This window comes from Mangifera indica, unplaced genomic scaffold, assembly GCF_011075055.1.
Source record: "Mangifera indica cultivar Alphonso unplaced genomic scaffold, CATAS_Mindica_2.1 Un_0008, whole genome shotgun sequence".
NCBI lineage: Eukaryota > Viridiplantae > Streptophyta > Magnoliopsida > Sapindales > Anacardiaceae > Mangifera > Mangifera indica.
Window position 1 is genome coordinate 74,586 of NW_025401100.1, and position 124,675 is coordinate 199,260.

The 124,675-nt window shown below is 33.4% G+C and overlaps 7 protein-coding genes, 2 long non-coding RNA genes and 1 pseudogene across 9 annotated transcripts; 7 read left to right on the forward strand and 3 right to left on the reverse strand.

The window, feature by feature from the left end:
• Positions 1-10,130: 10,130 nt before the first annotated feature.
• On the reverse strand, positions 10,131-14,744 carry LOC123205546 (uncharacterized methyltransferase At1g78140, chloroplastic-like). The gene is made up of 8 exons (XM_044622527.1): positions 14,229-14,744; positions 14,041-14,144; positions 13,815-13,955; positions 13,427-13,508; positions 11,364-11,557; positions 11,168-11,279; positions 10,849-10,956; positions 10,131-10,537 (listed from the first exon to the last, which is right to left on the reverse strand). Exons 1-8 carry the CDS (start codon positions 14,394-14,396, stop codon positions 10,397-10,399), a joined length of 1,050 nt encoding a protein of 349 aa, XP_044478462.1. The 5' UTR covers positions 14,397-14,744; the 3' UTR covers positions 10,131-10,396.
• Positions 14,745-20,982: 6,238 nt separating this feature from the next.
• LOC123205503 lies at positions 20,983-24,174 on the forward strand. The gene is made up of 5 exons (XM_044622468.1): positions 20,983-21,433; positions 21,511-21,584; positions 22,511-22,646; positions 22,773-23,054; positions 23,622-24,174. Exons 1-5 carry the CDS (start codon positions 21,308-21,310, stop codon positions 23,877-23,879), a joined length of 876 nt encoding a protein of 291 aa, XP_044478403.1. The 5' UTR covers positions 20,983-21,307; the 3' UTR covers positions 23,880-24,174.
• Positions 24,175-26,305: 2,131 nt separating this feature from the next.
• On the forward strand, positions 26,306-37,118 carry LOC123205513. Its single transcript, XM_044622480.1, has 5 exons — positions 26,306-28,317; positions 28,435-28,597; positions 33,388-33,551; positions 35,514-35,769; positions 36,651-37,118. Exons 1-5 carry the CDS (start codon positions 26,711-26,713, stop codon positions 36,753-36,755), a joined length of 2,295 nt encoding a protein of 764 aa, XP_044478415.1. The 5' UTR covers positions 26,306-26,710; the 3' UTR covers positions 36,756-37,118.
• Positions 37,119-45,030: 7,912 nt separating this feature from the next.
• On the forward strand, positions 45,031-46,660 carry LOC123205538 (MDIS1-interacting receptor like kinase 2-like). Its single transcript, XM_044622514.1, has 2 exons — positions 45,031-45,673; positions 45,741-46,660. The coding sequence occupies exons 1-2, from the start codon at positions 45,031-45,033 to the stop codon at positions 46,658-46,660; spliced, it is 1,563 nt and encodes a 520-aa protein (XP_044478449.1).
• An 11,610-nt stretch (positions 46,661-58,270) lies between these two features.
• On the reverse strand, positions 58,271-61,554 carry LOC123205549 (MDIS1-interacting receptor like kinase 2-like). Its single transcript, XM_044622530.1, has 2 exons — positions 58,768-61,554; positions 58,271-58,679 (listed from the first exon to the last, which is right to left on the reverse strand). Exons 1-2 carry the CDS (start codon positions 61,547-61,549, stop codon positions 58,384-58,386), a joined length of 3,078 nt encoding a protein of 1,025 aa, XP_044478465.1. The 5' UTR covers positions 61,550-61,554; the 3' UTR covers positions 58,271-58,383.
• Positions 61,555-66,079: 4,525 nt separating this feature from the next.
• On the forward strand, positions 66,080-66,605 carry LOC123205568. The gene is made up of 2 exons (XR_006499864.1): positions 66,080-66,168; positions 66,254-66,605. It is a non-coding gene; the product is annotated as an uncharacterized LOC123205568 (long non-coding RNA).
• A 16,553-nt stretch (positions 66,606-83,158) lies between these two features.
• On the forward strand, positions 83,159-83,953 carry LOC123205573. The gene is made up of 2 exons (XR_006499865.1): positions 83,159-83,439; positions 83,525-83,953. It is a non-coding gene; the product is annotated as an uncharacterized LOC123205573 (long non-coding RNA).
• Positions 83,954-85,059: 1,106 nt separating this feature from the next.
• LOC123205556 lies at positions 85,060-88,372 on the reverse strand (annotated as a pseudogene).
• A 28,656-nt stretch (positions 88,373-117,028) lies between these two features.
• On the forward strand, positions 117,029-117,745 carry LOC123205557 (serine/arginine-rich splicing factor SC35-like). The gene is made up of 3 exons (XM_044622548.1): positions 117,029-117,174; positions 117,472-117,649; positions 117,737-117,745. The coding sequence occupies exons 1-3, from the start codon at positions 117,029-117,031 to the stop codon at positions 117,743-117,745; spliced, it is 333 nt and encodes a 110-aa protein (XP_044478483.1).
• Positions 117,746-119,665: 1,920 nt separating this feature from the next.
• On the forward strand, positions 119,666-120,613 carry LOC123205558 (MDIS1-interacting receptor like kinase 2-like). The gene is made up of 2 exons (XM_044622549.1): positions 119,666-119,860; positions 120,134-120,613. The coding sequence occupies exons 1-2, from the start codon at positions 119,666-119,668 to the stop codon at positions 120,611-120,613; spliced, it is 675 nt and encodes a 224-aa protein (XP_044478484.1).
• Positions 120,614-124,675: the final 4,062 nt, after the last annotated feature.

The following is a 124,675-nucleotide window of genomic DNA, read 5'->3' on the forward strand; positions in this document are numbered from 1 at the left end:
AATTATATACACAAATAATAAATATAAATTTATTTATAAATAATAATATATTAATATACATTTAGATAATTTTGAATTACAAATTAATTAATATTTAATCACACAATTACATATTATTATTTATATACAAATTTGTATCTATTATTTATATACATAATGCCACTTATACTCTACCCATTTCATGTCATTTTTTTCAATAAAAACTATACATACATAGTTTAGGTATAAATAATATATTTTTATGTGATTAGATGATATTAAATTAAAAATAAAATAATATTTAATCACATGATAATATAATATCTATGTATTTAAATTATATAAAAAAAAAACATATATATATATATCATCATTTTTTTTTTTTAAATGGTTAATGCCTTCGGCCGAACCCCATCAAATTTTGCTAACCTATCTTCAGTAGAGTTAATTCAAAAGATTAACGAATCTTTAATTTATCTCTTGGGTGAGATTTCCCTCTTAATTTATTGTATGATTTTATTTAAGCCACCCATGTGCCCAACGTCTCTGATGCTCCGTTATGCACAGACCATTTCGTTATGATTCTAAGACAATATCCTCTTTGTCCATTTCGCATTATCTTTTCTCCAACTCACGTACTCCATTCTTTATTGTCTACATTTTTGTTTGTATTGTATAAAAATATAGAAAAATTAAAAAAAAAAATATATTACACAAGCATCAAAGCCAGAAAATCAGATAATCATTAGATAATCAAGCCAACAAGTCTATTGCCTGGGTGAATGCCTAATTACAGTTGCGAAGTTTAGAAGTCAGTTGGAATAAAGTGCCCATTTATAAATATATGCCCACTTCATCTTTAATTACCATGACTATTACATTATGATAAATAGTAATATTATACTAATTCATTTTAAATACATAAATAGATACATATTTATATATTATCATATAATTAAATATTGTTTTATCTTTAACTCAAAATTATTGAATCATATAATGATACATATCAAATATATATTTATTTGTATACTTAAAATTGATACGTATAATTTCATTAAAATATTATAAGCACACCAGTCCTCCTAACTTATAAACTAATTATGTAAATACCTAAATACTGACAATGTCATAGTGGATATTGAATTGAATGTTAGAAAATAAAATTTTACAGGTGAATTTAGGAAGGGATTACTATGAGGGTTGATAGTAAAATAATTAAAAATTAATAAAATTATACGTATTTATTTTAAATATATAAATAGATATATAATCTATATATATTATTAAATATTAAATAATTTTAAATTAAAAATAAAATTATAATAAATAATATATATATTTATTTGTGTACTAAATGCCCGTTGCATTGCCCGAGAAATATTGGGAAGAGATGATTAGGGTATGGCAAATTGGAAGGAGAGGACATACTGGGAGGAAGTATGGTGACCTGTGAGTTTTTCTCATTTGGAATCATGGTGGCCCATGCCAGAAAATAATCTGGTTTTTAGCAATGATGGTATACATATTTTTTCTCCTCTCTATCCATCTACCTCTGACTGACTTGTCCCTCTCCTCACTCTTCTGCGATATGAGAGATACTCATTCACTTTTTCCGTCTTATTAAAGCTTTACTTCAATTTAGAGCCAATTCCCCTAAACGCATAAACATTATATATATATATATATATATATATATATACACATACAAAAAAATGGTGATTCAAAGTTATTGTTGATAGAAAGAGATTTGAGACAATACGTGTTATCTAACATGTTGAATCCTTTAATGGGAAGTTCTCCTTTCAATTAAACTGCCTTTAACAACTGCTTTAAACTAAAAATTAATGTTAATTCATTGTACTTTAACTTGTAATTTGGTGTAACTTTGTCTACGTAAGCAGTGATGTGAGGACAGTACAATCTGACGCAAGTGGGTCTATTTTGAAGACTCTAAAACCACAAATTATAGACTTCTGCTGCGCGCAATATTAGACCAAAAGCTTGGGATCCGGAGAGAAGAATGTGGTTACCTTTGCAAAAATAGGAGTGGTTTGCATCGAATTCAATCTTACATATGATGTTACAGTATCTATGGCTGTTATATTGATACAGTTTGAGCACATCCATTTATAACAAAAATAAAAGCAATATATTATATATGTAACTAGCCGCTGTTATTTATATATATAGGAAGGAGACCACAACATCACATGGATAACGCATTGAAGAGGTTGGCACCCTTGCTGTCTCTTTCATAGTGCGGTTAGGTAGCCCACTGGAGAAAAGTCCTTCGTTGGAAAGATCGATCGCCCAAAACCCACAAACACTGCAAAATATATTATAATATAGTTAAAGTAGGTCAAGTTGAACTACCTAGTTCTTTATAGACTCTCTTGATCTTTTCGATCTAGAAGCTTTGAATTCCTCCGCTGCTTCACAATTCTTCAACTGGTTTTGCTTTCACAATTTAACTACAATAACTTCCTTGTCTCTCCCTCTGTGTGTGTATATACACACACACATAAAAGAAGACGATGAGTGTATAGATAATTTTTGCCATTTAAACACATATAGTTGTTTATAGTGATTATGCGGGTTCTTATTCCTATGTGATAGAAATGACATATCACTTTCAAATTAAGTGAAAATTTAATTAGTTAGATTATGATTACATATCCATTATTGTACAAAGATCTAAAATTATCAGATTATGTAACTAGATATAATCATCACCCTGTTGACTAAAGAGATTGTGTCGTATTTAATGTAAGATAGTTGCATTGTTATATCAGCATATTAAGTACAAAGTGACTAAATCAGTTCAAAACATGTATCATATTAAATGTAAAATAGTAATGCTACCCCCAACCATATCCATTGTGTAATAATAATAATGACAATTTATGCATCTTCTTAATCGAATTTACAAAAAAAACTAGCGAAAATCTTTGAATACCATATGTCCCTAAATGATGATAATGCCCTATCCATTTTGTATAAAAAACCAAGAGAAAGGTTAGGCACAAACTCTTTCCATCTTTTTGACAATCTTTTATGATCATTTTCCAAACAAAACAAACATTTTTTAAATTCTCTCCAAACGTCCTTTAATGATTTATTTAAAAAAAAAAAAAACTATTTTTAATAATTCTGAATGGATATATTATAAATAAAAGAGTTATATTATTACAATGAACGTAAGTATAGTTCAAACAGTCATACCACTTAAAAGAAGTTTTATTTACACTATTATTTAATTGTTTTATATTTTTCACATATATATATACCCAGTGTCACAATCTCATCATATTCACATATAACATCTTTGAATGGTTACATCTTCATTTTGGTGTAAATTGGCACCTCAATAATATATATTTCATAAAATATTTGCTGTTTTCACCCACAATTTTACCTTAATGTGACCTGAACTAATACACTTACTAAAAAATATCAATTAACTCTAAGTAATTAACACCAAATAAAATATTATTTAACCTCTTATTTCATCTACTATAAAATATTAATTAACTCCTTGTCATTAGCAACTGATAAAACGTCATTTAACCCACTCAGTTTGTCTATTTATATATATCAATTATATCCTTGAATGTTTGCATCTAATAAAATATCATTTAACTCTTTGTACGTTAGCGTCAAAATCTATCATTTAATTCCCTTATTTTTTTAATTGGAAATTTTTAATTAACCCTTTTAGGTGAAATCATTTAACTCCCTTATTTTTTTATTGGAAAAGTTTAATTGACCCTTTTAGGGGATTATGCCTAGTAAAAATGTTATTTAACCCCTCGTTTCATCCGCTGGAATTATTATTGATCCTTAGACATAATTTTGCCTAGTAAAATCTCTTGTTACCTCCCTTGAAAATGCTTATTGGAAAATCACATGTTACTCCGTTTCATCAAAACCAAGTGTATAGGCATGATTTGCCCTACTATGTTAATCATGTCTACCTTATTCTTTTCTTTTTTTCCCATTTTATACAAAAAAAAAAAACAAAAAACAAAAAAAACTCTCACCCTTCCTAGTTCACTTTCTCATCAACAATATACAAATCTTCAGTAGAAAAAAACACAAATCATTCAGCAATGAAATTTCAAATACTCATGCCCGAACGAAAAAACTAAAAAAAAAGAAAAAGAAATGATAAACATGTTAACAAACACACAAAAAAAGAATCTCTAAAATAAAATAAATAAACACTTTATACTAGCCTTTACACCTATTTTCATAAAAAAAATCCTTGACAAAGAGTGAATTTGACCAGAAATTTTTTGCCTTCTAATGGATTCTCAGTTTGCTCATGGGTCAACTTCAATCAAAATTTATTTTAGAGATTAAAACAGGTTTATTCATATAACACTTATAAGTATGTTTCAAAGATATCTTGATCATTTTTAATATTTAAATTATTGACATTTGATTTAACCGTTGATAAACGCTCATCTCAATGACATTTGATTTAAGTGTTGATAATTGCTCATTTCAATGTCCATAAGATGTTCTTGAAGGATGCATGATAGCTTAATGACAAGAAAGTAAATTTAATGCCATGAATGCTCATGCATATAAGAGGCACGATTGTATATGAGTGAAAGTTATTGAATAATTGTAGTTTTAAAAGAAGGCAAAACATTATTTAAGTAAAATAAAATACTATCAACACTTGTGCATAAAAGATGCATGTTCATTCGTAACAGTTTAAATTGAAAATCTATATAAATGGTTTGAGTTTCAAGCAATAGAATTTTGCACACATTTTATATAATATTACAAACACAATATAGAGAGGTTAAGAGTCAATTTTAAGTCGTTTAGAGGATCATTGTTAGAAATTAGAGATTGAAGATTTTCTTGATGATAGAGTACAAGTTAATAGGATAAAAGTGTTTCAAAAATTGATGTTAAATGTATAAAGTATATGATGTGATCATGATTGACAATGTCCAAATATTAAGACATTTCTTGTTTAAGTTATGTAATATCCGTAAGTATATGTTGTTGATGGTAAGAAAAATGGCATAACACAATGCAATCATCATGTTAAAATTAAGAAAATTGAATTTGGTATATGAAACTAAATTAAAGCATGCAAAAGAATTTCTAGGATGATTTCAATGACCAAGGTATGTAGAGCAATGCATTAGAGCATAGAAATGATGACCAGAAACCTAGGAAATTAAATTGTATGCGCGATTGAACACCTTCATGGTGACAAATAATTGTTTAATTGTGAGGATGAAGTAGAATAATGAATTGTTCATAAGGGATGAATGCATAAGAGATGAAAGATAGTAAATAGATGAAATGGTGAACAATAGCTACAAAGATAGTAACTCTCGTTCATGCCCTAAAATGATGGACAATCATGCATGGACCATGAACTCTATTTCATGAAGTTGTTCCATAGGAAATAAAACGTTAGATTACTTATTTAGCCTTAAGCTATGTACACTAAGGCATATGAACGAATAGCAGCATTAATCTTTGTGAAATAAGACAATAGATTAGAAGAAGTAGCCTTAAGATGTATGAGGTGAGTTGCGCATTATAAGATAAGAACGTTAAGAGTTTAAGTTGTTGAGAAAGTCATAGACTATATGAAACGACTAAGAATGTGAATGACAAGTCACTAGTTGTATGATCTGTGACATAAGGTTAAGAAATAACATTTAATATAATATGATTTTTTACTTGAAAAGATTGAGTATATGTCAATGTTATTTGATCTTTCACATAAGAATAAGATATCGATAGCTATTATTGTGTGATCTGTGTCTTAAAGTTAAGTTAAGATATCACAATACTATGATATGTGTCATAAGGATACTATGCTATTGTTGTGTGATCTTTAACATATGATAGATAAATTGTGCTACTATTGTGTGATATTTGGCACAAGGTGTCATTATTTGTAATATTTGGCATGGGTTTATATGTCATTGTTATGTGATTTTTTACTTAAAAACTCAATATGAAAACATGACTATCACGTGATGATACCTATAAAATACTTCATGCACATGCTCGTATGGGGACTCTCATAATAAAGTGTCAATCTAACAGTTTATGTGTATTGATTGCATTAAAATGAGATTATGCTAGTTTATTCCTTATGTAAACAATGAGATGTTTTATTGACGTACCAGCAGTAGGGATTACATTCAAGTGATTTTAACAATCCATGCATATTGCATGTGTGGAAAGGGAGATTGTAAGAGTTTATTTCATCGTATAGTCAAGGTGTCTATGCATTTGTTGTCTTGTCTAGCTAGCAAAGTTAAGTAAATAAGGGGAAAAGCCTAAGATAAAGATAAGTAAGTCAAACTTTCACGAGAATTAAAGTAATGTGATGAAATAAAATATATTTTCATCTAGAGAAAAGATAAGAGTAGAGCCCTAATAATGTTAGTTGTGTGCATTGATATGCTAGATAGAATAAAAATGAATAATAAATTTTACAGATGAGTTGTGTGCATGTGACGGTATCCTATATGTCACATATTTATTGAGTGTTTAACACTCATTTATTTCTTATATTTGTTTTGTAGATAAGAGATCAATTGTGGGGTTGCAAAAAGAGGGAGAGTCAACCAAACTGGATGCACGAGGAGAGATTGATATAATCATGTGTTGTTTAATTATGTGTTTTTAAGTTCATTTTTTTATGCACATTTATAATATTCTAGTTTTTGACTTTATTATAATTTATAATTTGACACATTTTACACGTCCTTTAATAATAAATTTATTTATACTTATATATAATAATTGAGTTTATTTTCCGTTGTATTGGGATTTGTTATTAAATGTTTAAAAAAATATAAGTTAACATATTTTTTTAAAATTGTATTCTCTTCAAAAGGTAAGGTGTTACCATCCATCTCTATTTTAATGACTAAAAAGGTTTTAAAAAAAAAAATTAGAGAATATTTTGGGTATTCACCTCCTATAAAAAAGATATTTTAATTAACAATAAAATTATATGTATAAATAATAATATGTTATAATATAATCGGATCCTATTTTATTATTAATTTTCAATTTTTTAATCACATACTGATATATCATTATTTATACATAAAAATTATGTACATAATATAACTTTTTAATTAAAACAGTATACATGATCGTTGTTTTCCTTGTTTAAGCTTGAAATAATCAACATCCCACCAATGAATGCTTTGGTGCATAAATTGCTTTGAATGTGATCTATTATTTACGTTTACTAGAAACATTCAGATTTAGGTACAATGCTAGCCAGCTCCATGGATGCATATTACATATAAAGCTTATGGATGGCTTAGATTTCAATTCATCTGTGTTTGTTTTTAACTAATGAAGACTAATTGTGATTGGCAAATTATAAATTGGGAAAGAGTATTGACATGTGTACATATATTTTGTACACAATTTTGGTATATAAATTATGTGTAATTATATGATTGAATATTATTTTATCTTTAATTTAAAATCATTCAATCATATGATAACACATTATCTATGTATTCAAATTATGTAAAAAAAGCAATGCTATGTATACCCACTTTTGATGCACACATGAATGTGTCATCATGTGATTGAGTGTTGTTTTATCATTAATTCAAAATCATTCAGTTGCATTATGATACATCTATATGTGTACATATTTGTATACTTGAAATATATACACATAGTTTTATTAAAAGAAAAAGATATACGCATAGTTATGTTGTTTGGAAAGGTCAAAAGACTTATTCTCACCTAAGCTTTAGTGCAAACTTTTAAAAATTCAAATACCCATCAATCATCCAACTTTTATTAATATTCTCTGTCAGTTGTAAAGGTAAAATTGTCATTATACTATTAATGTTAAAAAAATAGAATTTTGTTCCATTTTCCTTAGATTTTAAAACTAACAATTTCACCATAGCTTTAACTTTTTAAGGTTTGAAAAGTGATTTTTTTCCCCTATTCCTAAGGTTTTTTTCTCTTTCCTCTTTGACCATCATCTTTGGCATCGCTGACTTCCCCTTCTTACTCTATCACCGTTGACGAAAGTCAAAGACCGATGAATGAACACAAGCGATTTAGGTATCTAAAACAACGAAGAACGAAGGTGATGAATCGAAGATGAGAAGATTCATCTTCGTCTTCATTGAATTGAATCCAAATGACGAGAATCAAGTTTGTTTTTTGTCTATTCGACTTCAGGAGAAGACGAATCACACAACAAAAGCTTTGTCTGGAGTTGATTCGATAGATTGTGCTGATGAATTTGATTAGGGATTCTTCGTCTTTGATTCGTCAATTTGAAGCGTTAGGGATTCTTTGTCTGTTATCGGTCTTCATCATCGACAACAACAAAAAATGGGTGAAATGAAGATGATCTCGACCAAAGTCTAATCACTAGAGAAGAAAGAGGGAAAAAATGTAAACCCTAAGGACAAAATATAACTTATCAAAATTAAAATTGAAAAAAAAGTAAATTTTTAAATTTAAAATAGGTGAATAAGATTAAATTTTATTTATTTATTTATTTTAATATTATTGATAAAATAATATTATAACTAATAAAAAATTTTTAACAAAAATTAAATAAAAAATGATTTTTAAACTTACTAAATAAAAATTTGAAAATAGGATAAACCTTGGGTGGGAACAGGTCTTTAGGCCCTTTGAAATGCGGTTGTTGCAGACATAAATGGGAGGCAGAAATATGTCTGCCTTAGCAGGTCTTACGTGACTTTCATTAACCCCACATGTTCCCCACTACTATTTTCCTTTTCGATAAAAACTTTATAATATACAAGATAAATTCTATTGAAACGTAAGTTAAAAAGTAGCCATTCAGATTTGTGAAGCTAATAATAAAAAAGTTGACTTTACACTTACTTCTTTTTCTGGGTACTTAATAATAATTAACAAAATCAATGCAAAATGGAACATATATTCTACATTGGAAATTGTTGTAGAATCCTATTATCTTATTATTACTATTCCCTTCCCTGTTCAAGTAGACAAAACTGTTTTTTTTTTGACAAAAATACCCATGATTAATATTTAATCAGTCTTATCAAATAATGTAGCATGATTAATCACCTTACCATAATTCATAATAAAATTAAAAATTGGTAGACGATCCCTCAACTCAACTACTCAATTTTTAATTAAAAAGATAAGGAAAATACTCGAATAACGGGGCTTTCAGTCACAGCAATGTGACGTATAATACGACGTCAGAGTGTCATAAGGAGCTTGGAAAGCTGGTGAGGGGGCGCCTGAAAGAAAAGAATAGTCAAGTCATGTGTATGGTGAGATGAAAGTCCACGTGGAACATGATTATAGTTGCCAATCCAATTCCATCTCCATCAATTAATTTCGTATAATTTTTTATGGGCCCAGCCCAATTCTTCGATCAAATTCACTTGAGCGATAAAAAAAGCCCAAGCCCACCTGGCAAAAACACATTCTGTCTAAGTTAACGAAACAAACAGTGCACTATTGTTGCCCAGGGGTTACAGATTCATTCCGTTAAAAAGTTTCAAGTAAATCTTTTTATTTAGAAGTAAAGGACCTTGTTCAGTACGCCAATTCCGTTAAAAAGATTCTGCCTTTCCAGATTATTGTTGCCCAGTGGTTACAGATTCATTCCCTTGATCAGCTTTGTATCTTCCCATGGGAAAACACATTCTTGATTGCCTTGTTTGTAATTGCCAGTTCCCTTGGAGGGCTGTTGGGAGGTGGGACTATCTATTTGTCTTCCAAATTCAGGGAGGATAATTCTTGCTCAAGCTCAGCATCAGCCATCCCTCTAGCTGCACTACTTCTGCTAGGTTTACCTGATGATTCCATCCACAGCACTCATCCACACATGGTTTGATCTTGGTCATCATGGGGTTGTGCATATCATGGAATGCTCCAGCAACAAGCAAGCACACTATCTCAACCATACCCTTCTTCCCTTTTTTTTTCCCCATAAGCTTAATGGGTATTTGTTTCCAACTAAGATTTATTTTTTCTCCTTGTCATATGAGAAAAGAACAAAAAGGAACCAAATTGAGTTGCCAGATATTTGGAATTTCATAAAATATATATATATTAGATATCTGAAACATCGCCAAGGCAAGTTTATCACCTAGCCTATATGACATCAGGAACAACAATACTTTTTCAATACTTGAATAGATCATCCTTACATGAAATGTAAATAGAGAGTAACAAAAGAAATTGCAGGCTCACAGGCATGTAATGAAATTCATAATTACAGATCTCCCCCATCATATTCCTATATACTGAATAAACATATCCATTTCAACAAGCAGCCACACATATATTTTGACTTTTCACTTTGCAGATCACTAGGGTTTTAGCCAACAGAAGGGAGATTTTTGCCATTGTGGGTACTAAAGGGTTACTTGGGTTTGCTAGCAGTAAACATCACAAAACGTCCATTTCTTATACATGTAAAACCAACCAGGCCACAAGCTTTGCAGAGATCTTCTAGTTCACGTTCAGCTAGGAAAAGATAGGTGCCTGATATTTGCATCATGCTCTGTAAGAGGAATTATACCCACCATTAGCTTAAGTGAAGACAACAGTTAACAGATATAATATCTATAAAAATTTAAGATTGGCTTTAAACATAGCTTATCAACTAAGCTTTACAATTTACACCCTTTGTTAACATTATTCTGAAGGGTGTAAACATGTTTAAGGCCCCATTTCAAACATTACTAAATCAGAAGATTAATGTTATAAAACTAGTCAGAATTATAGGACTTTTTTAAGACCATCCATTCCAATGGAAGATGTTGAACTAAATCCACAATTGGAGCTGTGTATATAAAAGCAGAGAAAGCATACCTGGCGATAAAGCCTTAAAAATGGAATGAAATTATAAGGTCCATCAAGTATGAATGTGGAGGCCACAAACACTCCCCCAGGTCGCAAAACACGACTTATTTCAGCTACCTACAAAGTATATCCACCAAATTATTAACACTTATCTGAGGTACTAGCCATACAGTGGAATCTCCATGCACAAAAAATAATTTCCCAAAATTCAAGACATGTATCAATACAAAAGGAAATTTCCGTTAAATTCACCAGAGTAATGTAGAAACAAGATGTATGGTAAGATAACAAGAAGTGTATTTCAAAGATTGAAAAAGAAAATACTAACAGCTGTTGATGGTGAAGGCCAACAGTGTATAGCAGCACCAGCATGCACTGCATCCACTGAACTACTTGCAAAAGGTAGTCTAGAGATATCAGCTCTAACCAGGACATAGTTCCTAAAAGAGAAAGAAATACACAATCAGTTGTAAGTTTAGATTCTCAAATTATACAAAAAAATGTTTTAGACATTAAGCTCATACTCTTCAGGAAAGCTCTCTTCCTTCTTGATGAAGTCATAACATTGCTGCAGCATGTTCTCTGAGTAGTCCAGGGCGACAACAAGAGAAAACAACCCACTCTTAGCAAAGAGTCGTGAGAACATCCCACTACCACAACTAGCATCAATGATATTTCCACCTAAAACAGGCTTTAGGTAATCTTTCATCAATTCAAACTGCAAGTAAGATCATATCATCTGGTTAGTAACTGTACCATTAGGAAGAATATGAAATGACAATGGCAAACTTTAACCTACAAAATCTACAAATTATTTCACATCAGCCATATGATGATAAACCGGCATTTCATTTTTATTAGTTAAACTGATCCAATCCATCATGTTTTTGGCAGTACGAAAACAAATTCTTTTTTTTTTTTTTTCAGTATCATCATCTGAAATAGAATACACTAAGATTTGACAAAGTGACTTTCTTTTCCTGTTTCCAGTTTAAGAATAATTATGGTTTCTAGTTTCTGCACTACAATGTGATAGGAACCTGGACCTTAGCAGCAACACAATTTCTAACAAATAAACTGACCAAAACTAAGCAACAAGAGCCACACTCAAATCTGGAAAATCACTGCTCTTATATATTCACAGAGAACTCAATCAGTATATACACAAGTCTCTAACAGTAAATAAGATCAAAACAACAAAAGAAAATAACATAAGGATAAGCCGATAATTTAAGGAGTCAGGGCCTCCCAATAAGCCAAAGACTGTCCAAACCATCATTACTCTCCTCCCTTCTTTTCTCCCTCTCTCAACCACCTATAATGCCCTTTCCATAACAAACTTCACTCCCCCACACCCAATAGGTCCATGTGGCATTCTTCCTGAACATTGGAATCTTCCAAAATCTCTCCTTCAACCATATTCACCTCCAGACCCATTCCTTTAGCCTTATGACCACGTCTTGTACACCTACAAAACCAGGGTTCTAACACTACTCCCACCTCAAGACACACCTTGTCTTCAAGGTAGAGGAAAGAAAATTGCATTTGGAGCACCGCGCATTTTCCCAAGCATTCTCACAAGTGGGTAACTCCTTCCATTTGACTAGCCAATCAATAATGCCATTAGCTTGACCCTCTCATCCAAGACACCTTCCGGTAGCAAAACCAGCTCCATATCTTTAAAAAGACAACTGGGATGGGGCTGACAAGGAACATTTGGACCAATCCTTCACTTAAGCTATGAAACATGGAAGACCAAAAGAACTTCAAGAGGAAGAGCAAGACAGTAAGCCACTTCTCCAATACGCTCAGTGATCTCAAAGGGCCCATAGAAGTGAGAACTTAACTTTTCACTAGGGCATTATGACAATGAGCAAATTCAAACTTGGAAAACCATATCTTAACATCCTATGTCCATGTACTTACACATTTGATTTTAAGCTTTAAGAAGATTGGCTTTAATCACAAAGAACTCAATCGGTATATACACAAGTCTCAAACAGTGAATAAGATTAAAAACAACAAAGGGAAATAACCAAAGGCTAAACCAGGTATTTGAGGAGTCAAGCCCTCCCAATCAGCCAAAGGTTGTCCAAACCTTCATTACTCTCCTCCCTCCTTTTATACCTCCCTTAACCGCCTATAATGCCCTTTCCATAACAAAATTCACCCCCACACCAAATAAGTCCATGTGACATTCTTCCTAATCATTGGAACTTCCAAAATCTCTCATTCAACCATATTCGTCTCCAGACCCACTCCTCTAGCGTTAGGACGATGTCACCTATTATACAACTTTAAAACGGGGGTTCCAACACAATGCCACTAGAAAGAATGAATTGGTTTAGTTCAAACGGAAAAACATGTTTTAGGTTATAAATTTTCAATATATGTTAGGCCTAAAAAGCTAAAATATAAAATAATGATCTAACGAGTTGCAACTTCTTAAACTTTTCATAAACGATGTTGTTGCTCCCATGAAATGAAAATGTAATTGAGATCATGAAGAGAATCGTTTTAGCAAAATCTTATAAAAGAACATGAATATTTCAGAAATATGCAATAGAGAAACAGTCTAATTATATACCTCCTTCTCTGGGCCTGGGAAACCACCCCATATAAAATTTTGACGCCAACCCCTCTCATAGAGAAATGATACTAAAGGAGTCCTGATCCAACAAATGTAAATATACATGGTAATAATTAGACTTCAATGCAAGATATACAATTAACCTCCATAATATGCATTGGATTATAATGACAAAAATGACATTAATGACAAAAGAGTAGAGATTTATCCATCTCAAAGAAACAAATAAAGCTAAAAACACACTCATGTTAAACAATAATCGATAGAGATTACACACTATTCTAAATCTCAATTACAACTGCCCATATATGTATAGTTATTGACACTGATCTTAATTCAAGAGTGTATTACTGCTACATAAAGTCATAAATAAGCACTGCGATACCTAAAAACTTCAGTTGATAAAGGCATGGATTCACCGTAATCTTTAGCACCACTAGCTGCTGTTAAATCAAAATATGCTTCCTTCCCACGGTAAGTCTTCTTACAAGTGTTACATTGCAAACTAGTGCTAGCTATAGATCCCCTGAAAGAAATCAACCCAATCAAACCAAGAACCCAAAAAAAAGGAGTATGTCCCTCTCTTTGTATGAAGAAATGAAATGACTTACACAGACAAAAACGAATCTCCAATCCAGGTCACGGGCTTATAACATATGGGGCAAGATAATATTGTCTTGTTTGGGCTAACATCGTTTTCGACAACAATTGTTTCCTAAACAAAGACAAATTATATTACTGAAATATACACATAGTATAATCTTCCAAGTCAAGTGACAGAAAACAAAGTTGCAGATACCGATGGTTTAGTTTCAACAAAGGTTGTTGAAGAAGCACGGACTTTTGCAACAAAACCGCGTTTAAAGCTGGGTAATGAACTGGTTTTGAAGAAACATCTCCTGGAAGTAACGACCGGTTGACTCGGAAGAAATACGGAGGAGAAGTTAATGGTAGTAACAGTCGCCATTGGGTATATCTATCTTGAATTTCTGGTTTATAGGGTGTAGAACGCTCATTTATAGGGTGTGGAACGCTCAATTTTGGCAACAGTGTTTATGAAAGCTGGAGTAGACGAAAATACAGAACGTGTCCAAACAGACCCCTGAAATTTAATGCTTGTGGTTTTGTCGGTTTGGTGGGCGTTGGGGCTCGGCATAAAGAACTCTTGTTTACTCTTTTGGATTAACAATTGGCTGAGATTCTAGATAGGGACGAGAAGTTAATGGTGGTAACAGTCGCCATTGGGTATGTCTATCGTGAATTTCTGGTTTATAGGGTGTGGAACGCTCAATTTTGGCAACAGTGTTTATGAAAGCTGGAGTAGACGAAAATACGGAGCGTGTCCAAACAGACCCCTGAAATTTAATGCTTGTGGTTTTGTCGGTTTGGTGGGCGTTGGGGCTCGGCATAAAGAACTCTTGTTTACTCTTTTGGATTAAGAATGGGCTGAGATTCTAGAAGATGCTCTCTGATTTTTTTAAATTTGGTCGTCATTAGCTAATCATTGTGGCTTCAAGAATTTATTTTTTCCTATGAGCGCCGATGCCTACTACCCCATTTAATCTTTTTATTCTGTTTGTAGGCGTCAATTCCTACACTATTTGACAAAAAATTTAAAAATAAAGAAAACCATTGAATTGGTTTCTAATATTAGATTCAACTCCACTATTGGATACGAAGTGTCATAACTATGGATAATTGTGGCCCTAAAGCATGACAACCCCAAACCAAAACCCACCCAACCCCAACCCCAACCCCAACCCAAACCCAACACCACCCCCCTCCTTTTTAAGGTTTAGTACAAATTTAAACTCATATCCATTAATTTTTTAAAATTCAAATACTTATTCATCTATTAAATTTTGTTATTACTATCAAAAATAAAATCGTCATATAGTTAAAAATATTTTTAAAAAACTAAAATTTTATCATGTTTCTCTCTTTAATTTAAAAATTTAACAATTTTCTCTCACCCAAAGTTTAAAAAATGACCATTTTCTCCTTATAGTTTCTTTCTCCTTCTCTTAAGCAACCATTCGTCATCTCCAATCATCGACTCTCTCTTTCTCAACTAGTTTTCGTCTCCAATGAAGATAACCTAAGAAGAAAGTGAGAGTGACTGGGAGGGCAAGAGCCGATAAGCAGAGACAACAAATAGTCACTAAAGATAAAAATTTGGAAATTGAAGCAAAATAGGGGTGAAATTGAATTTTTCTAATAAGTTGGGTGGGATAGTGGTTGTATATAAGAAAAATATGAGAGTTTGCAACCGTAGAATGAGGGGGGGAGTTCAATTTTTAAATATAGAAAATATAAGATTATGAGACAAAAACAAAAATTTCAAAATTTAAGAATAATCCCAAAATATGAGTTTAAATAAAATTTTTAAATAATAATTTTACTTTTGACAGTAATAACAAATTTTAACATACAAGTGGATATTTGAGTTTTTAAAAATTAACAGGTATGAGTTTGGTTTACTGTAAACTTAGGGTGGAAATTAGTCTTTTGGCCTAATTTTAAAACAAAAATGTCAAGAATATATGAATTTAACAAGAAAATTTAAAAAAGAAAAAAAAAAACCCAAGCACTAGCTTGCTTTATATAAGGGTTTACAAATAGATTTTATAGTTTGTATTCGTGCAAATCCAATAGATTGAATAGGTAAGATTAATTGTTTTAAAGCAATATTATGTATATATAATTTTGATCAATAATTTAAATATACAGATGATATATCATTACATAATTAAATATTATTTAATATTTTAATTAAAAATCATCTAAATATAAGATGATATATTATTTATATATTTCAAATATATTCTTATTATTTTATTGATTGTTTTATTGTAAGAATCTTAATCCTATTATCTTATCTATTTGGGTGGTGAATATTCTTGAACATTTTTGAAGCTCCCCAGCATATTTAACGAATGCTCTCTAGGTCCAAACCTAGTGATGGTCTCATCACACTGGCTGACAAAGCTATCTCGACCTTTTAAGCATGTAGACATAAGCCTGTGTAGTCATTTCCTCTCTGTTATCTACCATTTATCTCTAGTCACATAATTTTGCCCTTATGTAGACTCCATGATATAATCCAGCATACCTAGCTTTTGAATATTTAATTTAATATATTATTTAAGTATATAATTAAAATAAAAAATAAAAATTTATATAAAATAATTTTTTATTTATTTACTTAACAAGAATTCATTAACAAAAAGTAGATTCCAAATGAAAAATTAGTACTTGGGTGGAAATTAGTCATTTGCCCTAAATATTTAATTTAAAATTTTGGGCTTATGAGGGGTAATTTACCCAAATTGGGTAATTAAATTAAATATCAGAATTGACAAGTTTGAAATCCTTGCCGACAGGCCTTTGTTACGAAAAAACAATAATTTCTAGAATGAGATTGATGTTTAGCCAAAATTGAATAAATTTCCTTACCTTTTAGATGAGGGCCCGAGGAGCATACTGATAATCCTTGTCGCAATTATAATATATGGTTAAATATTCAATAATCATAAATTTTATTATTATAAAATTATATGTATATTTAATTTTTAATTATATAATTATATAATAATATATTATTATTTATATATATAAATTATACATATAATACTACTTATTTTACTATGCATGGAGGTAGGTAATTGTAGGTGAATAATGCGAAGTGTTGAGTTTAGGCCTGGCTCTAATTATGTTTGGTGTGATGATTGATCCCTCAATAGATGTGAGCCTATCAACACCCCCCCAATACCGCACATGCTTAGTATTTTATCACTTTTAAATCAATAATTTTATTCAAATCTATTTAAATTTAAATGAGAAATTGTCATATTATTTAATTGATTAGTGACCAGAAGAGCGATTAGTAGAGCCAATCTCTAAGAATAATCCAAATTAAATATAATCTCCTTTAAGGGAAAAAAACAAAAAGCCAAAAGACTTATTTCCATATAAAGTTTGTTGAATTCTTAAATTAGTATTTGTTAAATAATAAAATATCAAACTCTCACTTATGTGTTGTAAAAATTAATAAAATCAATTAATTTTATAGATAAAATCGTTATTTAATTAATAATATATTAAAAATAGTAAAATTTTATCTTATTTTTCTTCTTTAATTTAAAAAATTAATAATTTTTCTTAGGATTAAATTTTGAAAAATTATATTTTTTCCTTATTAGATTTTTATTTTTTTGGGAAAATTTCTTCGATGCTCTTTCACTTTGGTGACTAGACTCTCCCTTCTCTCTCATCTTCAGACCTCCCCCTTATCTAGCATCTTTGTCTTTGGATGAAAATATCGAAGGGAAGCTAACAACAGATTCAAGAGAGATTATATCCGAAGGGAAATTGTTGATGTCATGATTGGATTCTAATTATAGGAGAATGATGAGTTGAAAATGAAATCCTATGAGAAAAAATATAAATTTTTAAAATTTAATATAAAAAATTGTTAATTTTCTAAATTAAGAGAGAAAAATAATATAATTTTTTAAATTTTTTAATATTAATAATTAAATAATGATTTTAAAACTAATAAATTTTCTTAATTTTAAAAATACACAGATGAAAGTATGATACTTCGATACTTTTGTGGATACAAATTTAAAAATTTAATAACTCTTTTGACCAAAAAAATAAGGCCAAACGACTATTTCCCACCCAAGGTTTGATGTTTTCTCAAATGTCTCCTTTTAACTATGGAAATACCAAACACTCACCCATGACCGGTTAGATTTAACAAAACCCTAATGCCTGAAAATTTTATCTCTTTTTGCCCCCCTAAACTTTAAAAACTAAAATTTTTCCTCAGCCTAAGTTTTAAAAAATGGCAGTTTCACCCTAGGGTTTGGTTTTGAAATCTCTAGCGACCGTTCCGACTCCATTGCAGACGACCTCTCCCTCTTGAAGCAGCCTCTCCTTCCGGCGAATGCTTTCCTCCCATTTGCAGGCTAGATCGACTTCGTCTTCGCCTTGGGAAACGAAGAACTTCGTTAGGAAAGACGAAGTTCTTCGTCGGGGAAGACGAAGACGAAGAACTTCGTCGGGGAAGACGACGTTTTTCGTCTTCCTAGGCGAAGACGAAGCCGATCGAGCCTCCAAATCGGAGGAAAGCATTCGCCGGAAGGAGAGGCTGCTTCGGGAGGGAGAGGTCGTCGATAATGGAGCCGGAACTGTCGCTGGAGATTTCAAAACCAAACCCTAGGGTGAAACTGCCATTTTTTAAAACTTAGGCTGAGAAAAAATTTTAGTTTTTAAAGTTTAGAGGGGGCAAAATTAGATTCTATTTTAGTTTATTTTTAATATTATAGTGAAAATGCCGATTTTACCCTTACTACCATTAGAATTTTGTTAAATTTAATCAACCATGGGTGAGTGTTTGATATTTTCATAGTTAAAAAATGGAAACTTGAGAAAACATCAAACCTTGGGTGGGATATAGTCGTTTGGCCAAAAAATAAAGGAAAAGCCTAACAAGCCCACAGCCGTGCTGGGCGTAAAGGTAGACCTGTTAATATAATTAAAAAAAAACCTAGGAAATTGGAGGTTATAGCATAGCTTCTTTAAGGAATCTCCTAATTGGGATTGGGTATGTTCCAAGTTAGGTTACATTGGTGTGTGGGACACATCATTACTTTCTACCCATATACCCATCACAAGCATAAATTAATTTTGGATATTAATTAATTAATTGTTGTAACTTTATATTCTGTTAATCGGAATTTGATATGATTATTATTATTATTATTATTATTATTATGATATCAAAACTTTATAATTCAGTTATAATGATTTAGATTGTTCAATTTTATAAGCAAATATATTCATGTTCCTCTATTAGCACATAATGGCATATCAATCAAATTCAGATTTCAATTAGGCCAAAGGACTAATTCCCACCCACAATTTGCTGTCTTTTTAAATTTTTTATCTTTTAATTATGAAAATTACATTTACCTACTTATAAACGATTAAAGTTAACAAAACCCTATTCATTTAAAATTTTATCTCCTTAAAAACTAACCATTTTTCCTTAAATTAAGTTTTAAAAAATAACATTTTTCTATTTATAGACGATTTATTTTTTAATTCTTGACGATATTTTTGGCATTATTGCTGATAACCACTTTCTCCCAACACTTCCTCTTCCTTCTACAATGTCTCTCTTATCATCTCTCTTTCCTTCGATTGACTATTCAAATTGAAAAGATGAAACTTTTCATCTTTTCAAAAAAAGATGACTTTTTTTTTTTTGGAATGACTATTGTCTTTTCAAACAAAGACGATATTGACAACGATCTCGTCTTTATTTGGAAAGATAATTTATCTCTTTATATGAGCGATACATGACTGTCAGAGGGAGAAGATACGTTGAGGTAGATTATCAGAGGAACATGAACCATTAGAGAGAGAAATCATTGAAGATGGAACCGGAGGAAGCGATTGAATATTGAAGTTAAATCTTAGGGAGAAAAAGTGATTTTTTAAAATTTGATTTAGAGAAAAAATTGTTACATTTTAAGCTTAAAAAAAAGAGATAAATTTAATTTATTTTTAATATTATAAATAAAATGATAATTTTATTTTTAAAAATAACAAATATAATAATTTACAGATAGGTAAATGAGATTTTAGAAATTAAAAGATGATAATTCCAAAAAACAGCATTATTTGGGCGGGAACTAGCTCTTTGGCCGTTCAATTATCGCTTTTCAACATAAAAATATTATATTTTGAGAGAGCCGCAGTGACTGAGAATTTATGGGCATTTAAGTAATTTATGAATCCCCGCAATGTCGCCCTTTCTGCAACTTGGGAGACTATCTTGTCCAACGGATCTCTTTATCGTGACGCCAACATATTCACTCACACTTTGACGTAAATACCCTCAAAGAACATATGCTTTCTGACGTTTTTCTTTTCTTGCATTTGATTTTTTTGTTAAATTTAAAGCAAATTGAAAGGAGAATAAGCCATTTGAGTTAGGGAAAATATTGAACACACGTGATATATGCCCCACAAAATGATGTTGTTTCTAGAGAACTTGGCATCAAAGTCCTCAATCCACGTTGCTTTGATCACATGCTATGCATTACTTAGTATGGTCACCATCTCTTCCAAATAAAACGCTTATTATTTTGTTATAAATAATAAATATTTCAAAGCCTTCAAAGCAGGCAAATGTTTCGCAATTTTTTTATTCTCCTAATCCTATCCTATCCTTCCCTTAAATCACGACAGATTGATGAAACTTTTTTGAAAAAAAATTTTATCATCGTAGATTCTCCTTTCTTAATTATCAAAAAAATATGGATTTGAATTATCTCAACGCTTTTAGTTTGACTATTTAGAAGATGAAAGTAATCCACGTGGCAAATGATTAAAGCGTAATGTAAACATCAGGGACCTTTTAAGACCGGTTAATTGTTTCAAGATGACCGGCACGTGGCAGTTGAATGAATGAGTGAGGGCGGTACAAGATTCAAATTGTGTGAGTCGGAGTGGGACATCGACGGTTATATATCCACATTCAAATTTCCTTTTTTCTTTGCTTTCAAAGCAGAACAAAGAGTAGTAGCTTAGCTCCCTTCTCACTCATCATCACTCCCAAAAGCAAAATTTTAAAGAAAGAAAGTTCCAGATCAGGAGACGAGGACATCTTCGTCATTTCATTACATCCATCTTCTTTCCTTTCTTTCTCAGCTCACCTCATTTTAACCAAAACCACTCCACTCTGCTTTCCGCAAATCTTGCTGGAGAAGAACACCTTCTTTCTCACATCACAACTATTTATATTTTGCTAACTCTCACTTCCTGATTTGGATAAATTTTATTTTGTTTTCTGGTTGAGTGAAAATGGAGAGAGCTACTCCAGTGAGGAAGCCACACACATCCACGGCAGATCTGCTCGTTTGGTCCGAAACTTCTCCGGCTGATTCACCTACTAACGCCTCCGCCACGCGCCCATCCACTCGCGGCCAGGTGCGTGTAATTTTTTCGTGATTTAGGTAATTTGCATGATTGCTTGTTTGTTCTGATTGGTTTTCGTGCAATGCTAGCCATCGGATGGGATCAGCAAGGTGGTGTTTGGTGGTCAAGTGACGGATGAAGAAGCTGAAAGCTTAAACAAAAGGTGAGATCTGCTTCTCCTTAAAATATAAGTTTTTTTTTTTTTGGCAATAAATGTGTTTAGATAGTCCTGAAATTTGTTGGCTTCGGTTTGGTTTTATACAATAATAATTTCTTTTGTTTCGTCTGTCTTTTGTCTGTACTCTTCACGGTTTTCATTAATGTTTCGTGTGTTGTGTCTGCAACGGACTTGAGATTTTTACTTCGATTTGACTGACAATATCCAATCAAATTCTATGTTTCTTCTGCTCTTCAGGTTGATCTGTCCTATCATTTTCAATTACTCTCCCAATTTTGCTCGTTAATAGTATTACAAGATTTACTAAATCCGTTTTGCATCTTACTTGCAAGTAGAAATCAGATTGGTTGTGTTGGAATTTTTTTATATCCGAGTATAATCCCTTCGGTTTAATCCGTTGTATTTAGATCTAACATAGGGGATCTTGTGTTAGCTTCCACATCTATATCAATAGAATCTATATAAATTTTAGAAAAGTGTCAACTAATTAGAGTGTTTTTTTAGGAAACTAAGTAAATGAATACAAGAAATTTTGAATAGCGGTCTTCAAATTCTAAATGATGTTGTTTGGCCTCTTATCTGATTAAGTGCAATGCTGGCGACTGTTTCCCAATTACATGATCTTTTTTTAGCCATGACATACATGGCTTATTAAACATCAGATAAATTTATACTGTTTTAAGTTTCGAGATAAACAACTCAAAATTTCGGCTTCTAGTTGTTTCTCTGGCAGTTTAGCTAATCGTCATGTGTGGGTGTGCTTAGTGTGGCTATGTAATAGTAGAAAACATAAAAAACAAGGGAGATGTAGTAGGCTATTTGGTCAATGGGATAGAATGTTCAAAAACACATGTTATTATGGTTGTTTTATGTAAGACTTAAGAAACTATTGATGTTGTACTACTTTGCAGGAAACCTTGTTCAGGGTACAAAATGAAAGAGATGACTGGTAGTGGCATTTTTGCAGCTGGTGGAGAAGATGATTCATTAGAATCCGATAGTGCCAATCCAACTCCAAATAACAGAACAGGAATACGCATGTATCAGGTATCTATGAAGTTCTTGCAGATTTTAAAGTCATGCTTTTGTTTTCATATAATTAGAAATTTGGAACAAAATGATATACTATCTAGTAACTGAAAATTTTGATAAACTGACGTTTGGATTTACCAGCAAGCAATTGCTGGAATCAGTCATATCTCATTTGGTGAGGAAGATAGTGTTTCCCCGAAGAAGCCTACTACCATACCTGAGGTGGCTAAGCAGCGTGAGCTAAGTGGGACTCTAGAAAGTGAGGCAGAGGCAAAGTTGCAAAAGCAGATATCTGAATCTAAGTGCAAGGAGCTTAGTGGACATGATATCTTTGCACCCCCTCCAGAAATTTTACCACGGCCAGCTGTGCGCTCCTTGGCTTATAAGGAAAATTTTAACTTGGGGGAACCCGCTGCACAAAATGTACGAGCATCTGTTAGTGACTCTGACATGAGTGAATTGTGTGTATGCATAAAAAATTGCTTTATTTCTTACCTCCTCTCTTCTCTCTCTCTTAATGGACTTTTAAGCATTCAATTGGGAGATAGGTTGAATAGGCAATCATGCCCGCTAGAAGATTAGAATTAATTGAATACATGCTTCACTTTATTTTAAAGATAAAATGGTTCCTAAAGTTATGCCATATGTTTCCAATAATTTATCTCTATATATTGGTGTTCGTTTCAGATAGTTTGGATGCATGTATTGAGTGACTAAGAACATGTCTATGAGAATATTTATGATACTAGTTGCACAATGCTGGGACCAGGAAGTTGGGTTTTGATTTTGATTCAATTTTACCTGTGTGGATATGGCTTTTTCTATTTATTTGATAGTCATCTTAGTTTATAAATATGCATTTGTTTCTTGTGATTCTCATCTTTCTCTTCTGAATGTGTATCCTACTTGTTTTTTGCTTCATGTAAACTGAATTCACATACTTGACTTCACCTTAGCCTGGATCTAATTATATGTCTTGCTGGATGTTAGAGCAATGAAATGCCTAGTGAGGACTCTGGTATGAAGACGGCAAAGAAGATCTATGACAAGAAATTTGCTGAGCTTTCTGGAAACAACGTATTCAAGGGTGATGCTCCTCCGTCATCTACAGAGAAGCCATTAAGTGTGGCAAAACTGCGGGAGATGAGTGGCAGTGACATATTTGCTGATGGGAAGGTGGAGTCTCGAGACTATTTGGGCGGGGTACGCAAGCCTCCAGGTGGCGAGAGCAGCATTGCCTTGGTTTAACTTGTTAGGTCTAACTTGGTTATTTTTATACTTTGTGCCTGGTTTTTTGTTATTCCCAGTGGTGGTGGTGTGATTATATTATTTGACCTTTCCTAGCGGGTTTTGGGAATCTTGTTCTAGGTTTTAACATGTTGCCAGAGCTATGGACTGTCTGCCAATTTGGTTTGTTTGTCCATAATCTTGTGCTTTTTTCAGTGCTTGTTTTAGTCAAATTTGTGGTCCTTTCTCCAGGTTTAATTTTATTGTTTAGTACTACATTTGTTATCATTAAAATTATTTGTGATTTTAGTTCCAACTGTTTTAACCTGTTTCTTTAATCAACAATGTGCTTGCCTAACGTTCAATTTAAATTTATTGAGTATATTGTTCTTGTGCCCGACTTTAACCAGCACCCTTTTAAATCAAGAATAGCCTCTTTATGTTCCGACGTTAGTTGCAGTTATGCTAGCTGAATTGATTTTCATACAAGCTTTTCACATAAGTAATGTGTCATCTAGAAGCAACTGAAATTTCTTGGTTGCACTTACCCCAAAAAAAAAAAAAAAGAAAGAAATTTCCTGGTTGCTTCAAATCGGTTACAATGAAGAAGCGGTGAAATTTAGGCGGTGGTGAATTTGCGGAAAGTTAAAGACGGTCGGGTGGAATTTTGACTTTGAAAAAATTTATTTGATATTAAATAATTTTAAATTAAATAAAATAATATATATTATTTATACATCTAAATTATATAAAATATATATATAATATTACTCTCGCCTCTCATGATATCCTAGCTGTAAATAAGGAAATTATCTACACTTTTTGACCTTGTAATTCCAAGGCCAGCTTTTTCAATGAACAGTTCTGTAAATTATTGGTACATGCACCATCTTTTCAGAACTTGGTTTACATGTTATTTGACACGCAATTTTTTTTACCAAATAACCAGTATGTTGTCGACAACTTCACCCAATAGGTCACTCGTGGACAAAATTAAACTTTTCTTTTTAAAGTAATATCTCATAAATATATATATATATATATATATATATATATAATAAAATAATAAACATAAATTTATATAAAAATAATAATATATTACAATGTAATTAAATAATTTTAAATTAAAAATATAATAACATTAAATTATATGTGACATATTATTGTTTATACAAAAGTCTGTGTTTATTGTTTGTATAAATAATGTTATTTATAAATAAATTATACAAAATTATCTGTATAAATTAAAATGTTATTATTTGATTATATAATTTTAAAATAAGATAAAAAAATAATCAATCATATTACTTAATCACATAAATAAATTGTATAATATCTAATTAGATAATTTTATAATGAGATAAAAAATAATCCATCATATTATTTAATAACAAACTATCTCACCAATTTATATAAATAAATATATCTCTATATATTTTAATGTTAGGAATGAGAAATGAACCATAAAAAGTTAAGCATTATACCTTAAAGGTAACCCCTGAAGAGAGCCAAGTTAAGGGTGGATATGAATATGATTGAACTCGAATATCTTTTGACTCAAATTTGGTTCAAATAAAAAAATTATTCGGCTCAAGTTCATTAAGCCAAAATTAGGTTTGATTTAAATAAAAAATGATTTAGCTCGGTTTGGTTTGAGTTAGACTTAATTTTGTAACTCGAATCAATAGTTCACATTCATAGCTCAGTTTGATTTGAATTGATAGTTTAAATTTATGGCTCGAATTCATAGATTAAATTCATAATTTATGGATAAAATGATATTATTTTATCTAAATAATATTTAAAATTACTTATTTAAACTATAAATTTAAGCTAAACTGAGTTATAAATTTAAACTATAAATTTAAATTATAAATTTAAATTAATTCAATCTAAATTAAATTATACATTTAAACTACTAATTTGAATTATAAATTTGAATTAAATATTTTTTAATTTAAATTTGATTTAATTTAAAAATGATTTAAATATTTTAATATAAAATAAAAAAATTTAAACTAAATTGAACCAAATTGAATTAATTTTCAAAACTAAGTCGGTTGGAATCATATGTTGGCATAACCCGAGCGCTTATGGTTTACTTGCGTGACAAGAAACCGGGAGGCGACAAGTTTTTTCTTTCGAATTCATGAACGCGTAAGAAAGGAAGACCTAAAATAAATGAAATAAGATTTATTAATAATAACCTGAAGATTTCATCTCTACCATTGATTCTGATCCTGATTAGCCAAGATTATAACAGAACCCAATCAAAGATCAAAAGAGATCAACATCAATGGAGAAAATCAAGCAGTATTTGGCGTGGAAGAGGCTGGTAATTACTACTGTTTCAGAGATTTTGATAACTAACAAATCAGAAATAAAATTTAAGTCAATAAATAAGTAATAAAAAATTGGTTAAAATAAATAAATAAACGAGTTCTCCTACTCAGATCCTATGGGTCTAGCTCTCTCTGTCTCTCTTCCCTTCTCTATGAAGTAGCGCGGAGCGCCTTCGACTTCACTTTCATGGTGCACCGTACACACTCACTTTTTTATAACCGTCAATATCATTATCAAACAGAATCCCAATCCCTCTCTACCTTCTTACATACTCTTCTACGAAAAAAAAAAGACCCACAAGCCAAATCAAATGAGACTCGAATGCATCACATAAAAGTCTCTTCATTTCACTGCAACAAATTTCTTTCATGTTTTAAGCGCTTTTAATCGACAGTATTTGATGGGGGTTTTGGGTTTTTGATACTGGTTTGGGTTTGTTTTTCTTCAATATTAAGTCTTCTGAGCTTTTATATTTTGTGTCGTTAAAGAAGTAATTTCCTTTTTTAAGGATGTATAAAATCGGTGATCAGATAGAGAGAAACAGAGTTGTAGATAAAATGAAGAAAGATGAAGAGCTTGAAAAGATGTTGAGTGGGATTCATCACCATCAAGTTCCATATGTCAAAACTGGCCACAAACACCCGCCTCTTGTGAGTGGTTCGGGTTCACCTTTTAGTGGAGTGGTTCAGCTATCAACAGACCACCCTTCTGCTCCTGCAAGTTCTTTTTATCCCAATGGGTTTTATTTAGCTGAGGACAATTTTTCACCATTTTCAACAGTGAATTTTCCCTCTGATATTGCGGATGTTAACAAGTTTAAAACACCAAATGTCACAGATGATCATGTTAGTGGACTGTGGTTGGATTCTCACTCAAACGAGTCTTGTCGTTTTGGGAAGAATGTTGTGCCTGAGAGGTTGGATTATGATGAACTAGGTTTGTGTGAGAGTTTGTATAGAATGAGTGTTGGAAAGGAACAAAAGGATCATTGTATTATAATGAACAGACATGAGATGAACCCACAGGAGGTTAGCTTTGGTTTTGGTCATGGTTATGTGGGTCTACCTTATATGGTTGAAAAATATGGCATATCTGATGGCCTCAACAACACTGATTATCAAGGAGTTGATACCTCTCCTGGTGTTGTATCTAGGAGTTTAGATGATCAGATGAAGTCTGTGTCGATTGCTTTGGGTGGTAGACGTGGTGAGGGAGGGTTAAAGAATGGTATTTTTTTTCACAGTCAAGCTAATGACATGCCTCAGGCCCCATGTTATGGTATCATAAGGAATTGTGTATTCGAGCAGAGAAAGGAACAGGAAAGGAGCTGGAGTAATGGGGGTTTACAATCACAGAGTTTTATTGCGAGTAGGCCTTACATTAAGGATGCATTGTTTGGATCACAAAGACATGGATTGGATACAATGGGAGAGACTGGTTTCATGAATCAATTGATTTCCACTCCCTTGATGTATCACGATTTGGGTTTAGATTTGGAAACTCAGTTGTGTAATTGTTCATTGTTGAAAGAAAGGACTAGTGTGATGCCAAACAACAGGGATTCTGTGTCTCATGTGCCTTTAAATGAAGAAGGGGTGGTGGATGGTTTTGGTGTTGAAGACAGTTTCATCATACAAGGAAAAAGTCTTAATCATATTGTTAACAAAGCCCCCGGTTCTTTGGGTGGTCACAAGAAGAACACCCTCAATGAGGTTGCCACCAAAAATCCTCCAGAGAAAATCTCTAAACTTGAAAGTTGTGCTCAGAATGGAAGACTCTGTGAAAGTGGTCAGAATATAAGTAGTTATTTCCCATTGCATTTGCTACCAAGTTCCAGTTCGTTGGCTGAGTTCCGGGGTTATATATACTTAATGGCCAAGGATCAAAATGGTTGTCGGTTTTTGCAAAGGGTCTTTGATGAGGGAACTTACCAAGATGTGCAAACTATATTTAATGAGGTCATTGATCATGTTGTTGAACTTATGATGGAGCAGTTTGGCAATTACCTTGTGCAGAAGTTGTTAAATGTGTGTAATGAAGAGCATAGGACACAGATTGTGCTTATGGTTTCCAAAGAACCAGGGCAGCTTGTCAGAATTTGCTTGAACACATATGGGTAACTCATATATAAAGGACTTAGAAACAGTCTTGTTCATTTAGTCAATTATTATTTGAGTTAATTGTTCTTGAAAAATTTTTTTGTCAATGAATGACATTTTTGTTATTATTCCAGCACACGAGTGGTACAGAAGTTGATAGAAACGCTCAAAACGAGGCAGCAGGTTTCAGCAGTCAAGGCAGCACTGAGACCTGGTTTTCTTAATCTCATAAAGGATCTGAATGGAAATCATGTGTTGCAACGCTGCTTGCAATGCCTTAGCAATGAAGATAATGAGGTACAGTTTTTTCCTTCCATGGCTTTCCATTGTGAAATTTCAGTTTGGTTCTAAAAATCTAATGAACTTGTGGTTTATTTTATCATTCTTGAATTCCTGTGTGATCTTTTTTTTTTGGTTGAAATGAAGCTCTTTTCATCCTTCAGTTTTTCATTCTTATTAACAAATGAGGTGCCAAGTTTAAATTATTAGCTAAGTTATAGTGTTTCAAAGCGTGGCAATTCATATCTTCACTGTACTTTATGAATTTTGTTGTGATATTTTCGTGAAGGGTGGACATGTTCCTAAATCAATTTGTGACAATATGAATCTTATGCATTGCCTTGGTTCATGCATGTGTAACAACTTTAGACAGGAATTAGGGCATTAGTTGGGTAATAATTACTTAATATTGATTATGATAATAGTTAGTTAGTATTGATTATCTTAGATATTTGAATTTGAATAATTTATAGGATATAATTAAGATTTAAATTTGAAGGTGAAGATACTATTTGATTAGGATAGTAATTTTATAGGATAATAATTGATTTTGTTGAAATAAATGGGATTGGGGAGTTATGAAACATATATGGTATGTATGATATTGGATTAGAAAGTTATAAAACATGTATGATAGGTATGGATAGTATATATACAGGGGAGGTAGGATTGTAAAAGGAAGACAACTATATATTGATCATCAGTGACGAGAAGTGAGAAAAAAGATAAGAACTTGATTTGATAACCTCGAACTTGATAGTGGCTTAAAATGGTAAATTGGAATATTCTGACTACATCTCAAACCTACCAAAAGTCCAAAATGATAAATTGGGAAGTTATGATGAAAAATTGGTCGATTTCAATGAAATCTGGCTATCAAATTTTGATTGTTTGCCTAATTGTCATACCTTTATGGCAATGAAAGCAAAACAAGGATATAACGATAAAGAATATGTGAAAAGAGAAAAGGAAAACTGGGTCAGAATTACCCAACCCAGTTGAGAACCTAAATCTTTTAATTCAAACTCAAACCCAACTATCAATACTCAAGCTCAAACCCTAACACAATTTTAGTCAATCCACCCACATTTAATCTATCTAGACTGATCCATTTCAATTAAACTCAGTCCAATACCCAATCCACACAAATCCAATCCCACCCATATTAAATCAGTCTGACCCACAATTCAATAAATTAGCGCTAAACCAAAGGCTCGACTCAAAACTCAATTGGGTTATTCGAATACTTCACACCAAGTCTAACCTGTCATCTAAGGTTGGATTAGAGTGAGCTGAACTTGAGTTCAACTCACTTTAGTGGAGCTAGTTCGAGCGTGCCGAGTTTGTTTCAAAAGTGTTTAAGCTTGACTTGTTTGAAAAGAGTCGAGCTCGAGTTTGGGCTCGGATTGATACTAAAATAATGTCGTTTTGATGCGTATTAGTTAAAATGATGTTGTTTTAGTCGATTCGTATCGAATTTTATATGTTCGTGAGCTTTACAAGTCGAACACTTCTTAACCTTGAGTTCGAGATCATTTGAGCTAAGTTCATTTCAGGTTATTACGAATCGAGCTTGAACTCAAACTCAAACAAACTCGAATCCAATTCTACTACCATCCCAAGCCCAAATTAGTCTAACCTACTTCTCTAAAAGGTTTTGGATAAATAGAAAAAGAAGGAAAAAGGAAAAAAGAAAGGGCTTTCCAATTTTCACACCTGAAGTAAAATGTGATTTTCAAAGGGATAGATAGTGTTGAAATTAGATAATAATAATTAATTAATATTGATTATGATAATAATTAGAATAATACTGATTATGATGGTAAATGATATGATAATAATTGATATTACAATTTGAATATTTGATAAGATAATAATTTAAGTTTGAATTTAAAAATTAGGATATTATTTAATTAAGATAATATTTATGTAGGATATCATTGATTTAGATGAAATAAACGGGATTGGGGTTATAAAAACATGTATGATATGTATGAAATTAGATTGGGAAGTTATGAAACATGTGTGGTAAGTATGGGCAATATATATAAATGGGAGTTATGATTGTTGAAGGAAGCAAAATAATGTCCTTGAGTTTGGGGTACCTTTCAACTAATTGGGAGACTATGATCTTGGAAGGTGCTAACTCGTGTTGCTAACATTGTTTTATAATTGAGTATTTTGTTATGTTTTAGAGGTTCTTATCAAAGAATGATAATATTAGGATAATAATGAAATTAAATTTCAAATCCAGGATTATAATAATAATTAAAAATTTTAATAATATTTGAATAAAGAAAGATTATTATTGAATTAATTTCGGAAATTTAAAGATTTTAATAAAGTCTAAATTAAGATATGATTTTAGGAAAAAATAAAACTATGTATACCCATTTTTGATATACAATTTATGTACACATATGAGGTGTTATCATTTGATTGAATATTTCTTTATCATATGATGACATATGTTTTAAAATCACCTAATTACATGATGACACATCACTGTGTACATAAATTGTGTACAAAAAATGGGTACATATAACATTACTCTTTAGGAAATGAGAGAATAAAAAGTGCAACAACATAGGGGAAAAGGGAGGGAAATTTTGGTAAGAATATTTGAGGGAAACTTTTACCTTCAAGGAAGGCTCTCTCTAATTGTCTGGGGAGGACTAACACCTCTTTCTTGCAAGAATTATTTTCTTTTTTATCATTATTATTTACATTTATACATCAATATGTTATTAAGTTCAATTCATTGTTTTTCCTACTTGGTTGTTTTGTTTGTTCTATGAGATTGATTAGTTTGCACGGGTTACCATTAAATTGGTATTGGAGCACGTGAGATTTGCTTTAGCGAAAAGAGAATGAAAAGGAAAAGTATTGATCTAGAGAAGATTATGGTGATAGTGATAGATAAATTGGACACTATAAACACTAATTTGAATTGTTTGGCTAGAGGTTTGGAACAATGAAAGAGCACATGAAAGACTTAAATAGGTTGCCTTTTAACAACAATGACAAAGGAATGAGCTCCTTGAATTTTTCTCAGTAAATTACCAAAATAAAAAAAAAAAAACGATGACAAAGGAGGAACTTTGATGGAATTGGAGTTGCCACAATACACACAAATTGATAATGGTCGTAAACAAAAGATTGAAAAATTTCGGTGGTGAGACAACAAACTCTAGTGAAACCCATACCTAGCCAACGAAACTTGATCATGCACATCTTCGCCTTGAAGTGAATGAAAAAACAATATAAAAAGGGTGAAATGAAGAGCCGAAGAGGAGAACTGGATCATAGAGAATCAACTCAATCCAACCACTTAATCAACTCGAAAATCATGTCATTCCACAATAACAACCCAACCCGATTTGCTTTGGGTGCTAATCACCACTTAAGCCCACCCACTAATAATCTATCCAATCCACTAAACCACTTACACTCAAACCCCAACACAACTTATTACTTAGGTCTAACTAGTTGTCTTGACCTAAAACCTAATTTGATTAACTCAAATACAATTTATTGACCAAACAGAATCATTCACGAGTCAAGTCCAATCACAATCCACTTAATCAATTCCAAACCAAACCCATTTCAATTAAACATAAAACATTTTGAAGAATTGAATTCCTAATTTAAGTTTATGATAACAATAATAATAATAGATTATGATAATATTTGAATAAAGAAATGATTATGATTGAATTAGTTTTAGAAAATCAATGGTTTTAATAGAGTTTGAATTTGTATAGGCTTTTAGGATATAACAAAATAAAAGGGACAACACAAGGGAAAAAGGGAGGGTAAATTTGGTAAGAATATTTGATTGAGACTTTTATCTTGGGAGGAAGGGCACCTCTAATTGCCTGGGAAAGAACGACACCTTTTTGGTTAGAATTATTTTCTTAATTTATCACTACTATTCGCATTTATCAATGTTATATTGAGTTCAATTCATTGTTTTTATTACTCAGTTGTTTTGTTTGTTGTGTAGGATTGATTAATTTGCATGGGTGCTATCAACATGCTTATAATAGTCTAACTAATAGGCAAACTGTTTAACAGTGATTAGTCCACGTGTGTAAGGGGCTAGCAAAAATTCTGGCTTCATGTTGACCAGACACAAACAACTTCTTTACCTACAAATTAATGATTCTCCTAGTTTGGTAGATCTGTCCTGCCAATTCATAATCCTTCAGTGTAGCTTGGTACCTAGTTTATTGTGTCAGTTCTGATCATCGATTTGGCTCATGTGCCTGCATGCATAGTTTATACAATTTTTGCTTGGTACCTACATATACATGGATTCAGGACCAACAATTCACAGCCTCTAAATTCTTGGAGCTGGCCATGTTTGGTGCTCTGTAGCCAGATGGGACCCAGGGAGATAAAGTCCATTCAACTGTTAATAGTATAAGCACCAATAGGATTGATACAGATATAATTCCTATTGCTGGATTAGCCCATCCGTACAAATCCAACCTGAACCCTGTCGTATTTGTGACATCTCCAATTTAGTGATGGCAAGATGAACTTAAAATCAATTTAGTACGTTTAATTTTATCTTTACTTCGTGTCTTTTTTCTTGAGCATTGATTACTAAAATGTTCTATTTTCAAATGTCTGATTGTTTTTGATTAATGGCTTCTAAGCTTCTGATTGAAAAAGTGAAGATTTTAACTAGATGTATGCTTTTCATTGAAAGAATAGATAGTTTGCTGGACCTGCTATACTACTGTCTAGAGATTCTAAATTTTGATCTTTTTTCTTGTTTTTTCTGATAACTTTTCCTGCAGTTTATTTTTGATTCAGCTGCAAGGTTTTGTGTTGAAATTGCAACTCATCAGCATGGTTGCTGTGTGTTGCAAAGATGCATTGCTCATTCAATTGGTGAACTTCGTGATAAGTTGATAACTGAAATTTCCAATCATGGGCTTCTCCTTGCTCAAGATCCTTTCGGGTATGACCTAAAATGTGTTAATTCTTTTTGTTATTTTCTGACAGTCAAACTCATAACAGGACATGATAAAATATGTTATATTTATGAGTAATACTATGCATACTAATTTTAAGTTTGCAAATAGGTATACATTTATGTATGTATCGTGTAATTGAATATTACTTTATCTTTAATTTAAAATTATTTAATCATATGATAACATACATAAAATATATACCTATTTATATAGTCAAAGTAGATATATATAGTTTTATTGTATATATTCTAACATTACTTGTTCATTGATAAATAAAATTATCATAGCCTTCTATGTTTTGTTTGAGGCACCTCAACGTTTAATTAAAACCTCGCTTCTTTGGACAAGCTGTTCTTTATAAAATATAACTTAAGCTACCATATCATGTTGTTATAGAGGCAATTTTTTAATCATGCTAACAAGTTCAATAATATTTCGAAGATATAGATCCATCCATTTCAATGACAGAGCCCTTGGGAAAAATATTCTCTTTTTAAGTATATAAAGGATGCATTATGCTGGCTGGGTATCGGTCATTTGTTATTGTGGCAATTGAAAATATTGTTCCGTTTTACTTAAGTTTTGAACAATTACATATTTATTTCCATGAAATATCTCATTATTAATTTCTTTTTATCTGGCCTGTTGCGCTGGTTATTAGGTAGGGTAAGCTACTCAATCTGCATCTTATATTGATATGTTACCTGATTATCTATATGTTGAAAAGAAACTGAGTTGCTCACTTTATATACATACATACATATATATATATATAGTTGAAATCTACTTCTGGATTTTCAAAGTTGATGCACACATGATATCTAAATTCCATCATGAACATGCTGACAAGAGTGGTTGGTTAAAAACCCTTGATATTGGGAGATGAGATAAAGACAAACAGGACATAATACTTAGCTGTGATGCAAATACTTACACTTTCCTCTCAAAGAAAAATATATGAAAGCTATAGCTTTCATATATTTTAGCTTTCATATATTTTTCTTTGAGAGGAAAGTGTAAGTATTTGCATCACAGCTAAGTATTAGCTTTCATATATTTTTCTTTGAGAGGAAAGTGTAAGTATTTGCATCACAGCTAAGTATTATGTCCTGTTTGTCTTTATCTCATCTCCCAATATCAAGGGTTTTTAACCAACCACTCTTGTCAGCATGTTCATGATGGAATTTAGATATCATGTGTGCATCAACTTTGAAAATCCAGAAGTAGATTTCAACGCAACTTTATGAACCTTGATCAAAAGGAATCCAAGTTTCAGGATGTTGGCCATCCTTTCCATCTTCATTTTCCCTTCTCATATCTGGTCCTCTCCTCTGTTGACATGGCCATTGCTTATAAGTTTTGTTACACACCCTAAATTATCTTGATAAATTATTCTTGTCTCCCAACTTAGATGTCAATACTCCCATTTGTCAACCTTAAATCACTATGTTTCTCCGTCCATCAAACTAATGTTTACAGAAAGTGTTGCTTCCTTGGTTGCTCCGCATTTGGGTACAAGAGGACTGGTCAGTTAATGCCTTTCTATAATGTGTTCATACTCCAAAATATCAATTTAAATATACAATCATACGAAGTAAGACTATGTGCATAAATAATGAGTATTATTTTGTATACTAACAATGATGTATCACGATATGATTAAGTGTTATTTTTTCTCTAATTTAAAACCACCTAATCACATAGTGGTATGTTCTCGTTAGCACACAAATTAGTACTCATTGTTAGTGCATGTATTTATCCCAAAATAAATGTTTACCCTCATGTATCATTGGCTAATTTTATTGTTTTGTGGTTTTTTTTTTAATCATTCTTAACCTTGGACAGTAAGTTAATCCAAGAAGTGGTTGCTTTTAAAGTTACTTTGGTTCTGCACCATGGTTATATCTGATGCTATGACTCAGAAAACTTTTATCATTCTGTGGCAGAAATTATGTTGTTCAATATATTATAGAGCTGAAGATCCCTTCTGTCGCTGCCAACTTCCTTGCTCAGTTCAAAGGCCGCTATGTTCACCTATCAAAGCAAAAATTTAGCAGTCATGTTGTGGAAAAATGCCTCAAGCATTTTGGAGAGAGTCGATCACAAATTGTCCATGAATTGCTGTCTGTGCCTCATTTTGAACAGTTGCTGCAAGATCCATTTGCCAATTATGTCATTCAGTCTGCATTGACAGTTACCAAGGTTTGGAGCACTACATTCCTCTAGCAACTTCTTTGATGTCTTCCAAACTGTGGGAAAAGGACTATTTCTCACCCAAGTTTTAGTAGAATCTCAAAAATACATCCATGATAGTTCAAAAACCGAAATATCCACCCATAGACTAGTTTTTGCTAGAGGTCAGAATAAAATTATTATTTTACTATTAAATTTTAAACTCTAAAGAATTTATATCATTTCCCCTTTTTAGTTTAGAAAATTAACAATTTTTCTTATAATAAAACTTTGAAAAACTGTAATTTTTCCCCTAGCGTTTCAGTTTTTTAGGTAAGCCACCAATCCACTAGAATCTGATGGCTCAACGGCGATAGAGAAACGTCTAGAAGCATTGACGCTCTGAACAACGATGCGTCGACATTTTTGGACGACGATACGTCATCCAGAGGCATCAATCTGGACGATGATGTATCATCTAGAATCATCGATCTGGATGATGTATCATCGCCTAGAAGCATCCATTTGGACAACGATGCGTCGTCCAGAAGCGTTGATGCTTCTTCATCGTCGTTGAGCTATCGAATTTCGGTGGATCAGTGGCTCACTTGAAAAATTGAAACTCTAGGGGGAAAATTGTAGTTTTTCAAAGATTTATCATGGGTGAAATTGTTAATTTTCTAAATTAAGGGGGAAAAATTATATAAATTTTTAGGGTTTTAAAATTTGGAGTAAAATAATGATTTTACCTTTACCTATGATAGAAAATTCTAACAGAAGTTAGTCTATGGGTATTTGGGTTTTTGAATTGTCGCGGGTGTGATTTTGAGATTTGATTAAAACTTGGGTGGGACATAGTCCTTTGCCCCCAAACTTTTGATAGAACCTTACTCCTTAATTTTCATCTTCAGGGTCCCCTTCATGCTGCACTGCTTGAAGCTGCTCGACCCCACTCTTTCCTACGAACTAGTCCATATTGTAAGCGGATTTTCTCTCGAAATCTGTCAAAGAAGTGATGTAAATTCGTGTGTGGTGGCAAGTGTTGTTGCTCTCCCAAACTTACTAACCTGTTCACTATTCAGAAGTTTTACTATCTCTTGGGGCACCGGATGTAGAAGAGCCTTCAAAATTTGAAGCGGTTCCTCAAGAGAACCTTTGAAACTTAGTATCTACGGATGATCTCTCCATGATTTTGATGAAAGTAAACTGGAAGTTTTTGCTCCCGGTTGTTTATTTTGCTTATACAACTTATATGTACTGTTCTGTTGTCTTCTTGGTGTTGTTGTTTTCCTGTTGATCTGAACTGTTAATGTATAATGTTTCACCCTTTTTACTTCTAATCTGGGTAAATGCCATGCGGTAGTTTATTTCCTCTTCAATTCTGAGATGATTTTCTTTAAGAGATGACAAAGGACTCCTTTCAAAGAACATAAAAATGATATGGAAAGATTCTACTCTAACTGGGACCAATGTCCCAAAATTATGACTGCTCTCCACCCCTTATTGCTGTTCCATTCTCGTCAAGGTCTTTGATTGCGTATGGCAGAGGTATTTCTCCCGGAAAATACTCTAAGCAAGTGGATATGCTCTGCTATGACTTTTCCATTCCAGTTGGAACCATGCATGTCTTCTAATACAACCAAACAGTGAATGTAACATTTTTCTTCGGTCCATCTCTATAGTTGAGTTTGATAAATGATAAATGAGTTTACCATTTACTCCTGCTTCTGCGTTGACAGTCATTATCCGACGAATTTTCATGAAACAGTTTTCTTTACGTCGTTTCAATTTTGTTTTATTTGTCACCATTTTGATTACAAAAACTCTAACCGGCTTATTAAATATAATTTCAAAATCAATAAAACTGCACATAATTTTATATATAAAAAAGGATATGTTATTATATAATTGAATATTATTTTATTTTTTTAATTTTTATCTATTCAATTATACAATGATATATCATTATTTATGTATAAAATTATATATATAACACTTCTTTTTGAAAATTTATTTATAGGGAGTGATTGAACACTATAGTTTGTCAAATCTATAATATTTTGAACAACAAAATTTCTGCCGCGGAACCAAAACAACTTTAAAAGCAACCACTTCTTGGATTAAATTACTGTCAAAGGTTAAGAATGATAAAAAAAGTAGCGTGAAACAATAAAATTAGCCCATGATGCATAAGGGCAAACATTTATTTTGGGATAAATATATACACTAATAATGAGTATTAATTTGTGTGTTAACGAAGACATAATACTATGTGATTAGGTGATTTTAAATTAGAAAAAAAGTGAAACTTAATTATATCGTGATATATTATTATTAATATACAAAATAATACTTATTATTTATGCATATTATCTTACTTTGCAGGATTATATATTTAAATTGATATTATGGTGTATAAACACATTGAAACACAACAAATGCATTATAGAAAGGCATTAAGTGACCAGTCCTCTTGTACCCAAATGCGGAGCGACCAAGGAAGCAACACTCTCTGTAAACATTAGCTTGATGGATGGAGAAACCTAGTGATTTAAGGCTGACAAACGTGAGTTTTGACATCTAAGTTGGCAGATAAGAATAATTTATCACGATAATTTAGGGTGTGTAACAAAACTTATAAGCAATGGCCATGTCAACAGAGGAGAAGGCCAGATTTGAGATGGGAAAATGAACATGGAAAGGATGGCTACCATTCTAAAACTTGGGTTCCTTTTGATCAAGGTTCATGAAGTTGTGTTGAAATCTACTTCTGGATTTTCAAATTTGATGCACATATGATATCTAAATTCCATCATGAACATGCTGACAAGAGTGGTTAGTTAAAAACCCTTGATATTGGGAGATGAGATAAAGACAAACAGGACATAATACTCAGCTGTGATGCAAGTTCTTACGCTTTCCTCTCAAAGAAAAATATATGAAAGCTACTCTTGGAAAAGACTCACAGTATATATACGTATAAAAAGAAAGTGAGCAACTCAGTTTCTTTTCAACATATAGATAATCAGATAGCATATCAATATAAGATGCAGATTGAGTAGCTTACCCTACCTAATAACCAGCTCAACAGGCCAGATAAAAAGAAATTAATAATGAGATATTTCATGGAAATAAATATGTAATTGCTCAAAAATTAAGTAAAACGGAACAATATTTTCAATTGCCACAATAACAAATGACCAATACCCAGCCAGCATAGTGCATCCTTTAAATACGAAAAAAGAGAATATTTTTCCCGAGGGCTTTGTTAATGAAATCGATGTACCTGTATCTTAAAAATATTATAATATCTATAATAAAATTATACGTATATATTTTAAATATATAAATACGCATACTTTTGATATATATTATCGTGTGATTAAATAATTTTGAATTAAAAATAAAAAAATATTTAATTATATGACAACACACATAAATCATGAACCGTGGCCAGAACTAATATAACGCGATGCATTTGTTAGGGATATTAATTAAAATAACCTAATTTTTTCCATTGTATATATATGTAGTCATTTTTTCTTTTATTATACATATATAGCTTAAAATATAAAATATCTAAAATAGTTATAGGTTTTCTACTCACTTAGTCAAGACTCATTTAACCAAGTTATAAACTTACTTACTTAGTCAAGACATAAAACTCACCTACCACTCAGCCAAAACATAAAACCTGCAAAATAATACAATAAAATTTAATTATATTTAATTCATAAAAATTATTATGAATTTAAAAAAGAAATTTATGCACACTTGTTTGCTCGACCAACTTATCTGCCCAAACTATCCGATCATGATTGATCAGTCAACCTATTCGACTAATCTCAAATCCTAAAATTTCTTTTTTAAATGTAAAATTAAACTAAAAAATAATTATATTTATATAAAAAAAAGATAATTATATATATTTGTGTGTGTAATATACCAAAAAAGATATTAGCATTTTAATTAATATCCTCGTTTGCTAAGTTGGTAAGAAGACTCCAAACATGTAAATTGTAACTTGATTAGAGGCTTATACTGAATTAATAGAAAAATTCTTTTTAATTCATTATGTTTCTTTCACTTATTTTTTATATTTTTTTATTTGTTACTTTCTTTCCAAACAAGAACCATAAACCCTTAAATAAATTCGACGAATTGACATTTTATAAAATTTTTAGATTCCATTCACACATAAAAAGCAGATTTGATAGGATTGGTGATCTACATCACCCGCCCTCCTGTTCGTCTGCACAGATACATGAAAAAGGGAAATAAAACCATTAACAAATATCATCACCACACATCATGAGAAATAAATTTTCGCCAGTGGCCTGTCATTTCTGAAGCTTACTAGCATTGAAGTGAAGACTGGTGTGGAAGGGGAAATTAGACAAACTTGTTCACTCATTAATGGTTGAAGAAGATTAAAGAATCAAAGCAAACTTCATCCTTAAAATCTAATACTTGTTAGAATTGACTATCACTTGGTTAATAAGGTATTATGTTGACGTATATAGTCATGATGTCCAATTAGTAGAGGGACTCCGTTCCCCAATGATCGGGTTTTTTTTCAGCATTTTCTTAAGGAATGAGAATGTTAATAGGATCTGGATTAGTAATAAGAGTCCTAAAGAAGTTTTGACTTATGGATGATAATCCATATAAATATAAAAACTAAAGAAGTCTTCACTTCAATGCTAGTAACCATTAACAAATCTTAGAATTCAGGCTAGATTATAAAAACTAAAAATAGTAAAATATTAAATTTATTTATTAATATTATGTGACAATATATAAAATCAAATCAACATAATTGTTAAATAAGAGAATTTAATCAAATCAACATAGTCTTAAAAAACTAGTTTAGTTTTAATTAAATAGTAATTCATCAAAGATAATGTCAAGGTATTTATTAAAATAGTCATTTATTTTATCTTTTATATATATAAAATCATTTTTTTATTATATAAATATAACAATTTTTTAACTTGATTTTGTTTTTGAAATAAAAAAGATTATAAGATTTGAGGTTGATCGAATAGGTCAACCAGCCTGCCAACAGTTGATTGGTCAACCAATTTTTTAAAAATAAATTGATTAGTTATGTGTTTGACTAACTAACCATCTAACCAATTATCTATTCTTTCGGTGAAAAGCATACATCTAGTTAAAATCTTCACTTTTTCAATCAGAAGCTTAGAAGCCACTAATAAAAAACAATCAAACATTTTAAAGGAGAATATTTTAGAAATCAATGCTTATGGAAAAAGACATGAAGTAACGATAAAATTTAACTTCTTAAATTGATTTTAAGTTCATCTTGCCATCACTGGGTTGGAGTTGTCACAAATATGACAGGGTTCAGGTTGGATTTGTACGGATGGGCTAATCCAGCAATAGGAATTATATGTGTATAATATTCTTGGTGCTTATATTGTTAACAGTTGAACGGACTTTATCTCCCTGGATCCCCTGTGGCTACAGATCACCAAACATGGCCAACTCCAAGAATTTAGAGGCTGTGAATTGTTGGTCCTGAATCCATGCATGTGCATGTACCAAGCAAAAAATTGTATAAACTATGCATGCAGGCACTTGAGCCTAATGATGATCAGAATTTCCATAAAAGCTCCAACACCTACACCGACGGAGGATTATGAATTGGCAGGATAAATCTACCAAACTAGGAGAATCGTTAATTTTTACGTAAAGAAGTTTGTGACTGGTCAACTTGAAGCCAGAATTTTTGCTGGCCCCTTACTCACATGGACTAATCGTTGTTAATCAGTTTGCCTATTAGTTAAACTATCCTAAGCATGTTGATAGCAATCATGCAAACTAATCAATCCCACACAACAAGCAAAACAACCGCATTGGAAAAACAATGAATTAAACTTAACAAACTATTGATACGTGTGAATAACAATGATAAATTAAGAAAATAGTTCTAGCAATAAAGAGGTGTCAGTCCTTCCCAGGTAATTAGAGGTGCCCTTCCTCCCAAGGTAAAAGTTTCTATCAAATACTCTAACCAGATTTTCCCTCCTTTTTCCCCTCATGTTGTTGTCCCTTTTTTCTGTCATATCTTAAAATCCAATCTTAATTCAAATTCTATTAAATCATTGATCTTCTATAACTAATTCAATCATAATTCCTTTGTTATTCAAACATTATCATAATTTTTAATTAGGAATTCAATTCCAATAAAATGTTTTTGGTTTAATTGAAACGGGTATGGTTTGGAATTGATTAAGTGGATTGTGATTGGACTTGGCTGGTGAATGATTGAGTATGATGGATAAATTGTATTTAAGTTAACTCAACCAAGGTTTCGGATCAAGTCTAATGGTTGGGTCCAAGTAATAAGCTGTGTTGGGGTTTGAGTGTGAGTGGTTATGCAAATTGGCTTGCATTGTTATTGTGGAATGGAATGATTGATTAAGTGGGTTTTTTGACTGGATTATTTCTTCATTATCCGATCCTTCTCTTCGGTTTTTTGATCGGCTATGAAGTAGAATATTGAATGCAATCATTTTGTTTGTCAGTAATAACTACCATTAATTTATTATATTTGTTGTGTATGCCTCCAATAGAGTTGGACTCGAATCGAGGTCATTTGAGTTTGAGCTCAAGTTTGATTTGAATAAGTTTGAAACAAATCACCCTTATACGAATTCAATCGAGTTCGAGTTATTTACCAAATTTTTCAATTAAAAATTTTGATACAAAACAACGTTGTTTTAATCAATATGTATTAAAATGATATCGTTTTAATTACAAAAAATGAATCGAATCAAATTCAAATAAAATTCGAATTCAACTTTTACGAGCTCGAATTCAAATTCGAGTTCAGCTATATATCAACCGAACCGAATCCAGCCCCAGCTTCTTATAATAAAAATCATATGTATGTCAATCATTATGCTTGAATATACTGACACAATTCAAAACTATAGATATTGACAAAAAGAATATTTTTAGGCATAGGGATGAATATAGGGACAGATATAATATAAGGATTACAGGAAGAGAAGCCGCAATAGAAGTAAAGATAGATGTGATCGTGACAGATACAGTGAGAGAGAAAGAGATCATTGTCATCGACGCATGAGCTGCAGCTCTAGTCCTGATAATCGAAGGCACTCTGGGAGAGGCAGATATAATAAAGAGACATGCAGTTGAAGCCGATCTTATGGAAGGTATTGGATGTTTATATATATATATATATATATATATATATATATGTATGTATTTTCTCTTTTGAATTAATGGTGATTTTTCTAAAAATAAGATGGAAAGTTTTAAAACATTTATATTGAAATATACTTAAAAGATTCAAAATATATATATATATATATATATATATATATATTACATAGAGAGAGAGAGAGACACCCACACGGGGATATATATTCTCGTCATTGAATTGACTTTTGTAATTTCTTATTGTTTCGAAAATGTTTATATCTTGAAGTGCCTCCCCTACTCGGCATAGTCCTGATTCTAAGGGCCCTTTTCAACATTAGACTCAGAGAGGTGAAAGTCCTGTTGGACACAACCCAAAAGAACACTCCCCTGCTCTGAAAAGTGTGTCACCACATGGTCGGCGCTCTGTTTCTCCAAGTCCATCTCTGCAGAGAACCAATGCTCATGTGAGTCCCACATTGACATTTTTCAGTTCTAAATTGCATCATGAACTTTATGGCTGAAATGTTTATGTTGGTATTTTTACTTTGTAGGAAGCATGAAGCAGCATAAAATGTGATAGAAATTTCTTTTGCTTGATGGGTTGTGTGTATTTGCTAGTTGCAATGTGTTTTTCATTAGTATAATGCTCAATGCGTGATTTGATGGTAATTTATGCTAAACTGACATATCATGTAGAAGAAAAGTTTGAAGCTAGACACTTTATTAAAACTAGTGCCTTGTTTAATAGTTTTGACATAAGTTTCTGTGCTTTCATTTTGTACCTTGGATGCTAATTTTTTTCCGCTTGGTGATTTTTCACTGAACATGCATATGTTGATTATCATATGTTTCGGTTAGTAGGTTCGAATACTCTGATTGCAAGATGATAAACTTGCTGTTGGTCCTTTTAACTTAAAAGAGTACTGATGTCCAAACTTTCTTTGTTGATGCCCTGATTGGTAAGAATCATTAGAACTTATTAAAATAAGCTTTATAGAAGAGAGGATATTAACTTGTCCATTTTCTTTTTCACGCTTTCTGATTTTTGATAGGTTGGATGACTATTTCCCACCCAAGATTTGTTGAAAATTCAGTTCTCCCATCTATCAGTCAGTCTTACTATTTAATCTTAACCGTAAAAGGGTAGAAAAGTAGTATAAAAGATCAGAAAAAATCATGTATTGAGAAAACAACTTTTGCTCAAATAAGTTTGATCATCAGCCATAGAAGAATTAGAGTGGTAGATTGATTATCAATTCAAGCACCTATTGTCAAGTAGCTTTCTTCCAAGTCAGCGTGATCTAAGCTTCTTGCCCTCTTTAGTACGTCCTTAAACTAATCAACTCTTCCATTCCAACTTCCAAGTTCCAATTCCAAATTCCAGCACCCTTTGGAAGTGTTGGACTGCAATTTCCCAAATTAAATTCAATAAATTTCGCCTGTGAATGAGAAGAGAGGTCAGAGTCAGATTGAGACAAATAAAGGGATCTAGTCTGGTGGTGACTAGCATACGAACGTGAGAGGAGATTGAGTCAAGAAGAGAGGAGAGCGTGAGAGAGTTTGGTGAGTCTTATAATATAGGTAATGAAAAAGAAAAGAAAAAATTGTACTGAAAAAAAATCGAGGAGAATTATGCAAATGCAAGAATTCAAACTTAGTCCTAGCGTTTGCTGTATGTAGGAATTACGGAGTACCATCAAAACAATAAGCTTGTTGGGTAAAACATTATATTTATATATCATTAATCTATTTTTTTCCAATCTGATCGATCGGACAGGAAAAAACTGAACTGGGGCTCTAACCTGGTCAAGGTCAGGTAAAAAAACACTGCTATAACACAGATTTTGCATGGATGTGCTGCTATATTGGTTGGACTGTCCATGTTGTATTAATTTGAGTTAAAGAGGCTGTATAGTTCGTGTTTTTCATTCAGTGTTTAGTATAGAATCTTCTAAGTTTTTTTTTTCCTCCTGAAATCTAGCTGGTCATACTCATATTTGAGTACTTGATAAGGTATTGTATATTCTCCCCGCTGTAAAACTTATGTAGAACTTGATGAATCTTCACTTAAATGCTGCTAAACGAGCTTTAACAGACATGGGCAAATTAAGCTTTAAAAAACTACTTACCCTTCTCCTCCTTGTCCAGTTCTTGTGCGTTGTTGCTTCTGCCTCTTCTATTGAAGAGGCAAATGCTCTCCTAAAATGGAAAGCTAGCTTTGAAAATCAAACAAAATCTTGGTTAACTTTATGGACTCTGGTTTCTCCTAATGCCACCAACTCTAAGCCACTCACAACCCCATGTTCTTGGCTTGGAGTTTCATGCAATTTAGCTGGAAGTTTCATCAAAATAAACCTTACTAGTTTTGGTTTAAATGGTACGCTGTATGAGTTTTTAACCTCCTCTTTCCCTAATCTTAAATATGTTGATTTTGCAGTAAATTCACTCTCTAGTGTTATTCCATCTCAGATTGGTAACCTGTCAAAGCTCATTTATCTTGACCTATTCTTTAATCATTTCTTTGGAAAAATCTCACCTGAAATTGGTCTCCTAACAAATCTTCAGATCCTACACCTTGATGAAAACCAATTGAATGGCATAATTCTATTTGAAATTGGTCAGTGTCGATCTTTTAATGAGCTTGCCTTGTATAACAACAGTCTAGACGGTCAAATTCCTGCTTCTCGTGATAATCTGAACAACCTGGTTAGGTTATATCTCTACAATAATTCGCTTTCAGGTTCTATTCTTGTAGAAATGAGAAATCTAACTAATTTGATTAAACTTGGATACCAACTGTCTTATAGGCCTCATTCCTTCCAGTTTTGGAAATTTTACTAAGCTTATTGTGTTGCATGCCTTTGACAATCAACTTTCTAGTCCCATTCCTAAGGAATTAGGAAATTTGAAGTGTCTTGAACATTTAAGCCTTTATTCAAACAATCTTTTTGGTTTTATTCCAACATCATTGGGTAGCCTGACAAACCTCACTTACCTTCATCTCTATGGAAATCAGCTTTCTGGTCTTATTCCTGAAGAGCTTGGAAACTTAAAATCTCTCATAGATCAAGAGTTGAGTGTAAACCAATTAAATGGTTTGCTTCCTCCTTCGTTTGGCAATTTGATTAATTTAGAAATATTATATCTTCGCCAAAACCAACTTTCTAGATCTAGTCCTCAAGAAATGGGAAATCTCATGAAATTGTCAGTACTGCAACTAGACATAAACCAGTTTACTGGTCCTTTGCCCAACATTTGCCAAGGTGGTTCACTTGCATGCTTCAGTGCAAACAACAATAATCTCACAGGTAACATCCCTAAAGGCTTGAAAAACTGCACAAACTTGCTAAGACTCTGTCTTGAAGTCAATCAACTCATTGGAGATTTAGCAGTAGTGTTCGGTATCTGTCCAAAGCTGAGCTTCATAGACATTAACCATAACAAATTCCATGGTGAAATATCATCTAAATGCGGAAGTTGTCCAAATTTAAGTTCCTTACTCGTGGTGAGAAACAATATCACTGGAATCATACTACCAGAGATTGGAAATGCAACTCAGATACAATCACTTGATCTTTCTTCCAACAATTTAGTTAGGAGGATTCCAAAGACATTGGGGAAGTTGACTACTCTTATTAAGGTCAACTTTAGTGACAATCAACTTTCTGATGTCATACCTCCAGAAATTGGACTACTGACTAATCTTGAGTCTTGGACTTGTCCTTAAACAAAGTAAGCCAGGCAATATTGGAAAATCTAGGAAACTTAGTCAAGCCTGCGTTACCTGAATTTGAGCAACAACAAATTTAGCCAAGAAATTCCAATTCAGATCGAGAAGTTAATTCACTTATTTTAGTTAGATTTGAGTCATAATTCTCTCAGAGGAGAGATACCATCGCAAATGAGCCATTTGGAGAGCTTGAAGTAGCTAAATCTCTCCCACATTTCTCTTATGGGTTCCATTCTGAATAGTTTTGAGGAAATGAGGGGTCTGTTGTATGTTGATGTATCTTACAATCAGTTGAAGGGCTTTATTCCTGAAAGCAAAACATTTCAAGATGTTGCTATGTTACAACAAGGGATTGTGCGATAATGTTCAGGGATTCCCACCAAAAGACTTGTTTGAGGATAGGTCTAAAGACTTAAGATTAGTCAATGGGCCAATTTTTGGAGGTATGACATTGAAAAGTTGATTGTCACTGAAGTTGACCTTAATAAGAGTAGTCAACTTTCCCAATGTCTTTGGAATCTTCCCAACTAAATTGTTGGAAGAAAGATTAAGTGAATGTAGCTGAACTGTATTTCCAATCTCTGGTGGTATGCTTCCAGTGATATTGTTCCTCACCCCACAAGTAAGGAACTTAAATTTGGACAACTTCCCCATTTAGATGATATTTCACCATGAAATTTGTTATGACTTATGTTTATGAAGCTCAACTTTGGATAAATACCGAACTCTGCTGCTAAATCTCCAGTGAGTTGGTTGACTTGAAGACAGACTCTTAAAAAGCTTGTACAATTTTTCAAGATTTTGGGGATGTTACCTGTGAGATTATTGTTGTTTGCAGTGAAGTATGCAAGTGAACCACCTTGGCAAATGTTAGGCAGAGGACCAGTAAACTGGTTTGTGTCTAGTTGCAGTATTGACAATTTCATGAGATTTCCCATTTCTTGAGGAATGGATCCAAAAAGTTGGTTTTAACGAATCTATAATATTTCTAAATTAATCAAATTGCCAAATGAAGGGGGAAGCGAACCATTTAATTGGTTTACACTCAACTCTAGATCTGTGGGAGATTTCAAGTTTCCAAGCTCTTCAGGAATGGGACCAAAAAGCTAATTTCCATAAAGATGAAGGCAGGTGAGGTTCATGAGGCCACCCAATGATGTTGGAATAGAACCAGAAAGATTGTTCAAATAAAGGCTTAGATGTTCAAGACACCTTAAATTTCCTAATTCTTCAGCAATGGGACCAAAAAGTTGATTGTCAAGGGCATGCAACATAATAAGCTTTGTAAAATTTCCAAAACAAGAAGAAATTAGGCTTGTAAGACGGTTGGTATTCAAGTAAAGTTCGATTAAATTGGTTAGATTTCCAATTTCTATAGGAATAGAACCTGAAAGCGAATTATTGTGGAGATATAATCTAACCAGGCTGCTCAGATTACCAAGAGAAGTAGGAATTTGATAGTCTAGCCTATTGCTATACAAGGCAAGCTCATTAAGAGATCGGCACAGACTAATTTCAGATGGAATTGTGCCATTCAGTTGGTTTTCGTCAAGGTGCAGGATTTGAAGATTTGTTCGAAGACCAATCTCAGGTGGGATTTTTCCAGAGAAATGATTGAAGGATAGGTCAAGATAAATGAGCTTTGATAGGTTACGAATCTGAGATGAAATAACACTAGAGAGTGAATTTACTGTGACATCAACATATTTAAGATTAGGGAAAGAGAAGACTGAAAACTCACACAATGTATAATTTAAACCAAAACTGGTAAGGTTTATTTTGATGACACTTCCAGCTAAATTGCATGAAATTCTAGGCCAAGAACATGGGGTTGTGAGTGGCATTGGGAGAAATCAGGGTCCACGAAGTTAACTGAGATTTTGTTTGATTTTCAAAGCTAGCTTTCCATTTTAGGAGAGCATTTCCCTCTTCAGTAGAACAGGCAGAAGCAACAATTCACAAGAACTGGACAAGGAGGAGAAGGGTAAGTAGTTTTTTAAAACTTAATTTGCCCATGTCTGTTTCTTTTTTGATATTGTGCTGATAGTATACAAATTCCCTCTTATTTATGGCCAGCAAGTTAGTAGAGTCCGGCTAATTTGCCCATGTCTGTTTCTATCTTTCCTTAAGATAGAAAATTATACAGATATAATTCCTATTGCTATTTTATTCCTATTTCAAAATAAATGTTTACCCTTGTGCATCGTAGGCTAATTTTATTGCTTCATGATATTTTTTTAATCATTCTTAACCTTGGACAGTAATTTAATCCAAGAAGTGGTTGCTTTTAAAGTTATTTTGGTCTCTATACCATGGTTTTATCTGATTCTATGACTCAGAAAACTTTTATCATTCTGTAGCAGAAATTATGTTGTTCAATATATTGTAGAGCTGAAGGTCCCTTCTATCACTGCCAACTTACTTGCTCAGTTCAAAGGCCGCTATGTTCACCTATCAAAGCAAAAATTTAGCAGTCATGTTGTGGAAAAATGCCTCAAGCATTTTGGAGAGAGTCGATCACAAATTGTCCATGAATTGCTGTCTGTGCCTCATTTTTGTTAGTGACTTGAGGTTACTTGTGTCTTTTAATATAATCCAAGTCAGCATAATTATTTTGTTAGTTTATGTTTTGTTTAAAAATGGATGATGATCCATATTTTATGGAACTTTTTCTGATACAAGTATGGTTTGCCTTACTTCTTGGCATGTGAACTTGTACCTTGATGTATAAATGACTTTATTTTGGAAATGAAAACATGCTCTCTGTTATTTTCCTGGAAAATAACTTGCAAGTCTGCTTTACATCCTTTTTTCTTCTTCCGAAAATGTTAAATCTTTTGGTCCAGTCATTTGTTTCCAGATTCTGCAGGTTCTCCAACATGGTATCAGAGCTTATATGATCTTAGAGGAGTTGTGTCATTTCAAATCAAAAAAAACTCATCAGCAAAAATAAACAAGGCTTTCTTCAGTCAAGTAAATGGCTTCTTCCTCATCTTCCTTATCACCTCCTGTTTATAATGGTGAAAATTATCACATTTGGGCAGTTAAAATGAAAGCTTACTTAAGGGGTGTAGGTCTCTGGCAGTATGTAGAGGAGGAAAAAACACCACCTCCATTAGGGCCCAATCCTACTTTGAATCAAATAAGGATACATGAAGAAGAAGTTACTAAAGGTCCAAGAGCCCTATCCATCATCCATCAAGGAGTAACTGATGTTGTTTTCAGCAAGATTGTAGCTTGTGAGACTGCTAAAGAAGCTTGGGACAGACTTAAAGAAGATTCCCAGGGCAATGAAAGATCAAGGCAAATGTTTACTCTAAACTTAAGGAGAGAATTTGAAGTCTTAAAGATGAAGGAAGCAGAAACCATTACTGAATACACTGACCGAATCATGAAGGTAGTGAATCAGATTAGACTGATGGGTGAGAAATTATCAGACATGAGGATAGTAGAGAAAATCCTTGTGAGCATTCCTGAAAGGTATGAGGCAAAGATATCCTCATTAGAGGATTCAAAAGACTTTTCAGAATTGACTCTTTTAGAAGTAGTAAATGCTTTAAAAGCTCAAGATCAAAGGAGAGCATTGAGGCATGAAGATGCAACTGAAGGAGCTTTTAATGTGAAGCTTAATGAGAAGAAACCTGGCAGTAGCTTAAGCAAGAAAAATTATGTGGAAAAGAGAGAAAAATGGAAACAAGGAAGTGAAGGACAGAGAAATAGTGAGAAGAAGTGGAGATATCCTCCATGTCCATACTGCAAAAAGAAAGGCCATTCACAAAATCTTTGTTGGTTCAGACCCAATGTGAGGTGTAGAATCTGTAACCAGTTAGGCCATGTAGATAAAGTATGCAAGAACAAAGGAGGAAATCCAACTCACCAAGTTCAGCATGCTCAACAAGCTGAGAAACAAGAAGAACCAAGTGAAAATTTATTTGTTGCTACTTGTCTTGCAACTGACAGAATGCATACCACTTGGTTGATAGATAGTGGTTGCTCCAATCACATGACATATGAAGCTGAACTTCTTAGAAACATGGATGAAACTTACCTCTCCAAGGTGAAAATTGGCAATGGTGAACTTTTGGATGTCAAGGGAAAAGGAGTTGTATGCATAGAAACCCCATCAGGTACTAAAGTCATTAAAGATGTTCTTTTAGTTCCTGAAATTAATCATAATTTGTTAAGTGTGGGACAAATGTTGGAAAATGGCTATACTTTGCATTTTGAAAACAAGTCTTGCATTATTTTTGATCCATTAGGCTGTGAATTAATTACTGTTGACATGAAAGACAAGAATTTTGCCATAGATTGGAAACAAACTTGTGTCAGTGCATATCAACATGTTGAACTAAGTTCCAATTTGTGGCATAAAAGGCTTGGTCACTTTAATTATTCAACAATGAAGCAAATGCATTCTGAGAGTTTAGTGATGAATTTGCCTGCTATAAGTGATCATGATACAGTGTGCAAGGTGTGCCAACTAGGAAAACAGACCAAACTTTCATTTCCTATCAGCAAATCAAGAGCAAGTGATAAACTTCAGCTGGTTCATACTGATTTGTGTGGCCCCATGAGTGTCTCATCCTTGAATGGAAGCAGATTCTTCTTGCTTTTTATAGATGACTACTCTAGACTTTGCTGGATTTACTTCCTTAAGCAAAAGTTAGAAGTGTTAGACATATTCAAAAAATTTAAAGCTGAAACAGAGAAACAATCAGGCTGTAAGCTTAAAGTGATCAGATCAGATAATGGATCTGAATACACTTCAAAGGAGTTTGCTGCATTCTGTAATGCTGAAGGGATTATACACCAACTGACCACACCATATACTCCACAGCAAAATGGAGTTAGTGAAAGGAAAAATAGGTCTATAATGGAGATGTCCAGATGTTTAATGTTTGAAAAAAATTTGCCCAAAGTTTTCTGGGCTGAGGCAGCCAATACAGCAGTATATTTGCTTAATTTGCTGCCTACCAAAGCCTTGAGTTATGGGACTCCTTATGAAGCTTGGCATGGCTTTAAGCCTTCAGTAGATCATTTGAAAGTGTTTGAGAGTTGGTGTTATGTCTATGTGCCTAATGAGAGAAGAACCAAGTTGGATGAGAGGTCAGAATGTGGAATATTTGTAGGCTACAGCAGTGTATCAAAGGGGTACAGAATTTATAACCCCAAGACCAAGAAGATAATTATTAGTAGAAATGTCAAGGTTGATGAACAAAGAAGCTGGAATTGGGAGGAGAAAAAAGAAGGCAACCTTGGTTCAAATCTTGATCACAGAATCAATGTTTTGCCAGAAAATTACTCTCATTCCAGTGATGAAGAGGCTGTCCCTGCAACTAAAATTAGATCACTTGAAGACATCTATAATAGGTGTAATGTTGCTCATGTTGAACCAAAGTCCTATGAGGAAGCTACAAATTATGAAGGGTGGAACAAAGCCATGGAGAATGAAGTTGATATGATTAATAAAAATTCTACATGGAGCTTGGTTGAAAGACCTGAAGATCAAAAGATTATAGGTGTCAAGTGGATTTATAGAACCAAATTCAATCCTGATGGTTCTGTAAATAAACTCAAAGCTAGATTAGTAGTTAAAGGTTACTTGCAGCAACATGGGATAGACTTTACAGATACATTTGCTCCAGTAGCTAGATATGACACAATCAGATTTTTATTTGCTTTGGCTGCAAAATCAAGCTGGAAAGTGTACCATCTTGACATCAAGTCTGCTTTTTTAAATGGCATACTAGAAGAAGACATTTATGTAGAACAACCTGAAGGCTTCAAGGTTCCAGGAGAAGAAGAGAAAGTGTACAAACTTCATAAGGCTCTCTATGGCTTAAAACAGACACCAAAGGCATGGTACAGCAGGATTCACTCTTACTTGCTGAATCAAAACTTCTCTTGCAGCCAAAATGAGTGCACCCTTTATGTAAAAAAGGGTAAAAATGATTCAACTCTTGTTGTTTCCTTGTATGTTGATGACCTTTTGGTGACAGGAGGAGATGCAAAGTCAATTGCTGAATTTAAACAAAATATGCAAAGAGAGTTTGATATGTCAGATTTGGGGGAAATGAAATATTTTCTTGGTTTGGAAATAGATCAAACTTCCAGTGGCATATTCATCTCTCAAAAGAAATATGCTATGGATTTACTGAAAAAGTTTCAAATGGAAAATTGCAAATCAGTATCTACTCCTTTGGTTATGAACTGCAAGCTTAGGAGGAATGATGTTGAAGAAAAAGTAGAAGCTTTTCAATACAGAAGCCTTATTGGTAGTCTGCTGTATTTATCTTCAAGCAGACCTGACATCATGTTTCCAACTTCTCTGCTGTCCAGGTTCATGCAATCACCAAGCAAAAATCATTTGTGTGCTGCTAAAAGAATACTCAGGTACACAAAAGGAACTATGGAGTATGAGTTATGGTTTTCAAAACAAAATAGTGGCAAATTAATTGGTTACTCAGATAGTGATTGGGCAGGCAGCTTAGATGATTTTAAAAGCACATCAGGGTATTGTTTCTCTCTTGGTAGTGCAGTGTTCAGTTGGAACTCAAGGAAACAAGAGGTGGTTGCACAATCTTCTGCTGAAGCAGAATATGTTGCTGCTGCAAGTGCAGCAAACCAAGCCATATGGCTGCGAAAACTCCTATCTGATTTAAATCAAGTTGAACCTGAAAGTGTGACCATTTTTGTAGATAACAAGGCTGCAATTGCCATCACTAAAAATCCTGTTCATCATGGAAGAACTAAACACATCAATGTGAAGTTTCATGCCATCCGTGAAGCAGAGAAGATGGGAGAAATCAGTTTAGTGCACTGCAGCTCTACAGATCAGTTGGCAGACATCATGACAAAGGCAGTTGCTAAACCTCAATTTGAGTTCTTAAGAATGAGACTTGGAGTTGTCAAAAAAACCTCAAAGGAGGAGTGTTAGTGACTTGAGGTTACTTGTGTCTTTTAATATAATCCAAGTCAGCATAATTATTTTGTTAGTTTATGTTTTGTTTAAAAATGGATGATGATCCATATTTTATGGAACTTTTTCTGATACAAGTATGGTTTGCCTTACTTCTTGGCATGTGAACTTGTACCTTGATGTATAAATGACTTTATTTTGGAAATGAAAACATGCTCTCTGTTATTTTCCTGGAAAATAACTTGCAAGTCTGCTTTACATCCTTTTTTCTTCTTCCGAAAATGTTAAATCTTTTGGTCCAGTCATTTGTTTCCAGATTCTGCAGGTTCTCCAACAATTTTGAACAGTTGCTGCAAGATCCGTTTGCCAATTATGTCATTCTGACAGTTACCAAGGTTTGGAGCACAACATCCTTTTAGCAACTTCTCTGATGTCTTCCAAACTTTTGATAGAACCTTACTCCTTAATTTCTATCTTCAGGGTTCCCTTCATGCTGCACTGCTTGAAGCCGCTTGACCCCACTCTTTCTAACGAACTAGTCCATATTGTAAGCGGATTTTCTCTCGAAATCTGTCAAAAAAGTGATGTAAATTCCTGTGTGGTGGCAAGTGTTGTTGCTCTCCCAAACTTACTAACCTGTTCACTATTCAGAAGTTTTACTATTTCTTTGGGCACTGGATGTAGAATAGCCTTCAAAATTTGAAGCTGGTCCTCGAGAGAACCTTTGAAACTTAGTATCTACGGATGATCTCTCCATGATTTTGAAGAACGTAAACTGGAAGCTTTTGCTCCCGGTTGTTTATTTTGCTTATACAACTTTTATGTACTGTTCTGTTGTCTTCTTGGTGTTGTTGTTGTCCTGTTGATCTGAACTGTTAATGTATAATGTTTCACCCTTTTTACTTTTAATCTGGGTAAATGCCATGCGGTAGTTTATTTCCTCTTCAATTCTGAGATGATTTTCTTAAGAGATGACAAAGTACTCTTTCAAAGAATATAAAAATGATATGGAAAGATTATACTCTAACTAGGACCAATGTCCTAAAATTATGACTGCTCTCCACCACTTATTGCCGTTCCATTCTCGTCAAGGTCTTTGTTTGCGTTTAGCGGAGGTATTTTTCCTGGAAAATACTCTATGGAAGAGGCTTTGCTCTGCTATGACTTTTCCATACCAGTTACGGGCCCAAACATGTGATTGAACATTGGAAGAATGAGCTGGAAGTTGGAACCATGCATGTCTTCTATTACAACCAAACAGTGAATGTAATATTTTCTTCGGTCCATCTCTCTGGTTGAGTTTTATAGGGATGGATATCGATTTTGAAGATGACAAATGAGTTTATCATTTACTCCTGCTTCTGCGTTGACTGTCATTATCCGACGAATTTTCATGAAGCAGTTTTCTTTACGTTGTTTCAATTTTACTTTATTTGTTACCATTTTGATTATAAAAACTCCAACCGGCTTGTTAAATATAATTTCAAAATAAATATAACTACACATAATTTTATATACAAACAACAATGTATTATAATGTAATTAAATATTATTTTTTTATTTTTAATTATCCGATAATATGATGACACATCGTTATTTATGTTTAAAATTGTATATATAATATTAATCTTTGACAATTCATCTTGGGGATGTGATTGAAATTATATTTTGTCAAATTTGTTAAACATATTTCTATTTGATTTAATTATAATCAAATTTGATTTTTTATTAAGTCTGATTTTGATGTGTTATTTATTGTTTTCATTTCAAAGTATTATAATTATGGTTTAATTATTTATTATTTTCTCATTTTATAGAATTAAAATTTTAGTTTAGTTATTTATTATCTTTTTATTTCATGAAATTAGAATTTCAATTTAGAGTACATTATAATATTATATATTATATAATGTTTTGTAAATAATATTAATTCGGTTTCTAATCAATTCATAATTCTACGTAATCGTGGTTTCTACAAACTTTATGAATTGAATTCAATGCCATAGATAAATAATATAACTCCATGTTTATTTGTAAGCATTTATTACTTGAAGAAATATATAAAAACCTTACAAACTAGGCAACACTTACTGTGTGGAAGCAGTTGCTTTTACCTCACGTTTCCTCTACTTGATCCCAACCTTTTACAATACAATTTATGGGAAAAGGACTGTTTCCCACCCAAATTTTAGTTCAATTTCAAACCTATACCCATAAGAGATAAAAAAATTTAAACTCTCACCTATAACCAAATTTTTGCTAATTTTTTCTGTTAAAGAGAAGGGTAATATAGTCATTCTACTGTTTATATTAAAAGTTATAAAATTTATTACTTCTTCCAGGTTTTAAAAACTAACATTTCATTTTTATCTAAAGTTTTTAAACTTTAAAAAGTAATATTTTCACCCTCAAACCTAAGGTTTCTATATCTTTTAAAGCTCAACCACCACCTCATAACTTTCAAAAACAACAGTTTCACCCCACTCTTCAACTTCAACTTCATCTTTCGACGTCATCTCTGATGTCATCTTCAACCTCCTCTTTCTCTTGGTGTGACGAAGAGATATTCATCTCCTCATCATACGGTGCGACAAAGAGACAGACGAAGAGATCTCTCTTTGTTGCATAACCCATGTGACAAAGGGACCTCTCTTCGTTGCACAACCCATACGACGAAGGACGATGCTTTGTATCCTTCATCGCTCGTCAAGTCATCCAGACACGACGATAAAGGACGATGAAACATTGTCCTTTGTCTGTTCTTCCAAATCTAGACGACACTTCGTCATCCAGATTCGGGAGACAAAGGTTCATCCTTTGTCATCTTTTGTGGCTGGAGAAGGGATATCGGTGGAAAGAGTTGAAAGTCGATGGTGGCTGGACAAAGAAACAAACCCTAGGGTGAAATCTAAATTTTTTAAACTTTGAAAATGGGTTAAAGTGTTAGTTTTTAAAACCTAGAGGGGAAGTGATAAAAATTTTAAAGTTTTAAATTTTATGAGTAAAATGACGATTTTACCTCTGTCTCTAATTGAAAATTTGGACAACAGTTGGGCTTGAAGGATTTTGGCAAGAAAATTAGAATTTTTAGATCATGTTTACATCATATGTAACAATAGTAATATAAAATTTACATGTTGTTTCAAGAAATAAAACATAGAAACATGTAAACTATCTTGTATTTTGTAAGTTGATTTGAAGTTTGGAAGCTTGAATCACTAAAATAAGTGATCACTTGACTTGCACCCTTCAAGGAAGAAAAATGGTGCTTTTCCCGGCAAAAGAAGAAGAAGAAGAGAAAAATGTAATATTTTTTTAAATTTTTCTCTCTTTTATTAAACTAAAACTTGATATTTATCAAGTTAAAATATGTGTTCAATTTTCATTGGTTGATAATTAAAAGAAATTAGAATTTGAAACATGTTGAATAATTTGTATCCAAAATTATTCATTCTAACTTTCTAAACAATTTAAAAGGTGTAAAATGACAATTTTACCATTTTTCGAATCTTATTTGAAAAGTACAATTTTTATCCTCGGAAAGTGCTAGCCAACCATGGATAAATATTTTCAGCTTCATAACACTATTTTCTTTTTTGAAATATGGGTGTGATTTTCAAGGTTCATAGTGACGTAACCGTGAACCCCATATCAGACGATACGTTTCATTATATCATTGTATAACTCAAAACTGTCGTTAACCAATATACTTTGTTTTCCGTTACAAAACGAAGCTCCCATTGATCATGTGGTGTCATCTAGCAATGTCCTATGACCCCTACATCACAATAAAGTACAAGCTTCACATAATGTCAAATGAACCTTTCTTACTCACACTTACCATGTAGTCCAATCCTTCTGTCATTATATCCCGATTGAACTTGGATTCATGGAATGTCAAAATCTAATATTTAATCTTTTTGAATATCAAGTCATACATCATAACGTGTCACATCGAAACTCTCTTCATGTGGTCTTCTATTTACACTAGTCAGTGTCTTAGATTTTCATATTTCTCGATATTCGTATGAGAACTCGAGAGCAGTCAAACTGACGAATCCTTGTATGATCATCACTTGTCCTCTCGCTCAAGCAACATATGATCAAAGCGGCTTCTGAACGAGACATGATTAGCCTCGTGGTATACATCTTATGAACCATACATTTTGGAACGAAGCACAACTATGATATCTCAAGTCAAAAGATCTATACACTAGTATGATATACGATGTATCATTGACTACATATGAATGCCCATGTGATCATCGTTCAGCGGTCATGTTCGATAAATAATATAATATAATAACTTTTGATCAATTCTCTAACCATTAAATGGTTCCATTGTTTACCCATATGTATATCCATCATGTCTAATATCATCCATTAATATACTGTGGTGATATAACATATACCCACTATGCAATACTATTGCCCAAACAGATTGCCTATGTAGGGAACGATTTGATGACGTTTATTAAAACTTATTGGAACCTTTCACATGTCGTATGCATGTAGCTAATATGAATATAATATACAACTACAACATAAATAAAAAAGTGACGTAGAAAACATGTGAAGTATGACAAAACTCTTTTTTTATTAATAATGTATGTGCAAAATATACAACTCTTAAAACCAATTAAAGCGATTGGTTTTTAGGGCATATTCTAACAGGGCCATGGGTGAGAGTTTAGGTTTTTCATCTCCTGTGAGTGTGACTTCAAAATTGGGCTAAAATTTGGGTGGGAAATAGTCATTTTCCCTACAATTTATTTGTCCGGATTTAATAATGTAAAGGGCTCTATAACTTATCTAACATCTGGGAAATCATGTGCATGGATGGCCTAGATCGTGGATCGGCATGTAAGCAAGCAGTTGCTAGCTTTACAATGGTCATCACTTGTTCCTCAACTTCATGAGGAGGAAGTGGAAGTCGTTGGTCCAAAATATCTTTCACTAGCATGTTCTCACTTGTTAAATGGGACAATAGAGAAGAGATTATATCGCCTGGATGCTTTCCTTTAATCACTTCCATTGCTATCACTCCAAAGCTATACACATCACATTTTTCTGTAACTTCCATTGTATAAGCGAGCTCTAAAAAAAATACAGTCTAAATTGTCATTATACAAACATTATGTCATTTATTAAAATTAGGCACGCAATTTAGGATGAGCTATAATACCTGGTGCAATGTATCCATATGTGCCAGCAAGTTCGGTCCAATTGGATGAGTCTTTCTTCAACAGCTTAGCAGTGCCAAAATCTGAAACATGAGCCACATAGTCCTCGTCAAGCAAAATGTTGTTGCTTGATATGTCTCGATGAACAATCGGAATAGAGCAATTATGATGCATGTAAGACAGTGCATGAGCCACATCCTTGACGATATTCACCCTCTTGAACCAATTCAATTCTTTAGCGGTTTCTTCTTTGCTCAAGATTGTGGCCAAACTACCCCTTTCAAGATACTCATAAACTAAAAAAGAGTGTTGCCGGTTTGAACAAAAGCCGTACAACTTCACAATGTTTCGGTGTCGTATCTCTGTTAAAGCCTTGATCTCATTCAAAAACTCCTTTTGATGTGTTATTTCAACATTTGGTAACCGGTGGAGTTTTTTAACAGCTACTATGCTACCTGATGGCAACATGGCCTTATAAACTCTACTGTATCCTCCTTTCCCAATACAATACCTAACATCAAAAGCTTTGGTTGAATCCATGATTTCTTTGTACAAAATTCTTCCATCAATAATTGGCACTGAGAAAAGCTCGCCATCCTCCTCACTGCTTTGTTTAGCTGATTTGTTTTTCCTTCTTTTCTGAAAAATTAAGTAAACCCCGAGTGCAAGCAAAAGAACTCCCAAAAGAGGGAATATAATTGAAAACACCAATTTTTTGGCCTTTCCATTTCTATGTTTGCAAGTGACATGAGATGTGCATGGTGGGAATCCCTGAACATTACCGCACAATCCTTTGTTCCCTTGTAACATATCAGCATCTTGAAATGCCTTGCTCTCAGGAATAGGGCCCTTCAACTGATTATAGGATACGTCACCATACAACAGGCCCCTCATTTCCTCAAAACTGTTCGGAATGGAACCAGTAAGAGAATTGTGGGAGAGATTTAGTAGCTCCAGGCTCTGCAAACGGCTGATTTGCGATGGTATCTCTCCTCCAAGAGAATTATGACTCAAATCTAACTGAGACAAGTGAAATAACTTCTCAAACTGAATTGGAATTTCTTTGCTAAATTTGTTGTTGCTCAAATTCAGGTAGTGCAGCTTGAGCAAGTTTCCTAGATCTTTTGGTATTGCCTGGCTCAATTTGTTTGAGGACAAGTCCAAAGACTCAAGATTAACCAGTAGCCCAATTTCTTGAGGTATAACACTGGAAAGTTGATTGTCACTTAGGTTGACCTTAGTAAGAAAAGTCAACTTTCTCAAAGTCTTTGGAATCTCCCCAACTAAACTGTTGGAAGAAAGATCAAGTGATTGTAGTTGAGCTGCATTTCCAATCTCTGGTGGTATGGTTCCAGTGATATTATTCCTCGCCACAAGTAAAGAACTTAAATTTGGACAACTTCCCCATTTCGATGATATTTCACCATGGAATTTGTTATGGCTTATGTCTATGAAGTTCAACTTTGGATAGATACCGAACTCTGCTGCTAAATCTCCAGTGAGTTGGTTGAATTCAAGATTGACTCTTACCAAGCTTGTGCAATTTTTGAAGCTTTTGGGGATGCTTCCTGTGAGACTATTATTGTTTGCAGAGAAGTTTGTAAGTGAACCACCTTGACAAATGTTGGGCAGAGGACCAGTAAAATGGTTTGTGTCTAGTTGCAATACTGACAATTTCATGAGATTTCCCATTTCTTGAGGAATAGATCCAGAAAGTTGGTTTTGGCGAAGATATAATAGTTCTAAATTACTCAAATTGCCTAAAGAAGCAGAGAGTGAACCATTTAATTGGTTTACACTCAACTCTAGATCTGTGAGAGACTTCAAGTTTCCAAGCTCTTCAGGAATGGGACCAGAAAGCTGATTTTTATAGAGATGAAGTAAGGTGAGGTTTGTCAGCCTACCCAATGATGCTGGAATAGAACCAGAAAGATTGTTTATCTGAAGGCTTAAATCTTCGAGACATTTTAAGTTTCCTAATTCTTTAGGAATGGGACCAGAAAGTTGATTGTCAAAGGCATGCAACACAATAAGCTTCGTAAAATTTCCAAAACTGGAAGGAATGAGGCCTGTAAGACGGTTGGTATCCAAGTAAAGTTCCATCAAATTGGTTAAATTTCCCATTTCTGTAGGGATAGAACCTGAAAACGAATTATTATAGAGATATAAACTTACTAGGTTGGTCAAATTACCAAGAGAAGCAGGAATTTGACCTTTTAGACTGTTGCTATACAAGGCAAGCTCATTAAGAGATCGACACTGGCCAATTTCAGATGGAATTGTGCCATTCAGTTGGTTTTCATCAAGGTGCAGGATCTGAAGATTTGTTAGGAGACCAATTTCAGGTGGGATTTTTCCAGAGAAATGATTAAAGGATAGATCAAGATAAATGAGCTTTGACAAGTTACCAATCTGAGATGGAATAACACCAGAGAGTGAATTTACTGCAAGATCAACATATTTAAGATGAGGGAAAGAGGAGGCTGAAAACTCATACAACGTACCATTTAAACCGAAACTGGTAAGGTTTATTTTGATGACACTTCCAGCTAAATTGCATGAAATTCCAAGCCAAGAACATGGGGTTGTGAGTGGCTTAGAGTTGGCGACATTAGGAGAAAGCAGAGTCCAAGAAGTTAACCGAGATTGTGTTTGGTTTGTAAAGCTAGCTTTCCATTTTACGAGAGCATTTGCCTCTTCAGTAGAAGTGGTAGAAGCAACAACACACAAGAATTGGACAAGGAAGAGAGTGGTAAGTACTTTTTTAGAGCTTAATTTGCCCATGTCTGTTTCTTTTTTGATGTTGTGCTGTTAATACGCAAATTCCCTCCTATTTATGGCCGGCAACCCCGTAAAGTTTGGCGAACTCTCTATCCAATTTACACTGTGGAAATAATATTAAAGACAAATCATTTTGTCGGGAGACTTTGACCTTTGGCCAATACAACTAATTTCCTTCTGTGGGACCATATATGTGGAATTCTCTGCAGTAGTTTGAACATTTGCGTATTCGACACTGTTTTTAGAACTAGACTGAACCAATCAGTTTAATTAATTGAATTAAAAATTAGTTTTAAGTCTAGCTTGATTTGCATAAAAAACAGTTTATTTATTGATTGGATTAAAATTGATTAAATGATCAAAACCAACAGTAATAGGTTCGACTAAAATTTAAAGTTTTTTTTAAAAATTTAATTATTTTTAAATAATTTGATTATTTTTATTAGATTATATAAATTTTTAAAGGTTTGTAAAGAAAAATAAGTTTAAAAATAAAATTAAAAGAAGGAAAAAATATTTCATATCTATTAAAATATCTTTTATAAACAATAACTTAGAGAATTATTTTTTTGTATCATGAGATGAAGACCTTTTTTTAATTTTAATTATTTTATTGAAATAAAATAAATAATTGTACTCTTTAAAAATGATATGATCTAATCTTTATAAGTATAAATATCCTAATTTATTTTATTTTTTATAAATTTTAAATAAAATATATTTATTATAATTTGATATTAAATTAAATCGATGAGCTTAAATTGATGACATGAGGATGCCTGGTTGGGTTTATGGGTATTTGAAAAGAGGCTCAGCATATATTTTAAATCTCATTTCTGGCAGAACCTAACCGTTTAAGACCTAATTGCAAGAAAGTAAACCATGTTCAAATTATTTAAAACTAGGTGCGGCCAAGTGAATTGTAAAACAACAATACCCATATTAATTGAAAAAATAAATATAAATTTATGTATATTCTCATATAATTAAATATTATTTTATTATTTATTCAAAATCATTAAGTTATATAATAATATATATCAAATGTGAATATACATAATTTTATTGATAATAAAAATAACTTAATTTTGAGGAAAAAAAATCTCAACAGTTAGCTTCTTGATTAACCATTTGGAACTTTTGTAGCTTAAAATCATTACATATGCAAAAGCTGGTCTTTGATTGAAGATTCAATTCTAAAAACTGAAATAAAAACAGTAACTATACAGCCTCTTTAATACAAATTATTACAGCATAGACAGTCCAACCAAGATGGCACATTCATGCAACATCTTTATTATACTTACAATAAAAATAGGTATACATATTTTTTATATATAATTTATGTATACAGATAATGTGTTATCATGTGATTGAATGATTTTGAATTAAAAATAAAATAATACTAAATTAAATAATGATACATTATCTATATATATAAATTATATAAAATATATATATATATAATATTATTCTTATACTTATAGCAATGTTTTAATTATTGGACCTTGACTAGGTTAAAACCCTAGTTTAGTTTTTTCGGTCTGATCGATCAAGCTGGAAAAAAATAGATTATTAATATAGAAATATAATGTTTTACATGACAAGCTTATTGTTTTGATGGTACTCCGTAATCCCTACATACAGCAATTGCTAGGACTAAGTTTGAATTCTAGCATTTGCATAATTCTTCTCTATTTATTTTCAATACAATTTTTTCTGTTCTTTTTCATTACCTATATTATAAGACTCACCAAACTCACCAGTCACCACCAATTAAACAAACCGGATGTCTTCTCTTGAATCTCTCTCTCAGTGTTACCAGACTCAGTTACCACCATTTAACCAAATCTCACCTCTCCCCCTTCCATCTCAATCGACTTTCTCTCACTCTCTCCTCTCTTCTCGGCTCAATCTCCTCTCACGTTCGTATACTAGTCACCATCAGACTAGATCCCTTTATTTTTCTCAATCTGACTCCGACCTCTCTTCTCATTCGCAGGCGTAATTTATTGAATTTTATTTGGAAAATTGCAGTCCAACGTTTCCAAGGGTGTGGAATTTGGAATTGGAACTTGGAAGTTGTAATGGAAGACTTGATTAGTCTAAGGACGTACTAAAGGGGGCACGCAGACTTGGAAGAAAGCTACTTGACAATAGATGCTTGAATTGATAATCAATCTACCACTCAAATTCTTCTGTAGCTGATGATCAAACTTATTTGAGCAAAAATTGTTTTCTCAATACATGATTTTTTCTGTTCTTTTAAACTACCTTTCTACCCTTTTACTGTTAAGATTAAATAGTAAGACTGACAGATAGATGGGAGAACTGAATTTCCAACACATCTTGGGTGGGAAATAGTCATCCAACCTATCAAAAATCAGAAAGCGGGAAAAAGAAAATGGACAAGTTAATATCCTCTCTTCTATAAATCTTATTATAATAAGTTCTAATGATTCTTACCAATCAGGGCATCAACAAAGAAAGCACACCAAGCGGATAAAAATTAGCATACAAGGTACAAAATGAAAGCAAAGAAACTTATGTCAAAGCTAGTAAACAAGACACTAGTTTCAATAAACTGTGTCTAGCTTCAAACTTTTCTTCTACATGATATGTCAGTTTAGCATAAATTACCATAAAATCACGCATTGAGCATTACACTCATGAAAAACACTTTGCAAATATGCGTTCTTCCTTGTGGAAACAGATACAAACAACCCATCAAGCGAAAGAAATGTCTATCACATCGTAGGCTGCTTTATGCTTCCAACAAAGTGAAAATACCAACATAAACAGTTCAGCCACAAAGTTCATGGCGCAATTTAGAACTAAAAAATGTGGATATGGGACTCACAAGAGCAGTGAAGTTTGCAGTTTGTATAGTTTTTCAAGCCTTTGGGGATGTTACCTGTGAGATTATTGTTGTTTGCAGTGAAGTATGCAAGTGAACCACCTTGGCAAATGTTAGGCAGAGGACCAGTAAACTGGTTTGTGTCTAGTTCCAGCACTAACAATTTCATAAGATTTCCCATTTCTTGAGGAATGGATCCAAAAAGTTGGTTTTGACGAATATATAATATTTCTAAATTAATCAAATTGCCAAATGAAGGGGGAAGCGAACCATTTAATTGGTTTACACTTAACTCTAGACCTGTGAGAAATTTCATGTTTCCAAGCTCTTCAGGAATGGGACCAGAAAGTTGATTTCCATAGAGATGAAGGTCGGTGAGGTTCGCGAGGCCACCCAATGATGCTGGAATAAAACCAGAAAGATTGTTCGAATAAAGGCTTAGATGTTCAAGACACCTTAAATTTCCTAATTCTTCAGCAATGGGACCATAAAGTTGATTGTCAAGGGCATGCAACATAATAAGCTTTGTAAAATTTCCAAAATTGGAAGAAATTAGGCTTGTAAGACGGTTGGTATTCAAGTAAAGTTCGATTAAATTGGTTAGATTTCCCATTTCTATAGGAATAGAACCTGAAAGCGAATTATTGTGGAGATATAAACTGACCAGGTTGCTCAGATTACCAAGAGAAGCAGGAATTTGACAGTCTAGACTGTTGCTGTACAAGGCAAACTCATTAAGAGATTGACACTGACTAATTTCAGATGGAATTGAGTCATTCAGTTGGTTTTCGTCAAGGTGCAAGATCTGAAGATTTGTTCAAACACCAATCTCAGGTGGGATTTTTCTAAAGAAATGATTGAATGATAGATCAAGATAAATGAGCTTTGACAGGTTACCAATCTGAGATGGAATAACACTAGAGAGTGAATTTACTGCAAGATCAACATATTTAAGATTAGGGAAAGAGAAGACTAAAAACTCACACAACGTACCATTTAAACCAAAATTGGTAAGGTTTATTTTGATGACACTTCCAGCTAAATTGCATGAAATTCCAGGCCAAGAGCATGGGGTTGTGAGTGGCATAGAGTTGGTGGCATTGGGAGAAACCAGAGTCCACGAAGTTAACTCAGATTTTGTTTGATTTTCAAAGCTAGCTTTCCATTTTAGGAGAGCATTTCCCTCTTCAGTAGAAGAGGCGGAAGCAACAACACACAAGAACTGGACAAGTTAAGTACTTTTTTAAAACTTAATTTGCCCATGTCTGTTTCTATCTTTCCTGAAGATAGAAAATTGTACAGATATAATTCCCATTGCTATTTTATTCCTATTTCAAAATAAATGTTTACCCTTGTGCATCATAGGCTAATTTTATTGCTTCATGGTATTTTTTAATCATTCTTAACCTTGGACAGTAATTTAATCCAAGAAGTTGTTGCTTTTAAAGTTATTTTGGTCTCTATACCATGGTTTTATCTGATTCTATGACTCAGAAAACTTTTATCATTCTGCAGCAGAAATTATGTTGTTCAATATATTATAGAGCTGAAGATCCCTTCTGTCACTGCCAACTTACTTGCTCAGTTCAAAGGCCGCTATGTTCACCTATCAAAGCAAAAATTTAGCAGTCATGTTGTGGAAAAATGCCTCAAGCATTTTGGTGAGAGTCGATAACAAATTGTCCATGAATTGCTGTCTGTGCCTCATTTTGAATAGTTGCTGCAAGATTCCTTTGCCAATTATGTCATTCTGACAGTTACCAAGGTTTGAAGCACAACATCCTTTTAGCAACTTCTCTGATGTGTTCCAAACTTTTGATAGAACCTTGCTCCTTAATTTCTATCTTCAGGGTTCCCTTCATGCTGCACTGCTTGAAGCTGCTCGACCCCACTCTTTCTTACGAACTAGTCCATATTGTACGCGGATTTTCTCTCGAAATCTGTCAAAAAAGTGATAAAAATTCGTGCGTGGTGGCAAGTGTTGTTGCTCTCCCAAACTTACTAACCTGTTCACTATTCAGAAGTTTTACTATTTCTTGGGGGACTGGATGTAGAATAGCCTTCAAAATTTGAAGCTGGTCCTCAAGAGAACCTTTGAAACTTAGTATCTACGGATGATCTCTCCATGATTTTGAAGAACGTAAACTGGAAGTTTTTGCTCCTGGTTGTTTATTTTGCTTATACAACTTATATGTACTGTTCTGTTGTCTTCTTGGTGTTGTTGTTGTCCTGTTGATATGAACTGTTAATGTATAATGTTTCACCCTTTTTACATTTAATCTGGGTAAATGCCATGCGGTAGTTTATTTCCTCTTCGATTCTGAGAAGATTTTCTTAAGAGATGACAAAGGACTCGTTCAAAGAATATAAAAATGATATGGAAAGCTTATACTCTTACTGGGACCAATGTCCTAAAATTATGACAGCTCTCCACCACTTATTGCTGTTCCATTCTCGTCAAGGTCTTTGTTTTCGTTTGGCGGAGGTATTTTTCCTGGAAAATACTCTATGCAAGAGGCTATGCTCTGCTATGACTTTTCCATACCAGTTACGGGCCCAAACATGTGATTGAACATTGGAAGAATGAGCTGGAAGTTGGAACCATGCATGTCTTCTATTGCAACCAAACAGTGAATGTAATATTTTCTTCGGTCCATCTCTCTGGTTGAGTTTTATAGGGATGGATATCGATTTTGAAGATGACAAATGAGTTTATCATTTACTCCTGCTTCTGCGTTGACTGTCATTATCCGACGAATTTTCATGAAACAGTTTTCTTTACGTTGTTTCAATTTTACTTTATTTGTTACCATTTTGATTATAAAAACTCCAACCGGCTTGTTAAATATAATTTCAAAATAAATAAAACTACACATAATTTTATATATAAACAATAATGTATTATAATGTAATTAAGTATTATTTTTTTTAATTATCCAATTATATGATGACACATCGTTATTTATGTTTAAAGTTGTGTATATAACATTACTCTTTGACAATTCATCTTGGGGATGTGATTGAAACTATATTTTGTCAAATTTGTTAAACATATTGCTAATTTCCTCTACTTGATCCCAACCTTTTACAATACAATTTATGGGAAAAGAGTTGTTTCCCCCCCAAATTTTAGCTCAATTTCAAACCTATACCCATAAGAGATAAAAAATTAAACTCTCACCCATAACGAAATTTTTGCTAATTTTTTTTATTAAAGGAAAGGGTAATATAGTCATTCTACTGTTTATATTAAAAGTTATAAAATTTATTACTTCCCCCAGGTTTTAAAAACTAACATTTCATTTTTATCTAAAATTTTTAAACTTTGAAAAGTAATATTTTCACCCCCAAACCTAGGGTTTCTATATTTTTCAAAGCTTAGCCACTCTCCATAACTTTCAAAAACAGTAGTTTCACCCCCACTCTTCAACTTCATCTTTCGACGTCATCTCTGGTGTCATCTCTAGCCTCCTCATTCTCCTGGTGTGATGAAGAGTTATCCATCTCCTTGTCGCATGATGCGACAAAGAGATAGAGATCTCTTTGTCGCACCATCGTGCGATGAAGAGTTCTCTCTTCATTGCACAACCCATATGACGAAGGATGATGTTTTGTCGTCCTTCATCGCTCGTCAAGTCATCCAGACACGACGTTAAAGGACGATGAAATATTATCCTTTGTCTGTTCTTCCAGATCTAGACGACACTTCGTCATCCAGATCTGGGAGACGAAAGTTCATCCTTTGTCATCTTTTGTGGCTGGAGAAGGGATATCGGTGGAAAGAGTTGAAAGTCGGTGGTGGCTGGACAAAGAAACAAACCCTAGGGTAAAATCTAAATTTTTCAAACTTTGAGGATGGGTTAAAGTATTAGTTTTTAAAACCTAGAGGGGAAATGATAAAAATTTTGAAGTCTTAAATTTTATAAGTAAAATGACGATTTTACCTCTGTCTCTAACTAAAAATTTGGACGACAGTTGGGCCTGAAGGATTTTGGTAAGAAAATTAGAATTTTTAGATCATGTTCACATCATATGTAACAATGGTAATATAAAATTTATATATTGTTTCAAGAAATAAAACATAGAAACATGTAAACTACCTTGTACCTTGTAAGTTGATTTGAAGTTTGGAAGCTTGAATCACTAAAATAAGTGATCTCTTGACTTGTACCCTTCAAGGAAGAAAAACGGTGCTTTTCCTGGCAAAAGAAGAAGAAGAAGAGAAAAATGTAACATTTTTCTACATTTTTTCTTTTTTTTATTAAATTAAAACTTGATATTTATCAAGTTAAAATATGTGTTCAAGAGAAGTAGGAATTTGACCTTCTAGACTGTTGCTATACAAGGCAAACTCATTAAGAGATCGACACTGACCAATTTCAGATGGAATTGTGCCATTCAGTTGGTTTTCATCAAAGTGCAGGATTTGAAGATTTGTTAGGAGACCAATTTCATGTGGGATTTTTCCAGAGAAATGATTAAAGGATAAATCAAGATAAATCCTGAGATGGAATAACACCAGAGAGTGAATTTACTGCAAGATCAACATATTTAAGATGAGGGAAAGAGGAGGCTGAAAACTCATACAACGTACCATTTAAACCGAAACTGGTAAGGTTTATTTTGATGACACTTCCAGCTAAATTGCATGAAATTCCAAGCCAAGAGCATGGGGTTGTGAGTGGCTTAGAGTTGGCGGCATTAGGAGAAAGCAGAGTCCAAGAAGTTAATGGAGATTGTGTTTGGTTTGTAAAGCTAGCTTTCCATTTTACGAGAGCATTTGCCTCTTCAGTGGAAGTGGTAGAAGCAACAACACACAAGAATTGGACAAGGAAGAGAGTGGTAAGTACTTTTTTAGAGCTTAATTTGCCCATGTCTGTTTCTTTTTTGATGTTGTGCTGTTAACACGCAAATTCCCTCCTATTTATAGCCGGCAACCCCGTAAAGTTTGGCGAACTCTCTATCCAATTTACACTGTGGAATTAATATTAAAGACAAATCATTTTGTCGGAAGACTTTGACCTTTGGTCAATACAGCTAATTTCCTTCTATGGGACCATATATGTGGAATTCTCTGCAGTAGCTTGAACATTTGCGTATTTGACACTGTTTTTAGAACTAGACTGAACCAATCAGTTTAATTAATTGAATTAAAAATTAGTTTTAAGTCTAGCCTGATTTACATAAAAAACAGTTTATTTATTGATTGGATTAAAATTAATTAAAATTAGATAAAATGATCAAAACCAATAGAATTAGGTTCGACTAAAATTTAAAGTATTTTTTAAAAATTTAATTATTTTTGAATAATTTAATTATTTTTATTAGATTATATGAATTCCTAAAGGTTTGTAAAGAAAAATAAGTTAAAAAATAAAATTTGAAGGAAGAAAAAAATATTTCATATCTATTAAAATATCTTTTATAGACAATAATTTAGAATTTTTTTTTTTGTATTATGAGATGGAGATATTTTTTTTTATTTTAATTGTTTTATTGAAATAAAATAAATAATTATTACTCTTTAAAAATGATATGATCTAATTTTTATAGATATAAATACCTTAATATATTTTATTTTTTATAAATTTTAAATAAAATATATTTATTATAATTTGATAATAAATTAAATCGATGAGCTTAAATTGATGACAAAAGGATGCCTGGTTGGGTTTATGGGTTTTTGAAAAGAGGCTCGGCATATATTTTAAATCTCATTTCTGGCAGAACTTAACCGTTTAAGACCTAATTGCAAGAAAGTAAACCATGTTCAAATTATTTAAAACTAGGTGCGGCCAAGTGAATTGTAAAACAACAATACCCATTTTAACTGAAAAAATAAATACAAATTTATGTATATTCTCATATGATTAAATATTATTTTATTATTTATTTAAAATCATTAAGTTATCTAATAATATATATCAAATGTGGATATACATAATTTTATTGATAATAAAAATAACTTAATTTTGGGGAAAAAAAATCACAACTTGATTAACCATTTGGAACTTTTGTAGCTTAAAATCATTACATATGCATAAGCTGGTCTTTGATTGAAGATTCAATTCTAAAAACTGAAATAAAAACAGTAACTATACAGCCTCTTTAATACAAATTATTACAGCATAGACAGTCCAACCAAGATGGCACATTCATGCAACATCTTTATTATATTTACAATAAAAATAGGTATACACATTTTTTATATATAATTTATGTATACAGATAATGTGTTATCATGTGATTGAATGATTTTGAATTAAAAATAAAATAATACTAAATTAAATAATGATACATTATCTGTATACATAAATTATATATAAAAAAAAAAAAATATATATATATATATAATATTATTCTTATACTTATAGCAATGTTTTAATTATTGGACCTTGATGAGATTAAAACCCTAGTTTAGTTTTCTCGGTCTGATCGATCAAGCTGGAAAAAAATAGATTATTAATATAGAAATATAATGTTTTACATGACAAGCTTATTGTTTTGATGTTACTCCGTAATCCCTACATACAGCAATTGCTAGGACTAAGTTTGAATTCTAGCATTTGCATAATTCTTCTCTATTTATTTTCAATACAATTTTTTCTGTTCTTTTTCATTACCTATATTATAAGACTCACCAAACTCAGTCACCACCAATTAAACAAACCGGATCTCTTCTCTTGAATCTCTCTCTTAGTGTTACCAGACTCAGTTACCACCATTTAACCAAATCTCACCTCTCCCCCTTCCATCTCAATCGACTTTCTCTCACTCTCTCCTCTCTTCTCGGCTCAATCTCCTCTCACGTTCGTATACTAGTCACCATCAGACTAGATCCCTTTATTTTTCTCAATCTGACTCCGACCTCTCTTCTCATTCGCAGGCGTAATTTATTGAATTTTATTTGGAAAATTGCAGTCCAACGTTTCCAAGGGTGTGGAATTTGGAATTGGAACTTGGAAGTTGTAATGGAAGACTTGATTAGTCTAAGGACGTACTAAAGGGGGCACGCAGACTTGGAAGAAAGCTACTTGACAATAGATGCTTGAATTGATAATCAATCTACCACTCAAATTCTTCTGTAGCTGATGATCAAACTTATTTGGGCAAAAATTGTTTTCTCAATACATGATTTTTTCTGTTCTTTTAAACTACTTTTCTACCCTTTTACACTTAAGATTAAATAGTAAGACTGACTGATAGCTGGGAGAACTGAATTTTCAACAAATCTTGGGTGGGAAATAGTCATCCAACCTATCAAAAATCACAAAGCGTGAAAAAGAAAATGGACAAGTTAATATCCTCTCTTCTATAGAGCTTATTATAATTAAGTTCTAATGATTCTTACCAATCAGGGCATCAACAAAGAAAGCACACCAAGTGGGTAAAAATTAGCATACAAGGTACAAAATGAAAACACAGAAACTTATGTCAAAGCTATTAAACAAGGCACCAGTTTCAATAAAGTGTGTCTAGCTTCAAACTTTTCTTCTACATGATATGTCAGTTTAGCATAAATTACCATCAAATCACACATTGAGCATTACACTCATGAAAAGCACATTGCAAATATGCGTTCTTCCTTGTGGAAACAGATACAACCCATCAAGCGAAAGAAATATCTACCACATCCTAGGCTGCTTTATGCTTCCAACAAAGTAAAAATACCAACATAAACAGTCAGCCATAAAGTTCATGATGCAATTTAAAACTGAAAAATGTGGATATGGGACTCACAAGAGCATTGGTTCTCCGCGGAGATGGAATTGGAGAAACACAGCACCCACCATGTGGTGATGTTGAACAAGAGTGGTGCTACTAAAATAATAACTTTATCACTTTATAATTACAAACTTTATACAAAACCCACACACTTAATACACTTCACTCACACTTACTACACATACGGCACACTCTTTATTTTTGCACATCACAGCACTCACATGTAAGCAAACACTCACAGCGCTCACTTCTGAACTTTCTACACTCACTGCCTCTGAATTTCTTTTTCCTCTGTAGCATTCTCACTGCTTCTTCTTTTCACTCACAATTGGCTGGCCAACAATTCTATTTATACTTGTTGAATTCAGTTAGCAAAACTGACATTAACCTTTCTTTACTCTTCTAGAATGGCGGCAGACTTGCATTGCAAATTCTAGATAATTTGGAAGGTGGCAGCAACTTGCAACATGGAGGTGGTGCTTTGTGGAGAAACTTCTGGAAAGAAAGAGAGAGGCAGTGCTCTCTTTAACACTCCCCCTCACTGCCTACTCTCATGTATCATTGATCTTGAATGCGGTGATGTCGAGCTATCTACAATATTGAGATCTTTTGTTAATGTTGCATTCACATATTTGGGATTTGGTTTGCGTATCCTTGTAGACCTACTTGCTCCTCCTACTCTTTTAATTGACTCGATTCAAGTTATTCCATCATTCTAGGAGGTACTCAAGTCTATCGTGGACTTTCTGATTTTTCACAAGACTCAACTGTACCCTCTTGGCGTTCAACTATTGGTTGCTCTTCAATCCTTCCTTCTTTACTTGGCTGTTCATTGTCAAGCTTTTCATTTTCTTTAACCTTCCCTTGAAGCTTTTCTTAAATCTCTTTGGAGTCTGATAGTAAATCTACTTGTGGTGACCACCATGAGGATGTCTCATCAAACATCACATTCTTTGATATGTAACATCATCCCGTTGTTGGATCACAACACTTCCAAACTTTTCTCTGATTATCACAAACCACAAAAATGCAACTAATAGCCTTTTTATCAAACTTGCTTCATTGATGATCAGACACGAACACATAGCAAACACATCCAAATATTCTGAAATGGCATACCGTGGGCTTGAGAGTCCACAACTTCTCAAAGATGACTTAAAGTCAAGCCTTGCTTGTGGTAACTTATTAATCACATGTATTGTTGTCTTCATACATTCAGTTAGGTGGGATGTTCTTTGTATGCAACATGCTCTTACAAATCTTGGCCAAGTGGCGATTATTTCTTTCAGTAACTTCATTTTGCTGTAGCGTGCTTGGACAATAGAATTGTCTACGTATCCTACTCTCTTGTAAGTATTTTGTAAACTCATGTGATGTATATTCTCCCTTATTGTCTGTACGTTAACACTGTACCTTTTTTCCTATTTTCTTTTCAACCTTCTCTTTAAATTCCTTGAACTTGGAAAGAATCTTTACTTTTTCTTTCATAAAGTAAACCTAGACATACTTGGAGAAGTCATTGATGAAGTTTATCATGTATTTGAACCCACTGATAGATGCTTGTTTTACTGGTCCATATACATCTAAGTGGATCACTTCAAGAGGTGTCTTGCTCTTGTATGTTGACTCCTCATATGAGAGCTAACAAGTCTTTCTGTATTAGCACTTGACACATACTAAGTCTTCTTTTACCTCTAACTGTAAGAGCCCTTGAGCATACATTTTTTCATCATCACTTTTAATTTGTGGCAACTCACGTGTCCAAACCTTACATGCCATAAATTCGGTGTCTTACTTTTCCTTGTCTTGTCTACATATGTTGTTTGTGCTGACATCACATAGATAAAATCTAACTGATGTCCCTTTATGATTGGTTTACCTATGGGCTTCAAATTACGATACAACTTAACATCATTCAGGTCGAACATGACATAGTTATCCAAAGTTGAGTTGTGATACTGACAACAAGTTCTTCTTCATTCCATCCATATGGAAGACATCTGTAACTCAACCTGTTATGAGCCGAACCAAGATGTCATCACTGTCTAGCTTACATGTGTAATAGGCAATCTTGAGTTGTTCTCAATGACAACCATTCTCCTTCCTTTGTATTCATACATGCTTGAAAACTTGTCTTTATCCGCAGTCATATGATTCGAACAACCTGAGTCTACTATCCAATCAACATTATAATTGATTTCATCTCTCACGGAGATAAGGGCCATTGCATCATTATCCGACTCAGTGATACAGGAGGTTACAAGCTTTTTTGGATTTTTAGCTGCATAGGATGCTTGAAAATCTCATTCTTCTTCACTATGATTCTCCTTCAAGGTCGACGTTGTTACATTTCCTTATATTCTTTTATATCGGCAATCTCTGGCAAAATAACCTTTCTTGTCACAATTGTAGCATACATCGTCGCACCTCCGACTGTTCCTATCTTTGTTTAGATTTCTACCACAGTCCTGACGAGCTCCCCTTAGTTGAGAGCTTCTTTCATCTAGTTGTTTTTGTCGATATTCTTGACCTTTTATTCTTCTATTTTTGTACCCTATTTTTTTACTGAAAAGAGCACTCTTCTTTTCTTTTACTGAGACCTAAGACAATTGTTTATCTAAAGTTTCTTGATTTGTCAATATATTATCTAACTTTGCTAATAGTGGCTCCTTTGCCCATCCATGGGTGGTCGTAACTATTGCATTATATTTCCGCCTCAACCCATGAACAATAATTCTCCTCTTTCTTGTCTTTGTGATAGCATTCTAAGGGTCTTATTTGGAAAGTTCATCACAAAGAGTTTTAACTTTAGAGAAATATTCGTTTACTATCATGTCTTATTGAGAGATCGATAAGAGCTTATTTTCCAAGCATTGTAACTTTGCATAATTCGTCTTTACGAATATAGCGACTAGTGCGTCCCAAGCTTCCTTCGGTGTTTTCGCACTCTTGATGATTTGCAACCACTCATCTTCTAATGTTACGATAAGGATATATAGGGCTTTGCTGACTTTAATCTTTCACTCTATTAATTCTTTAGCATACGTGGGTGGTGTGGTGTCTCTAACACCTATTATATCCCATAAATCCTATCCCAATAGATAAAACTGAACATAGGTATTCCAATTATTATAATTGAAGTTATTGAGCTTCTTAATCTCACTGACTGAACTTGAAAAATCTACCATAATGGCTTGGTAATAATGCCCAACAATATACGAAGTTTGTTCCCTGACCAATTAACTTCACAATCCCAAACTAATCACTTGCAAAGTTTTGGCGTAACTTAACTATTAATTACGTACAGTCCTTGACTGCCTTTAAAGCTTCCACGATCGCGATCCCGCCGACTTTCAGAACCTCCACAATCTCAATCCCTAACCATCTACTCAGATACGACTTGTTAAACAAGAGTGGTGCTACTAAAATAATAACTTTATTACTTAGTAGTTACAAACTTTATACAAAACCCACACACTTAATACACTCACACTCACTACACAATCGACACACTCTTTATTTTTGCACCCCACTGCATTCACACATAAGCACAAACTCACATCAGTCGCTTCTTAACTTTCTACACTCACTGCCTCTCAATTTCTTTTTTCTCTGCAACACTCTCACTACTTCTTCTTTTCACGCGCAATTGGCCGGCCAACAAGTCTATTTATACTTGTTGAAATCGGTTAGCAAAACTGATATTAACCTTTCTTTACTCTTCTAAAATGGCGGCAAACTAGCATTGCAAATTCTGGATAATTTGGAAGGTGGCAGCAACTTGCAACATAGAGGCGATGCTTTGTAGAGAACTTCTGGAGAGAGAAAGAGAGAGGCGGTGCCCTCTTTAACAGGTGACACACTTTTCAGCGCAGGGGAGTGTTCTTTAGGGTTGTATCCAATAGGACTCTCGCTACTTTGAGTCTCATGTTGAAAAGGGGCCCTTTTACAATTAAGACTATGCCGATTAGGAGAGACACTTCAAGATATAAACATTTTCCAAATAATATGAAATTACAAAAGCCAATTCAATGATGAGAATAAATAAATAAATAAATAAATATATATATATATATATAATATTTCAATTTGATTTAAATATAAATGTTTTAAAATTATTGCATTAATTGTTTTCAATATCATTTAATTAAACCTTTTTTGTTTTTGGGTTCTTTAACAATACTTTAGATGTCAAATAACAATCGAATGTATAAATGCAGTAGGACACCATCTAATCACTTTGCCATGCAACTAAAGTGTCCTAAATTAAAAAGTAGCCTGCTTTTCAAAATAAGATCTAAAATGATAAACCCAAAATAATGAAAATCATGATAGATTTAGTGAATATAATTATAATGAAAATAATGTCGACAGTATCAACGAGACAAACAGTAACAACCACATGAAATGAGATTCAAAATCAATAGCTTATTAGGAAAAAAAAACTACCCTTTTGATTATTAGCTCTTCTCATGGTAATCTGATCCCTCAATTTTTCATTCGTGTTGACAAATGAGGTGCAAATTTAAATTATGGCCGAAGGACTTATTCCCACCCAAGTTTTGATGCACTCTCAAACTCCCAGCCTCAATTTTTCAAAAACCAAAATACCCACTCATTAACAATTAAAATTAATTAATTTTATTAATTTAATTATAAATTACTATTGTACCCTTATTAACATTTATCTATACGTACCCATGAAAAACAAAAATTTAATAAAAGAGTATATTATTAAAAAAAAATGATATTTTCCCCCTTGACCTAGGGTTCTATTACTCAAAAGGCAAAAGAATTATTTGCACCCAAGGTATAGTGAAATCTCAAACTCTTATTTTTCAACTGTCAAAAACCCAAACATCTACCCATGAGCTAAAATTTGTTAAAATTTTCGATTAAGGTTAAGAGTAAAATCGTTATTTAACAATAATTTAAAAAATAAAAGTTTATATCATTTTACCCCCTTTTTTTTGAAAAACTAACAATTTTTTTTCAAAAATTAAGTTTTGAAAAGTGACATTTCCCCCCAACCTAGGGTTTCAAATTTCGCAAACAAATTTTCGGTGAATGATGGCCAATCTCTCTCCCTCCTATTGTCATCTCTCCCTTCAGTTATTTTTCTCCGATTGATGACATTTGGATTCGACAAAATCCAGATGAAGAGTTGAAACCCTTTGTCTGGATGATCACAACGATCCAGACGAGTATATTATTCAGAAAATTACTATATTCCACCATTTCCTCTTACTTAAAATTTCATCTTTTGTTGCCCTCCAAACTTTAGAAACATCACAGTTGCACCCTTATATTCCACCATTTTCTCACTCCACCTTTGACGGCTTCTCCCTTCACTTTCGACCGACGAAGAAATCCAAGGTACAGTCAGTATTGTCGACTAAGAAAGTTGACGAAGAAAGGTGGCATTGTCGGCAATAATCAAGCAACAATCCGATGTTGATTTTTTTATTCGAAGAAATCCAAGGAATGATCCAATGTTCTTGTGCACAAATCAGAAACCTCGACCCTCTCCTTCCTCCTTCAACGTGACATTGTTGACCACCTAAGGAAGGGCAACGACGCCGTAAAAATGAGTGGGAGATCCAAATTTCTTGCTCGTTTTTTGGTCAAAAAAATCATGATAGAATCGTCAGAGATACCACTTAGGAGAAAAAGGGAGTGCTGACGAAGGTCTAGGGTGGGAAGAGAGCATTGCCGAAGACAAAGACGGTGACCTGAGAGGGAAGAAAAGAAAACCTATGATAAGGGGAAAAAATTATTTTTCAAAACTGGAAAAGTTAAACCTCAGGTGAAATTGTTAGTTTTTAAAACTTAGGGGAGGAAATGGGTTAAAATTATATTTGTTAATATTAATGATGAAATGACATTTTTGCCCTTTTATTTAATAGCTAAATGTAATAGAAGTTGGATGACGGATTGGGTATTTAAGTTTTTGAAAGGTTGAGGGTGGGAATTTAGGCATGCATCAAAACTTGGTTGGGAATAAGTCCTTTGGCCTTAAATTATTAGCTAAGTGATCGTGTTTCATAGCGTGGCAAGTCAAATCTTCACAGTACATTATGAATTTTGGTGTGATATTTTCATGAAGGGTGGACATGTTTCTAAATCAATTTTTGACAGAATGAATCTTATAACAACTTTATACAGGAAGAAGAGCATTAGTTGGGTAATAATATTAATTGAGTAATGCTATGTGCACAAATCATATACACAATTTTGTGCACAACTAATGACATGTTACTATGTAATTGAATAGTTTTAAATTAAAAATAAAATAATATCCAATCATATAGTGACATGTTATTAATTGTGTATAAAGTTTTATTTATAAGTAGTGCACATAGTATTATTCATATTAATTAATATTGATTATGATAATAATTAGTATAATATTGCTTATCTTAATAAAATAATTAGTATAATATTGCTTATCTTGATAAATAATAAAATAATACTTGATAATTGAATTTGAATAATTGATGGGATATGAGTAAGATTTGAATTTGAAGATTAATATATATTTACCTTTAGATAGTAATTATATAGGATAATAATTGATTAGATAAAATAAATTAATTGGAAAGTTACGAAACATGTATATATAAGTAGTACATAAAGGGCAGCTGGGATTGTAGAAGGAAGAAAGGAAAATACTGTCTTTGAGTTTAGAGTAGCTCATGGCTGATTGAAAGGCTAAGACCTTATGTGGAGTTAATAAGTCTTGTTATTAATATTGTTTTATATTAGAATATTTATTCTGTTTAGTGGTTCATATCAAAGTGGTATTAGAATTGTTGCGATTTTGAGGATGAGAGTAGAAGGTACTTGACTAATGAATACAGAAGCTCGGGCTATGGGAGCAAAAGGGATTTGACCTTGAACTGGGAGTGAATACAAACTAAATCACAATTGTTGATTCAAGTCATTGGCGGTAGGGCTAGTGCGTGAAGACAAATCTGATGATAAGACCGTGAGTGATGAAAAGTGAGAAAAGAAAGACTTGGTTCTATACTTTTGAACTTGATAGTGGATCGGAAGATTTCGACAACATCTCAAATCTAGCAAGAGTCCAAAATGATAAATTGGTAGGTTTTGATGGAAAATTGGTTGATTCCGATGAAATCTAATTCTCAAAACTCATTTTAAGAAATCAAAGATTTTAATAGAGTTTAAAATAGGATAGAATTTTAGGAAATGAGAGAATAAAAAGGGTAGAAGGGAGAGAAAATCTGAGGGAAGCTTCTAACTTGGAAGGAAGGGCACCTTTAATTGTCTAGGGAGGATTTGCACCTCTTTCTTGCTAAAATTATATTCTTTTTTATCATTATTATTTACATTTACACTCAATATTCTGGTATGTTTGATTCATTGTTTGGTTGTTGTGTGAGATTTATTAGTTTGCACGGATTACTATTAAATTGTTATCAAAGTATGTGAGATCTAGGTATAATTGAAAAAAGTATAGAGAGTAATAATATTGATTTGAAGAAGATTATGAGGATGGTTATAGATACGTTGAGACATCATAGACACTAGTTTGAATTGTTTGGTTAAAAACTTTAAAATAATGAAAGAAAACATGAATAACTTAAAATGATGTCTTTTAATAATGTTGACAAATAAGGAATTATGATGGAACTAAAGTTGTTGATGACAAAACACACAAACTTGATTCTAAGTCAAAATAAAATATTGATAGATTTCGGTAATTGAACAATAGACTCCAATGAATCCTAGCCAACAAAACTCAATCGTGCACATCTCTGCCTTACGCCTTTGTTGAGTGAGGCAAAACTAGAAGTGAATGAAGAAAAAGATTAAAAAAAGGGTGAAACAAAGAGCTGAAGAGAAGAATTGGATCATAAAGAAATGATTCAGTCCAAAAGCCCACTTAATCAATCATCCCATTCCACAATAACAATGCAACCCAATTTGCATTAGGTGTTAATTACCACTCATACCCACACAATAATAATCAATCCAACCACTAAACCGCTCACACTCAAATCCCAATGCAATTTATTGCCAAGACCCAACCATTAGACTTGATCCGAAACCTAAGTGAGTTAACTTAAATGCAATTTACCCATCATACTCAATCATTCACCAGTTAAATCCAATCACAATCCACTTAATCAATTCCAAACCATACCTATTTCAATTAAACCCAAAACATTTTAATGGAATTGAATCCTAATTTAAGATTATAATGAAAGATTATGATAATATTTGAATAACGAAGGAATTATGATTGAATTAGTTTTAGAAGATCAATGATTTAACAGAATTTGAATTAAGATTGGACTTTAAGATATGAGTGAAAAAAGGGACAACAACATGAGGGGAAAGAGGAGGGAAAATCTGGCTAGAGTATTTGATAGAGACTTTTACCTTGGGAGGAAGGGCACCTCTAATTGTCTAGGAAGGATTGACACCTCTTTGTTGCTTGAACTATTTTCTTGATTTATCACTATTATTCAGATGTATCAATATTTTGTTAAGTTCAATTCATTGTTTTTCCTATGCAGTTGTTTTTCTTGTTATGTGGGATTGATTAGTTTGCATGATTGCTATCAACATGCTTAGGATTGTTTAACTAATAGGCAAAATGATTAACAGTGATTAGTCCATGTGTGTAAGGGGCCAGCAAAAATTCTGGCTTCAAGTTGACCAGGCACAAACTTCTTTACGTACAAATTAACGATTCTCCTAGTTTGGTAGATTTGTCCTGCCAATTCATAATCCTCTGTCAGAGTAGGTGTGGAAGCTTTTATGGAAATTCTGATCATCATTAGGCTCAAGTGCCTGCATGCATAGTTTACACAATTTTTGCTTGGTACATACATATGCATGGATTCAGGACCAACAATTCAAAGCTTCTAAATTCTTGGAGCTGGCCATGTTTGGTGCTCTGCAGCCAGAGGGGATCCAGGGAGATAAAGTCCGTTCAACTGTTAACAATATAAGCACCAAGAATATTATACGCATATAATTCCTTTTGCTGGATTAGTCCGTCCGTACAAATCCAACCTGAACCCTGTCATGTTTGTGACAACTCCAACCCAGTGATGGCAAGATGAACTTAAAATAAATTTAAGAAGATAAAATTTATCTTTACTTCATGTCTTTTTCCATTAGCATTGGTTACTAAAATATTCTGCTTTCAAATGTTTGATTGTTTTTTATTAATGGCTTCTAAGCTTCTGATTGAAAAAGTGAAGATTTTAACTAGATGTATGCTTTTCATTGAAAGAATTGATAGTTTGCTGGACCTGCTTACTACTGTCTAGAGATTCTAAATTTTTATCTTTTTTCTTCATGTTTTTTCTGATAACTTTTCCTGCAGTTTATTTTTGATTCAGCTGCAAGGTTTTGTGTTGAAATTGCAACTCGTCAGCATGGTTGCTGTGTGTTGCAAAGATGCATTGCTCATTTAATTGATGAACTTCGTGATAAGTTGATAACTGAAATTTCCAATCATGGGCTTCACCTTGCTCAAGATCCCTTCGGGTATGGCCTAAAATGTGTTAATTCTTTTTTTTAATTTTCTGACAGTCAAACTCATAATATGATATATATATATATATATATATATATATATATATAAATAAAAGTAATATTATGTTGGTTTATTTTAAGTGCATAAATAGGTACAATTTATGTATATCGTCATATAATTAGGTATTTTTTTATTTTTAATTTAAAATTATTTAATCACATGATAGTATGTATAAAATGTATGTGTATTTATATATTTAAAATGAGTACGTATAATTTGATTATATATATTATAATATTTTTAAAATACAGATCCATCTATTTCATTGACAAGGCCCTTGGGTTAAGGATGCATTATGCTGGCTGGGTATTGGTCATTTGTTATTGTGGCAATTGAAAATATTGTTCCGTTTTACTTAAGTTTTGAGCAATTACATATTTATTTCCATGAAATATCTCATTATTAATGTCTTTTTTTCTGGCCTGTTGCGCTGGTTATTAGGTAGGGTAAGCTACTCAATCTGCATCTTATATTGATATGCTACCTGATTATCTATATGTTGAAAAGAAACTGAGTTGCTCACTTTCTTTTTATATATACATACTGTGAGTCTTTTCCAAGGGTAGCTTTCATATATTCTTCTTTGAGAGGAAAGCGTAAGAACTTGCATCACAGCTGAGTATTATGTCCTGTTTGTGTTTATCTCATCTCCCAATATCAAGGGTTTTTAACCAACCATTCTTGTCAGCATGTTCATGATGGAATTTAGATATCATATGTGCATCAAATTTGAAAATCCAGAAGTAGATTTCAACACAACTTCATGAACCTTGATCAAAAGGAATCCAAATTTTAGAATGGTAGCCATCGTTTCCATCTTCATTTTCCCTTCTCATATCTGGCCCTCTCCTCTGTTGACATGGCCATTGCCTATAAGTTTTGTTACACACCCTAAATTATCGTGATAAATTATTCTTATCTGCCAACTTAGATGTCAAAACTCACGTTTGTCAACCTTAAATCACTAGGTTTCTCCATCCATCAAGCTAATGTTTACACAGAGTGTTGCTTCCTTGGTCGCTCCGCATTTGGGTACAGGAGGACTGGTCACTTAATGCCTTTCTATAAAGCATTTGTTTTGTTTCAATGTGTTTATACACCATAATATCAATTTAAATATATACTCCTGTGAAATAAGACAACGTGTATAAATAATGAATATTATTTTGTGTATTAATAATAAAGAGTATTATGTCACGATATGATTATGTCTTATTTTTTTTTTAATTTAAAATCACTTAATTACACGGTGTTATGTCTTCGTTAACACACAAATTAGTACTCGTTGTTAGTACATGTACTTATCCCAAAATAAATGTTTACCCTTATGCATCATAGGCTGATTTTATTGTTTCATGGTATTTTTTTTTATCATTCTTAACCTTGGACAGTAATTTAATCCAAAAAGTGGTTGCTTTTAAAGTTATTTTGGTTCTGCACCATGGTTTTATCTGATTCTCTGACTCAGAAAACTTTTATCATTCTGTGGCAGAAATTATGTTGTTCAATCTATTATAGAGCTGAAGATCCCTTCTGTCACTGCCAACTTGCTCAGTTCAAAGGCCGCTATGTTCACCTATCAAAGAAAAAATTTAGCAGTCATGTTGTGGAAAAATGCATCAAGCATTTTGGAGAGAGTCGATCACAAATTGTCCATGAATTGCTGTCTGTGCCTCATTTTGAACAGTTGCTGCTAGATCCATTTGCAATTATATCATTCTGACAGTTACCAAGGTTTGGAGCACAACATCCTTTTAACAACTTCTCTGATGTCTTCCAAACTTTTGATAGAACCTTACTCCTTAATTTCTATCTTCAGGGTCCCCTTCATGCTGCACTGCTTGAAGCTGCTCGACCCCACTCTTTCTTACGAACTAGTCCATATTGTACGCGGATTTTCTCTGGAAATCTGTCAAAGAAGTGATGTAAATTCGGGTGTGGTGGCAAGTGTTGTTGCTCTCCAAAACTTACTAACCTGTTCACTATTCAGAAGTTTTACTATTTCTTGGGGCACTGGATGTTGAACAGCCTTCAAAATTTGAAGTGGGTCCTCAAGAGAACCTTTGAAACTTAGTACCTACGGATGATCTCTCCATGATTTTGAAGAACGTAAACTGGAAGTTTTTGCTGCTGGTTGTTTATTTTGCTTATGCAACTTGTATGTACTGTTCTGTTGTCTTCTTGGTGTTGTTGTTGTCCTGTTGATCTGAACTGTTACTGTATAATGGTTCACCCTTTTTACTTTTAATCTGGGTAAATGCCATGCGGTAGTTTATTTCCTCATAAATTCTGAGATGATTTTCTTAAGGGATGACAAAGTACTCTTTCAAAGAATATAAAAATGATATAGAAAGATTATACTCTGACTGGGACACATGTCCTAAAATTATGACTGCTCTCCGCCACTTATTGCTGTTCCATTCTCGTGAAGATCTTTGTTTGCTTATGGCGGAGGTATTTTTCCTGGAAAATAATCTATGCAAGTGGCTATGCTCTGCTATGACTTTTCCATACCAGTTACGGGCCCAACATGTGATTGAACATTGGAAGAATGAGGTGGAAGTTAATACAACCAAAGAGTGAATGTAATATTTTCTTCGGTCCATCTCTCTGGTTGAGTTTGATAGAGATGGATATCGATTTTGAAGATGACAAATGAGTTTTATCATTTACTCATGCTTCCGCGTTGACTGTCATTATCCGACGAATTTTCATGAAACAGTTTTCTTTACGTTGTTTCAATTTTATTTTATTTGTTACCATTTTGATTATAAAACCTCCAGCCGGCTTGTTAAATATAAATTCAAAATAAATAAAATTACACATAATTTTATATATAAATAATAATGTATCATAATGTGATTAAGTGTTATTTTTTTATTTTTAACTATCAAATCATCTGATGACACATCTTATTTATGTATAAAGTTTTGTGTATAACATTACTCTTTAAAAATTCATCTTGAAGATGTGATTGAAACTATAGTTTGTCAAATCTGTTAAAAGTATTTTTATTTGACTTGATTCTAATCAAATTTGATTTTTTATTGAGTCTGATTTTGATGTATTATTTATTATATTTTTATTTTATAAGATTACGATTCTAGTTTAATTATTTATTATTTTTTCTATTTTATAGAATTAAAATTTTAGTTTAGTTATTTATTATCTTTTTATTTCATAAAATTAAGATTTCAGTTTAGATTACATTATAATACTATATATTATACAATGTTTCGTAAATAATATTAATTCCGTTTATAATCAATTCATAATTCTATAGAATCGTGGTTTCTACTAACTTTATGATTTGAATTAAATGCTATAAATAAATAATATAACTCCATGTTTATTTGTAAGCATTTATTACTTGAAGAAATATATAAATACCTTACAAATTAGGCAACACTTACTGTGTGGAAGCAGTTGCTTTTACCTCACATTCCTCTACTTGATCCTAACCTTTTACAATACAATTTATTTATCCGGATTTAATAGTGTAAAGGGCTCTAGAAGTGATCTAACGTCTGGGAAATCATGCGCATGGATGGCCTAGATCGTGGATTGACATGTAAGCAAGCAGTTGCTAGCTTTACAATGGTCATCACTTGTTCCTCAACTTCAGGAGGAGGAAGTGGAAGTCGTTGGTCCAGAATATCTTTCACCAGCATGCTCTCACTTGTTAAATGAGACAATAGAGAGGCGATTATATCACCCGGATGCTTTCCTTTAATCACTTCCACTGCTAACACTCCAAAACTATACATATCACATTTTTCTGAAACTTTCATTGTAGAAGCGAGCTCTGAAAAAATACAGTCTGAGTCGTCATTATACAAACATTATGTCATATATTAAAATTATGCATGCAATTCAGGATGAGCTATAGTACCTGGTGCAATGTATCCATATGTGCCAGCAAGTTCGGTCCAATTGGATGAGTCTCTCTTCAACAGCTTAGCAGTGCCAAAATCTGAAACATGAGCCACATATTCCTCGTCAAGTAAAATGTTGTTGCTTGATATGTCTCGATGAACAATCGGAATAGAGCAATTATGATGCATGTAAGACAGCGCATGAGCCACATCCCTGACGATATTCACCCTCTTGAACCAATTCAATTCTTTAGCGGTTTCTTCTTTGCTCAAGATTGTGGCCAAACTACCTCTTTGAAGATACTCATAAACTAAAAAAGAGTGTTGCTGGTTTGAACAAAAGCCGTACAACTTCACAATGTTTCGGTGTCGTATCTCCGTTAAAGTCTTGACCTCATTCAAAAACTCCTTTTGATGTGTTATTTCAACATTTGGTAACGAGTGGAGTTTTTTAACAGCTACTATGCTACCTGATGGCAGCATGGCCTTATAAACGCTACTGTATCCTCCTTTCCCAATACAGTACCTAGCATCAAAAGCTTCGCTTGAATCCATGATTTCTTTGCACAGAATTCTTCCATCAACAGTTGGCACTGAGAAAAGCTCGCCATCCTCCTCACTGCTTTGTTCAGCTGATTTATTTTTCCTTCTTTTCTGAAAAATTAAGTAAATCCCGACCGCCAACAAAACAACTCTCCATCCACGTAATATAATTGAAAGCACCAATTTTTTGACCTTTCCATTTCTATGTTTGTAAGTGACAGGAGATGTGCATGGTGGGAATCCCTGAACATTACCGCACAATCCCTTGCTCCCTTGTAACATATCAACATCTTGAAATGCTTTGCTCTCAGGAATAGGGCCTTTCAACTGATTGTAGGATACGTCACCATACAACAGGCCTCTCATTTCCTCAAAACTGTTCGGAATGGAACCAATTAGAGAATTGTGGGAGAGATTTAGCAGCTCCAAGCTCTGCAAATGGCTGATTTGCGATGGTATCTCTCCTTCAAGAGAATTATGACTCAAATCTAACTGAGACAAGTGAAATAACTTCTCAAACTGAATTGGAATTTCTTTGTTAAATTTGTTGTTGCTCAAATTCAGGTAGTGCAGCTTGACCAAGTTTCCTAGATCTTCTGGTATTGCTTGACTTAATTTGTTTGAGGACAGGTCCAAAGACTCAAGATTGGCCAGTAGCCCAATTTCTTGAGGTATAACACTAGAAAGTTGATTATTACTTAAGTTGACCTTAGTAAGAAAAGTCAATTTTTTCAAAGTCTTTGGAATCTCCCCAACTAAACTGTTGGAAGAAAGATCAAGTAATTGTAGCTGAGTTGCATTGCCAATCTCTGGCGGTATGTTTCCAGTGATATTGTTACTCGCAGCATGGAGGGTAGTTAAATTTGGACAACTTCCCCATTTAGATGATATTTCACCATAGAATTTGTTATGGTTTATGTCTATGAAGCTCAGGTTTGGATAGATACCAAACTCTATGGCTAAATTTTCGGTGAGTTGGTTGACTTCAAGATGGACTCTTACCAAGCTTGTGCATGTTTTTAAGCCCTTAGGGATGTTACCTGTGAGATTATTGTTGCTTGCAGAGAAGTTTGTAAGTGAACCACCTTGGTAAATGTTGGGCAGAGGACCAATAAACTGGTTTGTGTCTAGTTGTAGTATTGACAATTTCATGAGACTTCCTATTTCTTGAGGAATGGATCCAGAAAGTTGGTTTTGGCGAAGATATAATGTTTCTAAATTAATTAGATTGCCAAAAGAAGCAGGAAGTGACCCATTTAATTGGTTTACACTTAACTATAGATCTATGAGAGATTTCAAGTTTCCAAGCTTTTAGGAATGGGACCAGAAAGCTGATTTCCATAGAGATGAAGTAAGGTGAGGTTTGTCAGCCCACCTAGTGATACTGGAATAGAGCCAGAAAGATTGTTGGTGTGAAGGCTTAGATGTTCAAGATACTTCAAATTTCCTAATTCTTCAGGAATGGGACTAGAAAGTTGATTGTGAAAGGCATGCAACACAATAAGCTTCATAAAATTTCCAAAACTTGAAGGAATGAGGCCTGTAAGACGATTGGTATCTATGTAAAGTTCCATCAAATTGGTTAAATTTCCTATTTCTACAGGAATAGAACCTGAAAGCGAATTATTGAAGAGATATAACGTCACCAGGTTGTTCAGATTACCAAGAGAAGCAAGAATTTGATTGTCTAGACTGTTGCTAGACAAGGCAAGCTCATTAAGAGATCGACACTGACCAATTTCAGGTGGAATTGTGCCATTCAGTTGGTTTTCATCAAGGTGTAGGATTTGAAGATTTGTTAGAAAACCAATTTCAGGTGGGATTTTTCCAGAGAAATGATTAAAGGATAGATCAAGATAAATGAGTTTTGATAGGTTACCAATCTGAGATGGAATAACACCAGAGAGTGAATTTATTCCGAGATCAACATATTTAAGATGAGGGAAAGAGGAGGCTGAAAACTCATATAGCATACCATTTAAACCGAAACTGGTAAGGTTTATTTTGATGACACTTCCAGCTAAATTGCATGAAATTCCAAGCCAAGAACATGGGGTTGTGAGTGGCTTAGAGTTGGTGGCATTAGGAGAAAGCAGAGTCCAAGAAGTTAACCGAGATTGTGTTTGGTTTGTAAAGCTAGCTTTCCATTTTAGGAGAGCATTTGCCTCTTCAGTAGAAGAGGTAGAAGCAACAACACACAAGAACTGGACAAGGAAGAGAGTGGTAAGTTTAGAGCTTAATTTGCTCATGTCTGTTTCTTTTTTGATGTTGTGCTGAATTATGGAATTCCCCCCATTTAAAGCCAGCAACCTGGTAGAGTTTGGCGAGCTCTCCATCCAATTTCCACTGTGGAATTAATATTAAAGACAAATCATTGTCAGAAGACTTTGACCTTTGGTCAATACAGCTGATTTCCTTCTCTGGGACCATATTTGTAGATATCTTTGCAGTAATTTGAACATTTGCGTATTTGATATTGTTTTTAAATCCAGATCAGATTGGTTAGTTCAACTGATTGAATCAAAAATCGATTCTAAATTTAGTTCTTTTGATTAACATAAAAAATAGTTTATTCATTAACTCAGTCAAAGTCAATCAAAATTAGATGAATTGGTCAAAATCAATAGAATTAGGATTGATCAAAATTTAGGATTTTTTTGAAAATTTAATTATTTTTATTAGATTAGATGAATTTCTAAAGATTTGTAAAGAAAAATAAGTTTAAAAATAAAATTAAAAAAATATTTTATATCTATTGAAATATCTTTTATAGTCAATAACTTATAAAATTATGTTTTTTTTTTTGTATAATAAGATTAAGATATTTTTTATTTTAATTATTTTATTGAAATCAAATGAATAATTGTTACTTCTTAAAAATGATATGATCTAATCTCCATAGGTATGAATATCTTGATGGATTTTATTTTTTATAAATTTTTAAATAAAATATATTTATTATAATTTGATAATAAATTGAATCGATTGAATCATAAACAACAAGTAAAAAAGAAAATGAGCTTAAATTGATGACATGAGGATGCGTGGGTTGGGTTGATGGGTATTTGAAAAGAGGCTCAGCATATATTTTAAATGTCATTTTTGGCAAAACTGAAGCGTTGAAGACGTAATTGCAAGAAAGTAAACCATGTTTAAATTATTTAAAAGTAGGTATGGCCAAATGAATTGTAAAAGAAACAATACCCTTTTTCAATGAAAAAAATAAGTATAAATTTACGTGTATTATCATATGATTGATTATTATTTTATTTTTTATTTAAAATCACTAAATTAGATGATAACATATATTAAATGTTAATATACATAATTTTATTGGCAATAAAAATAGCTTGTTTTTGGGGAAAAAAATCTCTACAGTTACGAGGAGAAGAGTACAGTATGATTGAGCGAAGATTGCAGTCCAACGTTTCCAAGGGTGGTGGAATTTGGAATTGGAACTTGGAAGTTGCAATGGAAGACTTGATTAGTCTAAGGACGTACTAAAGGGGGCACGCACCTTAGATCACGCTGACTTGGAAGAAAGCTACTTGACAATAGATGCTTGAATTGATAATCAATCTACCACTCATATTCTTCAATAGCTGATGATCAAACTTATTTGAGCAAAAATTGTTTTCTCAATACATGATTTTTTCTGTTCTTTTAAACTACTTTTCTACCCTTTTACACTTAAGATTAAATAGTAAGACTGACTGATAGCTGGGAGAACTGAATTTTCAACAAATCTTGGGTGGGAAATAGTCATCCAACCTATCAAAAATCACAAAGCGTGAAAAAGAAAATGGACAAGTTAATATCCTCTCTTCTATAGAGCTTATTATAATTAAGTTCTAATGATTCTTACCAATCAGGGCATCAACAAAGAAAGCACACCAAGTGGATAAAAATTAGCAGACAAGGTACAAAATGAAAACACAGAAACTTATGTCAAAGCTATTAAACAAGGCACCAGTTTCAATAAAGTGTGTCTAGCTTCAAACTTTTCTTCTACATGATATGTCAGTTTAGCATAAATTACCATCAAATCACAGATTGAGCATTACACTCATGAAAAGCACATTGCAAATATGCGTTCTTCCTTGTGGAAACAGATACAACCCATCAAGCGAAAGAAATATCTACCACATCCTAGGCTGCTTTATGCTTCCAACAAAGTAAAAATACCAACATAAACAGTTCAGCCATTAAGTTCATGACGCAATTTAGAACTGAAAGATGTGGATATGGGACTCACAAGAGCATTGGTTCTCGGCGGAGATGGAATTGGAGAAACAGAGCACCGACCATGTGGTGATGTTGAACAAGAGTGGTGCTACTAAAATAATAACTTTATTACTTAATAATTACAAACTTTATACAAAACCCACACACACACTTAATACACTCACACTCACACTTACTGCACATACGGCACACTCTTTATTTTTGCAGATCACAGCACTCACACGTAAGCAAACACTCACACCGCTCACTTCTTAACTTTCTACACTCACTGCCTCTGAATTTCTTTTTCCTCTGCAGCATTCTCACTGCTTCTTCTTTTCACTCACAATTGGCTGGCCAACAAGTCTATTTATATGAATTCAGTTAGCAAAACTGGCATTAACCTTTCTTTACTCTAGAATGGCAGCAGACTTGCATTGCAAATTCTAGATAATTTGGAAGGTGGCAGCAACTTGCAACATGGAGGCGGTGCCTTGCGGAGAAACTTCTGGAGAGAGAGAGAGGCGGTGCTCTCTTTAGCACTCCCCCTCACCGCCTACTCTCATGTATCATCAATCTCGTATATGGTCATATTGAGATCTTCTGTTAATGTTGCATTCGCATATTTGGGATTTGGTTTATGTATCCTTGTAGACCTCCTAAGTTGAGGTACTTGCTCTTCCTACTCTTCTAATTGACTCAATTCAAGTTCTTCCATCACTCTAGGAGGTACTCAAGTCTATTGTGGACTTTTTTATTTTTCAGAAGACTCAACTCTACCTTCTTGGCGTTCAACTATTGGTTGCTCTTCAATCCTTCCTTCTTTACTTGGCTGCTCGTTGTCAAGCTTATCATTTTCTTTAACCTTCTCTTGAAGCTTTTCTTAAATCTCTTTGGAGTCTAATAGTAAATCGACCTATGGTGACCACCATGAGGATGTCTCATCAAACACCACGTTTCTTGATATGTAACACCGTCCCGTTGTTGGATCACAACACTTCCAACCTTTCTTCTGATCATCACAACCTACAAAAATGCAACTAATAGCCTTTTTATCAAACTTGTTTCATTAATGATCAGACACAAACACATAGCAAACGCATCCAAATTTTCTGAAATGGCATATCGTGGGCTTGAGAGTCCATAACTTCTCAAAAGATGACTTAAAGTCAAGCCTTGCTTGTGGTAACTTATTAATCACATGTATTGTTGTCTTCATACATTCAGCCAGGTGGGATGTTCTTTGCATGCAACATGCTCCTACAAATCTTGGCCAAGCACCAATTCTTTCTTTCAGCAACTTCATTTTGCTACAGCGTTCTTGGATAGGAGAATTGTCTATGTATCCTTCTCTTTTGTAAGTATTTTTTAAACTCAAGTGATGTATATTCTCCCTTGTTGTCTGTACGTAAACATTGTACCTTTTTCCCTATTTCTTTTCCAACCTTCTCTTTAAATTCCTTAAACTTGGAAAGGGTCTTTACTTTTTCTTTCATAAAGTAAACCTAGACATACCTGGAGAAGTCATCTATAAAGCTTATCATGTATTTGAATCCATTGATAGATGTTTACTTTACTGGTCCAAACACATCTGAGTGGATCATTTCAAGAGGTGTCTTACTCTTGTATGTTGACTCCTCATATAAGAGCCAATGAGCCTTCTTGTATTAGCACCTGACACACACTAAGTCTTCTTTTACGTCTAACTGTGGGAGACCCTTGAGCATACCTTTCTTCATCATCACTTTTAATTTGTGGTAACTCATGTGTCTAAGCCTTGCATGCCATAAATTTGATGTCTTACTTTTCCTTGTCTTGTCTACATATGTTGTTTGTACTGACATTACATAGATAGACTTTAACTAATGTCCTTCCATGATTGGTTTACCTATGGGCTTCAAACTACGATACAACTTAACATCACTCAGGTCAAACACGACATAGTTGTCTGGAGTTGTGAGTTGTGATACTGACAATAAGTTCTTCTTTATTCCTTTCACATGGAAGACATCTATAACTTGGACTTGCTATGAGCCAAACCGAGATGTTATCACTATCTGGTCTACATGTGTAATAGGCAATCTTAAGTTGTTCGCAATGACAACCATTATCCTTCCTTTATATTCATACATGCTTGAAAACTTGTCTTTATCCTAAGTCATATGATTCGAACAACTTGAGTCTACTATCCAATCATCATTATAATTGATTTCATCTCTCACAAGGATAAGGGCCATTGTATCATCATCCGACTCAATGATACAGGAGATTACAAGCTTTTATGGATTTTCAGCTGCATAGGATGCTTGAAAATCTCATTCTTCTTCACTATGATTCTCCTTCAAGGTCGACGTTGTTACATTTCCTTCTATTCTTCTGTATCGGCAATCTTTGGCAAAATAACCTTTCTTGCCACAATTGTAGCATACATCGTTACACCTCTGACTGTTCTTATCTTCGTTCAGATTTCTGAGTTGAGAGCTTTTTCCATCTAGTTGTTTTTGCCAATCTCCTTGACCTTTTATTCTTTTTTTTTTTTAACCCTATTTTATTGCTGAAGAGAGCACTCTTCTTATCTTTCACTAAGACCTAAGACAATTGTTCATCTAAAGTTTCTTGATTGGTCAATATATTATCTAACTCTGATAACGTTGGCTCCTTTGCCCATCTGTGGCTGGTTGTAACTATTGCATTATATTCCAACCTCAACCCATGAAAAATAATTCTCCTCTTTTTTGTCTCAATGATCGCATTCTGAGGGTCTTATTTGGAATGTTCATCACAAAGAGTTTTAACTTTAGAGAAATATTCGCTTACTATCATGTCTTATTGAGAGATCGACAAGAGCTTGTTTTCCAAGTGTTGCAACTTTGCATCATTTGTCCTTACGAATATAGCTACTAGTGCATCCCAAGCTTCCTTCAGTGTTTTCGCACTCTTGATGGTTTGCAACTACTCATCTTCTAATGTTACGATAAGGATGTACAGGGCTTTGCCAACTTTTATCTTTCATTCTTTTATTTTTCAGCATATGTGGGTGGTGTAGTGTCTCTGCCACCTCCTATATCCCATAAATCCTGTCCCAGTAGATAAAACCGAATATGAGTACTCCAATTATTATAATTGAAGTTATTGAGCTTCTCAATCTCACCAACTGAACTTGAAAAAACCTACCATAATGACTTGGTAATAATGCCCAATAATATACGAAGTTTGGTCCTCGACCAATGAACTTCACAGCCCCAGACTGAACATTGGCAAAGTTTCGGCATGACTTAGCTATTATTTACCTGATTTGTGCAATACGTACAGTCCCTAACTGTCTCTAAAGCTTCCACAATCGTGATCCTGATGACTTTCAGAACCTCCACAATCCCCCATCCCTGATCATCTGCTTTGATACTACTTGTTAAACAAGAGTGGTGCTACTAAAATAATAACTTTTTTACTTAATAGTTACAAACTTCATACAAAACCCACAAACTTAATACACTCAGACGCACTACACAATCGACACACTCTTTATTTTTGCACACCACTGCACTCAGATTACTCACTTCTTAACTTTCTACACTCACTGCCTCTCAATTTCTTTTTTCTCTACAACCCTCTCACTGCTTCTTTTCACGCACAATTGGCTGGCCAACAAGTCTATTTATACTTCTTGAAATCGGTTAGCAAAACTGATATTAACCTTTCTTTACTCTTCTAAAATGGCGGCGAACTTGCATTGCAAATTCTGGATAATCTGGAAGGTGGCAGCAACTTGCAACATAGAGGCGATGCTTTGTGGAGAAACTTCTGGAGAGAAAGAGAGAGGCGGTGCTCTCTTTAACAGGTGACACACTTTTCAGAGCAGGGGAGTGTTCCTTAGGGTTGTGTCCACTAGGACTCTCACTGCTCTGAGTCTTGTGTTGAAAAGGGGCCCTTTTAGAATTAAGACTATGCCGATTAGGGGAGACACTTCAAGATAGAAACATTTTCCAAATAATAAGAAATTACAAAAGCCAATTCAATGATGAGAATATATATATATATATAATATTTCAATTTGATTTCAATATAAATGTTTTAAAATTATTGCATTAATTGTTTTCATTATCATTATATTTGTCTGTTCAGCGCCAGATTTAATTTTAAGAAGAATAACCACAAATTTAATAGAAAAAATACATACATACATATGCGTGTGTGTGTGTGTGTGTGTGTATAAACATCCAATACCTTCTGTAAGATCAACTTTGACTGCGTCTCTCTTCATTATATCTGTCTCTCCCTGTTAGTTAGTTGAGTTTGTTTTTGAACTAAACTATTTTTTGGTTTAAACTAAAGTCCAACTAGATTAGGTATAGTTGGTGATGACATGTATGGTGATCCATAAATTAAGAATTCTTTTTGCAGCAAAGTATGGTCTCAATGTACTTATCACAATATAAAAGAATTACTCTAATGCTTGTATATGTAATCTTTAGTTTATCAATACAATTTAAGCTTTCTCTCTGAAAAAATATACTTCCAGTAGCTTCTGTTTTCTCTGTATTTTCTGCCTCTGTTTCGTGAAGTAAGCTTGAGTGAACTTTGCTTAACAAAAAACAACATGGTATCAGAGCTGCTGAGGTCTTAAGGGGTGTGTCTCCTGAATCCTGCTGCTTCAAATCTTTTCTTGCCTCTGTTTCTTTTATAATCAGTCACTTAACTATCCTCCCTGCAATGGCTTCCTCATCAACTCATTCCTCTCTTTCACCTCCATTATATAATGGTGAAAATTACCAAATCTGGGCTGTAAAAATGAAGGCTTTTTTGAGAGGATTGGGACTATGGCAGTTTGTAGAGGAAGAAAAGGAACCTCCAACTTTGGGGCCAAATCCAACCTTGAATCAAATAAGGATGCATGAGGAGGAATTAACCAAGGCTCCAAGAGCATTGTCAACCATTCACCAAAGTGTAACTGATGCTGTCTTCACTAAGATTATGGCATGTGAGACAGCAAAAGAGGCTTGGGATAAGTTAAAGGAGGATTCATTAGGCAGTGAGAGATCAAGATTGATGAATGTCTTGAATTTGAGAAAAGAGTTTGAAATGCTGAAGATGAAGGAGTCAGAAACCATAAAAGAATATTCTGATCGAATTCAGAATGTAGTAAATCAAATAAGGCTCTTGGGAGAAACACTTGAAGACAAGAGAATAGTTGAAAAACTCTTAGTAAGTGTTCCTGAAAGATATGAAGCAAAAATCTCCTCTTTGGAAGATTCAAAAAGCTTCACTGAATTGACTGTTTCAGAAGTGATTAATGCTCTTAAGGCTCAGGACCAGAGGAGAGCATTAAGGCTGGAGGAGCAAACTGAAAGTGCTTTAGCAGTAAAGATGCAAGAGCAGAATATAAGCACAAATTCAAGCAAAAGGCAGAGCAGTGACAAGAAGGAGGATAAAAAGGAGAAAGGAAAATTCCAAGGTGAAAAAAAGGGAAAGTATAAACCTTGCCCTCACTGCAAGAAGAAGGGCCATTCACCAAATTATTGCTGGTTCAGACCTAATGTTAAATGTAGAATTTGCTATCAATATGGTCATGTTGATAAAGTATGCAAAAGCAAACAGGGAAGCCAAAATCAAACTCCTCAACAAGCTCAAGTTGTGGAGAAACAAGAAATATCAAGTGAAAGTTTATTTGTGGCCACCTGCTGTGCAACTCAAAATACTCAAACTTCATGGCTGCTTGACAGTGGATGCTCAAGTCATATGACTTATGATTCTACACTTCTTGTTGATTTGGATGAAAGCTTCATCTCCAAGGTTAGAATTGGAAATGAGGACCTTTTTGATGTGAAAGGTAAAGGTTCTGCCTCAATAAGCATAAGCTCAGGTACAAAAGTTATCCATGATGTACTTTATGTGCCTAAAATAAATTTTAATTTGCTTAGTGTTGGTCAAATGATGAAAAGGGGCTACACTTTGCAATTCAAAAAAGACTGTTGCATTATTTCTGATTCTAAAGGCAGTGAACTCATGACAGTTAAAATGAAAGATAAGAGTTTTGCTATCAATTTCGAAAATTCACATGCAAATGTAGCTAGATGTGGCAATGATAGTTCTAGCTTATGGTATAAAAGACTAGGACACTTTAACTACTCAACCTTAAAATCAATGCATGATGAAGAGCTGGTAACTGACTTACCTGAAATAAAATCAGAAAATGACATTTGTGAGGTATGTCAATTAGGTAAACAAACCAGACTCCCTTTCTCAAACAGCAAATGGAGATCAAAACAGAAGCTAGAACTCATTCACTCTGACCTTTGTGGTCCTTTCAGCATACCTTCATTCAATGGTAGTAAATATATGTTTTTGTTCATTGATGATATGACTAGGTTCTGCTGGGGTTATTTTTTGAAACAAAAGGCAGAAGTTTTTGAAACCTTTAAAAGGTTCAAGACTGAAGTTGAAACTCAATCAGGCTGCAAATTAAAAGTGCTCAGAACAGATAATGGTTCTGAATATTCCTCCAAGTTGTTTACTGATTTTTATAACTCTGAAGGAATCATCCATCAATTAACAACTCCTTACACTCCTCAGCAAAATGGAGTGAGTGAAAGAAAGAATAGATCAGTCTTGGACATGACTAGATGTCTGCTATTTGAGAAGAAATTACCTAAGGTGTTTTGGGCAGAAGCTGTTAACACTGCCATTTATTTGTTAAACTTGCTTCCAACAAGAACATTAAAACATTCAACACCTTATCAAGCTTGGCATGAGAAGATACCTTCAGTGGATCATCTGAAAGTATTTGGAAGCCCTTGTTATGTCTCTATTCCAAAAGAAAAAAGGAACAAACTTGACACCAAAGCTGAAATGAGAATATTCATTGGCTTTAGCCATGTTACCAAAGGCTATAGAGTTTACAATCCTCAAACCAAAACTATCTTGGTTAGTAGGGATGTAAAGTTTGATGAATATGGAGTTCTAAATTGGGAAGAAAAGTCTAAAAATCCTTCTGATATAAGTGTCAAGCCAAAACTGATCATGGAACCATCAAATTCTTTTGATATAAGTGATGATGAGGAGGAAATTCCAGAGTCCAGAATAAGATCACTTGATGATATATATGAAAGATGCAACCTGGGGTTAACTGAGCCAGAAACCTATGAAGAAGCTTCCAGCAATCAGGCCTGGACAGAAGCCATAAAAGAAGAACTCAATATGATAACTAAAAACTGTACTTGGAGTTTAGTTCACAAACCAGCAAACCATAAAGTTATTGGTGTTAAATGGGTTTTTAGAACCAAGCTGAATCCTAATGGTACAGTCAACAAGCTTAAAGCAAGACTTGTGGTTAAAGGATATCAACAGCAAGCTGGAACAGATTTTTCTGACACTTTTTCTCCTGTTGCAAGATATGATACCATAAGACTTTTGATTGCCTTGTCTGCCAAACATGGATGGAAGCTGTATCATTTAGATATAAAGTCAGCATTCTTAAATGGCCTGCTGGAAGAAGAAATATACATAGATCAACCTGAAGGCTTTAAAGTTCAAGGCAAAGATGATCATGTATATAAGCTACATAAAGCTTTATATGGACTCAAACAAGCCCCCAAAGCTTGGTATATCAGAATTCATGCTTACCTACTGCATCAAGGTTTTTCTTGCAGCCAAAATGAAGTCACCTTGTATGTTAAAAGGATCAATGGTGAAGTGAAAATAATTGTGTCCTTGTATGTTGATGATATCCTAGTGACAGGAGGAGATTTGCTTTCAATTCAAAAATTCAAGCAAGAAATGCAGCAAGAGTTTGATATGTCTGACTTGGGTGAGATGAAATATTTCTTAGGCTTAGAAATTCTTCAAAAATCTAATGGGATTTTTGTGTCACAAAGCAAATATTCTAGAGATCTAATATGGAAGTTTCATATGAATGAATGTAAGGAAGTTGCTACTCCCTTGGCAATGAATGAAAAATTAATGAAGAATGATGGAGCAGAAAAGACTGATGCAACTAAATTCAGAAGACTTATAGGCTGCTTGTTATACCTTTGTACAAGTAGACCAGACATCATGTTTGCTACTTCATTGCTATCCAGATTTATGCAAGAACCAAGCAATCTTCACTGGAGTGCAGCAAAAAGAATACTAAGATATGTCAAAGGTACAATCAACTATGGCCTATGGTTTTCAAACCATCCAAGCAGAAATCTAATTGGATATTTAGACAGTGACTGGGCTGGCAGTAATGATGATTACAAAAGCACCTCAGGTTTCTGTTTTTCATTTGGTGAAACCACTTTCTGTTGGAATTCAAAGAAACAAGATATTGTGGCACAGTCAACTGCTGAAGCAGAATATGTGGCACTAGCAGCAGCAAGCAATCAGGCTATATGGCTGAAAAAACTATTAACTGATCTAAATCAGTCCATGGACAAAGGAGTAACAATTTATGTTGATAACAAAGCTGCCATAGCCATCTCCAGAAATCCAATTCAGCATGGTAGAACTAAGCATATTAATGTCAAATATCATGCCATAAGAGAAGCTGCCAAAATGGGAGAAATTGTTTTGGAACATTGCAACTCATCAAATCAGCTAGCTGACATTATGACCAAGGCTCTTCCTAAACCTCAATTTGAAAATTTAAGGCTGAAGCTTGGTGTCTTAAAAACAATCTCAAAGGAGGAGTGTTAGTTAGTTGAGTTTGTTTTTGAACTAAACTATTTTTTGGTTTAAACTAAAGTCCAACTAGATTAGGTATAGTTGGTGATGACATGTATGGTGATCCATAAATTAAGAATTCTTTTTGCAGCAAAGTATGGTCTCAATGTACTTATCACAATATAAAAGAATTACTCTAATGCTTGTATATGTAATCTTTAGTTTATCAATACAATTTAAGCTTTCTCTCTGAAAAAATATACTTCCAGTAGCTTCTGTTTTCTCTGTATTTTCTGCCTCTGTTTCGTGAAGTAAGCTTGAGTGAACTTTGCTTAACAAAAAACAACACTCCCAAAGTGTTTTCGATGATTAGGACTAGAGTTACGACTCATGCTTTAGCGACGATGATTTCTTTCCCTCTGATTATTGTATCTGTCAAGATCACATCTATCTCTGCTTCTACTGCAGATTCTCTTCCTGTAATCTTTGTATCAATCCTTGTCCCCATATTCATCCTTACACCCGAACATATACTCTTTTTATCAGTGTCTACAGTATTGAATTGTGTCAATATATTCAAGCATTATGGTTGATACTTGTATTAGGGGCATACACAACAAATATAACAAATTAATGGTAGTATTAGTGACAAAACAGTAATCCACCCCAAACCAAGTACCTCCACATTGTAAATCAGCTACTTGTATGATCCCATCAAAATAGACGCTAGTTAACTTGTCATCCAAATGCAAACACCGAAGAAAACTACATATGATACTATGAACTCTTTACTAAAATCTAACTTAAGCACATAAACATAAGTCATGAACACCATCTGATATTTTTAATATTCATTAAACTTTCCTATGGAACTGAAAGGGCTGCCTGAAAACAATAAAATCAAAGGAATAAATTGTTTGACATGTACTATTAATCAACTAAAGTATGGATGAGGCAGCATATATAGATAATGAAAAACCAATAATATGAAAGAAAATTGGTAAGAAAAAATGAACATGCCTGTACTACACTCTCACTTTTATCCCATCACGTTATATGTCATTTAATTAAAACTTTTTTATTTTTGGGTTCTTTAACAATACTTTAGATGTCAAATAACAATCGAATGTATAAATGCAGTAGGACGCTATCTAATCACTTTGCCATGCAACTAAAGTGTCCTAAATTAAAAAGTAGCCTGCATTTCAAATTAAGATCTAAAATGATAAACCCAAAATAATGAAAATCATGATAGATTTAGTGAATATAATTATAATGAAAATAATGTTGACAGTATCAACAGGACAAACAGAAATAACCACATGAAATGAGATTCAAAATCGATAGCTTATTAGGAAAAAAAACTACCCTTTTGATTATTAGCTCTTCTCATGATAATCTCATCCTTCAGTTTTCATTCTTGTTAACAAATGAGGTGCAAATTTAAATTATGGCTATAGAACTTTTTCCCTCCCAAGTTTTTATGCACATCCAAACTCTCACCCTCAACCTTTCAAAAACCAAAATACCTACCTATTAGAGGTTAAAATTAATCAATTCTATTAATTTAATTGTAAATTACTATTTTACCCTTATTAACATTTATCTATACATACACATGACAAACAAAAATTTAATGAAAGAGTATATTATTCAGAAAAATGACATTTTCCCCCTTGAGCTAGGGCTTTCCTATTACTCAAAAGGCCAAAAAAATTATTCCGACCCAAAGTATAGTGAAATTTCAAACTCTCACCCTCTAATTTTCAAAAACCCAAATACCCACCCATAAGTTAAAATCTGTTAAAATTTTCAGTTATGATTAAGGGTAAAATTGTTATTTAACAATAATATTTAAAAAATAAAAGTTTACATCATTTACCCCCTTTGTTTGAAAAACTAATAATTTTTCTCCAAAATTAAGTTTTAAAAAGTAACATTTCCTCTCAACCTAGGGTTTCAAATTTAGCCGATGAATTTTTTATGAATGACGACCAATCTCTCTACCTTTTGGTGTCGTCTCTCCCTCTAGTGGTTTTCCTTCAATTCCTGATGTTTGGATTTGACGAAATCCAAATAAAGAGTTTAAACTCTTTGTCTAGACAATGGCGATGGTCCAAACGAGTATATTATTCAGAAAATTACGATATTCCATCATTTTCTGTTACTCAAAATTTCATCTTCTGTTGCCCCCCAAACTTTAGAAACATCACAGTTGCACTCTTATATTCCACCATTTTCTCACTCCACCTTTGGTGGCTTCTCCCTTCATCTTCGACCAACGAAGAAATCCAAGGCAAAGTCACTGTTGTTGACTAAGCAAGCTGACAAAGAAAGTTGACGAAGAAAGCTGACATTACTGGCAATAATCAAGCAACGATCCTATGTTGATTTTTTGATTCGAAGAAATCTAAGGAATGATCTGATGTTCTTGCCCACAAATTAGAAACCTCGACCCTCTCCTTCTTTCTTCAGCGCGGCATCGTCAACCACCAAAGGAAGGGCAATGATGCCGCAAAAATGAGTGGGAGATCCAAATCTCTTGCTCGTTTTTTGGTCAAAAAATCATGATAGAATTGTCAAATATACCGCCTAGGAGAAAGAGGGAGTGCCGACAAAGGTTTAGGGTGGGAAGAGAGTGTCGCCAAAGACAAAAATGGTGACCTGAGAGGGAATTAAAAAAAAAAACCTATGATGAAAGGAAAAAAGTTATTTTTTAAAACTGGAAAAGTTGAATCTAGAGTGAAATTGTTAGTTTTCAAAGTCTGGGGGAGGAAATGGGTTAAAATTATATTTGTTAATATTAATGATGAAATGACATTTTTGCCCTTTTAATTGACAACTAAATGTAATAAGAGTTGGATGACAGGTGGGTATTTCAGTTTTTGAAAAGTTAAGGATGGGAATTTGGGAATGCATCAAAACTTGGTTAGGAATAAGTCCTTTGGCCTTAAATTATTAGCTAAGTGATAGTGTTTCATAGCGTGGCAAGTCAAATCTGCACAGTACATTATGAATTTGGAGGATAATAATATTGATTTGGAGACGATTATGGGGATGGTTATGATACGTTGGGACATCATTGACACTAGTTTGAATTGTTTGGTCAGAGACTTTAAAATAATGAGAGAACACATGAATGAGTTAATGATGTTGTCTTTTAATAATGCTGACAAATAAGAAACTATGATGGAACTGAAGTTGTTGATGACAAAATACACAAACTTGATTCTAAGCCAAAACAAAAGATCCATAGATTTCAGTAATCGAACAATAGACTCCGATGAATCCTAGCCAACGAAACTCAATCATACACATCTCTGCCTTAAACCTTTGTTGAGTGAGGCAAAACTAGAAGTGAATGAAGAGAAAGATTAAAAAAGGGTGAAACAAAGAGCTGAAGAGAAGAATTGGATCATGAAGAAATAATTCAGTCCAAAAACCCGCTTAATCAATCATCCCATTCCACAATAACAATGCAACCCAATTTGCATTAGATGTTAATTACCGCTCACGCCCACACACTAATAACTAGTCCAACTACTAAACGGCTCACACTCAAACCCCAACGCAACTTATTAACAAGACAAACCATTAGATTTGATCCGAAACCTAATTGAGTTAACTTAAATACAATTTACCCATCACGCTCAATCATTCACCAGCCAAGTCCAATCACAATCCACTTAATCAATTCCAAACCATACATGTTTCAATTAAACCCAAAACATTTTAATGGAATTGAATTCCTAATTTAAGATTATGATAATAATAATTAAAGATTATGATAATATTTGAATAAAGAAGGAATTATGATTGCATTATATTTAGGAAATCAATGATTTAATAGAATTTGAATTAAGATTAGATTTTAAGATATGACGAAAAAAAGGGACAACAACATGAAGTAAAAAAGGAGGGAAAATCTGGTTAGAGTATTTGATAGAGACTTTTACCTTGGGAGGAAGGGCACCTCTAATTGCCTGGGAAGGATTAACACCTCTTTGTTGCTTGAATTATATTCTTAATTTATCACCATTATTGACACGTATCAATATTTTTTTAAGTTCACTTCATTGTTTTTCCTATGCGGTCGTTTTTCTTGTTGTGTGGGATTGATTAGTTTGCATGATTGCTATCAACATGCTTAGGATAGTTTAACTGATAGGCAAACTGATTAACAGTGATTAGTCCATGTGTGTAAGGGGCCAGCAAAAATTCTGGCTTCATGTTGACCAGGCACAAACTTCTTTACGTACAAATTAACGATTCTCCTAGTTTGGTAGACTTGTCCTGCCAAATCATAATCCTCTGTCAGTGTAGGTGTTGAAGCTTTTATGGAAATTCTGATCATCATTAGGCTCAAGCGCCTGCATGCATAGTTTATACAATTTTTGCTCGGTACATACATATGCATGGATTCAGGACCAACAATTCACAGCCTCTAAATTCTTGGAGCTGGCCATGTTTGGTGCTCTGCAGCCAGAGGGGATCCAGGGAGATAAAGTCCGTTCAACTGTTAACAATATAAGCAGCAAGAAAATTATACAGATATAATTCCTATTGCTGGATTAGCCCGTCAGTACAAATCCAACCTGAACCCTGTCATATTAGTGACAACTCTAACCCAGTGATGGCAAGATGAACTTAAAATAAATTTAAGAAGATAAAATTTATCTTTACTTCATGTCTTTTTCGATAAGCATTGGTTACTAAAATATTCTCCTTTCAAATGTTTTATTGTTTTTTATTAATGGCTGTTAGGATTGGGACACTTGTCTCCAATCCAATGACACATTTCTTTTATAAATATATGTTTGAGTTTTAAAAGAAGGGAAGGAAAAAAATATTAGGGTTTGGGTTTGAGGGCAGCCACCTTTGGCTGATTTAGGGAGGTCTCCGGCGCCTCGAATGGCCGGAAAATGGGAGATCTCCGGCGTCTCGAATGGTAGGAAAATGGGAGGTCCCGAACTCCTCGAATTGTTCGATTTATCTTGTAATATTTTAATTAGTGAAATATTTTAGTTTATTATGATTAAGATGAATAAGATTATGAATAAGAGTTGGGTTCCTAACAAATGGTATCAGAGCGCGTTCGATCCAACGGAGAAGATAGATGATGGTCGGAAAAGTGATGAGTCGCCGGAAAATGTTCATGGAGGAGGCTGACTTGAAGAAAAATCATCACAGGGAGAAATGAGTTCGAAAGCGCAAAATGAGAAGAAGAGGAAAACGAAAATAGAAGAAGAAGAAGAAGCAGAAGAAAATGAAACGCCAACGGAAGCGGAAAAGATTAAAAAAAAAAAAAACAGAAGACAGAAGGAAGAAGAAACAAGAACGAAGGAGAAGAAAGAAGAAAAGAAAAAGATAAGGAGAAGGAAAGAAGAAGGAAAGAGAAAGGAGAGAGAAATAAAAAAATAAAGAAATAGAAAAAAGGTGGAGGCAGTGGGTAGGTTTATTGGGAAGAGAAAAGGAAGTGAATTGGGCGTTGGAAGGAAGAAAAGAAAAGTAAAGAAGCAGAGGAGAGAGAAAAAAAATATATTTAAAAAAAAAAAGAGACAGTTGTAAAAAAAAAAAAAAACATAAACTCATCTTGAGGACAAGATGATTTTGAAGGGGAGGGAAATGTTAGGATTGGGACACTTGTCTCCAATCCAATGGCGCATTTCTTTTATAAATATATGTTTGAGTTTTAAAAGAAGGGAAGGAAAAAAATATTAGGGTTTGGGTTTGAGGGCAGCCACCTTTGGCTGATTTAGGGAGGTCTCCGGCGCCTCGAATGGCCGGAAAATGGGAGATCTCCGGCGTCTCGAATGGTAGGAAAATGGGAGGTCCCGAACTCCTCGAATTGTTCGGTTTATCTTGTAATGTTTTTACTAATGAAATATTTTAGTTTATTATGGTTTTTGTGTTTTGATTTTGTGTTTGGGTTGAATAAGTGCTGGGTTCCTAACAATGGCTTCTAAGCTTCTGATTGAAAAAGTGAAGATTTTAACTAGATGTATGCTTTTCATTGAAAGTATAGATAGTTTGCTGGACCTGCTATACTACTGTCTAGAGACTCTAATTTTTATCTTTTTTCTTCATGTTTTTTCTGATAACTTTTCCTGCAGTTTATTTTTGATTCAGCTGCACGGTTTTGTGTTGAAATTGCAACTCGTCAGCGTGGTTGCTGTGTGTTGCAAAGATGCATTGCTCATTCAATTGGTGAACTTCGCGATAAGTTGATAACTGAAATTTCCAATCATGGGCTTCTCCTTGCTCAAGATCCCTTCGGGTATGACCTAAAATGTGTTAATTCTTTTTTTTATTTTCTGACAGTCAAACTTATAACAGGATATATATATATATATATATATATATATATATATATATATATATATATATATATGTAAGTAATATTATATTTGTCTATTTTAAGTGCATAAATAGGTACAATTTATATGTGTTGTCATATAATTAGGTACAATTTCCCTCTTCAATAGAAGAGGCAGAAGCAATAACACACAAGAACTGGACAAGGAGGAGAAGGGTAAGTAGTTTTTTAAAACTTAATTTGCCCATGTCTGTTTCTTTTTTGATATTGTGCTGATAGTATACAAATTCCCTCTTATTTAAAGCCAGCAAGTTAGTAGAGTTGGGCTAATTTGCCTATGTCTGTTTCTATCTTTCCTGAAGATAGAAAATTATACAGATATAATTCTGATTGCTATTTTATTCCTATTTCAAAATGAATGTTTACCCTTGTGCGTCAAAGGCTAATTTTATTGCTTCATGGTATTTTTTTAATCATTCTTAACCTTGGACAGTAATTTAATCCAAGAAGTGGTTGCTTTTAAAGTTATTTTGGTCTCTGCACAATGGTTTTATCTGATTCTCTGACTCAGAAAACTTTTATCATTCTGTAGCAGAAATTATGTTGTTCAATATATTATAGAGCTGAAGATCCCTTCTGTCACTGCCAACCTACTTGCTCAGTTCAAAGGCCGCTTTGTTCACCTATCAAAGCAAAAATTTAGCAGTCATGTTGTGGAAAAATGCATCAAGCGTTTTGGAGAGAGTCGATCACAAATTGTCCATGAATTGCTGTCTGTGCCTCATTTTGAACAGTTGCTGCTAGATCCATTTGCCAAATATATCATTCTGACAGTTACCAAGGTTTGGAGCACAACATTCTTTTAGCAACTTCTCTGATGTCTTCCAAACTTTTGATAGAACCTTACTCCTTAATTTCTATCTTCAGGGTTCCCTTCATGCTGCACTGCTTGAAGCTGCTCGACCCCACTCTTTCTTACGAACTAGTCCATATTGTAAGCGGATTTTCTCTCGAAATCTGTCAAAAAAGTGATGTAAATTCGTGTGTGGTGGCAAGTGTTGTTGCTCTCCCAAACTCACTAACCTGTTCACTATTCAGAAGTTTTACTATTTCTTGGGGCACTGGATGTAGAATAGCTGTTAGTTTATTGAGGATGTTTGTGTCTTTTTGCTTGTATCTAAGTCAGAAAAGTTGTTGGTAGTAGTTGCAGCTTATTGTAAATGGATGATGATCCATATTTTCAGGCACCTTTTTGCTGTTATAAGTATGGTGCTCATTAATTAAGTTATGGCCAATATTGTATTTTGTTTTATATAAAAGCCTTGATTCTGAATGATAATATACAGAAAAATATTTCTTACCTCTACTGCTCTCTTCCAAAAAAAGTGTTCTGCTTCTTCAAAGCTAGTTGCTGTTTAGTTCTTGCTTATATAACCTGTCCAAAATTTAAGCACTTAAAACCCAGAAAATCTAACATGGTATCAGAGCTTGCTTAGATCTTAAGGGAGGTTGTGTGTGTAAAATTTTGGAGCTTATCAAGAAAAGGTTTCTTCAAGTAGTGGCTTCATCCTCATCTTCAATGACACCACCTGTCTATAATGGTGAGAATTATCATATTTGGGCAGTCAAAATGAAAGCATTCTTGAGAGGAGTAGGGCTGTGGCAATATGTTGAGGAGGAGAAAACACCACCTCCATTGGGGCCTAATCCTACTTTGAATCAAATAAGGATGCATGAAGAAGAAGCGACCAAAGGTCCAAGAGCTTTGTCCACTATCCACCAAGCAGTGACTGATGCAGTTTTCTCTAAAATTGTAGCTTGTGAAACTGCCAAAGATGCATGGGACAGACTCAAAGAAGACTCCCAAGGCAATGAGAGGTCAAGGAAAATGCTTGCTCTCAATTTAAGAAGAGAGTTTGAAGTCTTGAAAATGAAGGAAGCAGAAACAATCTAAGAGTACACTGACAGGACTATGAAGGTTGTAAATCAGATAAGGCTGATGGGAGAAGAGCTATCTGATCAGAGAATTGTTGAAAAAATATTGGTGTCCATTCCTGAAAGGTATGAAGCCAAAATATCTTCACTTGAAGATTCAAAGAATTTTTCAGAATTGACTTTGTCTGAGGTAGTAAATGCTTTGAAAGCTCAAGACCAAAGAAGAGCTTTAAGGCAAGAAGAAACTACTGAGGGAGCCTTCAGTGCTAAGCTTGTTGGAAAACAAGTAAGCTGCAGCTCCAACAAGAAACAACTTGGAGAAAAGAAGGAAACTAGCAGCTCCAGTGGAAACAAGAATGGTGAGAAAAAAGGAAAATATCCTTCTTGTCCTTACTGCAAGAAAAAAGGGCACTCACCAAATTACTGCTGGTACAGACCAAATGTTAAGTGCAGGTCTTGTAATCAACTTGGACACATTGATCGAGTGTGCAAAAACAAGGGAGGAAACCAAGTACAGCAGATTCAGCAAGCTCAAGCTGTTATGAAGCTAGAAGAGCCTAGTGAAAATCTGTTTGTTGCAACATGTTATGCAACTGATAGCAAACACAATATGTGGCTAATAGACAGTGGATGCTCTAATCATATGACATTTGATGCTGATTTACTTAAAGACTTGGATGTGACTTACTCATCCAAAGTAAAAATTGGAAATAGAGAGCTCTTGGAAGTCAAAGGAAAAGGTGCTGCATTCATAGAAACTCCAGCAGGTACTAAAGTCATTAAAGATGTTCTTTATGTTCCTAAGATTAATCATAATCTGTTGAGTGTGGCACAAATGCTAGAAAAAGGGTATTCACTACATTTTGCAAATCAGTCATGTTCTATAATTGATCAACATGGGTGTGAGCTAATGACTATTGAAATGCAAGATAAAAATTTTGCAATTAAATGGATGCAAGCTGGTGATCATGCCTATCAACACACAGAGAGTAATTCAACTCTATGGCACAAAAGACTTGGTCACTTCAATTACTCAACTTTGAAACAAATGCATTCTAGGCAAATTGTGTTAACCTTACCTCCTATGGGTAATTATGAAACTGTGTGTGATGTATGTCAGTTTGGAAAACAAACTAAAATTCCATTTTCCAACAGTAATTCAAGAGCTACAGAGAGGCTTCAATTAGTGCACTCAGATTTGTGTGGTCCAATGAGTATTCCTTCTCTGAATGGAAGCAGATTTTTTCTACTTTTTGTTGATGATTTCTCAAGGCTGAGCTAGATTTATTTCTTGAAACAAAAATCTGAAGTCCTGGGCTTGTTTAAGAAGTTCAAGGCAGAGGTTGAAAAACAAATAGGATGCAAACTTAAAGTGCTCAGGTCTGATAATGGCACTGAATACACCTCAAAAGAATTTATTTCCTTTTGTAATACAGAAGGAATTGTGCATCAATTGACCACCCCTTACACTCCACAACAGAATGGAGTTTGTAAGAGAAAAAATAGATCAATTATGGAAATGGCTAGATGCCTCATGTGTGAGAAAAAGCTTCCTAAAACTTTCTGGGCTGAAGCTGCTAACACTTCAGTGTACCTACTGAATCTACTTCCTAATAAGGCACTGAATAATGTAACTCCTTATGAAAAGTGGTATGGAGAAAAACCCTCAGTTGAGCACTTAAAAGTGTTTGGGTGTTTATGCTATGTGTATGTGCCTAATGAAAAAAGAACTAAGCTTGATGAGAAGTCAGAAGTGGGTGTATTTATTGGTTACAGTAAGGTCACAAAGGGGTATAGGATCTTCAATCCCAAGACCAAGAAGATTGTAATCAGCAGAAATGTTAAATTCAATGAGCAAGCAGCCTGGAACTAGGAAGCCAAAGAAGAGAATAAAGGTGAGACTAGCCTTCAACATAAAACCAACATTTGTCCAGATGATAAAACTTATTCCAGTGATGAAGAATTTGGTCCTGCCACTAGAATGAGATCTCTTGAAGACATTTATGATAGGTGTAATGTTGCAATTGTTGAGCCAAAGTCATTTGAGGAAGCTATCAGAAATGAAGAGTGGAGATCTGCATTGAGGACTGAAATAGATATGATCAATAAGAATTCCACATGGAGTCTTGTTGAGAAACCAGAAGATCAGAAAGTGATTGGTGTAAAATGGATCTACAGAACTAAATTCAATCAAGATAACTCAATAAGTAAGCTCAAGGCTAGGTTAGTTGCTAAAGGATATCAGCAGCAACCTGGCATTGATTTTTCTGATACCTTTGCACCTGTAGCAAGATATGACACAATCAGATTGCTTGTGGCTTTGGCAGCTAAGTTGAGCTGGACTATATACCATTTAGATGTCAAATCTGCATTCTTGAATGGTATACTGGATGAAGACATATTTGTAGAACAACCTGAAGGTTTCAAGGTTCCAGGCAAAGAGCAGAATGTGTACAAGTTACATAAAGCACTTTATGGCCTGAAACAGGCTCCAAAAGCCTGGTATTCTAAAATTCACTCATACTTGCTAAGCCAAGGTTTTCTTTGCAGCCCAAATGAATCAACACTTTACATAAAAAGACTTGGGAATGAAGTAAAACTTATTGTCTCCTTGTATGTAGATAATCTCTTGGTGACAGGAGGAGATACAAAAACTTTAGCTAAATTCAAGGAGATCATGCAGCAAGAATTTGAGATGTCAAATTTGGGTGAAATGAAATATTTTTTAGGCATGGAAATAGATCAAAAAAGGTGTGGTATATTTATTTGTCAGAAGAAATATGCTCAGGATCTTTTAAGAAGATTTCAGATGGAGACTTGCAAACCAGTTTCTACCCCTCTGGTTGTAAATGAAAAATTGAAGAAAAATGATTCAGAGAGTGAAACAGAAGCCACTGCATACAGAAGCTTAATTGGCAGCCTATTATATTTATCCTCCAGCAGACCTGACATTATGTTTCCTACATCTCTCTTGTCCAGATTCATGCAATCACCAAGCAATGCTCATATGGTTGCTGCCAAACGAATTTTAAGGTACATAAAGGGAACATCAGCTTATGGTTTGTGGTTTTCTAAACAAGAAAGCAACAAACTTGTGGGATTCTCTGACAGTGACTGGGCAGGAAGTTTGGAAGATGCAAAAAGCACCTCTGGTTATTGCTTTTCATTTGAAAGTGCAGTGTTTTGTTGGAATTCAAAAAAACAAGAGGTTGTTGCTCAATCATCTGCTGAGGCAGAATATATTGCTGCTGCAAGTGCAGCAAATCAAGCCATTTGGCTGAGAAAACTTCTCAAGGACTTGGGCCATGCTCAAGATGAAAGTGCAGTGCTTTTTGTGGACAATAAAGCAGCCATTGCAATTACTAAAAATCCAGTTCATCATGGTAGAACAAAGCACATCAATGTGAAATTTCATGCAATTCGGGAAGCAGAAAAATCAGGAGAAATCAGCCTTAAGTATTGCAACTCTAAGGATCAAGTGGCTGACATATTTACTAAGGCTCTTCCTAAGCCTATGTTTGAACACTTGAGATCAAGACTTGGAGTTACAGCAAACACCTCAAAGGAGGAGTGTTAGTTTATTGAGGATGTTTGTGTCTTTTTGCTTGTATCTAAGTCAGAAAAGCTGTTGGTAGTAGTTGCTGCTTATTGTAAATGGATGATGATCCATATTTTCAGGCACCTTTTTGCTGTTATAAGTATGGTGCTCATTAATTAAGTTATGGCCAATATTGTATTTTGTTTTATATAAAAGCCTTGATTCTGAATGATAATATACAGAAAAATATTTCTTACCTCTACTGCTCTCTTCCGAAAAAAGTGTTCTGCTTCTTCAAAGCTAGTTGCTGTTTAGTTCTTGCTTATATAACCTGTCCAAAATTTAAGCACTTAAAACCCAGAAAATCTAACAATAGCCTTCAAAATTTGAAGCTGGTCCTCAAGAGAACCTTTGAAACTTAGTATCTACGGATGATCTCTCCATGATTTTGAAGAACGTAAACTGGAAGTTGTTGCTCCTGGTTGTTTATTTTGCTTATACAACTTATATGTACTGTTCTGTTGTCTTCTTGGTGTTGTTGTTGTCCTGTTGATCTGAACTGTTAATGTATAATGTTTCACCCTTTCTACTTTTAATCTGGGTAAATGCCATGCGGTAGTTTATTTCCTCTTCAATTCTGAGATGATTTTCTTAAGAGATGACAAAGGACTCGTTCAAAGAATATAAAAATGATATGGAAAGATTATACTCTAACTGGGACCAATGTCCTAAAATTATGACTGCTCTCCACCACTTATTGCTGTTCCATTCTCGTCAAGGTCTTTGTTTTCGTATAGCGGAGTTATTTCTCCTGGAAAATACTCTAAGCAAGTGGCTATGCTCTGCTGTGACTTTTCCACACCAGTTACGGGCCCAACATGTGATTGAACATTGGAAGAATGAGGTGGAAGTTAATACAACCAAACAGTGAATGTAATATTTTTTCTTCAGTCCATCTCTGTAGTTGAGTTTGATAGAGATGAATATCGATTTTGAAGATGACAAATGAGTTTATCATTTACTCCTGCTTCTGCGTTGACAGTCATTATCCGACGAATTTTCATGAAACAGTTTTCTTTACGTCGTTTCAATTTTATTTTATTTGTTACCATTTTGATTATAAAAACTCCAACCAGCTTATTAAATATAATTTCAAAATCAATAAAACTGCACACAATTTTATAGACAAATAAATATTTGTAATTCTGATATTAAATATTATTTTATTTGTTATCTATACAATTATATAATAATATATCATTATTTATATATAAAATTATATACATAACACTACTATTTGAAAATTCATCTTTGGGGCGTGATTGAAACTATAGTTTGTCAAATCTACAATATTTTGAACAACATAATTTCTGCCGCAGAACCAAAATAACTTTAAAAGCAACCACTTCTTGGATTAAATTACAGTCAAAGGTTAAGAATGATAAAAAAAAAAAACCATGAAACAATAAAATTAGCCTATGATACATAAGGGTAAACATTTATTTTGAAATAAGTACATGCACTAACAATGAGTACTAATTTATGTGTTAATGAAGATATAACACTGTGTGATTATGTGATTTTAAATTAGAAAAAAAGTGAGACTTAATCATATCGTGACACATTATTATTAATACACAAAATAATACTCATTATTTATGCACATTATCTTACTTTGCAGGATTATATATTTAAATTGATATTACGGTGTATAAACACATTGAAACACAACCAATGCATTATAGAAAGCCATTAAGTGAGCAGTCCTGTTGTACCCAAATGCGGAGCGACCAAGGAAGCAACACTCTGCAAACATTAGCTTGATGGATGGAGAAACCTAGTGATTTAAGGTTGACAAACGTGAGTTTTGACATCTAAGTTGGCAGATAAGAATAATTTATCACGATAATTTAGGGTGTATTACAAAACTTATAAGCAATGGCCATGTCAACAGAGGAGATGGCCAGATATGAGATGGGAAAATGAAGATGGAAAGGATGGCTACCATTCTAAAACTTGGGTTCCTTTTGATCAAGGTTCATTAAGTTGTGTTGAAATCTACTTCTGGATTTTCAAATTTGATGCACATATGATATCTAAATTCCATCATGAACATGCTGACAAGAGTGGTTAGTTAAAAACCCTTGATATTGGGAGATGAGATAAAGACAAACAGGACATAATACTCAGCTGTGATGCAAGTTCTTACGCTTCCCTCTCAAAGAAAAATATATGAAAGCTACTCTTGGAAAAGACTCACAGTATATATATATAAAAAGAAAGTGAGCAACTCAGTTTCTTTTCAACATATAGATAATCAAGTAGCATATCAATATAAGATGCAGATTGAGTAGCTTACCCTACTTAATAACCAGCTCAACAGGCCAGATAAAAAGAAATTAATAATGAGATATTTCATGGAAATAAATATGCAATTGCTCAAAATTTAGTAAAACGGAACAATATTTTCGATTGCCACAGCAACAAATGACCAACACCCAGCCAGCATAATGCATCCTTTATATACGAAAAAAGAGAATATTTTTCCCAGGGCTTCGTTAATGAAATAGATATACCTATATCTTGAAAATATTATAATATATATAATAAAATTACACGTATACATTTTAAATAGATAAATACGCATACTCTTGATATATATTATCGTGTAATTGAATAATTTTAAATTAAAAATAAAAAAAATATTTAATTATGGGACAACACACATAAATCATGAACCGTGGCCAGAACTAATATAACGCGGTGCATTTGTTAGGGATATTAATTAAAATAACCTAATTTTTTCCATTGTATATATATGTAGTCATTTTTTCTTTTATTATACATATATAGCTTAAAATATAAAATATCCAAAATAGTTTTAGGTTTTCTACTCACTTAGTCAAGACTCATTTAACCAAGTTATAAATTTACTTATTTAGTAAAGACATAAAACTCACCTACCACCCAGCCAAAACATAAAACCTACAAAATATTATAATAAAATTTAATTATATTTAATTTATAAAAATTATTATGAATTTAAAAAAAGAAATTCATGCACACTTGTTTGCTCGACCAACTTATTTGCCTAAACTATCCGATCATGATTGATCAGTCAACCCATTCAACTAATCTTAAATCCTAAAATTTCTTTTTTAAATGTAAAATTAAACTAAAAAATAATTATATTTATTTAAAAAAGATAATTATATATATTTGTGTGTGTAATATACAAAAAATAATATTAGCATTTTAATTAATATCCTCGTTTGCTAAGTTGGTAACAAGACTCCAAACATGTAAATTGTAACTTGATTAGATTAGAGGCTTATACTGAATTAATAGAAAAAATCTTTTTCATTCATTATGTTTCCTTCACTTATTTTTTATATTTTTTTATTTGTTACTTTCTTTCCAAACAAGAACCATAAACCCTTAAATAAATTCGACGAATTGACATTTTATAAAATTTTTAGATTCCATTCACACATAAAAAGCAGATTTGATAGGATTGGTGATCTACATCACCCACCCTCCTGTTCGTCTGCACAGATACATGAAAAAGGGAAATAAAACCATTAACAAATGTCATCACCACACATCATGAGAAATAAATTTTCGCCAGTGGCCTGTCATTTCTGAAGCTTACTAGCATTGAAGTGAAGACTGGTGTGGAAGGGGAAATTAGACAAACTTGTTCACTCATTAATGGCTGAAGAAGATTAAAGAATCAAAGCAAACTTCATCCTTAAAATCTAATACTTGTTAGAATTGACTATCACTTTGTTAGTAAGGTATTATGTTGACGTATATAGTCATGATGTCCAATTAGTAGAGGGGCTCCGTTGCCCAATGATCAGGTTTTTTTCAGTATTTTCTTAAGGAATGAGAATGTTAGTAGGATTTGGATTAGTAATAAGAGTCCTAAAGAAGTTTGACTTATGGATGATAATCCATATAAATATAAAAACTAAAGAAGTCTTCACTTCAATGCTAGTAACCATTAACAAATCTTAGAATTCAGGCTAGATTATAAAAACTTAAAATAGTAAAATATTAAATTTATTTATTAATATTATGTGACAATATATAAAATCAAATCAACATAATTGTTAAATAAGAGAATTTAATCAAATCAACATGGTCTTAAAAAACTAGTTTAGTTTTAATTAAATAGTAATTCATCAAAGATAATGGCAAGGGTATTTATTAAAATAGTCATTTATTTTATCTTTTATATATATATAATAATTTTTTTTATTATATAAATATAACCATTTTTTAAGTTAATTTTGTTTTTGAAATTAAAAAAGATTATGAGATTTGAGGTTGATCGAATAGGTCAACTAGCCTGCCAACAATTAGTTGGTTAACCAATTTTTTAAAAATAAATTGATCAGTTATGTGTTCGGCCAGCCAACCGCCTAACCAATTATCTATTCTTTCAATGAAAAGCATACATCTAGTTAAAATCTTCACTTTTTCAATCAGAAGCTTAGAAGCCACTAATAAAAAACAATCAAACATTTTAAAGGAGAATATTTTAGAAATCAATGCTTATGGAAAAAGACATGAAGTAACGATAAAATTTAACTTCTTAAATTGATTTTAAGTTCATCTTGCCATCACTGGGTTGGAGTTGTCACAAATATGACAGGGTTCAGGTTGGATTTGCACGGATGGGCTAATCCAGCAATAGGAATTATATGTGTATAATATTCTTGGTGCTTGTATTGTTAACAGTTGAACGGACTTTATCTCCCTGGATCCCCTGTGGCTACTGATCACCAAACATGGCCAACTCCAAGAATTTAGAGGCTGTGAATTGTTGGTCCTGAATCCATGCATGTGTATGTACCAAGGAAAAAATTGTATAAACTATGCATGCAGGCACTTGAGCCTAATGATGATCAGAATTTCCATAAAAGCTCCAACACCTACACCGACGGAGGATCATGAATTGGCAGGACAAATCTACCAAACTAGGAGAATCGTTAATTCTTACGTAAAGAAGTTTGTGTCTGGTCAACTTGAAGCCAGAATTTTTGCTGGCCCCTTACTCACATGGACTAATCGCTGTTAATCAGTTTGCCTATTAGTTAAACTATCCTAAGCATGTTGATAACAATCATGCAAACTAATCAATTCCACGCTATAAGAAAAACAACCGTTTAGGAAAAACAATAACGTGAACTTAACAAAATATTGATATATCTGAATAATAGTGATAAATCAAGAAAATAGTTCAAGCAACAAAGAGGTGTCAATCCTTCCCAGACAATTAGAGGTGCCCTTCCTCCCAAGGTAAAAGTCTCTATCAAATATTGTAACCAGATTTTCCCTCCTTTTTCCCCTCATGTTGTTGTCCCTTTTTTCTGTCATATCTTAAAATCCAATCTTAATTCAAATTCTATTAAATCATTGATCTTCTAAAACTAATTCAATCATAACTCCTTTGTTATTCAAACATTATCATAATCTTTAATTAGGAATTTAATTCCAATAAAATGTTTTTCGTTTAATTGAAACGGGTATGGTTTGGAATTGATTAAGTGGATTGTGGGTAAATTGTATTTAAGTTAACCAAGGTTTCGGATCAAGTCTAATGGTTAGGTCCAAGTAATAAGTTGTGTTGGGGTTTGAGTGTGAGTGGTTATGCAAATTGGCTTGCATTGTTATTGTGGAATGGAATGATTGATTAAGTGGGTTTTTTGACTGGATTATTTCTTCATTGTCCGATCCTTCTCTTCGGTTTTTTGATCGGCTATGAAGTAGAATATTGAATGCAATCATTTTGTTTGTCAGTAATAACTACCATTAATTTATTATATTCGTTGTAAATGCCTTTGATAAGATTAGATTCGAATTGAGTCTACTTAAGTTTGAGCTCAAGTTTGGCTCGAATAAGCCTGAAACAAGTTAGCCTTATACGAATTCAGTCGAGTTTGAGTTATTTACCAATTTTTTCAATTAAAAATTTTGATACAAAACGATATTGTTTTGACCAATATATATTAAAATGACGTTATTTTAATAACAAAAAATAAATCGAATCGAATTCAAACAAAATTCGAATTCAACTTTTATGAGCTTGAATTCGAATTCAAGCTCAGTTATATATAAACTGAACTGAATCCAGCCCCAGCCTCTTATAATAAAAATCATATGTATATCAATCATTATGCTTGAATACACTGACACAATTCAAAACTATAGACATTGACAAAAAGAATATTTTTAGGCATAGGGATGAATATAGGGACAGAGATAAAGGATTACAGGAAGAGAAGCCGCAATAGAAGTAAAGATAGATATGATCGTGACAGATACAGTGAGAGAGAAAGAGATCATTGTCATCGAAGCATGAGCTGTAGCTCTAGTCCTGATAATCGAAGGCACTCTGGGAGAGGCAGATATAATAAAGAGACATGCAGTTGAAGCCGATCTTATGGAAGGTATTGGATGTTTATATATATATATGTATGTATTTTCTTTTTTGAATTAATGGTGATTTTTCTAAAAATAAGATGGAAAGTTTTAAAACATTTATATTGAAATATACTTAAAAGATTCAAAAAAAAATATATATATATATTATATAGAGAGAGAGAGACACACACACGGGTATATATTCTCGTCATTGAATTGACTTTTGTAATTCTTATTGTTTCGAAAATGTTTATATCTTCAAGTGCCTTCCCTACTCGGCATAGTCCTGATTCTAAGGGCCCTTTTCAACATAAGACTCAGAGAGGTGAAAGTCCTGTTGGACACAACCCTAAAGAATACTCCCCTGCTCTGAAAAGTGTGTCACCACATGGTCGGCGCTCTGTTTCTCCAAGTCCATCTCTGCAGAGAACCAATGCTCATGTGAGTCCCACATTGACATTTTTCAGTTCTAAATTGCATCATGAACTTTATGGCTGAAATGTTTATGTTGGTATTTTTACTTTGTAGGAAGCATGAAGCAGCATAAAATGTGATAGAAATTTCTTTTGCTTGATGGGTTGTGTGTGTTTACTATTTGCAATGTGTTTTTCTTTAGTGTAATGCTCAATGCGTGATTTGATGGTAATTTATGCTAAACTGACATATCATGTAGAAGAAAAGTTTGAAGCTAGACACACTTTATTGAGACTAGTGCCTTGTTTAATAGTTTTGACATAAGTTTCTGTGCTTTCATTTTGTACCTTGTATGCTAATTTTTATCCGCTTGGTGTGCTTTCTTTGTTGATGCCCTGATTGGTAAGAATCATTAGAACTTATTATAATAAACTTTATAGAAGAGCGGATATTAACTTTTCCATTTTCTTTTTCACGCTTTCTGATTTTTGATAGGTTGGATGACTATTTCCCACCCAAGATTTGTTGAAAATTCAGTTCTCCCATCTATCAGTCAGTCTTACTATTTAATCTTAACCATAAAAGGGTAGAAAAGTAGTTTAAAAAAACAGAAAAAATCATGTATTGAGAAAACAACTTTCGCTCAAATAAGTTTGATCAGCAGCTATAGAAGAATTTGAGTGGTAGATTGATTATCAATTCAAGCACCTATTGTCAAGTAGCTTTCTTCCAAGTCAGCGTGATCTAAGCTTCTTGGCCTCTTTAGTACGTCCCTAAACTAATCAACTCTTCCATTCCAACTTCCAAGTTCCAATTCCAAATTCCAGCACCCTTTGGAAGTGTTGGACTGCAATTTCCCTAATTAAATTCAATAAATTTCGCCTGCGAATGAGAAGAGAGGTCAGAGTCAGATTGAGACAAATAAAGGGATCTAGTCTGGTGGTGACTAGCATACGAACGTGAGAGGAGATTGAGTCGAGAAGAGAGGAGAGAGTGAGAGAGTTTGGTGAGTCTTATAATATAGGTAATGAAAAAGAAAAGGAAAAATTGTATTGAAAAAAAATCGAGGAGAATTATGCAAATGCAAGAATTCAAACTTAGTCCTAGCGTTTGCTGTATGTAGGAATTACGGAGTACCATCAAAACAATAAGCTTGTTGTGTAAAACATTATATTTATATATCATTAATCTATTTTTTTCCAATCTGAGCGATCGGACTGGAAAAAACAGAACTGGGGCTCTAACCTGGTCAAGGTCAGGTAAAAAAACACTGCTATAACACAGATTTTGCATAAATGTGCTGCTATATTGGTTGGACCGTCCATGTTGCATTAATTTGAGTTAAAGAGGCTGTATAGTTAGTGTTTTTCATTCAGTGTTTAGTATAGAATCTTCAAGTTTTTTTCCCCCTGAAATCTAGCTGGTCATACTCATATCTGAGTACTTGATACGGTATTGTATATTCTCCCCGCTGTAAAACTTATGTAGAACTTGATGAATCTTCATTTAAATGCCGCTAAACAAGCTATTTTTACAATTCACTTGGCCATTCCTAGTTTTAAATAATTTAAACATGGTTCACTTTCTTGCAATAAGGGCCAAAACTGAGGGTTAAAACACATGGAGATTCAGCTGAGCCACTTTTCAAATCAATGGAGAAGGTTTTGTAAATGTCCCCCCTTTTAGCATCGTTCTGTCATCAATTTAAGCTCATTTTCTTTTCATTTAAATCTTGTAGACTTTGGGCAGGCGAAAAATTTTCTAGCTCCTACTTCTGAATATTATTCAAACGAATCAAATATGCAGACGGTCAAACTACTGCAAAGAGTCTACATGTATGACCCTGGAGAAGGAAATTAGATGCATTGACCAAAGGTCAAAGTCTTCTGAGAAAATAAAAGTCAATTTTTTTTTGTCTTTAATCTTAATTGCACAGTGGAAATTTGTAGCGCCATAGAGAGTTAGCCCGACTCTGCTAACTTGCTGGCTATAAATAAGAGGGAATTTGTATATAATCAGCACAATATCAAAAAAGAAACAGACATGGGCAAATTAAGCTTTAAAAAACTACTTACCCTTCTTCTCCTTATCCAGTTCTTGTGTGTTGTTGCTTCTGCCTCTTCTACTAAAGAGGCAAATGCTCTCCTAAAATGGAAAGCTACCTTTGAAAATCAAACAAAATCTCGGTTAAGTTCGTGGACTCTGGTTTCTCCTAATGCCACCAACTCTAAGCCACTCGTAACCCTATGTTCTTAGCCTGGAGTTTCGTGCAATTTAGTTGGAAGTGTCATCAAAATAAACTTTACCAGTTTCAGTTTAAATGGTACGCTGTATGAGTTTTCAACCTCCTTTTTCCCTAATCTTAAATATGTTAATCTTGCAGTAAATTCGCTCTCTAGTGTTATTCCATCTCAGATTGGTAACCTGTCAAAGCTCATTTATCTTGATCTATCCTTTAATCATTCCTCTGGAAAAATTCCATCTGAAATTGGTCTCCTAACAAATCTTTAGATCTTGGACCTTGATGAAAACCAACTGAATGGCACAATTCCATCTGAAATTAGTCAGTGTCAATCTCTTAATGAGCTTGCCTTGTATAGTAACAGTCTAGACGGTCAAATTCCTACTTCTCTTGGTAATCTGAGCAACCTAGTTAGGTTATATCTCAACAATAATTCGCTTTCAGGTTCTATTCCTGTAGAAATGGGAAATCTAACAAATTTGATTGAACTTTACTTGGATACCAACCATCTTACAAGCCTCATTCCTTCCAATTTTGGAAATTTTACTAAGCTTATTGTGTTGCATGCCTTTGACAATCAACTTTCTGGTCTCATTCCTGAAGAATTAGGAAATTTGAAGTGTCTTGAACATCTAAGCCTTTATGCGAACAATCTTTTTAGTTCTATTCCAGCATCATTGGGTAGCCTGATGAATCTCAACTACCTTCATCTCTATGGAAATCAGCTTTTTGGTCCCATTCCTAAATAGCTTGGAAACTTGAAATCTCTCACAGATCTAGAGTTGAGTGTAAACCAATTAAATGGTTCACTTCCTCCTTCATTTGGCAATTTGATTAATTTAGAAATATTATATTTTCTCCAAAACCAACTTTCTAGATCTAGTCCTCAAGAAATAAGAAATCTCATGAAATTATTACTTCTGCAACTAGACACAAACCAGTTTATTGGTCCTCCGCCCAACATTTGCCAAGGTGGTTCACTTGCATGCTTGGTACGTGCTGTCGTTGACACCCAAATTAAATCCTAAATTCCTGTAACAAAAATGTAGTAAAGGAAAGTAGGGATCGATCCCTCGAAGAGCCTTGATTAGTACGTCGTTACAAATAATCGAAACAAAGAAATAAAAAGGGGGGTTTTGAACTGAATGCAAATTATAATGGAAAACAATAAATAAAAATTCAAAAAAGTAATCTAAAAGGAATAAATTGATTTAACAAACCTTGGTCTTCGGTCACATCCACCATTGGAACTACGATCGATCATCGAAACAAAATATCAAATTAATTAATTGAATATTCGTTGTGGTATTAAATTTACCTGTCATTCCTTACGATTAGTTAACCAAAAACATGTATTCCAATTAACCCTTATTGATTAATAATTCGGATACGATCTCGAATTTAATTAAACAATAGCATTACGAATTAGAAAGACCAACGAAGCAAGACAACACAAACGTACGACGTTGCATTTAATCCAGTTGATTATTTTCCTAGGATTTAAAGTTTCTGACGCAGCAAACGATAAACCTAGTTGCCACTTCGATTAGGTGGATTGAACAATTACAGATTCAGCACCTAAACTAGCAATAGATTATATTAATTGATAAACTAATTGCGCATCTTAGAAATCAACCAACACAATCATGAAAAATAATTCAGAAAGATAACCAATACTCAAATAATTAAAAGATGCATTAAAGAACAAAAATAAATCTCACAATCATTGTAGTTCCATGGTTTCAGATCCCTTCAACCAAGATAAATTACTCAGCCACTGTAGAACATGTTTTGCTCTCTAATTCTCTAAGTACAATGGTTGATAATTCTCAAATAAAAAAATAAGAATATATATATATATATATTATCTTCCTACTAAAAATCTGGAAATTGAATCCTAATCCAATCAAGCAAAGTTATACATATCTTCCCAAAAAGAAAGGAAAAGATATGTATCTTTAATATATATCCTTCTTCCTAAAATCTCCTTCCTTATCTAGCTCAATTAATCCTCTTTTCTAGCTGGTGATTATCCCTTTCCTTGGAAGCAAATCTTAATTTTTTATGGACTCTTGTAACAGATCTGGACGTTCAGATCTGCTTTCCGGATTCTGCTCTCATCTTTCACGTGCCCACGCCTAGTCTGCATTACGAAATTTCCAGTTTAATATATCTGTTGCAGTTTTTCCTCTTTTTGGCCCTATTTAGTCCAAAATTGCTCAAAGCTTCCTAAAAGCAAAAAGATAAGTAATTCTATTAGAATGAATCAAATTTCCACACAACACAAGGGAATTATAAATCAAAATAGTAACAATTAATGGCCTTATCAAATTCCCCCACACTTATCTTTTGCTCGTCCTCGAGTAAAACAAAAACAAAAACAAAGCAAACAGAAAAATGTTCCATCAATCTCTTTTCTCACGATACCGAAAAGTGTACATACCTTAAGATTCAAACCAACCAAGATTCAAGCATCAACACACATCATTATCAAACTTTACAAGGAAGTATGCACAAAGACAAATCAAGATAATCGCATTCTAAAGCATGTATAAAGCTTTGGTGAATCATCCTCACGGTTATCACTCATATCACTCATGTGTTTAATGGTTCAGTGTTTCACTCAAATCCTTCCAATGCAAACATTCTACCATAAGCTTGCTTATACACCAAATCTCCACCACTTAGATTATATACATGCATAAATCAAAAGGACTTTATTTTAGGTTGTAATGGGGTTTTGGGTAAAGGTGAGGATTAATGGATACAAAAGGTTAAAACCATGAATATTAACAAAACATTTAAACACATAAGGGGAACAAAAATGTCAAGCTAAAGCCACCACATTCACCACATTTCTTTGCCACTTGTCATTGCCTTTCTCTTCTTTCTTTTTCAACTTCTTTTCTTTTTTTTCTCTTTCTTTTCTGTCTTTTTTTTTTCTTTTTCTTTTTTTTTTCTTTTCTGTTACAGCATTTTTTCTTTTCTTTCTTTTTTTTTTTTTTTTTTGAATAACTAAGAGAATTGGGTAGCAAAGATAACAATATAAGGCAATCTCAATAGCACTCTTTATGCCAACTTCTTTTCATCATCTCTTCTTATACAATTAAGTTCCCTTTTCCCCCACATTTAAATTTCTCAAGACAACAAATTCACCAAGCAACAAATTTTTGTTTAAATGCCTTGCTTATTTTCATGGTTGGGTGAGGATTTTTACTTGAAGGCTTGGGTTTGTAATATGGTTTTAGCACAAAGAATCAAGGGTTTTGTAAGGCTCAAGGGGCTAACTAAGGAAATTAAAATAGGTTGACTTTTTAAGCTAAAGGGTTCGAACAAGAATGCCTTTATCATTTTCATGCATGCATATTTCAATGTGGTCTCAAAACGGTTCAAAGCAAGTTCTAGAGATATATTCACATGGAAGAATATCACTCATCAAAGAAAATATAGATTGATATGAATGTTTCAATCTTTTTTGGCTCAAAACTCACGAGTTAAATAAATTCACCTCAACTTCAAACAAACTCGAGCACTCAATTATCAAAATTTGTTTAAATGCATACCCCTAATTAATCTAACAAATCAGTGCACAATGCTCTCCTATTGAATCGGCTAAATTCCAAGGCATGCATACAAACTAATTCATTCAAAGTGAGATTAATGGACTGTTTAGCTGACTAAAAAAAAAAAAATAGGGAAGGATACACTATTTGCCACAAAAATCAAACTTTATCCAGCAAGGAGCAACAACATAGACGAAACAAAGCAGAAAATTTAGGCATAATAGAATAAGCATAACACAAAGAAGACAGAAAAAAAAAACTGACAGAGAAACAAAACAAAATAAAAGCAGAACAAAGAAGAATAGAGCAGAGAAGAATAGAATAAGTAAGTAAAACAGAGCAGGAAAAAAAATAAAATAAAACTGAAGGACAGAATAGTACACAACAGAAAAATAAACAGCAGAAAATTAAAACACAAATAAACTCTCTCCCACACTTAAACCATACATTGTCCTCAATGTTTAAACAAAACAAAATATAATGAGAACTGAAATTTAAAAGAAAAGGGAAAGAAGACTTCTCTGGATTTGGGGAAAAGGAACAGTAGTTCGAATTTTTAGAGAGTTGCAATTGATAGAAGATTCTTCAGATTTTGATAACAGCTCTGGTGTAGGAGGCCTCCGATGAGTGGGTTTTTTTGCTGCTCTTTGATGTAGTGAATGGGTTCTGACCATGGTGTTGCAGAATGGAGGAAAGGGGCTGCTAGGTTTTTATTTTAGGTGGAGAGAAATTTTGAGGTATGGGTTTGGCGAATATGGTCTCTGGAAGCAAATAACCCAGCCTTATAATCACACTAAATCATATAGCCCCCTTGAATTTAAGAAAATAGCAAAGCAGAAGTTGGACTTTTGACAGAAGCACAGGACCTAGTTCTAAAACACCAAAATGCCGATTTCTCTCCCATGAACATTCACAGACAGCTCACTGGAACCTGGCAAGAGGAAGAAGATGATTGAACAGTAACATAAAAATAAATTAAAATAAACCTAAGCGAAAATCATAAAATAATTGCCAATTAAATATCCAAAAATCATAAAACTGAAATTTAAAACTAAAATTGGAACACATAAACCGAAATTAAAGCAAATGCCTAGAAAATTAAAATTTAAGCATTAATTAAAATAAGATTGAAAGCTTGGGTTGCCTCCCAAGTAGCGCCTTTGTTTACAGTCATTGGCTCGACGTAATGCCTTCATCTTATTTATCCGGGATCTTTCAGCTCCACTTCTTCGATGTTTTCAGCTGGCA

Excerpts from the sequence above, each read along its gene's own strand:
- LOC123205546 (XM_044622527.1), bottom strand. The coding sequence starts at position 14,396 with ATGGCGACTGTTACTACCATTAACTTCTCCTCCGTATTTCTTCCGAGT. Across the intron at positions 14,145-14,228 it reads TTGTTGAAACTAAACCATCG|GAAACAATTGTTGTCGAAAA; the intron begins GTATCTGCAACT and ends GTCTTTGTTTAG. Across the intron at positions 10,538-10,848 it reads TTTTAAGGCTTTATCGCCAG|AGCATGATGCAAATATCAGG; the intron begins GTATGCTTTCTC and ends TTCCTCTTACAG.
- LOC123205503 (XM_044622468.1), top strand. The coding sequence starts at position 21,308 with ATGGAGAGAGCTACTCCAGTGAGGAAGCCACACACATCCACGGCAGAT. Across the intron at positions 21,434-21,510 it reads GCCCATCCACTCGCGGCCAG|CCATCGGATGGGATCAGCAA; the intron begins GTGCGTGTAATT and ends GTGCAATGCTAG. Across the intron at positions 21,585-22,510 it reads GCTGAAAGCTTAAACAAAAG|GAAACCTTGTTCAGGGTACA; the intron begins GTGAGATCTGCT and ends ACTACTTTGCAG.
- LOC123205513 (XM_044622480.1), top strand. The coding sequence starts at position 26,711 with ATGTATAAAATCGGTGATCAGATAGAGAGAAACAGAGTTGTAGATAAA. Across the intron at positions 28,318-28,434 it reads ATTTGCTTGAACACATATGG|CACACGAGTGGTACAGAAGT; the intron begins GTAACTCATATA and ends TTATTATTCCAG. Across the intron at positions 33,552-35,513 it reads CTTGCTCAAGATCCTTTCGG|AAATTATGTTGTTCAATATA; the intron begins GTATGACCTAAA and ends ATTCTGTGGCAG.
- LOC123205538 (XM_044622514.1), top strand. The coding sequence starts at position 45,031 with ATGGGCAAATTAAGCTTTAAAAAACTACTTACCCTTCTCCTCCTTGTC. Across the intron at positions 45,674-45,740 it reads CTACAATAATTCGCTTTCAG|GCCTCATTCCTTCCAGTTTT; the intron begins GTTCTATTCTTG and ends ACTGTCTTATAG.
- LOC123205549 (XM_044622530.1), bottom strand. The coding sequence starts at position 61,549 with ATGGGCAAATTAAGCTCTAAAAAAGTACTTACCACTCTCTTCCTTGTC. Across the intron at positions 58,680-58,767 it reads ATATGGATACATTGCACCAG|AGCTCGCTTATACAATGGAA; the intron begins GTATTATAGCTC and ends TATTTTTTTTAG.
- LOC123205557 (XM_044622548.1), top strand. The coding sequence starts at position 117,029 with ATGAATATAGGGACAGAGATAAAGGATTACAGGAAGAGAAGCCGCAAT. Across the intron at positions 117,175-117,471 it reads TCTAGTCCTGATAATCGAAG|TGCCTTCCCTACTCGGCATA; the intron begins GCACTCTGGGAG and ends TATATCTTCAAG.
- LOC123205558 (XM_044622549.1), top strand. The coding sequence starts at position 119,666 with ATGGGCAAATTAAGCTTTAAAAAACTACTTACCCTTCTTCTCCTTATC. Across the intron at positions 119,861-120,133 it reads CCACCAACTCTAAGCCACTC|ATCTTGGACCTTGATGAAAA; the intron begins GTAACCCTATGT and ends ACAAATCTTTAG.